Consider the following 144179-nt stretch of genomic DNA (forward strand, 5'->3'; position numbering starts at 1 on the left):
TATACTTTTTAAAAATATTTCAACATGATATTAGAATAAACTATTTGAAGATTTATCCATCTTTTATATATATATATATATATAGACACACACACACACACACACACCAGAAAAGAAAAATATTTTAATGTCAACTATCTATATATTATATATGATTTTAAAAAAAATATAACATAAAATGGAAAAAATAAAAATTATGGTTAATTTTTTTTAAGAAGTGTTACTATTTTATATTTTGGTTCATTTTTAGTTATATTAATGTAGAAATTATTTATTGGAATAACAATATTAAGTTGTGTGTTCTGCATAATTCAAGTTTCTATGAGATTTTTAAGGCATTAAATCTATAAAATACATAAAAAATACATGTGCAAACCTTTTTCCAAGTTCCAGACTCTAAAAGATGTTCTCACCTCAATAGATTTGATACATGTATGGGCTCTCTAGATAAGTGTTTATGATGGATCTATATTGTTTAAATTGTATTTCCTTACTATAGGTATCAATCTCAAAGTAGATGACTTGAACCAATATATTTTATCCCTTTAGCCCCTTCTAGATAAGTGCTTAAGATAGATCTATACTCGTTAAATTTTTGCGCTATGGGAGCCATTCTAGAGCCTAGTATGAGGGTGATTTCGTCAATGCTCATAGTGTAATCGACATGTGTCCTTTAAAAATTAGAAAAATTAAATATGTAATTAATAAAATAAAACATTCTTTGTGACCAAAAAGAAAATACAAGTACACAAACAATTCTATCCCATGAACTTTGACATAGGATCAAACCTATGAAAATTTTGGGCCATTGGAGAAATATGGCTCCGATGAGGCATGATTTGGATTGGAAGGGACATTGGAAAAATATGTCTCAAAATAAGAATCATTTTCAATAGAAATATGAACGTTATAAATACTCATGAATAAACTATTGTAAATCATAGACTGGCAATGATACAAAATGGAAAAAACTGGATTTATATCTCCAAAAAAACCAATAAATAAGAATTAAACTTGTTATGCATTAAGAGTAGCAGAGTATTTTATGTTTATAAAAGTGTACAAATATCTAAATATTTTCACTGATGCTTTAAATATTTAGACATATTTGCACAACACTAGAAAAACATATTTTCTAAAAATGTTGCATAAAATTTTTTGTAGAATAAAAATATGTGAACATCTATATTTTCCCAAAATGTCACATAAAATAATGTCTTGAATCTGAATTAGCATACATCGTGATTTTCTCAAAAGTTTCATCTAAAATTTTTAAGTTTCCAGACTTTTCGATATTTTGGTTCCATAATCAAGGTTCCATCGTGTGTCAAAAGTTTTCGCAAATGATACCTAATTTAGGAAAATTTTAACGATGGAATTTTATTTTAATGTTTAGAAAATTTGGTGAACAATACTAGTCCCTAATATGAAAATTATAAACGCCTAATATCTCTCTCTCTCTCTCTCTCTCTCTCTCTCTCTCTCTCTATATATATATATATATATATATATATATATATATATATATATATATATAGATATTAATATTTTTATTTCTAATTACTGTACATTAGTCTATATAAAGTTTTGGGAGCTTTCAGGGTAAAATACTTTTATCCTATAAAATTTGGGCAAATTATTCTTAGAAAAATGAAAATTAACAAATTTGTTTTAGAAAGAACATGGAAAATTAGCCTACCTACCTATATTAGCCCTAAAAACTTTGCATGATCTATTTCCTCCTCCTTATTTCAAAACCTATTCTTAGTCCTTACAATCTCCTAGGCTGAAAAGGAAATCGAGAAGGGTAACCTCAAACCACTTCAGCTCAGTAGTAGCCCTACCGAGCATGAGAGCGATCTCTCTAAGTCTCTTATCAATGATATGACTTTTAAGAAAATGAATTTTAGATTGGATATGTATATTTTTTTGTTTGCTGGTGAAAATTTGGTTTTTAGGGTTTAGAGCCACAAATAGGTCTAGGTTGTAGGAGTGCAGGAGAAAATATGAGAAGGAGCTAGATATCAAAAGCCATGGTGTATTCTAAATATTGTTAGTGTACTATAGCGGATATAGTGTGGAAGAAACTAATAAGCATAAATAAACATGATTTCATTAGCTTATGGAGACATACACATAACTATGAAAACCAAATAACAGAGCTTGAAAAATAAGAATTCTGTGTATTTTAAGGAATCCATAGAATGAAGTGATACAATGTAGATAAAGATGTTTAGACCATTATAAAACAAAAATAATGAAGTACAAGCACCATGAACTCAATGGACTAGAGTTCCTTGAAAATAGCTGCAAGTTGTCTCTATTTTAGCTGAAAAGATGATTACATGCAAGCTTCCTTCACATAAAGTTCAACCATCATCTCCTCAAGAGAAATGATAAATATAGACTCTCTTAGACCACTTTCCCACCTTCAGGAGTCAAATTCCTTAGTGGAGGAACTGAATCCAAGATTCTCTCAACCAACAGGTGAGAGTGAGAAGGTGAAACTCAAACACTTTATGGAGAGTTTGTTTAGGAGTTTGCTTCTTTAATGAGGCCTAATAAACATAAAAAAAAACCTGTGATGTACATTTATTCATGCATACATCACCTATCCTTGAAACTAGTTCCATTACATAGATAATCTTGACTTTGATTGAGTCAAACTAGAAACTAGAAATTTTACACAGTGAATTTTTCCAATTAAAACATAGAAAAGTGCAGAATCACAACACCGATTTTGAGCTGATTTTCAGGTACCTTCTGGGGGTCAAAATGAAAACCTGAGAGAACAGTCGACTAGCCCATCAAGTATAGTTTCTAGAGCAGTTTGAATTTATGAATTTGGACCAAGGGAAAACCTTCAAATATCCATTCTCCCAAGGTTGCTCCAAAAGCATAGCGCCTGTCAAAAAGTGGTCCAGAATGCTAGTTTTTTTGCGACTTTTTTGCATTTTTCTCAAAAATTGAGCCACCTCTACAAAATATGAGAAAATTGGTTTTTAGAGGATGACAAGAGATTTCCAAAAATGTAGAAATTTCCTCAAATGGACGCCAAAGGAAAAATTGCAGCGCCTTCGAGCAGTTGATTTTTTGAATTTAGACCAAAAATTCTCAAAAAACATAAAGTGCTGAAAATTTGGGGCGGTGTAAAACTATGTTTTTTAAAGCTTCATAGATGCTTCAGCAAACATCTCCAAGTTTCCCTCATCCTTTTGGTATTTTTTGACCTGCTTGAGCTTATTTCCAAGTTTCTTTAATTTGGCATTGGCAATCATGCTTTGAGCTTGGTAGTGGTGCGCCATGTGTCTGAGAAGCTGATTATCCTTATTTACTTTCTCAAGGAGCTTCTCCAAGTGTTAATTTACCCTATTTATCCAATACTCCTTATCCTGATGAACCTCTAGGGCAATCCTATCTTCTAGGTCAAGCCCCTAATTCAAAAAAATGTGTTCTTGCTCTTCTTGAAAAGATTTTTTGAGGTCTCTTGTTCTTGGCCTTTTCCTTTTTCCTTTCCCCTTTGATGCTTCAGGCTCGCTAGATTCCATGATTTCCTTACCTTTGCCAACTTGCTGCAATAACTTGGTTTTTTCCTTTTCTAGGATCAACTCCTTTTCTTTGAGTTGACTATTTTCCTGTTCAAGGAATGATATGACATATTTTTCTCTTTCAAAATTGATTGCTAGCTCCTTGATTTGATAGTCCTTATATGTTATTGTCTATCACATGTTTGAAGTCTAATCCTTAGTCTCTGAATCAATGAGTTCAAACTCATGCACAACTATGTCTTTCTATTTTGCTATTGGTTCTTGCTTTGTCGATGAAGAAGGCTTGGCCCCTTTCTCTCTATGAGAAGAAAACCCAAGCCTATGTCCTTTCTGATACACTTTAGTCACCTCAATTTTGGGTAGATGAGTCTTCTCCATTGTTTTGCTAGAGGACCCAACCTCTGTTTGTTATTTTGGTATACTAGGAGGCTAAGATGTTGCATTTGTTTCATGCCATTTCAAGGCTTCTTCCAAAAAGGATTCCCAAGCCATACCTTTCTCTGCCAGCTGGTAAAGGACAATGGTTTTGATTAGGCTGTGATGAAACAAGCTTGGGGAGTGATCTTTCTCCTTCTATCGTATTTTCTTAGACATTTTTGAAATGCTCCTAAATAAATAGTTACACATGTTGAGTGGCTTTTGAGAGGTGAAATGCATCAGGAGGTGAATATGATAGGCATACAAGCTGGAGAATCTACCTTCACAAGTGAAGAATCTCATGACAGTGTTCATCAAAGGGGTGTATTTCTTCGATAAATATCTAAAAGGCATGAGGTGAGTATGTGTTTCTCTGTATGGCGTTTGTAAGAAAGGCTTGTAGTAATCAAGATCTAGGCTCATTCCTTTGAACCAACATTTGCCATTTTCTGGTAACCCTATTGAAAGTGAGATGGAATTCATTGAAAAACTGAACTCAACACCAGAAATGACAACAGTTTCTCCTTTTAGTTGGGTTTCCACCAAATCTATTAATTGCTCACGAAATCCCACCTCGTTCACCCTTTTACAAAAGTCTAGGCAATGGACATCCTTAATGAATTGTTTGATGAAATGATATGAGTTGATTGCATTACAAACTATTGGTTCATATCTGAGGATCTTCCCTCCTTTATGTTGTCTTTTTCTCTCTGGCAAAGATTCTAACTCCATGATGACACAAAGTCTTGTGGATGAGCTTAAGATTGCAAGAAAACATGTGAGAAAGCTTAAAAAATCAATTTGGGTGAGTTTCTAGAAAATTTGAGGTACTCTGGCCCAAGCGTGGCACAATCTTCCTGAGCGCAGTTCCCAAGTGTAGCATAGTGTTCCTGAGCATAGCGTTGACTTCCTAAGCACAGCGCAGTGTCTCTGAGTGTAGCGCAATGTCTCTGAGCGTAGTTCCATATTCCAAACAATTTGGAGGCCTTAAACTACTCCAAATCAAGAAATTGATAGCTCATTGGAAAGCTATTGAAGTCTTCTATAGGATAGACTCCTCGTGCATGCAATTTTGACACTCCATCAGGGAGAAAAATTGTTTTTTCCCAAGGTCACTCCAAAAACCAGGGTGTCTTTGACAAAAGAGCAGCTCCAACTTTCCGAGCACTTTCGAATGCCTTCCACTAATCCAAATAATTACCTAAAGGTACCATTGGAAATCATAGGATGTATGTTATACACTAGGGTCCTTAAGTACTGCCAACACCTACTCAAAATCCCTGAAAAAGAGTCTTGAAGTCAAGCTTTCCAAAAGTGTAGCAACTCTCCTGTAGCAAGTGTATTTTAGGAATTTCTTTCAAATCATAACACTTGTGCATAAAATGAAGGAGGTTTTTTTTCCTTGGACTATAATGGACACAAAACTCTTTCACTTTTGTAAAATTCGTCTCCATTTGGTCATAAACATATTTTGAAGAAAACATGTCCCTATGAGAAATGATGAGGCGAGGTAGTGTACTGCAACATTGTCTTACTTGAAATAAAACATTACCTTTACCTTTATTTTTATTTCCCTAAGCTACTAACTCCCTTTACCCACTTAATCACATGATGGACATGTTTTTAGCAAGATATGGTATCATGATGACACATGGAGTGAAACCCTAGACCATGACCTAAAATGAGGAATTTAACAATTTCATGACCCAAGAGACTTAAATGATAATATGATACCTCAACGAATACAATGACCATGATGAGTGATGAAGACAATGAGTAAGTGAACGAAGCAGTAGTGACTTAGACACAACAACCACTGACCAAATTTTTATTTGAAGATTCATTGAAAAGACAAAAATTTTACTTGACACCCTAACAACACCTTGTAAGAGAATATTTGATCACTGGTGATAGGCTGAACTGATTGTCACTAACATTGGCTTCAATTGGGGATGGAAACTACTTTGAGGTGTCAAGAACACCGTAGAACAAGTATCCTTATCCATTGGGCATGGAGTCAAATACAAAGACTAAACTCAAATTGAAAATTGTCTGACTAACTGACTGACTTGATTATAAAAAACATACTGACTGAAAATTGAGTTTACAACTTTTTTAACTAAAATAAAATAGTAGTTGATCATAGAATCCTTATGGCCTTCTCCTCGGGCTTCAAACTTATGATGATAACTGCCAGCTAGCTAAAAATGTATGTACAATCATGTGTAATGATCCCTCCAATGTAACCAATCGAGAAAATGGCTACTTATTTGAATCCTGCTCATATTTTCCTTGAGCAGGCAGAAAAAACAAAAGCTAGGCCACTCCAAGTGTCCATTGAACATGTGCTCATGATCCATAAATACAAGAAAATTCATCTTTCCATATGGCTGCAACAAATTAGTGTAAGGATGCTTAAAAATATGAAATGTTACCTTGTCTTGAAATCCATCAAAACTACAAGTACTCCTTTCATTTTGATTTGAAAGAATACTTGGTTGTTGATCCACAAGAAGGCATAAGGAAATATGACTTTCTGCCACCTGTGTGTTGGCTGTAAATTTCTCAAGCATGAGTAAATATGATTCTATCTTTGGCATATTGTCTATCTCAGACTCATACTCTTCCATTTCGTATTCTAAATCATCTTTGAACAAAACACATTCTTCAAGATTATTAAATAAGTCAGCTCTATCCTTTTCATCAATGAAAACAGTCTTTGTTAGCTGATCTCCTTTTAGGAAATCTACATCACAAATTGTCTTACTCACAAGAACTTCATGTATAGTTTCATTAGTCTCATGATTGTCATCATTTAAACCAAGATTTTCATTTTCAATGATGAAAGAAATTTCACTCACACAATCTTGACTTTGTGAGCCCTACAAACCTATCTTAACTTGGTCTATAACATGGTTTTTCAATAGCTGAGAAATTTCATCTTCAGAGAGAGGACAAAACTGAGTTTATAGAGATCAACATTGGCTTGGTGATCTTCATTTTCCAGATTAGGAGTAGGCCTTTCTCTGTTTTGATCCCAGTGTGTTTCATCCAAGGAGGAAGCTGATGATTCTTGTTGGGAGGAAAAATCATAAAGGGATTCTAGTATATCTTCTTCCCTAAATTATTCACCCCCATACAATTTTTCATGGAATTTAATGAAACTTTCAGAAATCTCACAACATCTATCCATCATTGACAACGAAAAACTGCATCTTTGTTAATGTTGAAAGAAAACTGAATGAAAATCATTTAGAGAATACAAAATAGCAGATGGTAGACTCTTATACCATTTCCTTGCCATTTCCTCCAAGGTAGCCATGAAAATCTTCATCAGACAATCTTCAAGAAACTTAGCCTTTAATCTGTGAATTTGAAAATGAAATTTGACCAAATGCAGACTAGCATCTTCTCCATCCTCACCTGTAAACTTTGGCAGCCCTGTGTGCCAATCTATACAAGGAATTTGATTCAGAAAGCTAGGAATATGAGCTCGATTCATATGAGCATACCTTCGAGCAGTTGAATCCATCTTGGAAACAATTAAGTCACCAAGAAGTTCTTCAAACTATCGGTTTTTAAATAGTGGAGTCACCATGAAATTTCTAAACCTTTGGATTCTTTGACATTGGAGTTACCAGGTGAAATATGCACAGCCTTTCTTATGTCTAATGACTATTCACGATCAGAAATCAGATCCGATCCTTCTTGCTCTTTCCCAGGGAAGATATGATCTTTCATTCCCCAGTTACGACGCCAAAAATGTTAGTCCTTACAATCTCCTAGGCTGAAAAGGAAATCGAGAAGGGTAACCTCAAACCACTTTAGCTCAGTAGATAGCCCTACTGAGAATGATAAGGATCTCTCTAAGTTTATTACCCGTGATATGAATTTAAATCAAATGAATTTTCGGCTAGATATGTCTATTTGTTAGTTTGTTTGTGAAAAATTGTTTTTTATGGTTTGTTGAACATAGGGTTTGGAGCCACAAATAAGTCTAGGTTGTAGGCGTGTAGGAGAAAATATGAGAAGGAGATAGATATCCAAAGCCATGATGTATTTTGAATATTGTTACTATAGTAAAGAGGATATAGTGTTGAAGAAACTAATGAGCATAAAAAACATGATTTCATTAGCTTAGGGAGACATACACATCACTATGAAAACCAAATAATAGGGCTTGAAAAACAAGAATTATTTGTATTTTACTGTATGGAATCCATAGAAAGAAGAGATATAATGTAGATAAATATGTTTAGACCATTAGAAAACAAAAATAATGAAGTACAAGCACCATGAACTCACTGGGCTAGAGTTCCTTGAAAATAGCTGCAACCTGTCTCTGTATTAGCTGAAAACATGATTACATGCAAGCTTCCTTCACAAAAAATTAAACCCTCTTCTCCTCAAGAGAAATGATACATATAGACTCTCTTAGAACACTTTCCTGCCTTTAGGATTTGAATTCCTTGGTGGAGAATTTGACTCCAAGATTCTCTCAACCAATAGGTGAGAGTGAGTAGGTGAAACTCAAACACTTCATGGAGAGTTTGTTTAGGAGTTTGCTTCTTTTATGAGGCCTAATAAACATAAAAAACAACCTATGGTATACATTTATTCATCCCTACATCAACTAGCCTTGAAAATAGTGCCATTACATAGAGAATCTTCACTTTGAATGAGTCAAACTAGAAAATAGAAATTTTACACAGTGAAATGTTCCAATTAAAACATAGAGAAGTGCATTAGCGCAGCATCGACTTTGAGTTGATTTTCATGTGCCTTATAGGGGTAAAAATGAAAAAATGAGAGAACGGTCAAATAGCCCTTCAAGTATAGTTTCCATAATAGTTTTAATTTCTGAATTTAGACCATCATAACACCTTCAAAAATCTATTCTCCCAAGATCACTCCAGAAGTGCAGTGCTTGTCAAAAAATGGTCCAGAATGCTAGTTTTTTGCCACGTTTTTGCATTTTTCTCCAAAACTAAGACACCTATGCAAAAGATAAGCGAATGGGTTTTTATAGGATGGAAATATTTTTCTAGGAATGTAGAAATTTCCTCAAATGGAGGCTTGGCGAAAAACTGCAGCGCCTTCTGGAGCAGCTGATTTTCCGAATTTAGACCAAAAATTCTCAAAAAACTTAAAGTGCTCAGAATTTCCTAAAAATTGGAGGGAAGATGTAAAAATATGTTTTCTAAAGCTTCATAGATGCTTCAGCAACCATATCCAAGTTTCCCTCATCCATTTGGTCTTTTTTGACCTCCTTGAGCTTATTTTCAAGTTTGTTGACTTTGACATTAGCGATCATGTTTTAAGCTTGGCAGTGGTGCGCCATGTGTCCTAGAAGCTGATTATCCCTATTTTATTTCTCATGGAGCTTCTCCAAGTGTTCATTTACCCTATTTAGCAAATATTCCTTGTCTTGATGAACCTCTAGGGCAATCCTATCCCTTAGTTCAAGGTCCTCATTCAGCAAAATTTGTTCTTGCTCTTCTTGCAAAGATTTTTTGAGGCCTCTTGTTCTTGGTATTTTCCTTTTTGCTTTCCCCTTTGATGCTTTAGGCTCACTTGATTCCATGATTTCCTTACCTTTTCCAACTTGTTGCAATAACTTGGATTTTTCCTTTTCTAGGATCAAGTCATTTTATTTGAGTTGACTATTTTCCTGTTCAAGGAATGATATGACATATTTTTCTCTTTCCATATTGATTGCTAGCTCCTTCATTTGATAGTCCTTATCCCTAATTATCTGTACTGTGTTTGAAGTCTTATCCTCAGTCTCTGAATCAACTAGTTCAAACTCATGCTCAACTGTGTCTTTCTCTTTTGCTATCGGTTCCTACTTGGTTGATGAAGAAGGCTTGGCCCCTTTCTCTCTATGAGAAGAAAACAAAATCTTTTGTCCTCTCTTATACACTTTAGTCACCTAAAGTTTGGGTAGCTGATTCTTCTCCACTATTTTTCTAGGGGACCCCACCTCTGTTTTTTGTTTTGGTATACTAGGAGACTGAGATTTTGCATTTGTTACATACCATTTCAAGGCTGCTTCCACAAAGGCTTCCCAAGCCATACCTTTCTCTGCCAGCTGGTAAAAGATAACGTTTTTTTATTATACTATGATGAAACAATCTTGGGGAGTGCTCTTTGTCCTTTAATTGTATTTTTTCAAACATTTTGGAAATGATCCTGAATAGATAGTTACACATGTTGAGTGGCTTTTGAGAGGTGAAATGCATCAAGAGGTGAATATCATAGGCATACAACTTGGAGAATCTACCTTCAAAAGTGATGAATCTAATGAGAGTCTTCATCAAAGGGGCGTATTTCTCCAATAAATATCTGAAAGGCATGAGGTGAGTATGTGTTTCTCTGTATGGCGTCTTTGAAAAAGCCTTGTAGTATTCAAGATCTAGGCTCATTACTTTGAACCAATATTTGCCATTGTCCAGTAACCCTATTGCAAGTGAGTTGGAAGTCACTAAAAAACTAAACTCAACACCAGCAATGACAACAATTTCTCCTTTCAGCTGAGTGGCCACCCAATCTATTAATTGCTCATGAAATCCCACCTCACTCACCCTTTTGCAAAAATTCTAGGCAATGGACATACTCAAAGAATTATTTGATGAAAGGATAGGAGTTGATTTCATTACAGTGTGTTGGTTCATATCTGAGGATCTTCCCTCCTTTATTTTTTCTTTTTCTCTCTGGTGAAGATTCTGCCTCCATTATGACACAAAGTCTTGTGCATTAGTTTACGATTGCAAGAAAACTGGTGAGAAAGCTTAAAAGATAAATTTGGTTGAGTTTTTGGTAAATTTGAGGTACTCTAGCCCAAGCATAGCACAGTCTTCCTAAGCGTAGCACCCAAGCACAGTGCAGTGTTCCCAAGTGCAACGCTGGCCTTCTGAGCACAGTGTAGTGTGTCTGAGCACAATGCCATATTCCAAACAAAGTTTGGAGGCCTTAAACTACTCGAAATTGAGATATTAATAGCTCATTTGAAGGATATTGAAGTCTTATATAAGATAGACTCCTCAAGCATGCAATTTGGACACTTCATCAGGGAGAAAATTTGTGTTTCCCAAGGTCACTCCAAAACCCAGGGTGTCTCTTACAAAAAGAAGCTCCATCTTTTTGAGCACTTTTGGATGCCTTCCATTAATCCAAATCATGGTCTGAAGGTACCATTGGAAAGATTAGGATGTATACTACACACTAGAATCCTTAAGTACTGCCAATAATTGCTCCATGTCCTCGAAAAATGGTCTTGAAGTCAAGGTTTCCAGAAGTGTAGCAACTCCCTTGTAGCAAGTGTAGTTTGGGCATTTCTTTCAAATCAAAACACCTGTGCAAAAAATGAAGGGGATTTCTATTCCATGGACTATAATGGACACAAATCTCTTTCACTTTTGTAAAATTATTCTCCATTTGGTTAGAAACATGTTTTGAAGAAAACATGTCCTTATGAGAAATGATGAGGCGAGGTAGTGTACTGCAACATTGTCTTGTTTGAAATAAAACATTACCTTTAGCTTTATCTTGCTTTCGCTAAGCTGCTAACTCCCTTTACCCACTTAATCACATCGTGGAAATGTTTGTGGCAACATATGTTATCATGATGACACATGGAGTGAAACCCTAGACCATGACCTAAAATGAGGAATTTAACCATTTCATGACCTAAGACACTTAAATGAAAATATGATACCTCGAAGAGGACAATGACCATGATGAGTGATGAAGACCATGAGTAAGTGAAGGGAGAAGCAGTGACCTAGACACAACAACCAGTGACCAAATTTTTATTTGAAGGCTCACTGAAATGACAAAAATTTGACTTGACACCCTAACAACACCTTGTAAGAGCATATTTGATCACTGGTGATAGGCTGAATTGACTATCACTAACACCTATAAAAGAAAAATTTATGGACTTGCAAACTTCCAAATTTTTGTGAAGTGATATTTAACACTATTCATAAACATTTGAAAAATGTAATTAAAAAAATAACTTACATACGTATAATATTCATAATTAGAAAAACTAGATCAAAATATCCACAAAATTCAATAAATAGGCATTAAAATTTCTTCCTAATTAAGATGAGAAAAATATTGAATATTTAAAAAATTAAAATACAAATATCCTCATATTTTGAGGATGGTCATTGAAATATTTCTCTGCATCTAGACAAGCAAAAATATATGTATTTTCCGAAGACATTTCATGAATGTTTTTTCCAAATTCGAATTAGAAATGAAATGAAATGATATTTTAAGGTCCACGAGTCTAAAAATAGTCTATGAGACCATTAGTTCCCTATTTTTCATTTTTTACAATTGAATCCTTTTCTGATTGAAATTGACGATGAGCTAGCCCAACCTTGCAATAATCCCCTCACTAAAAAGGCAATTCCAAGAAAATGATGCTAACATGTTCGCATAATTTTCTCTCATGTCTTTGAATGCATCACATTCCAAAATGAAATGCTTTTCTGACTCCACAACCCTAAATGTGAAAAATGTACACACTTGTTCTTCCCAAGCTTATTTAGGCCTTTTCCACTATCTTGTTTCAGAATGAATTTGATGTGAGTTGGTCCTTAATTGAGCAATAAGAACCTTTGCACTCCACGAAATGTTACCTCCAATGAAATATATTTGTTGTAGATCACACGTAGGGTTGAATTCCTCAATGTAATATTTCTTCTTTCTACCCAACTCTTTTCCCCATACCTTTTTACAAAACTTCTCCATAACAAAATCATTTAGCTCCTTACTATTTGTGGGACAGGCATTGACATAGATATTACATTTTTGCATCCATATTTAGTTTTGTTTCATCCATGTTTTCTTTCTTTCACTCATTCCTTCATTGAAGATAACATTAGGCCATATACCTACTCTGATTTGATCAATTTTTTTTAGATATCTTATGATTTGCACCATAGCAATTGCTTCAATGGGAGTTGCTCTTGTTTCACTCAACATTATCTCATAAGGTACTGAACTTTTTATTTTGAACTTGCTAAGGATCAAGTGTTTTTGGATTTTCTCAATTTGTTTCCATTTTGAGACGGGAGTGATGCTAGCCCACAATTCACTCCCATATAGCATCACTGGAAAAGCTAGGAGTCCAAAAATAACTTTAATCATTTTCCAATCCCATAACTCTGCCTCTCTACATCTGTTTTGAAGAGCATATAATGCTTTCCACCCTCCTAAAATTCTCTTCTTTTTGCAGTCCTCCCAATTGAGTTTGTTGTTGAAATCAATACCAAGGTACTTGTACTCATTTCCTTCTTCAAGAATGTTGTCTTCAAAGAAGAAAGTATGTTGGCTTTGCCTCCTTTTATTAGATAAAATCATTATTTTGGTCTTGTTGGTATTGACTTGCATCCACACTACTCTACAAAAATCCTCAAGGGCATATATGTTCATTTGCAATCCATGAGTTGATTTAGAAATCAATACAATATAATCAGCATATAAAGAAATATTTATCACAAACTTCCCCAACCGAACACCATATCCACCTTGCAGATTTAGCCACTCTTCCAATTTATAAATATATAGACCAAAAAGAGTAGGGGATAGAGGGTACCTTGCTTGACTCCAACGTCACTTATAAATATTTCTTAAATACCTGCTGGGGTTCTAATTATGACTTTCACTTCTTCATAAAGTCTATGGAAAGCGGCTCTATAATGCATAGGAATTTCAAGTTCTTCCATTCTACGCCCCAACTTATCCCTAGGGACTATGTCAAATGATTTTTTGAAGTCACCAAAGCAACAAAATATTTCTTCTTTGTCCTCCAAAACCTTTTCAGCAATGTGTCTCAACGTGATACCATGATCCACTATAGAATGTTTCGGCATAAAATCTGCTTGTCCTCTTGCCCTCTTTTCTTTTACTTCTACCCACTTACTAATTATGTCTTCTACCATGCTGCCAAAATTGATTACAAACAAAGGATTGATCATAATTGTTCTATAGTTGGATGGATTATTAATGTCTCCAATTTTAAAAAGGGGCATTGCTAGACCAGTTATCCAGTCTCTTGGAAATCCTTGATGAATGATGTTGTTGAATATTTCCATGATGTGTGATGCAAGGGCGCTCATTCCACATTTTATATACTCTACTTGAAGTTCAACCAAGTCCTTTTCCTTTCCTATTTTCAGCTTCTTAACTCCATTCTCCACCTCCTGTAAGGTGATGAGCTTTAATTTTATGTTGATTGTTATATACCTAGGGGGGATAATATGGGGTACCAAGGGAGGTACCCAAGGTAATAATGTAATAATGGGATGTGCCATAGTAATAAATAAGGTGGTTAACCCATATCATGTAAGGGACCACAAGTAGTTAACAATAATGTAATGGGCCCATGGTATTAGTTGATGGTATGAGGGAACCATGGTAATGACCCATGGTATTGTATGTATGAGGCTTATATAGAGGCTAGAGACTCCACATGGGAGATAGAGAAGGATTATTGTATGAACAGGCATATGGCTTGTGGAGTGTTCTCCTTCCTTAAGGAGTGAATGTATGGTGTTGCCCTACCTTAAGGGTTTTGATAATAAAGAAGCATTTCTATCTATTTCATATTAATTGTTGTAGCTCTGATACCAATTGTTGTAGATCTAACCCAGAAATACTATAGATCTGATATGAAAATCAAAGATAATGCAAATAAACCTAAGAATAAGATGAAATGCTTCTTTATTTATCAAACCCTTAAGGTAGGGCAACACCATACATTCACTCCTTAAGGAAGGAGAACACTCCACAAGCCATATGCCTGTTCATACAATAATCCTTCTCTATCTCGCATGTGGAGTCTCTAGCCTCTATATAGGCCTCATACATACAATACCATGGGTCATTACCATGTTTCCCTCATACCATCAATTAATACCATGGGCCCATTACATTATTATTAACTACTTGTGGTCCCTTACATGACATGGCTTAACCACCTTATTTATTACTATTGCCCATCCCATTATTACATTATTACCTTGGGTACCTCCCTTGGTACCCCATATTATCCCCCCTAGGTATATAACATTCCACCCCCCTAAGCATGTTTCTTCCCCGAAACATGGGAAGAACACAAATAATAAGATCTACTCAAAAGAGTAGTCCACTGATACCATGCACGTGCATCTAGCCATCCAAGAGAAAGGTGAACCCTCGATCTTGCTGGTGCCTCGCTCGCTTGAGATGGAAGTTGACCATGGGAGCTCTTCTATGTTGATGTGTAGTAGGTGGATCTAGGCTCCTTGCTATCTATCATACAGGGGTTGTTGTCCTTGTGGCTATTTGGTTGCCATCTTGTTGGTTGTTTTCTTGCAGGGTGATGTGGGTGATGATATGTTGAATTTTTAACCCACGGTGTCTTTTTCTTTAATTCACCCTGCTGTGGTGCCTATTTTCGTGGCTTCTTTTCTAGTATGACTTCAACCACTGAACCCTCATCAGATGTGTCAGCACCTGTTACCTTTTCGGCTTCAGCCTCTGTTTGTGTTTGATTGTCGACCATCAACTGCTCATCATCTGATATGTCAGTCCCTGTAACATCTTCTGCTTCAACCTCCTTGGACTCTACCTGCTTATTAATGGAAATATCCTGTAATGTAATTTTCTTCTTTTTATACCAGAGCTTCAGGAATTTCTTCTGCACATTAATATTTATAGTATCCACTAATTCCATCCAAGGTTAGCCCAAAACAACATCCATGTTATCCATATCTGAAGCATAAAATTCACCATGAAACACATACTTATCTATAGAAAGTTTCAAATCCTTATAAATTTGAACAACCTCATCATCAACCTGTGTACTTTCAATTTGTTTCACTGGAACTTGTAATTTTTTTGCAAAGTTGACATTTATAATATTTTGTTTGCAACTCGGATTGGTAGACACAATGATTTTCTCCTTCTGAATCAATCCATGAACCTACAATACAGAGATACCAGCAAAAAATAACCCTTTTGGTTCCTTGGTTTCCTTCTTTCCTGTAAAAATAAAAGCTTTGCTAGGCTGTGTGTCTGTCTGTGTGAGCTTATCCACAAGATTAGATTTACGGTCAAAGCGCTCTATAAGAGCTTTTTTGAAGGCATCCCAAGTCAAAAACCTTCCATTGGAACGTTGATGCTCTTGCCACCATTTGCATCTTTCAAGGTCCAAATACATTTTTCCCCTGCTCAACTGAGTCTCATAATCATAGATGTATTCCAATTTGAAATATTTCTCCATTTGTGCTAGCCATTTAACTGGATGAGAGCCATCAAATATATACAAGTCCCACAAACTCTGATCTAGGGCCGCCATCACAAAATTTTGGCGAAAATTTGAAATGGCCACAATTCAGTCAATATTGCTCAGAATCCCTAGTATAACCTGTTTTTGGAAATGGAACAACCATTTTGCATCTGCCCATGTGATAAAAATCCTGATTTAGACACTGGAATTTCAGATCTGCACTGCTACTCTCCCGCCGTCACCCAAAATTTCTGTAACAAGAGCTGATTTTAAATCAGCGATATCTCCCTCATCCGGACTCCGATTCGATTGATTTTTTTTTGAAATTAGGTGTTTTTCCACAAATATTCCAGATCTGCAATTAGATTTGGTAGATCTTGTATCAGGACGTCTAGATCTGCACCGCAAAATCGCTGCCCTGAAAATTGTCTGCAACCCCATTGATTTTTAGATCAGTGATATCTCCTTCATCCGGACTCCGATTCAACTGATTTTTTTTTTGAATTTGACTATTTTTTGCACAAGGAATCCAGATCTGTAATTATATTTTATAGATCTTGCACCAAAATGTACAGATTTGGCCTGCAAATTCTCCGCCCCCGAAACCCTGCAAAAAATAAAAAAAAATCTCCACATTTGTGCCCAAGAAAGTACTCTGATACCAATTGTTGTAGCTCTGATACCAATTGTTGTAGATCTAACCCAGAAATACTATAGATCTGGTATGAAAATCAAATATAATGCAAATAAACCCAAGAATAAGATGAAATGCTTCTTTATTGATCAAACCCTTAAGGTAGGGCAACACCATACATTCACTCCTTAAGGAAGGAGAACACTCCACAAGCCATATGCCTGTTCATACAATAATCCTTCTCTATCTCCCATGTGGAGTCTCTAGCCTCTATATAGGCCTCATACATACAATACCATGGGTCATTACCATGGTTCCCTCATACCATCAACTAATACCATGGGCCCATTACGCTTCCGCTCTGATACCAATTGTTGTAGATCTGATACCACTTGTTGTAGATCTAACACGAAAAGTATATGATAATAGAAATAAACCGAAGAATAATAAGATTGAACATAGATAGAAATGATTCACTTTATTGATCAAACCCTTATGGTAGGGCAACACCATACATTCACTTCTTGAGGAAGGAGAACACTCCACAAGCAATATGTCTGTTCATACAATAATCCTTCTCTATCTCCCATGTGGAGTCTCTAGCCTCTATATAGGCCTCATACATACAATACCATGGGTCATTACCATGGTTCCCTCATACCATCAACTAATACCATGGGCCCATTACATTATTATTAACTACTTGTGGTCCCTTACATGACATGGGTTAACCACCTTATTTATTACTATGGGTCATCCCATTATTACATTATTACCTTGGGTACCTCCCTTGGTACCCCATATTATCCCCCCTAGGTATATAACATTGATCCTGTGGGGGGGGGGGGGGGGGCTCTACCTCAAATTCTTTCTCATAGAGTTGCCTTGCATATTCAAACCATTGATTGGCTGTAATATTATTTTAAATTTGATTCTTCCTTGGTTGCAGTTCCTGCGAGAAAATGTTTGGATTATTATTTCTCAAATATATTAACTCTTCTCTCCTTGTTTACATGAACTCATATTTTTTCCTTTTTAGTATCTACTTATATAAATTTACATTCATCTTCTCCTTTCCTTCCTTTTTCAAGGTTCTCCTTGCCATTTTTCATTCCTCATCAAACCAAGCATTTATAGGGAAACAATTTGATTCTGCTTTCCTATTTTTTTTCTCTTTTTCACTTCTCAAGTGAACTTTGAATTATACTTGTTAACGCATGACTTTTCAAGCTTTTGAAACCAGTTTTCTCCTTTTGAATTAATCTCTCTAACATTGTCTTGAAGATAATACAATTTTCTTGTGTTAGAAAAATTTTGTCCCTTTATAGTGATTGTCAAGAGCATTGGGTTTTCCTCCTATGCTATCTTTCTTCTAACCATGACAACCTTATATAATTTGGGTTATGGTCTGATTCTACGTCGCAAATATGCTCTTCAATACTAACTTCGTCTATATTTTCTATTAAGCTTTTTGAACATATCACATAGTCAACGAAACTTTCCCCATCGTATGTTTTGCAAGTGAAGTTCCCTGACATTTGCCATCTATCTAGACCATTGCAAATAATTAAGTTGAAAGCCCCACATAGTGTAAGCAAATCCTCTCCAAAATGATTGCCAACTTTGTCATCTTCTTAGTGAACATACATATTTTTCCCAAATGCCACACAAAATATTGTCCTAATATAGATTAGCAGACATCCTAATTTTCCCAAAAGGAGTCATTTATATTTTTTAATCTTTTTGACTTTTGGATATTTGAGTTTCAGAATAAGGCTCCAGTGTGGATAATTTCGATAAATTTTGATTGACATTGTTGATAATGTGGTATATTTCCAAACAATAATTTGATATTGTTGATGGCGTGACATTTTACATTTATATCATATGAAATGTTTTTTAAGAAGTTATAAATTTGTCATTTTAATTAATAAAAATGCTATTATTTTAATAGAATTATTTACTTTTAAAAGTAAGGATTAATAGAGTTATAATGAACAGAAATATGTTTTAATTGAAATACTAGTAAAAAAATTTAATTACTTTTTAATAAGAGAAAATAATTATTCAGATTCTAATCATTTATATATTGTTTAAATTAGGTTTCTGTGGTCCATATCAAGTTTATTGAGAAGTGTTTTTGACGAAAACCACAGTAAAATTCATTTGTCGACGTGTTTTGAACCAACAAGTGTGGTTCATCATCACGACAAGATGAAGAAATGAATCATGGCTACAAGTTAAATAGAGAGAATCGGTCATTCAACGGCTAGAAAGAAACAACTACATTTGACCAAGGAAATGACTACATAGGACTGGGCAACAGCTATACTTGAGTGGACCAAGAGATAGGGAAAGGAAAATTAATTAGTTAATTAATTAATTAATTAGTTTGTTTGTTAGATAAATTTATTTCCATTTGTAACTAAATATATTTGCTTGTATTTAACTAGAATGAACTTAAACTAAGAACTGAAACCTAATAAATTAATATACTCTTTATTATTTTAAAACTACATAAACTATATAAAGACTTGTATTATTATAGGATTTATGATAGGAAATATTAAGAAAAAAATAATAAATGTTTATTAATTATATAACGTAATTAATTAGTTAAATATTTGAATTATTTCCTAAGTTAATTTATTTAACAATATATAATTAAATATGTAGTATTTTCTTCTAGCTTAAAACTAAATAAAATATATAAACTTATGTTAATTCTGTTATATGAAGAAATATGGAAAAAGTTGGGATAAAAATATAACTATTTATAATTAACTACTTAATTTTATTATTAAATTTAGTTATTTATATTTATTTACTAAAGGTAAAATGGGATAAATAGGATTAGACCTAATTGCTTTTCAATTAATCAATTAATTAGATTATATGTTTATAATTCTTTCCTTTGTGTTTAATAAAGACAGTTAAGGCATAAAATTTTTATAACTTAAACTAAGAAATATAACCTAATAACGAAAAACATCTTATTTTTAATTAAAATCTAAATGAAATATAAGAGAAGTGATATGAATAAACTATTAATAATATTAATAAAATACTCTCATCATTTCCCTAGTCAAAAGTTGGGTGTCTCAACACACTAGCTACTCGTGTGCTGAGAATATCTCATGAAAACAACCTTAATAAATAGAAACACCATCTCCTTAACTTTTTTGTTAATCATGGTTATAGTAGGGATCAGGGTCTGAAAGCTTTCCTTAAAGCTAGTAGAGGACCCAAGGTTAAGAAAGACGCTAAAGATTGAGTCTCAGGAGTTCATCTCCATTTCATCCAGGGGACCACTGACAAGATTATGAGAATCCTTAGGAAGCATAATGTTCCCTCAACCTTTAGAGCCCTTAACACCATTCGTAGCTCCCTAAGATCGGTAAAATACCTTGTTGACACCAAAGACATGAAAGGTGTTTATTTTATTCCATGTTCTTGTGGGACTCCCTATGTTGGTGAGACTAATCGTTCTATTAATGAGAGGATTCAAGAGCACCTAGACAACATAAAACATAGGAGGACCTGGTCTTCAGCCCTGGCAGAACATGAAGAGAAGACTATGCATCATATATGTATTGAGGAGTCTCGGGTTATTGCCAAGATTATGTCTTTTCATCACAAGAAATTTAGGGAGGCCTTAGAAATTGAAAATAGGTCGAGCAATCTCAACAGGGATGACGGATGGAAGATTAACAGCTGTTGGATCCCTTCCCTTTCCTCCTAGCCCCGCCTGGTCCCTTGTTTCTTTCTTTTCATTGTGTCCTTCTCTGACTTTTTCCGCCTCATATTTACGATTATTTGTTTTTCCCCTTTGTTCCCTTTACTTCTGATTAATTTTTATTCAATGTTTTATTAATATTATTAATAGTTTATTCATATTAGTTCTCTTATATTTCATTTAAATTGTAATTAAAAATACGAGGTTTTTAGTTATTAGGTTATATTTCTTAGTTTAAGTTATACAAAGTTTACCCCTTACTTGGCTTTATTAAACACAAATGAAAGAATTATAAACATATAAACTTACTATTTGATAAATAATTAGGTATAATCCTTATTTATCTCATTTTACCTTTAGTAAATAACTATAAATAAATAAATTTAATAATCAAATTGAACAATTAATTATGAATAGTTATATTTTTATCCTCATTTTTTCCATAATTATTCATATAACATAATTAACATAAATTTATATATTTTATTTCATTTTAAGTTATAAGAAAATACTACATATTTAATTATATATAATGTTAAATAAATAAACTTAGGAAATAAGTCAAATATTTAACTAACTAATTAGGTTATCTAATTGATAAACATATATTCATTTTTTCTTAATATATCTTATAATAATTCCTATAATAATACAAATCTTTTATAGTTTATGTAGTTTTAAATTAATAAAGTGTATATTAAATTATTATGTTTCAATTCTTAGTTTAAGTTCATTATAGTTAAATACAGGCAGATATATTTGGTTACAAATGGAAATAAATTTATCCAACAAACTAAATAATTGATTAATTAATCAACTAATTAATTTTCCTTTCCCTATCTCTTGGTGCAATCAATTATAGTTGTTGTCGAGTCTTGTGTAGCCATTTCCCTAGTCAAATGTAGATTTTTCCTTCTAGCAATTGAATGATATGTTCTCTATATTTTACTTGTAGCCATGATATGGTTCTTCATCTTGCTCTGATGATGAACCACACTTCTTGGTTCAAAATGAATAACGACACTTGCTGGTTCGAAACGCCTCGACAAATGAATATTTATATATTATATTTGATTTAACTAAAAAAGAAAACCATGTTTATATTATATAAAGCAATTGAAAATAATAAATCCTTATGATTAAAACATTTTATTGTCTCACTATCTAACATTTTGGTCACTTTTCAAGAATTAATAAATATTTCTTAGAGTCACAAATTTAGCTTGTATAAAATCTAGGTGTACAATGAAATTTCCAAGACATCGATTCGATTTATGAATTTCAACAATTACAAAATATATATATATATTATATATATATATATATATATATATGGTGATTATTTCAATTTTTATCATAGCTTGAATATAGTGAATATAAACTACAAATAAAAAATGAAAGAGGCCATTAAATAATTAAAGTAATTTCACACTCATAATTTCAACTTCTAATATTGTACAATTTTAGAATGTACCATGTCAATCTTTGTATATATATTTGATTTAAAAAAAAAAAAACCATGTTTATATTATATAAAGAAATTGAAAATAATAAATCCTTATGATTAAAACATTTTATTGTCTCACTATCTAACATTTTGGTCACTTTTCAAGATTTAATAAATATTTCTTAGAGTCACAAATTTAGCTTGTATAAAATCTAGGTGTACAATGAAATTTCCAAGACATCGATTCCATTTATGAATTTCAATTTAAATAATAACAATTACAATATGAGTGTGAAATTACTTTAATTATTTAATGGCCTCTTTCATTTTTTATTTGTAGTTTATATTCACTATATTTAAGCTATGATAGAAATTGAAATAATCACCATATATATATATATATAGTGATTATTTCAATTTCTATCATAGCTTAAATATAGTGAATATAAACTACAAATAAAAAATGAAAGAGGCCATTAAATAATTAAAGTAATTTCACACATAATTTCAACTTCTAATATTGTACAGTTTTAGAATGTATCATGTCAATCTTTGATGTAAATTTGAAAATTTTATTGTTTTATAGATAATCTACATAAGAGTCTAGGAGATAAATTAATATTTTGCAAACATAATATATTAAAAGTCACAAGACAAAATTCTACAAGAATAAATGAATATTGATTAGATATACTAATTAAAATTAAATAAAATTCACAAGATGAAATTCTACAAGAATGAATGAATCTTGATTAGATAAAAAATAAAAACTAAAATATCCCTAAACTGCAAAATAGCAATTTATAGTTTAGTTTTCACATCAAATGACCCGCACTCATTTTTTTCCAGCGGAAAGAAATTTGTACCTTCATTCAATAATAGAAAACAAAATACATTTTGTATATGCACACTAGGCATGTGCATTCACCATGAATCTTCCCAAATCCATGAGTGCCATACATAGAGAAAAGCATATTCTTAAACCATTTCAAAGAATATGGCCAAAATGGCCCTGAAGAGAAGCATAATTGTAGGAGAGAAAAGACAAAAATATAGTACGATGGGGAAAATAAAGTAATGCAGAAATCACCAATATTCCCCTTCTTTCATTTCTTTCCTTGTACATGTGACCATTCCCACAGGTTTAGGCCAATTGGAACCATAGCCAACAGACTGACAGATGACTCTCAAGGATGATCTTTGTCTGAATCTGAGCTTTTTGATACATGGAAATTTTTTGTACCCACCAACCCATCCTCCATGGGTGTCCCTTTTGTCTAATGTTCTGAAACCATGAAAGTTTTATTTTCTAACCTATTATGATTAGGAAAAGTAACAACATGGGTTACATCACCCCTACTTTGTGTAAGTGATGATGTATCTAAGCATCATCTTCTGTTTAGATTGGTTGGCTCTCCAATATTTCCTCCTCCTCTTTATCTGGAAGTGAGGATATGGATACTATCATCCTTTGTGTTCATTTATCCGCCTCTTCTTATTTTTTGGGTTCTTTTTAGACCAAGGACATGTTTTCTATAAGTGGCCAATTTGAAAACATGTCTGACATCTAAAAGTATGTTCTCATAATCTAATACTTGGGTCTAGCTGAAGTCTTTATTTTTCATTTAATGTGATCAACACTCCTACATGAACAATAAAATTAGTTCTTCATTTCTATGAATATGAATAAAAATATCATAATAAAAATAAATAGTTTGCATAGATGAACATTTAAATCTAATATTTTAAAATTTAGGATTCATCATTTTAATTCGAATTTTAACAAGATTTCTCATTTATTATTTTTTCTTAACGTTGACCCAAAATTTAATCAATAGAAAAGATTGAAACGTATTGAATACTTCAATATATCCAAAATATTTATTAAAGGAGAATATATATTTATAAACATTCAAAACAGATCATCTCTAAAAAAAATTCACTAAAATGTTTTTCAAGATCCATCTTTAAGCATATAGAAAATGACGGTGTAATAAAATAAAGATATAGATTAATTTATTTTATAAAAATGACTCCATCATAAATCCTAACATCAAATTAATTTGCATAATAAATCCCTATACTAATTATCTATCAAACTCTTAACAATGTTATTAATAAACATGTGTAGTTTTATTTCTCAAAACTTGTAAGGAATAGCTACTAACCCTTGAAATATATTATAATTGTTTGAAGAAGTACATAATATAAAGTGTTCGTAAAATTTTACACTCATTAAAAGAATAAAAAATACATAATTTCTTGACTTTGCAAAATGAACTATATAAAAAAAAGAACATCAAAATATTAACCATAACAATGTTTAATACTGTGGGGTGGGGGCGAGGTTAGTATTAAGGCTAAATTAAACTTTATGTCAATTCCAATTTTCACATTCAAACTTTGAAAAAATTTATGTGTGAACCACCATCATATCATGTGTAGCAAATTAAATCATCACACATAATCATACACACCAAATAGTTGAGTAGTAAGCACATAGAACACAAAGGATTTAACATGGAAACCCAAAAAGGAAAAGCCACGCAATCTTGTTTGTTATATGATGTAAATATGAGCTCCTACTCTATTACAACAAATAGTTTGTGAGCCAGCTCTCACAAGAATCATCAACTCCCTTAGATTGTTTGCTAGCATCCATTAGTAGCAAGCACCAAATCCCTTCTTTTGTAGACACTTGACCATCTTTCTAAAAGAACCAACTGAAGCACTGTCTTCTTCGATTTGTTGCAAGAAAAAAATTGCAACTCCATGGATTTATGCAAGAAAAAACTCATAGGAGGCACCAACTCTAATGCTCTCTTCAAGGATCCACTAAGATGGAAGCCCAAACTCCCTATATGTAGGATACAACCCATACTCAATAATGAAAACAATCATATTTATTCTTGGCACTCACTTTGCCTCGTTATACCTCTGTGTCCATCAACTTCAGCCCTCTATTTTTCTTAAAATCCTTCACTCACACCCAACCTTCTTTGCACTCTCTCTCTCCAATTTGTAGTAACATTTAGTCTTCTACTCTCGACCCGCATACAATAAACACTCAACAACTCTCGACCCTCATACAATCAACACTCAGAAACTCTTCTCCTTGACCCTTTCTTAGGATCTATCGGCCTTCATACATGTTTAATATCAGCTCTCAACCCCTTAGTTGTTACATGGGTGCTCTCAAACTCTCACAACAATACACACACCTAGAGAGCTCTCACCCTAACTCACAACAATGTTGCATTCCCCCACTGTGAAAAACGACCATCCATTATTTTTTCCCTCTATTGTACAAGGAAGAATGATGTATTTTTTAGCTCATCATTATTCATCAGTGAGTACTCTTAGCATGGTTCTCCATCCTATTGTTTCACCTAATTACTTGGTCGTTGCAGCATAATTAACTCTAAGAATAGGAACTTGAGTTTTTTTCATACTGAGAAATAATTCTCAATCAATCTGGGAACTTTAGCAAAGGACTTCATGCTTATTGATTTCTCACAGAGCTCCTAATGTAATTTAGGTGTGGCTCTCTTAGATTATGATAAAATATTTTGCACCCAATAATCATTTCCATTGAATTCTTCATGGCGTGCTAGGAAGCTTAGGTTGGCATATTTTGATAAAGCCAAGCACCATTAATTTAGCTCTATAAGTTGTGGCCTATGTTTTCTTCATCCATTGGGCTGCACAATAAAAATTGACTTCATTAAGCTAGCCTATGCATTCAAACTATGCATGCAAAATAGTTGTCGACCCATTCCATGCCTTCATAAACTCAACTATATGGTGAATATCCACTTTCGGCATAATTGTTAAGTATGGAAGGATCATCATGAAATATGTTGACCCGTTCTAGCCCATTGGTCCTAAGCCCTCAACGATTATTTGTCATTGTTAGCCTAAAATCTCTTGGTCATAAAAACATGTGAAAGCATGAAAAACCTAGCTCTTGGGTGCTCCTTTGCACTATATCCCTAAGGGCTTAATCACATACACTAACCATTCACGTCCATAGTCACATACGACACATAACCAAGTCTTGCGATTTACCTTTAGCGCTCAACCATCCTTTCAGGATTACATATAGTGTGGGGCTACATACCTTACACATTGACCAATTAAAATGTTTTCGGGATGAGTTTTAACTACCACCATAATGCCTTAATTTCATGGTGCCCAATTAGTGCAGAGCTCCCTTTCTTCTGCCTTTTAAAACCTTTCAAGGTAGTAAGTTCAGGATGATGAGTCCTGGTGGGTCCTATATTTTCCTCATGTGCCATTCTCATTGGTCCTTTGTTTCCTATCTATCTGTTATTGTAACCTAGAGCCTAGTCAGCCCAGAGCTCCATCTCTTGAACTTATTGTTTCATTTCGAGGTTTTTGGTCTGGGATGACATGTCTTGAGCTCATTCTTATTAGTTCTCGAATCTGTCATAGCTTCCACTGCATCTTGACACCTAGTCAACCCGAAACTCCTTTGCCTCTTCCCTTTCTAAACCTTCTTGGATAAAGCGTCTAGGATGATGTCATTCTTATATCAACATTCTCACATGGTGCCTCTTGAGTGGTGACACATGTCACCCACATTTGGCCCCTTCGACCACCTAGAAATACCGATACTTCATGTCGCGTGTCCCCTATACCAACATCATGTTGACTTCATCCTACACCAATAGAGTACTACCACACGTCTATTAGGGAGGAGAGAGAAAGGGGTTCCTAAGCCTTAGTTTTGCATTGTTTTTCTTTATTAAAATTTGAAGGGTCTAGGCCTTATTCATGTTGTAACGCCTTCTCCTTTTTCCATGTTCCCCGAGCCTACATCATTTTGACTTCAACCTTATGTGTACGCCTTTTTTTCTTCCGAGGAAGTCCTCCAAAGGTGATGTGGATTTGGGGACAACCTCTTGTATAATGTAACACACTCCTCCCTCATCTACCCAAGAAAATGGCCCGCCGAGGTAAACATGCGACAAGAGGCTACTATGATATGATTCAAACTCCTATGTAACCTTAAGGAAATGGAATCAAAAGAAACCACAATATACAGACCTCCCTCAGGTGCTTCAGGACCCCAAGGAGCTAATCCACCACTCCAAGTGCCCAAAATTTGAGTTAGCATATCAATTAGATGAATTAAACCCAAATTATCTCCCATGATAGGGCATGCATGTGACCAACAACCCAACTTTGTTGTCATAGGCTTGCCTGCCAGTTACCAGAGACCCAAATTTTCAGTGCTATGCCAGTGACTACAGGATTTTAGCCACTTTTTCAAGCCCAGATCCTAGGTCACTACACGGAATTGAACCATCTCTCTAAATAAATAAAATAACATGGAAATGACAATACTAAAGCAACTAATTATTTAAAACCTTGACTAGACACCTACTGGCCATGACAGTCATTTTGTCAAACAGTTAGTAAATATGCAACAAACTATTGAAATGTGCCAACAAGAATATTCCAATTTCAACTTTTCCTTGAATTAAAATTGAGGATTAAAATTTGAATTTAGTCTCACCATTTATTTGAAAAATAATTAATTAATTCTTCTTGGATTAATTAGTTGGAGAAATTCAAGCTAGAAGTCTTTGTGAAGTCATGCAACAGTTGTTCCCTAAATTAAGGAGATTATCCCCTAATTAAGGAGATAAGGATGAGTTATAATTGAGTTGTAATTAGTTAGCATAGTTAACTGAGTTATGTCTAGTTAAAATAGTTCCAAACAATTTGAGGAACTAATTGTGAGTTCAGTCAGTTAATGCATTCGTGCATGCAACTAGTGTACTACAGATAACTGAAGATTCTCTCATAAATAACTCATGCATTTATATTAAGGGGAATACCCAGTTGAGATTAAAGACAGGGACAATATAATATCAGTTGGAGGAATTTTCCTATAAGGAAAACTCATCCATGCAGAAGGAAATAGTTCCTTGAGGATTGCATAGTTCTGACAGTTTGTTGGAGCAGTGTGTGAGATCAGTGCTACACTGGGTAACAGCTGGATCACCCAGGGAAAACTATACAAGGAAATAGGAGTTTGGAGGGTAGAGAGAAGGCTTAATGAGCAGTCTATTTTGTCTATGTGCGACAGTGAGAGATTGTACTAAGAGTTGGCTAGCTGTGAGAGCTAAGGCATTGTGTAATCCTAATATATTTCCACTTGTATGATAATACAGATAGTGGGGTTTTTAGTTGAGGCTTTCCCATGAGTATTCTTCTATGTTTCATGTGCATTGATTCTACTTCTGGTTATATGTGTTATGCTTGATTTTGCTCAAATCTATTAATCTTCCACAAGTTTGATTGTAGAATTAGATTAAAGTATATTTCTTTAGTTATATTGCATTATCAGGTTAATCTATAGTGAGAATTTCTACATGATATGGGAGCAAAGGTTTTCAAAGCAGTAAATAATATACGGAGAAGAGAATTCGAAGTTTGAAGTTCGAGGTTGCAGGTACAAATCGAATTCACCTCATACTTCAGGTTGGTCAATGGTGTTCTATGGCTTCGGACTCGAGTATGCCCTGGAAGGCAGCTCGAATTACATAGCATGGAGAGATAGAATGGAAGTTGTATTAGAAGATAATGGTTTGAAGTATTTCATTGATCAAGAAATCCCAAAGCTAGCTACAGCTAATGCATAAGAATTTGCTAAGTGGAAGAAGTGTGTAGCGAAGGCGAGACAGATTCTTCTGGATGGAGTTCGAGACCACATTGTCTCGAGTCTCTATGGAAAGGAGACTTCATTTTCAATGTGGAAGACATTAAAGGACCTCTATCAGAACAGTAGTGACCAGAGGAAACTGGCGCTCAAGGATAAGCTTCAGAAAATCAAGATGGAGAAGGGCGATACTATTTCTACATATATGAATAAGCTCACCACCTGCAGAGATGAGCTTGTTAGTATGGGAATTACTACTGTCGATGATGATATGGTGAGCCTTGCTTTCCTCGGTCTTCCAAAGAGCTAGAATAGCTACCAGGACTCTGTGAATGGGAGAGAGAAACTGCTAAATTGGGAATGACTGTGGTCAAATCTCATGTAGGAGGAGATCAGGAGGAGCACTCGAGATGGTTCTTCATCAAAGCATGATGATAAGAAAATATGGCCTTAGCAAGTAAGGAAAGGGAAGGGAAAGGGAAGGCTTCCCATTCCAAATTGAATTCTTCACATGGTGGGAATAAGGGTGACAAATCTAAAGCGAGATGATTTAATTGTCATGAGATGGGACATTATGAAACTAACTACCCATCAAGGAAGTCCAAGAAGGGATCCACAAAAGGATCGGAAGGTGAGGCATTATCCTCTGAGTTCAAAATGGACTTCACCCTCATTGAATGCATGGTTTCATCGATGGTGGGTTGTGTTCGATATCTTGACAGCGGATCCCCATTCCACATGACCAGCGATAAAAGTTTATTCAGTACCTCGGAGGAGAAAGACCTCAAGATGTGCATAGAGATGGGTGATGATGAAAAGTACAGTGTTTCAGGAGTTGGCATGGTTGCTTTTCAGAGGGAACATGGAGCTCCTCTCACCTTGACTGATGTGAAGTATGTGCCTAGATTGAAGAGGAACTTGGTCTCAGTCACGATGTTGGAGGACAAAGGCTATGATGTTGTCTTCAGTAAAGGAAAGGTGTTCCTAAGACACATAGCCATGGGTCAGACATAGAGGATTGGGATTCGAGTGGAGAATCTCTATAAACTAGAGGTAGATGATTGTGCTGCACTGAGTTCGAAAGCAGAATTGGTGCAAAGCCAAGACATTAGCAAGTTATGGCAGAAGCATTTAGTCCATTTGTATCATGGGGCCTTGATGATAATGCAGCAGGTATCTACAAGAGTTCCCAAACGTAAACTTGAGCAAGTTGACACATGCAAAGGTTGTACCTTGGGAGAGTATGCCAAGTCTTCCTTTCATGATCGAGACAGTCGAGCAGAAGAGATCTTAGAGTGAGTTCATACTGATTTGTGTGGACCATTCTTGATGGCATCCACCACGAAACAAAGGTATTATGTGATTTTCATTGATGATTATTCTCATAAATGTTGGATTTATTTCATGCAGAAGAAGGATAAAACCTTCTCAAAGTTTTGTGAGTTCAAAGCTTTGGTTGAGAAAGAATAAGGGAAGAAGATCAAGGCCTTGAGAAGTGACAATGGTGGAGAATATGTCTCTCAAGAGTTTAAGGACTTCTGTGCAGTGGAAGGAATTAAACGGGAGTTGATGGCACCTCATAACCCACAAAAGAATAGGGTGGCTGAGAGGAAGAAAAAAACGATTGTAGAGGTTGCATGGGCAATGTTGCATTAACAAGGCCTACCACTTCATTTGTGGGCTGAGGCATGCAACACAATTGTCTATTTGTAGAATAGAAGCCTGCATCGCATACTTGGGATGAAAACACCAGAGGAAGCTTTTTCTAGTAAGAGATTAGATGTGGGTCACTTCAGGATCTTTGGCACATCAGTATATTTCCATGTGACCAAGGATGAATGGAAGAAGCTTAAGTCGATAGCCGATTTGGGGATACTTGTGGGGTACACTAATACACCACACAACTATCGGGTTTACTTGCCTACTAGTTAGAGGATAGCGGTTTGTGGAGATCTTAAGTTTGATGAGCAAGAGGCCATGAAAGTTTCCCTTGAGAGGGAGCTCCAACTACAGGCTGTCGAGGAACTACTAGTTCCTAAGGAGGAGGAGCCTCAAATTGATGTGGAGCAGCTGCATGTAGAGGTTCCAGGAGTGGAGACATCCAATAAGGCAGAGTCTTCTAGAGATGGATAGAAGCACACAATAGAAGCTGATAGATTTTTGTCAGATACGAGAGAGAATGTGGGAGAACCATGTTCTCACCGCAGACAGAGGAGGTCACCTAAGAGGTACACTGGATACATGGCTATATCTGGGGAATGTATTGATACTGAGTCGTATTGCTTTGAGGAAGCATTGCAGTAGTTGATTTGGGTTGATGCTATGGTGGAGGAGTATGACTCCATAGTTTGGAACAGCGTTTTGGATGTGGTCCCAAGACCGGAGAACAAGTTAGTTGTGAGTTCCCGTTGGTTTTACAAGGTAAAGCAAGCTACTTATGGTAGTGTGGAAAAGCGTAAGGAAAAATTTGTTGCCCATGGCTTTTCTCAAATTGAGGGGATTGACTATGATGATAATTTTTCACCTGTTGCAAGGTACTCATCTATCTGATTGATGTTGGCACTATTAGCACAAATGGGTTGGAAGATCCATTAGATGGATGTGAAGAATACATTTCTCAATGACAAGATTGAGGAAGAGGTGTACATAGAGAAACCAGAAGGCTTTGAGGCCTTTGATCGTTAGTCGCATGTGTGCCGACTCAAGAGAGCTTTGTACGGGCTAAAGCAAGCACCCTGCTTGGTACAGTAGGATAGAAAACTACTTCACCGGGCTGGGCTTCAGAAAGAGTGAAGTGGATGTGAACTTGTACCACATCATGGTAAAAGGAAAGCCATTGATCATTGTACTTTATGTCGATGATCTCATATTGACAAGTGATTATCAGTTGATCATGTCTTGCAAGGAGAACCTTGTAAGAGAATCAAGATGAAAGACATGGGTCTCATGCACTACTTCCTAGGCATGGAAGTGTGGTAGAAGGATGGGGGGTTGTTTGTGTCTCAATGCAAGTATGCCAATGAGATACTCAAGAGATTCCACATGGAGAAGTGCAAGCCCATGTAGACTCCTATAGCAGGTAACTCGAGGAAGGAGGATGCTACTTCAGGAGAAGTAGTATAGGCTACTGTGTACAGGAAGCTTGTGGGTTCACTAATGTACTTAGTGAACACATGACCAAATTTGTTCTATGTTGTGAACCAGCTAAGTCAAGCTATGGTTTAGCCTAGCAATGTGTTTTGGAAGGCGGCAAAGCATGTATTGAGATACCTCAGAGGCACATCTCAGTATGGATTATGGTATAGATGGATAGAGGGAGTGAAGCTGCATCGCTTCACCGATGCAGATTGGGGAGGGAGTCCATAATATCAGATAATCACATCAAGTGGAATTTTCAACCTTGGGTTATCAATAGTTTCTTGGTACAACAAGAAACAGAGGTTTGTTGCACTCAGCACGACAGAGGATGAATACATGGCTGCAAGTCAGGCAGCATGTGAGGCCATCTGGATGCGTAAAATTCTAGGTGGTTTGTTTGATCAAAGGATGGATCCAACTGTGATCTATTGTGATAATTATAGTTGTATCAAACTCTCTAATAATCGAGTATTTCATGATAGGTCCACGCACATTGATATCTGGTATCATCATCTTAGAGACTGTGTAGCGAGGTGGATCATGTTGTTGCAGTATATTTCAATCAAGGAGCAAGATGTTGACATTTTTACTAAGGCATTGTCAAAATGCAAATTCGAGTTCCATAGAGACAGAATAGGGGTGGTAGATAATCCCTTTCTTGGTGAGAGGGAGTGTTGAAATGTGGCAACAAGAATATTCCAATTTTAATTTTTCCTTGAATTAAAATTTATGATTAAAATTTGAATTTAGTCTCACCAGTTGTTTGACAAATAATTAATTAATTAATTCATCTTGGATAAATTAGTTGGAGAAATTCAAGCTAGAACCATTTGTGCAGTCATGCAACACTTATTCCTTAAATTAAGGAGATTATCCCTTAATTAAGGAGATAAGGATGAGTTATAGTTGAGTTGTAATTAGTTAGCTCAGTTAACTGAGTTATGTCCAGTTAAATAGTTCCAAACAATTTGAGGAACTAATTGTGAGTTTAGTGAGTTAATGCATGCATGCATGCAACTAGTGTACTCTAGATAACTAAAGATTCTCTCATAAATAACTCATGCACATCTATTCAGAGAAAGACCCAGTTGCGACTAAAGAAAAGGATAGTGTAGTATCAGTTGGAAGAATTTTCCTATAAGGAAAACTCATCCACGCAGAAGGAATTAATTCCTTGAGGATTGCACAGTTTTGATAGTGTGTTGGAGCAGTGTGTGAGATGAGTGTTACATTGGGTAACAACTAGATATCCAAAGGAAAAATGCGCAAGGAAATAGGAGCTTCGAGGGCAGAGAGAAGGCTTAATGAGTAGACTATTTTTTCTGTGAGCGACAATGAGGGATTGTACTAAGAGATGGCTAGTTGTGAGAGCTAAGGTGTTCTGTAATCCTGAAATATTTCCACTTATATGATAATACAGATAGTGGGGTTTTTAGCTGAAGCTTTCCCCTGAGTATTCTTCTATGTTTCATGTCCATTGATTCTGCTTCTGGTTATATGTGTTATGCTTGATCTTGCTCAAATATATTGAGTGTCCACAATTTTGATAGTAGAAGTAGATTAAAGTATATTGCTTTAGTTATATTGCATTATCAGGTTAATCCACAGTGAGAATTTCTACACAAACAGGTGTAAATAATAGATATGAGCATAGGGGTCTCATACTTATCTAAGATTCACTATGAAGCATTGTCTATTTATCACATTAGTTTTAATTTCATCCATTAGGTCATAGATACATTGATCATTCAATAAAATGAAAGAACATGATGAGAGACACTCATGGTTGTTGTCATAAAACATGTAAATAACCAACATAACAGGGAAAAAAATACCAATAAAATCACAACCATATAAACCACATATAATCCACCATAATTCTCATAGAGATACAAGTAGAAATAAACTTTCATTAATGATGCAAAACTAAACCCAGGATGGGACTTCCATGTTCCACCTGACTATAGAATGGCTAAGCGAGATATCTCTTCAGCCATTAACCCCCATGCCATATCCCAAGCATGAATGTGGGATCTCATAGTAGACATCAATCAAAAATCATCCAGGGCTTCTAGAGGCTATCCACCACAACCCATCAAATAGTGATTCCACCTCATCGTCTGAAATCACAAAAATATCATCAGATCAGTCTCTATCCCAATCTTCCAGGGCTCTAGAGTGTTTATTCCAACCAGGCTCCCAGGACTAGTAACTCAACCAATAAGTTTTACCAGGCTCCAGAGTGTTTTTCCAACCAAGGCTATAGGACTAGTAACTCAACCCACAACTTTTATCAAGCTCCAGAGTGTTTTTCCAACCAAGGCTATGGAATTAGTAACTCTACCCACCAAGGGCTCCAAATCATTTGTCCAGCCAAGGCTACGGGACTAGTAACTCAACCCAAGTTGTCACAGTGCTCTAGAGCATTTGTCCAACCAAGGCTATAGGACTAGTAACTCAACCGAAGCCGTTACAGTGCTCCAGAGAATTTTTCCAACCATGGATTCTAGGAAATAATAGCTCAACCCAAGCTAAGGAAAAATGAGAACTAACTTAAAACAAAGAAAATAAACCCACAACACCATGGCTATCCAGAAAATGGCAAGGCTAGGAAAATCCATTGTCAACCCAGGCAGTCTTCGATGCCAGTGATAGATCATGACAAAGAAACCATATGCGTGTGCCATGCATGCCAAAACTAGTGAAGAAATCATACTTGAAACTCAATACTTGCAAGAAAATATGATGCAGCTTCTGATCCTGACACCTGCTTTCTATTTCCTACTCTTCCTTTTCCTTACTGATCCAAAAATCCAAGTATGCCACACCCTCTAAGAGTGCTCCAAGAAAAATCTATGTATCCAAGAGTACGAGAGAGAGAGAGAGAATAATGAAAGAGCTCCAAGACTGAACTGACCAAGCCCTCACTAACCAAGCTTGTCAATTGATCCTCGGAATCATTTTACTCACTGAGTCCTCTATTTTCTTCATTTTCCATTATTTTCCTTTAGTTTCCCCACCATTAAGCTTGGAATACATCTCCCATCACCCTGGCATTATATATTTTTACATGGATTTTTAATGAGGACTGCTACAGAACCCTCCCCATTGGGGGAACACCATCCTTAGTGTTTAGGGACTCCTATAACCAACAAGACTACTGAGAACAAAACATACTTCCCATGGAGATTTATAACACAACTCATTGTAGTATTTACAATGACCATCTACTAAAACAAAACATCATGAAAACATAACAACATACCGCATAGTGGAGCTTTATAACACAACTCATTATGGTATTTACAATAATCACATATACACATACACATTTGCTTCAACTAAAAAATAACCATAATGTCTATGGAGCTCTATAAATCTAGCCCGATACAATATTTGAAATAATATACACATATGCACATTTTCTCAACCAACAAATAAAAATATATGATGCCTGCATCCACAACAAGGGAATCTAGAGGCTCACACCTCCACCCTCAAGTGATACCAAGATTCACCTCCTTCCCAAGAAGTCCAGAATCCACTGCCACAGTCAAACTGCATCCAATGTCGAGCACTATAATACTGTGCTACTTTTCCTCTGAGTGAAAAGTTACTTTCTCATTGTTATAGGGCACACTCCTAATATGCATTTGATTCCATCTAGGAATGCTCATGACCAAAAAAAATCCATCCTTGGCCTTCCTTTCTCTACTACACAACCCCTCGAGCAATCTGATCAACTCTTTCATGTAGTCACTCACCTTCCAAGTTCTTCTAGCACCCCCATCCCAGGTAGTCCATCCCTTTACAAGTCTTCCTCACATCGGAAGATACAAAAACCAAGGCATATCCCTACCTCAAACCATCATACCAATCATAGAATTCTTATGGAAATCAATGAAAACTATTGGGTACCAGTGTCCCACAATGGCCCTATTCCTGAATGCTTTACTAGCATACTACTGCATTTTCCAATTCCTTTTGTTGTTAAAAATTCTTGCAAACTAATTTCAATCACCTAACTGGGAATTTCATGCATTCATGTACCAAGCACATAACTTCCATTAAATTTAAAATAAATTGAAATAAACTCAAATCATACCTCATTGGTAGCTCGTCAACAAGGTGCACCTGCAATCATGTTTACTTCCTATCATAACAAGTCAAACTAGCATCTTAGACCAAATCAACATGTATAAAGACATCACATTAGGTTAGCTCAAAACATAACCATCATATATCAAAATAATAGATCACATGTAACTATCATAAACTAGAATCATAGATCGCTCGTAATCATCATAATCATAAACCACATGTATAGTAAAGCTGAAATAAAATACCAATACTTATCCTTCATCAATCCTTACTTTTTCCCTTTTTCTTTATGTACACACACTGGATCAGTTGTCATACCCAACAAACACCCAGTTCCTTCTCCTCAACTAGGTGCACATATGCATAGTGTACATCACACACATACAACCACACATGACGTACACATCATCCAATAGATGTGCCTACACCTAACACACAACACTTGCACCTACACCTAGTGTAAAACACAACACAATACATATGCTACATCTAATGTACAACACAATACCTACACCTACACCTGATGTGCAACATAACACAAATACGTATCTAGAGTGCAACACGTGAATGCATACGTCACAATACCATGACTACCCAATGCACATAACTAGTACCACATGCCTTAAACAAAACATGTATAACATGTAATCAATCCCACATGTACACCAGTACCACATGTACCAAGCACCACTTGCATAATGTGTGCACAACATCCCATGTGCGTGACGCCACCTTCACAATGTGTACATAGCGCCATATGTACATTGCACCACTATATAATATGTACACAATACCCCATGTACACAGTACCACATGCAAGACATGTATGTGACACCACATGTACACAACACCACATGCAATATATGTACACAATACCACATGTACACAGTACCACATGCAAGACATGTATGTGACACCACATGTACACAACACCACATGCAATATATGTACACAACACCACCTACACATAGCTCCACTTATACAACATGTCAACAACACCACATGTGCACATCACCATTTGTACAATCATGCACACCAGACAACATGTACATAGTAGCACATGTACAACATGCACGCAACACAACTTGTACATAGCACTACATTTCCAACATGTACATAGAATCATCTGTACATAACACTACATATCCAACATGTGCATAGCACTATCTATACCCAGAATTGAATATGCAACATTTAAACCACACTATCTATACTAACATCTTGTACATAATATTGAATAAACAACTTGTACACACACTAGATATGCACAATAATGCATGTGCACACTCATCACGGATGCAACATGTACAACATCTATGACATATACACAATAGTAATACCAAACATCTGAAACCACACTACCTCTACCAAGAAACCTTTCTTCTAGTGTGTCTCTGCCATCCATGCTTATCGTACCATGCCACAGACCACACAACCTTCATTGCTCTGATGTATGTTATGTTGTGTTATATTCTTTCCACATAGTTAACAAGGGGTTTGAGGGGAACCCGTAACCCCACTTTATGGGGTCCAGGGCAGCACCCTAGATTTTTTTTTTTTTTGGACCCTATGTTAGGTTGGACGGATGCACCTATGGTTTTGTGAATGATTTTCACACATGTTTTTTGGACGCGATGGTTTTCGGTCCATGGTATTGGATGCGATGGTTTTCGGTCCATGGTATTTGATGCTTTGGCATGTATAAATATGTATTATAACATTGAAAGGAACATAATGAAAAATCAAGCTGGTAGATCCAGTTTTTGGATCCAGTGGAAAATCTCTCTGTATATGTGTTTTATGTGTTTTTCTCTTGCATTACTTATTTTTTGTGTTTTATAATTCGTATGCAGGTAATTTCTGTACGGGGTTAAAACCTACATTTGGTATCAGAGCAATTTTGGCTTCAAGGGGATGCCTTCGTTGCTGAGGGGTTTCGCTCAGGCCTATGGTAGACCCTATTCAGTGGGAGATCTGCGAGATCGATTCTAGTGGTGAAAGAAGATGGCGAGCAGTGGAAAGATAAAGTTCGAGCAATTTAATGGTCAGAGTTTTGAGTTGTGGAAACTCAAGATGGAGGATCTGTTGGTGGATAAAGACCAGTGGGTCGTGGTAGATACGGGTACTAAACCAACGGGAGTGTCCGATGAAGAATGGAAGAAGTTGGATTGGAAGGAAAAGAGCACAATACGATTGTGTGTCTCAGATTTAGTATTGTTGAATGTATCAGGGAAGCTACAACAAAGACTTTGTGGGACAGGTTAGGTACTTTGTACCAATCTAAGTCTCTGGTGAATAAATTTTTCCTACCGAAAAATCTGTATAACCTGAGGATGAAAGATGGAGACTTAGTGACAGAGCATATGAATGCATTTAATATTGTGGTAAGTTAGTTAGCATCTGTTGATATTAAAATTTCAGATGAAGATAAGTGCATTAGTTTGTTGTGTTCTCTACCAAATTTGTGGGATAGTCTACTTATTGCAATAGGTATCAATGCAATTGCCTTGCATTTTGATGAAATAGTCTCATCCTTGCTGATGGAGGAGATGAGAGGGAAAAATATGGAGAGCCAAAATGGTGATGCCTTTTCTGTACGAGGGCAGACCTAGAACAGAAACAAAAATAAGTCATCGAGTGGGAGATCTAAATCTAAAGGGAGATCTAAATCTCCAAGAAAACTTGTAAAGGTGGTGTGCTGGAAATGTGGAAAGGAAGGGCACTACAAAAGGGACTGTAAATCTAATGCTCCTAACAAAGGAGAGGGATCTAATGAGGCTCCTTCTACAAAGGCGAAAACCACCTCAGACGAAGGTGGGGATGTGTACTTGGCTTCTTCAAGTACACATGTAGATCATGAGGCATGGTTGATTGACTCAGGTGCATCCTTTCACTTCACTCCCCATAGAGAGTGGTTCTATGAGTATGAGAAATATGATGGTGGTGATGTCTTCTTAGGGGATGACAGGAAGGCTAGAATCATTGGTCATGGAAAAGTAAAGTTGAAGCTGCAACGTGGAAGGGTTAGAACACTTATGGGTGTTCTTCATATTCCTGCATTAGCCAGAAATCTGATTTCTGTTAGTAAGCTGGATGATGTAGGTGTAAAAACAGTGTTCGAGAAGGATACCTGCAAGATGGTTCGGGGAGCACTGGTATTGATGCGAGGAGTTCGGATTGGAACTCTATACAAGATACAAGGTACCATTGTTGTTGATGGGTGCAACAGTTCTGTGGTTCCTAAAAGTCGAGCAGAAAATCTAGTGGTCTTTGGAGAAAAGACCATGCTATGGCATCAAAGGCTTGACATATTGGAGAAAAGTGCCTTCGGATACTTCATGGTAAAGGTATGGTAGAAGGTATGAGTAATAGCTCTCTGGATTTTGATTTCTGTGAAAATTTTGTATGCAGGAAGCAGAATCGGGTGAGTTTCCCCTCTAGTAGCAAGAGGGTAAAACAAATATTAGAACTTGTGCATAGTGATGTTTTTGGACTTGCGAAGGTTCCATCACTAGGTAAGTCTATGTAATATGTATCATTTATAGATGAATTCTCAAGGAATACATGGATATATTTCCTTAAGAAGAAATCTGAAGTATTTGACAGGTTTAAAGAATTTAAGGCTCTGGTGGAAAACCAGACAGAGAAGAAGATAAAGGTGCTGAGGGTAGATAATGGTGGAGAGTTTTGCAGTAAGGAATTTGAAGAATTCTGTAAGAAGTGTGGTATAGCATGACAGAAGACTACTCCATATACACCTCAGCAAAATGGAGTTGCATAAATAATGAATAAGATGTTGATGGAAAGGGCAAGAAGCATTCTCAGTGGTGCCGGGTTAGGACAGGAATTATGGGCAGAGGTGGTGGATACTGCATGTTACCTAGTCAATGGGTCACCTTCATCAGCATTGGAGGATAAGACTCCTCAAGAGGTATGGACTGGTAAGAAACCATCTCTTTCACATCTGAGGGTATTTGGATGTGATGCATATGTACATGTTCCAAAGAAGAAAAGAATAGGGTTGGATAGTAAATCGGAAAAGTGCATCTTTATTGGGTATAAGGATGGTTTAAAGGGTTATAAGCTTTGGAACCCAGTAACAAGGAAGGTTATGTACAGCCGAGATGTGGTGTTCAAAGAGGTGAAAGATGTTATTAAACATGAAGTCCAATCAAATGAATCTGAGGAGATAGAGTTTGAGCTAAAGGAGGAATAATCAGACTCTATAGCAGAGGAGGAATCAGAAGATGAAGAGCCACAAACTCTGGCTGTGAGAAGATCAGTTTGAGAAAGAACGCAGCCAGAAAGGTATAGTACATCTACTTTCTGTTCAAATTTTTCTTTGTAAGTTACTGATGATGATCCCAGAACTATGAAGGAAGAAGTGGATTTAGATGATGGAAAACTCTGGAAAGAGGCCATGATTGATGAAATGGCATCTTTGCACAAAAATGAGGCTTGGGATTTAGTGGAGTTTCTGGCTAGAAGGAAACCCATTGGCAGCAAATGGGTGTTAAAAAAGAAGACAAATGCAGAAGGAAAAGTGGAGAAATACAAAGCTTGGTTGGTAGCAAAAGGTTATTCCCAGGTGTCGACAATTGATTTTGGTGATATTTTTTCTCCTGTTGCCAAGGTAACTTCTATTAGATTACTTTTATCTGTTGCTGCTGCTTTTGATTTTGAGGTAGAATAGATGGATGTAAAGATAGAATTCCTTCACAAGGATCTAGAAGAGGAGATCTACATGAAGCAACCTGAAGGCTTTGCGGTGAAGGGTAAGAAAGAACTAGTATGTAAGTTAAATAAGTCTCTATATGGGTTAAAACAGTCACCAAGGATGTGGTATCAGAAATTTGATACATTTATATGGGGACTTGGCTTCACCAGAAGCAAAGCAAATCATTGTGTGTATTTTAAATTAATTGGTGATAATGTTATTTATCTGGTCTTGTATGTGGACGATATGTTGTTGGTTGGAAATGACAAAGAAGTTATCCAGGATTTGAAGACCGAATTGTCCTCCAAATTCGACATGAAAGATCTTGGTGCTACAAACTATATTTTGGGCATGGAAATTAAAAGAGATAGGGCAAAGAGGAAGCTCTAGTTAAACCAGAGGAAGTATGCCGAGACACTATTGCAGAGGTTTAATATGCAAGATAGTAAACTGGTGAAGGTTCCTATTACTGTAGGTGTGAGGTTATCTGTTGAACAGTGTCCCAAGACATAAGAAGAGGAAGAGGACATGTCCCGTGTTCCATATGCAAGTGCAGTCTGTAGCCTGATGTATGCAATGTTCTGTACTAGACTAGACATTGCACATGCAGTGGGAGTATTGAGCAGGTTTATGTCAAAACTAGGGAAGGAGCACTGGAGAGTAGTGTAGCAGGTTTTTTGGTATTTGCATGGCACTAGTGATTATGGTTTGTGCTACCAAGGAAGACCAGGATTGGATAGAGTGTTGGATATTCATGGCTTTGTTGATGCAGACTGGGTTGGAGATTTGGATCATAGAAGATCTACAAGTGGGTATGTGTTTAACCTATTTGGAGGTGCAGTCAGTTGGATGAGCAAGAAACAATCTATAGTGGCACTGTCAACTACAGAGGCAAAATACATGGTAGCCACTCATGCAAGGAAGGAAGTAGTTTGGTTGCAGAGATTGTGTTCAAGTATGGGGTTAGTACAGGAAGCTATAAGGATAGACTGTGATAGCCAAAGTGAAATTTTCAAAGACAAAGCACATTGATGTTTAGTATCACTTTGTGAGGGATATGATAGAAGACAAAAAGGTGTTGCTGGTAAAGGTGGACACTTTGAAGAATACTGCAGATGCATTGACAAAATTTGTGAACTCTGAGAAGTTCTCTTGGTGTAGAGAGAAAATGGGCATTTCACGGTTGGAAAAATGACTAAGCTCTCTTATGGCCCCCTGTGGAAAGAAAACAACAAGTGGGGGAATGTTGGTTTGTGTTATATTCTTTCCACGTAGTTAACACGAGGTTTGAGGGGCACCTGTAACCCCACTTTATGGGGTCCAGGGCAGCGCCCCGGAAAATTTTGGTTTTGGACCCTATGTTAGGTTGGGCGGACCCACCTATGGTTTTGTGCATGATTTTCGCACATGTTTTTTTGGACGCGATGGTTTTCGGTCCATGGTATTGGACATGATGGTTTTTGGTCCATGGTATTGGATGCTTCGGCATGTATATATATGTATTATAACATTGAAAGGAACATAATGAAAAATCAAGCTGGTAGTCCCAATTTTGGGATCCAATGGAAAATCTCTGTGTATATGTGTTTTATGTGTTCTGCTCTCACATTATTTATTTTCTTTGTTTTAGAATTCGTATGCAGGTAATTTCTGTACGGGGTTAAAACCTGCAATGTATCCTTCGATATAGCTTGTACATAACATAGACATAATATAATCACATAATATCAACTCATAACCACATGATACTGACCTCATATATTTGTCATGACTACTCTTCGTAATTGATTCATCATAAGACCAGGAACCTATTCATGTTGTTTTCTTGCATAATAAATCATTCCTCCACAAGAACGATTCCTGAAGACCTTGTCAGATAGTTAGATAGATACATAGACACACACATACATATACATAAACATTAGCATAAAACAATCATGATCCATGATGACCCTATCAGATAAAAACATGCATGCATATATATATGAATATAGTCATCAACATAAAGTAATCATGATCTCAACATAGATACTCGATGTCAAGGTCAAGGTTAAGAGAACTTAATTTATTCATGTAGAACATTGAGAACCATAGTTCCCAACTTAGTCAAGCCATCCAACATCTCAGGTCCATTTACTTTACCTTTTATGGGTGCCTTTCTCTTGCCTATCCTGTCATCATCCATTTACACCAATGGACCCAAGTACTCCAATTTGATGTCATAGATTTACCCTCCGTTGTGCTTACTCATGCAAAGAGATTCATCTAAATCTTACATTACCATTCGGATACCAAATAGCTCTCTCGAGCTCCATCAACTTTCCTCTTTCCGAAAAAATTCTCAAGACTCAATACACAAAAGGAAAGACAAGAAAAAACTAAGAATAAAACCATGAAAGTGGCGAGGCCTTGCACCAGTCATAAATATGACCACAACCAAGCAAAACAAGGCACCAAAAGACCAAAATCACAAGACTATCAACAAATACCATGAATCAATCCCCATGGTTCCCAAGGAAAGCTCAACCTGAGCCTTCTTCAAGATTTCATGGAAATCTCTCTTGCGATGTAACTCCCTGCATCATACTCCCATGAGCACATAAAAGATAGTGCATAAATAAATATAACAATACACTAGTTACCTTATCTTGTTGTTCCATCTACATTGCTTGTAACTAAACACATCCATGCCATCTCTCAAGGGACTCCAATTCCCTTGACAGATCCACCAGCAAGTAGAGAATGGCTAATATACCTGTCGAGTACATGTTCATGATTGTAGCACATATCCACATAATGTCAGATAAAATCAAGGTTAAGAAGGCTCCCTATATACAAGGCACTCATTCGTTTGGAATTATGGTTTCCAAACCTAACCAAAGGAATGATTGTCCAATTCCTTTATTTTACCCTTTTTACCTTGCTACAATCGAGGCTTACTATGTATTGTCACATCACCCAATTGTTAGTTATATAAACACATCAATAATTACCTCATCATGCTAATACCAAGAATGTTTCTTGACGCTTCTCACACATGTCAACAACATGTTCCAAATATCAAGACAATCATATATATTAATTTGAGATCATTTTTTGCAAGTAGTCTGTCATAAGCCATAGTCAACTCATAGTCATTAGACTTAATGCTACAACTATCACCTACTACACTCAAGTACATATCACCTGTCTCAACACACATGTGTTAGTAAAACCATCTTAAAGAAATATCACTGGAACACATACTCTTATTATGAAATTCATCAAACATTCAACCAACTTTCAAACATAACACATTAAATAAATCAACTGGGCACCAAACACTCAAACACAAAATAGGCATCATACAAAAAACCAAGCACCAAATATATGACATAAGAAAACTCATGCCTTAGTGTATATTAGGGGAGGCTATCTTGTCTTCACAATCAATCTAGTTAGCATGATATAACCTCTAAATGCATCATCTTAACATAAGTACGATCATGCTATCCATAACAATCACTAACTAACATGTTCACATCATAATCTCATAGGCATTTTTTGTTCACACATAATAATCACGTATGTACGATCAGTCTAGATTAGTATGACACAGTATAAAAAATATGTCACCTCATACCTAAATATCGCAACCATAACCATCTACATAGGTCAAACCAAGTTAACATAATACATATAACATCAAGATATTCAATGTAATGAACATAACCATCATGCATATGACCATTCCAAATTACAACATCAAGATCTCAATGAAATAACCCTAATCATCAAGTTAATAACACATAACAACAATAAGCTATATTCCATGCTCATCAATAGCATAAAACCTAATTGTCAAGCTAATTGTCATATAGCAACAAAAATTTAGCCTATAACATACTCATCAACAATGTATAACATAATCATCGGGTTACCTAATATAAAACAACAATATCAATGCATACAACTACATGTTACTATAATTATTAACTATCTGACACATTTGCATATAACTACACTAATCAACTGACATCTATCATGAATGTAACCATAACATCAAAAGACATCTACATAAACCTAAAGTATCTAAACCTAGTGCATATGACAATCCTTAACTTACACACCTGCATGCCAAACATACAATACATGTATGACAATTTGTTTGTACCCCAAAGTCTAATGTTGCAGCCCCATTATGATGATATTCATCTCTTGTTCTATCTCAAGCAACATATTAGCATCATAACAACCAATATCACCATGATTACCTAAATTTCATATAATGACTTCACAAGGCATGTTTTTCCTACTATTCATGCATAAATACAACCAATACCATACATGAATAACAATTGCATAATCAACCATTCAAACATGAAGGCATACTCCATGACAACACCTTCAACCTTCACATGGCAACATCACTACAACCATGCTAAACACCATGAAGATGAAACAAGCACATGGACTACATGCATAAGGAACACATATGCAACCAACATGAAAGCATAACCAACAAACAGCCCAAGGAGAGCGCAACCATGCTCTGATACCACTCTGTAACACCCTCCTCCCACATCTACCAAAGTAACTATCCTGCTGGGGTAAACGTGTGATGAGAGGCTACTATGATATGATTTAACCTCATATGTAGCCCTAATGAAATGGAATCGATGAAAAGAAACCATACAGACCTCCCTGAGGTGCTTCAGGACCCCAAGGAGGTAATCCACCACTCCAGGTGCCGAACCCCTGAGTTAACCTATTGTTGTGGGGAAAAATGCCTATGCAGGATGATCCTATCCACCTAAGGTGTGACAGTGCCTTAGCAACAAACAGAGACAGCTATTCTAGTATTCTTCCTTTATGAATTAAGAATGAAGAGAGATGGATGGACTAACCGGTGTCTTCTATTTGTCCCTCGATCCAGTTTCTCTTCTCTTTGGGAGTTCCCAGCTACTTGCCTTCTCACTCGCCCAGCTTCAAGAGGTTTCTACAAGATCACAAGAAGAGAACACTACACAAAGACGTAGATTCATATTCATAACTAGTTCAGGATTAGAAATAAACTAAACATACTAATGCAATCATACATCAAAGATACATCAGTATATAGGAGCAACCAAGATAGCTTTATTGATGAATAACAAGGTTCAGGAAGAGATACAACCCAGAGGGCTCCAATCCAGCATCTCCTTCCCAGCAAATGAAATTCCTATCTTCACCTTTCCTCAAAGCATTAAGCACCCAATGATTCCAATCTCAAACCAACAACAATTCTTTGCAATAACAAAATTCCAGCCTCTAGATCTCATGGAGGAGAGATCCATATATAGATGTTTGGAGAGAGGATGAGTCAGCTTGAGATCTGACTAGTGTCCTCTCCCTCTGTCAGTTCTTGATTCCACTTGGAGGTTTTTGCTTCCACTTGGAGATTGGGAACCTCTTACTCATCACTAGTCGAATTCACTGAGGCAAGTGTCATTGAGGAAGATTCTGGAAGCTTCCTGGGTCTTGACACCTCTTGGAATGAACTTTCCATTTGTCAACTCTCATTCAGCGCACCCTGGTAGTGCTTCTACCTGCGTTACAGTGCAGGTAGCCAGTGTTGACTTTGACATTCAGCGCAGACAACTAGTGGAGCCACTGAATTGATCCTGAATTGACTTGTTTTTGAGCAGTTTCTGGTGGAGAACTTCTGTGAATTGCTGTGGTTTGTTAGCCTTGTTCCTCTAGGGGTAGGAACAACATGTTTAGGGACTTTGGATCCCTTAGATTATGGACATTTCATGCTTATAGCTGTAAGGCACAAAAATGTCTATAACAGTTGCCCCCTAAAGTATGAGGCCGTTTATCGGGTGAAATGCTTTATCAGGAGGATCCGAAGTTCATCCAATGCTAGGAGGAGACCTGTAATAAGATACAATACAATACATTATTTTTCATACTGCTTTCATGATCTAGCTGAGGCGGGCATTCCCATGCTCAGCTTTATAAATTCATTTTCCTGTACATAGAACAGACAATCGTCTGATGGTAGACTGATAATTTTGATGAAATTATCATCCTTTGGGTAGGATGATTATCTGCTGCAATGATGTACATGTCAATGTCTTTATATTTTTTGAATATATATCGCAGCCCGGATGGATGAAACTAGATCCGGGGTCTTCAAACTCGTTCGATCTTCACTCTAAGTACAAGTCGATCCATGTGAGAAATGTTCTGAAGTCGAACATGGAAAGACATCGCTTGATTACCGGTCAATGAGGTAAACCGTTAACAAGCGCGAGAGGAATCACCGATAATGATAATGACCCTCAAGGTACTACAGTACAATTCACGTGGTGTGAATAAAGGACTTGGCGTCAAACACCACGCAAAATCTTTCGGTCAAAGGTCATTGATGTATACCTGTCGCCGGAAGTGAGAAACATGCCATTGAGGCATGCAAGCTTCAAAGTACTGAAGGGGTTGTTCCTAGATCAACTTCTTGGATAATGAGCTGATGTCGACAAGAAGTGATCCATCAAAGGAGGGCCTTAATGAATCCCACATCAATGACACGGAATGGAGCTAATGATTTTGATGGAGGTGAAAACGATCTGTGACATATGATTCAGGGTGGCGGTCATGAAAGGATGAAGGATAATGTACGGCAGCGGATGGGACACGGTTGACTTTTCTGAACGACTTCTCTTGAACATATGGCGACACTGATGTGATGGATCGGTAGCATTACCCCAAATATGGATGGTATGGCGAGACCATGGTGATGTGACCGGTGAATGAAACAACCCAACCTGATTGTGGTACGGAGAAAAAGTGTCATGTTCAAGAGCGACTCCAAAAGTCCTTTTTCGTCATCTAATCCCTTAGGTCCGAAAAAGTATAAAACAATACATAAGGGATGAGTTTTCGATAGTTTTAACCAGCCGAATAAAATAAGCGCTCGATCTTTTTGTGCAATAATCCCTCAGGTCCAAAAAGATTAAAATCTAGAGGAGGGATAGCACTTCCTGTCCCTTTAACGAGCTGGAAGGCCAAGGACTCGGCAATCTTTTCATATTTTACAAGTCAGATGAAAAGAGCTTAAAGAAGACTCGTCTTTTGAGGAACGAGTGATGAAATAGGTTAGTAGCTGATTCCAGGTAAGGCTTGGAATTTTCCAATCACGGCAGTGTCACAAGGATGGCTAAGTGAAATCACTCTTCGCAGCTGTTCCTCAAAATGGGTAAACAATCAAATGGAGGTGAATGATCGGCCAATGGAAAGGTGGAGGTGACGGTGCAAACATGACCAAGGCTTTAATGGCTGATGATATTACATTCACTGTGGTTATTTACCGGGTAGTTCATTTTTTAACGAGCTTAAACACGGATTGAAACATTTGCTCGATCTTATGTTTATTTTTTAACGAGCATGAACTATGCGCTAAAACTGCTCGGATCTTGCGTTTATTTTTTAACGAGCATGAACTGTGTGCTAAAACTGCTCGATCTTTGCGTTTATTTTTTAACGAGCATGAACTGTGTGCTAAAACTGCTCGATAAGTTTGCATGCCCCCAGCATAATAACACAAATCGAGGTGCATGCCCCCCAAGCTTCATTGCATTCAACTCGGTGGTTGGAATGAAGGTTTACCTTTGAGATTTGGAAAGGAGATTGTTTCATTTTTTAATGAGGTTGACACAGTAAAAGAACTATCCTCATGACTCCTTGTTTCATTTTTTAACGAGGTTGACACGAGATTAGAACCGTCCTCGGAGCCCATTGTATTTACAGTATTTCTATTAGGGCGATGATCCATGCTGACAAAATGTTTAGGAATCTTCCGAATCCATTAGATATAGAAGATTTCATATTGTAGGTTTCCACTGTGGCTACTTCCGCCAAATTACTCGCAGGCGGTTGGGCAAAAGTACCCATTAAGGCAGGGTCTTTTAGGAGACCTACTCCAATGTTTTGAAGTGAATGATTGCTTCCATGGATCGTTGGAGTGCTTCCCGTAACTTGTGAACTGTCGGGGAGGAAAGTTTGTTGGTCGACGACTGTAATTCCTCCTTGAAAGGGAAATGCAATCTTCCTGATGTAGGTCGACACAACTGCGGCCATGGCATATATCCAGGGCCTTCCCAGTAGGATGTTGTAATCGAGGTTTCCATCGATTACTTCAACATCAACTTCTACTGTTTTGCCCCCCAGTTCAACTTGCAAGTTACTTAAAATCTCGTATGGAGTGTATGATCGTCCATCAAATGCTTTTAACGTCGTTGACGATTTCGACAAGGGTGGTGAGCCTAAATTTTTCCAGCAACTCATCGACATAAGACATGTAGATGCCCCCTCATCAATAATTGTTCGATGAACAGTTTTGTTGAGGGATTTCACTTGAATAAGGAAAGCTAGTTGAGCTGGTAACTGAGGGTCATATCCTTTATGATCAAAGGCCACAAGATTGGAGTCCATTGGGTCGATTTCACCTATTACTGATAATAAAGCTTGCTCTTGGGAGAGGCAATTTTGCGGTACCTCAAGCGTCGACATAGCGGATGGCGATTGGGCCAGGTCCTCTATTATATTATAATTCTGTGTTATTTTTGCACGAGGATTAAATGTCGACTTGTACTCTACTCCCTTTGGCGACTTTATCATTTGTTCAGGAATGATGGGTGGCACAACTTTGGTTAAAGTTGTCGTCGAACTACTAGGTTGTTCATTAGCCTTGTTATTCGACAGTCGTGGATTCCCGTAATCTTTATTCCTTGTCAAAGCATCATTTTGCTGCCTTGAGACAGACAACATAAGCACTTGGGATCGGGAAGCATTTTGATTAGCAACCAGTTTGGTTCCCAGGCTTGGAAACGGATCAGTCAATACCGCTGGGGTTTTTGAACTCTTAAAGAGTTTCTTAACTTCAGCTATATGTGGACAATCTCTCGTCCAATTATCCTCATCGCATATATGACACCCCGCAGGGGGTTTCCTTTTTCTCCCTTTCTTTTTCTTCTTGCCCCCTGGTTGCTTCAGTTGTTTGCCCTTGTCGGTCGACGCAGCATTTACTGCCGAGGCAAGAAGTTCCTCATTTGCATTTTGACTAGAAATCTTACAGGCCTTTTTAGATGTAGCCTTTGTCGATTTCGTATCTGTTTTTCCAATCACGCCATCACCGGCGTGAGAGTCATTGTTTGATTTAGGAGGAGGAGGAATTGAGAATTCCAGTCTAGGGGCGTCAGGTATTTTGTCGTAGAGCGTGCCAGACTGAGTATAGACCAAGTCCAGATATTGCGCACGAGCGATGTCTTGCTCTTCTGTTGCGACTCCCCCTTTTGCCACATCTTCCGTGATTGTAGGAAGTAAGGATTTGATAAACCATTCAGCTAATAGCTGATCGGGAACGTACGTTTTCACCATCCTACGACGACGTCACCACTCATGTATATGATCAGATATGTGAGTGGTCGTTGTCTGTTTGAAGTTGGTTAGGAGTTCCGTTCCCGTTTCATACCTTATCGGTAATTGAAAATGGGTTAAGAAAGTCGTGGCTAGGGAGCTGAAATTGTCGAACGAGGCTCTAGGTAATTCAATATACCATTTTGCCGTTGGGCCCGTTAACGTCCTCTGGAAAAGGCGAAGCCTTATCGAATCATCGTTTAGGGTGTTTGATGAACACCACAGATGAAATGTCATCACGTGATTCGATGGATCTTCACCTGGATTTCCATTAAATTTAGGAATATCTGACGGAAGTTTATGCGGAATCGCTGGCCACCAAGGGGCATAAGCAATTGGATCATTCGTCAGCTGGTTTAGATCTGGTAATTCCAGAGTTGCTACAAAGGGCAACTGTTGATTCAGGTTAGGTGAAGCATACCCAGGATACGATGGAATTGCCTGAGCAGTGGGTCTTTGCATACCAGTATAATGCTGGCAACTTTGACAAGGTTGATGGGCATAACCACTATAATATGGTTGCCCATTACTTACAAAGACTTGTTGCTCAGGTCCTTGATATGATTGCTGGAATGGTGGTTGTTCTGATTGAACCAGCCCTGGTTGTTGGACGATTTGCTATTGTCCAATACTGGATGATTGACCAAGATGAGGAGTCATAGTACTTGTTTGAGCCTGAGTCGCTCCAGATAAGGAGGCACTAACCTGAGGTTGTGATTTAGTTGTCGAGACAAGAGGGTGTTGTATTGCAACCTGAGAAACTTGGGGTTGACATACAACAGGTAGCGCTTGTACTTGCGACGCAATCACCATACCAGGTATAGTGGGAATATTCGACACAGGGTGGACTGGTTGCATTGAATATGCAACCCTTGGTTGCTGAGGCAGTATTGGTACCCAACCGCTGGATGTAATTCCAGTTTGACCTGAACTTTGTTGTAAACTCCCATATGGTTGTTCTCCGGGAGGGAACAATGAAAAGGCATACTGCCCTCCATATGGTGGCAATCCAGTACTTAAAGGGCAGATTGGCCTTTGAAGACACATTGGATCAATTTGTTGAGTTTCAACATAAGAAATACCAGATGATAATCCGGATGAAGAAATAGGAACTAACCATGTCGTCGAAGCAGTCCCTGATGGGACTCCGGCTTGTTGTTGATAACTTGCCGGGATAGATGGTATACCATCGAACATCGTTGGGGTAGCAATAGGAGGCTCTGCCACTGCTGTGTCGGATGACATAGTCCTGGATGTCGACGGTTGTTTAGACATATGTAGTCTATCCAAAAGATTTTCTGGCGATTCTACAAGAACTTACGATGAAAAGAGACTAACTTCGAAGATCAATGAGGGAATGGTGATGATTATTCCGTTTAAAATAAATTTTAACGACGCTTAGACACAACCTGCTTTTTCACTTTTAAAGAGTTGAGAAAAAGCTAAAGATGACTCTAGTCTCCTTCGATGTTTTAACGAGCCCGATGTGACAAATGCTCGGATGGACTTTTTCCGTTATAGAGTCTGAAAAAGGCCAAAAGGAACTGCTCTGGAGTTCTAGGTAGAGGGTGTGCCAAACTTTTCGCAAAACCGCAGAATACTTTTTAAGGTACGGGCGGTCGATCTTCCTGAATGTTGTGTTCAGTGCATTGCGATCAGTAGGGCGGCCGACACGGCTTGCTAAGGATAAAGTTTTTATGCCTATAGGGGTCTCCCAATATATATGCGACGGTACGTGGGAGCACAATCCGTACTGGCGCTATCGCCCCTCACGAGGAATCACCCACCATCAACGAGATCGACAGTCACTAGGCTTTACGATGCCGGAACACGTCTCTAGCCTAGACCTCTATGTTGTGCGTTATGTTACAAAGCATTGTTAAGTTCATTCAATTTATTTTAGGTTGATCTTTTTAGAAGTTTGCCTTTTGAGGTTCACCATGAGATGTATGATACAATTCCTAAATGCAGTCTAAAGATGATAAGCAAGCTTTATATCTTTTCAACTTATGAAAATCCTAGCTACAAAGGGAAAAGAAAGACACCATCATTTCTCAAAGAGCAATCAACACACACTAATGCACTTTTCCTAAATCAAGCATGCAAACTATCAAGATGCAAATGCACAATGCAGATGTTTGTTTTCTGCTCCCTTAGTATTGATGCCTACAAAGAAAGCTTTTTGTACGACTTTGAATTTGCTTTTAAATGACAAATACAAACAAGTTTACTTTTTCGAAATCAGAGAGGGTAGAAGAGATTACAACACTTAACGATTTTCGAAATGAATACTTGTTTCGACACTTAAAAGAGACAAACTCAAACCAAAAGCAAAATTGAATGTATAATCAACTGCAAACAGCCAATGAACTCTCTCCTAAGATCACAATCAACAGATATGAATCAAGGGCTACAGGATGATTATTTCACTCTTGCAAAGGAAAACTGTAAATGATGCCACAAACACATAAAAACACTCACAGTCTTTTTGTACAAAAGGAGGCGGAATTTAAGCAGAGAAAAGGAGTTATCAGACAGGCACCTATGCTGGTTACAGGCTACAAAAATCAGAGATCAAAACAAGACAAAACAGAGTAGAGAACTCCAGCTGCACAAGGCCTAACTGGATCAGCGCACCCTCAACACAGGGGTTTTGACATTCAGCGCAGGTAGCCTTCACGGGACCTGTGTTGAAATGCAGAACCTCTTCACAGGGTCTGCGCTGAAGGAGAAACGAGAGTTTCTCCCTGGGTTCTGGGTCACAGTTTGCTATTTAATCTACAGTTTCAGGCCAAATCAAAGAAACAAGCAAGGTACAATCAAAGGGATGCTTTGAGGAAGGGCTAAGATCTATCACAAAGGATCATCAAATCATTTGTGAGTCCATTGTTCAGATCATAGACAAATCCAGTGATTGGATCAAAGCAACAGCTGTCTACTTTGCATCTGAGAATAGCAGATGCAGTTCGATTGTTTCTGTTGAGTCTATGAAACAAACAATGATAGAGACACAAATAAAATGACTAAACAGATCTCCCCAGTGGAGTCGCCAATTTGTTGTGGGGAAAAATGCCTATGCAGGACGATCCTATCCACCTAAGGTGTGACAGTGTGTTATAGACATTTTTGTGCCTTACAGCATTGAGCATAAAATGTCCATAATCTAAGGGATCCAAAGTCCCTAAACATGTTGTTCCTACCCCTAGAGGAACAAGGCTAACAAACCACAACAATTCACAGAAGTTCTCCACCAGAAACTGCTCAAAAACAAGTCAATTCAGGATCATATCGGTGGCTCCACTAGCTGTTTGCGCTGAATGTCAAAGCCAACACTGGCTACCTGCGCTGAATGTCAAAGGCAACACTGGCTACCTGTGCTGAGCGAGAGTGGACATGTGGCAAGTTCATTTCTCAAGGTGTCAAAACCCAGGAAGCTTCCAAAATGACACTTGCCTCAGGGAATTCGACTGGTGATGAGTAAGAGGTTCCAAATCTCCAAGTGGAAGCAAGAACCTCCAAGTGGAATCAAGAACTGACAGAGGGAGAGGACACTAGTCAGATCTCAAGCTGACTCATCCTCTCTCCAAACATCTATATATGGATCTCTCCTCCATGAGATCTAGAGGCTAGAATTTTGTTATTGCAAAGAATTGATGTTGGTTTGAGATTGGAATCATTGGGTGCTTAATGCTTTGAAGGGGGTGAAGATAGGAATTCCATTTGCTGGGAAGGAGATGCTGGATTGGAGCCCTCTGGGTTGTATCTCTTCCTGAACCTTGTTATTCATCAATAAAGCTATCTTGGTTTCTCCTATATACTGATGTATTTTTGATGTATGATTGCATTAGTATGTTTAGTTTATTTCTAATCCTCAACTAGTTATGAATATGAATCCATGTCTTGTGTAGTGTTCTCTTCTTGTGATCTTGCAGAAACCTCTTGAAGCTGGTTGAGTGAGAAGGCAAGTAGCTGGGAACTCTCCAAGAGAAGAGAAGCCGGATTGAGGGACAAACGGAAGACACCGGTTAGTCCATCTATCTCTCTTCATTCTTAATTCATAAAGGAAGAATACTAGAATAGCTGTCTCTGTTTGTTGCTAAGGCACTGTCACACCTTAGGTGGATAGGATCGTCCTGCATAGGCATTTTTCCCCACAACAAATTGGCGACTCCGTTGGGGAAATTTGTTTAGTCATTTTATTTGTGTTTCCATCATTGTTTGTTTCATAGACTCGACAGCAACAATCGAACTGCATCTGCTTTTCCCGGATGCAAAGTAGACAGTTGCTACTTTGATCCAATCACTGGACTTGTCTATGATCTGAACAATGGACTCACAAATGATTTGATGATCCTTTGTGATAGATCTTAGTACTCCCTCAAAGCATACCTTTGATTACACCTTGCTTGTTGCTTTTATTTGGCCTGAAACAGTAGATTAAATAGCAATCTGTGTCCCAGAACTAGTGAGAAACGAGAGTTTCTCCTTCAGCGCAGACCCAGTGAAGGGATTCTGCATTTCAACGCAGGTCCCGTGAAGGCTACCTGCGCTAAATGTCAAAACCCCTGTGTTGAGGTTGCGCTGAACCAGTTTGGCCTTGTGCAGCTGGGGTTCTCTGCTCTGTTTTGCCTTGTTTTTATCTCTGATTTTTGCAGCCTGTAACCAGCATAGGTACCAGTCTAATAACTCCTTTTCTCTGCTTAGATTTCGCCTCCTTTTGTACAAAAATACTGTGAGTGTTTTTATGTGTTTTTGGCATCATTTACAGTTTTCCTTTGCATGAGTGAAATAGTCATCCTGTAGCCCTTGATTCAGATCTGTTGATTGTGATCTTAGGAGAGAGTTCATTGGCTGTTTGCAGTTGATTATACATTTACTTTTGCATTTGGTTTGAGTTTGTCTCTTTTAAGTGTCGAAGCAAGTGTTCATTTCGAAAATCGTTAAGTGTTGTAATCTCTTCTACCCTCTCTGATTTCGAAAAAGTAAACTTGTTTGTATGTGTCATTTAAAAGCAAATTCAAAGTTGTACAAAAAGCTTTCTTTGTAGGCATCAATACTAAGAAAGCGGAAAACAAACACTTGCATTGTGCATTTGCATTTTGATAGTTTTCATGTTTGATTTAGGAAAAGTGCATTAGAGTGTGCTGATTGCTCTTTGAGAAAAGATGGTGTCTTTCTTTTCCCTTAGTAGCTAGGATTTTCAAAGTTGAAAAGATATAAAGCTTGCTTATCATCTTTAGACTGCATTTAGGAATTGTATCATACATCTAGTGGTGAACCTTGAAAGGCAAACTTCTAAAAAGATCAACCTAAAATAAATTGAATGAACTTAACAACGCTTTGCAACATAACGCACAACATAGAGGTCTAGGCTAGAGATGTGTTCCGGCGTCGTAAAGCCTGGTGACTGTCGATCTCATGGATGGTGGGTGATTCCTCCTGAGGGACGATAGCGCCAGTACAGATTGTGCTCCCACGTACCGTCGCGTATATATTGGGATACCCCTGTAGGCATAAAACCTTTATCCTTAGGAAGCCGTGTCGGTCACCCTACTGATCGCAATGCACTGAACACAGCATTCAGGAAGATCGACCGCCCGTACCCTAAAAAGTATTCTGCGGTTTTGCGAAAAGTTTGGCACACCCTCTACCTAGAACTCCAGAGCAGTTCCTTTTGGCCTTTTTCAGACTCTATAACAGAAAAAGTCCATCCGAGCATTTGTCACTTCGGGCTCGTTAAAACATCGAAGGAGACTAGAGTCATCTTTAGCTTTTTCTCGACTCTTTAAAATTGAAAAAGCAAGTTGTGTCTAAAGCATCGTTAAAATTTATTTTAAACGGAAAAATCACCCCTATTCCTGCGTTGATCTTTAGGTTGAAAAAAATGGAGCACACCAACCAAGGAATTCCCCTTGGTGGAAATCCTAGTCCCTTCTCCTGAACAGTCGAGTCAACAGTTAGACCAGACCAGAGTTGCCAACCAGCCTTCTACTTCATCTAACTCTTCCTCTCCTCCTTCCTCTTCGCTTGACGGAACTGGTAAAATAAAAAACCAAGTTCCTAAGGAGAAGAAGGAAAAGAAGAAGAAAGAGAAGAAGAAGAAGGAGCCAAAAGTGACTGGGGGCAAACAAGTGTCGTCTGACAAAAATCCACACACAACACTGACTAGGCCTAAATCGCCATGTGTCATATGCAAGGGAGACCACTTCCACAGAGATTGTCCCTGCATCCCTCAGATACTAAGGGACTGGTCTCCCCGTTTGCACAATTCGGTAGCGTCAACCTCTGATAGCCATGTTGACTGCTCACCGTGAACTAGTGAAAGTGAAGTCACAGGACAGAGAGGGAAAGCTAGATTTCCCTGCAAACTATGTGAAGGCGACCATGCCATCCACCATTGTCCCTTCTTAGACGAGGCTATAAGAGTTTTGGAAGATCGCCCGGTTTTACCAGTGCAACTTCCTCCTGGATACCAAAAACTCCTGCCAAGTCCTTCACCAGTTGAGAATCTGGCTGGCCCACTCAGGTGGTCAGCCGAAGCACCTATCATTGAAGATGAACCGTCTGGATCCATGCCTGACGAAAGTCAAAAGGTTGAGGCGGCAGTTGACCTGGTTTTGCCTTCAGAGGCTCTATCTTCGAATGATACCATCACAGAGGAGAATAAAGACGACACCGTCCAAATTCTCTTCATCAACACAAACTCCGACGAACAAGGGGGCAATTTTCCCATTCCTTTATCGCAGGAAGTAACTTCGTCATAGTCATACCCGGCTGTCTATTTGGTCCCACCACCAAGCAACCTAGTTGTCTCGTTCGACTGGAACCAACTAGGCAGACCCCGGTTGCCAGCAAGCATACCATTCAGAATTATTGTTCAAATATACAGAATGGTAATGGTTGGCACTATCATTGATGAGGGGGCATCTGTGAGTATCCTTTCCTCTATTGCTTGGAAAGCGCTTGGTTCGCCAGCGCTCTTGCCTGAAATGAGAAATCTATCAGGCTTTGATAAAGGAACCAGTCGGCCTTTAGGGATCCTCCCCAATGTGCCCATAACATTGAAAGGGAAGACCATTCAAATGAACGTGATGGTTGTTCAAGGACCCTTGGATTATAACCTACTCCTTGGACGAGACTATATATATTGCATGGGGGCCCTCGTCTCCTCACTCTTTAGAGTAATGTGTTTTCCGCACGAAGGAAGAGTGGTCAAGCTCGTGGACCAACTTTCATTTCCCGGATCACGCATCGCAAATAGTCATGTACCATCCCTAAATGGTCTCTTCACGCAAGAAGTGTCTCAACCCACAGTCCGTACTCCTGATGAGCGCGAGTAATCCGGGAGGATATGACCGGAACCTAGGGGGCATGCGTCCTGGTCTGCTTCGGCAGGGAAACTTTGGGTATAGAGTAGGTTTCCGCGGAAGAATATGACTAGTCTGTACCCCGTCCGTCTAGGAAGAGGGTTATTCTAGAATAAGATTCTTTTGTCAAAGTTATGTGAGTTGGCAGGCTACATCGCTCATCTTTGTCTATTTCGGTAGACATTGCCGAGGAAGTGTTTTGTTTGAAAGATTAACGAGACAATCTTTGGGTAACCTGAAAGATGTAGGCCTCTCTCTGTGAAACGAATGTTTTGATGGAAATGAAGTAGAGGTAACCTTGAAATCATACTTTATGCCTGGGGGCATGCAAACCTTTTGGAGTGCAAGCAAGGGGCGGCTATTTATTTTTTAAATTTTTAGGTCCTCCCTTTAAACCTGTAGGTCTAACCCTTTAAAATTGTAGGATTAGTCGTTTCCGAACTTGCGTAATGAAAGGATCCAGGGCAAAGCTTCGTGAGATGAAGCTCCATAAAAAATAGAATCTCAATGAGACACTCTTATCATATGACTGGTATAATCGAGCAGTTTTAGCACACAGTTCATGCTCGTTAAAAAATAAACGCAAGATCCGAGCAGTTTTAACGCGGACTTCATGCTCGTTAAAAAATAAACATAAGCAATGAGCAAGTGTTTCCACCAACGTTTAAGCTCATTTTAAAATAAAAAATGAACCTGCCCGGTAAATAACCACTGTGAATGTAATATCATCAGCCATTAAAGCCTTGGTCGTTTTTGCCCATCACCTCCACTTTTGATTTGGCAGATCGTTCACCTCCATATGATTGTTTACCCATTTTGAGGAACAGCTGCGAAGAGTGATTTCACCTAGCCATCCTTGTGACACTGCCATGATTGGAAAATTCCAACCTGTACCTGGAATCAGCTGTTAACCCTGTTTATCACTCGTTCCTCAAAAGACGAGTCTTCTTTAAGCTCTTTTCAACTGACTCGTAAAATATGAAAATATTGCCGAGTCCTTGGCCTTCCAGCTTGTTAAAGGGACAGGAAGAGCTATCCCTCCTCTAGATTTTAATCTTTTTGGACCTGAGGGATTATTGCACAAAAAGATCGAGCGCTTGTTTTATTCGGCTCGTTAAAACTATCGAAAACTCATCCCTTCTGTATTGTTTTATACTTTTTCAGACTTAAGGGATTAGATGACGAAAAAGGACTTTTGGAGTTAACTTTATGTACCTTTTCTGGCTCTCTAAAAATGAAAAGGACCGAGTTATCCTTGTTGTTAGACTCGTTAAAATCATTAAATAGCGACAAACTTGTCTTTAGACGAGAACGAGTTTCACTATCGCTAGGCTCATTAAAACATAGCGATGGGCTTGCCCGAAGGGCAGGTTATATAACAAGCATATGTTATCCTCCTCAAGCTTGACAAAAATAAAGAGGTACTAGTCAGCAATGACTGGGGAAAAATTAGGAGAAACTGAAGAAAACTTTGATGGTAGCAAGTCGCTCTTGAACATGACACTTTTCCTCTGTACCACAATCGGGTTGGGTTGTCTCATTCACCGGTCACATCCATGGTCTCGGCATACCATCCATATTTGGGGTAATGCTACCGATCCATCGCATCAGTGTCGCCATATGTTCAAGAGAAGTCGTTCAGAAAAGTCAACCGTGTCCCATCCACTGCCATACATTATCCTTCATCCTTTCATGACCGCCACCCTGAATCATATGTCACAGATCGTTTTCACCTCCATTAAAATCATTAGCTCCGTTCCGTGTCACTGATGTGGGATTCATTAAGGCCCTCCTTTGACGGATCGCTTCTTGTCGACATCAGCTTATTATCCGAGAAGTTGATCTAGGAACAACCCCTTCAGTACTTTGAAGCTTGCATGCCTCAATGTCAAGTTTCTCACTTCCGGCGACAGGTATACATCAATGACCTTCGACCGAAAGATTTTGCGTGGTGTTCGACGCCAAGTCCTTTATTCACACCACGTGAATTGTACTGCAGTACCTTGAGGGTCATTATCATTATCGGTGATTCCTCTCGCGCTTGTTAACGGTTTACATCATTGACCGGTAATCAAGTGATGTCTTTCCATGTTCGACTTCAGAACATTTCTCACATGGATCGACTTGTACTTAGAGTGAAGATCGAACGAGTTTGAAGACCCCGGATCTAGTTTCATCCATCCGGGCTGCGATATATATTCAGGAAAGATAAAGACATTGACATGTACATCATTGCAGCAGATAATCATCCTACTCAAAGGATGATAATTTCATCAAAATTATCAGTCTACCATCAGACGATTGTCTATTCTATGTACAGAAAAATGAATTTATAAAGCTGAGCATGGGAATGCCCGCCTCAGCTAGATCATGAAATCAGTATGAAAAATAATGTATTGTATTGTATCTTATTACAAGTCTCCTCCCAGCATTGGATGAACTTCAGATCCCCCTGATAAAGCATTTCACCCGATAAACAGCCTCATACTTTAGGGGGCAACTGTTATAGAAATTTTTGTGCCTTACAGCATTGAGCATAAAATGTCCATAATCTAAGGGATCCAAAGTCCCTAAACATGTTGTTCCTACCCCTAGAGGAACAAGGCTAACAAACCACAGCAATTCACAGAAGTTCTCCACCAAAAACTGCTCAAAAACAAGTCAATTCAGGATCATTTCAGTGGCTCCACTAGCTGTTTGCGCTGAATGTCAAAGCCAACACTGGCTACCTGCGCTGAATGTCAAAGGCAACACTGACTACTTGCACTGAGCGAGAGTGGACATGTGGCAAGTTCATTTCTCAAGGTGTCAAAACCCAGGAAGCTTCCAAAATGACACTTGCCTCAGGGAATTCGACTGGTGATGAGTAAGAGGTTCCAAATCTCCAAGTGGAAGCAAGAACCTCCAAGTGGAATCAAGAACTGGTAGAGGGAGAGGACACTAGTCAGATCTCAAGCTGACTCATCCTCTCTCCAAACATCTATATATGGATCTCTCCTCCATGAGATCTAGAGGCTGGAATTTTGTTATTGCAAAGAATTGCTATTGGTTTGAGATTGGAATCATTGGGTGCTTAATGCTTTGAATGGGGTGAAGATAGGAATTCCATTTGCTAGGAAGGAGATGCTGGATTGGAGCCCTCTGGGTTGTATCTCTTCCTGAACCTTGTTATTCATCAATAAAGCTATCTTGGTTTCTCCTATATACTGATGTATTTTTTATGTATGATTGCATTAGTATGTTTAGTTTATTTCTAATCCTGAACTAGTTATGAATATGAATCCATGTCTTGTGTAGTGTTCTCTTCTTGTGATGTTGCAGAAACCTCTTGAAGCTGGGTGAGCGAGAAGGCAAGTAGCTTGGAACTCTCCAAGAGAAGAGAAACCGGATCGAGGGACAAACGGAAGACACCGGTTAGTCCATCTATCTCTCTTCATTCTTAATTCATAAAGGAAGAATACTAGAATAGCTGTCTCTGTTTGTTGCTAAGGCACTGTCACACCTTAGGTGGATAGGATCGTCCTGCATAGGAATTTTTCCCCAGAACACAGTGCCTTAGCAACAAATAGAGACAGCTATTCTAGTATTCTTCCTTTATGAATTAAGAATGAAGAGAGATGGATGGACTAACCGGTGTCTTCTGTTTGTCCCTCGATCCAGTTTCTCTTCTCTTTGGGAGTTCCCAGCTACTTGCCTTCTCGCTCGCCCAGCTTCAAGAGGTTTCTGCAAGATCACAAGAAGAGAACACTACACAAAGATGTAGATTCATATTCATAACTAGCTCAGGATTAGAAATAAACTAAACATACTAATGCAATCATACATCAGAGATACATCAGTATATAGGAGAAACCAAGATAGCTTTATTGATGAATAACAAGGTTCAGGAAGAGATACAACCCAGAGGGCTCCAATCCAGCATCTTCTTCCCAGCAAATGAAATTCCTATCTTCACCTTCCCTCAAAGCATTAAGCACCCAATGATTCCAATCTCAAACCAACAGCAATTCTTTACAATAACAAAATTCTAGCCTCTAGATCTCATGGAGGAGAGATCCATATATAGATGTTTGGAGAGAGGATGAGTCAGCTTGAGATCTGACTAGTGTCCTCTCCCTCTGTCAGTTCTTGATTCCACTTGGAGGTTCTTGCTTCCACTTGGAGATTGGGAACCTCTTACTCATCACTAGTCGAATTCACTGAGGCAAGTGTCATTGAGGAAGATTCTGGAAGCTTCCTGGGTCTTGACACCTCTTCGAATGAACTCGCCATTTGTCAACTCTCGTTCAGCGCACCCTGGTAGTGCTTCTACCTGCGTTGCAGTGCAGGTAGCCATTGTTGACTTTGACATTCAGCGCAGACAGCTAGTGGAGCCACTGAATTGATCCTGAATTGACTTGTTTTTGAGCAGTTTCTGGTGGAGAACTTCTATGAATTGTTGTGGTTTGTTAGCCTTGTTCCTCTATGGGTAGGAACAACATGTTTAGGGACTTTGGATCCCTTAGATTATGGACATTTCATGCTTATAGCTGTAAGGCACAAAAATGTCTGTAACACCTATCATTTGGATGAATTAAACCCAAACTCGTTCACATGACCAGGCATGCATATGACTAGCAACCCAAATTCACTCTCATAGGCTTGCTTGCTAATGACTAGAGACCCAAATTGTCATTTCTATGCTAGCGAATTTGGGATTTGAGCCACTTTTTTAGGCCCATATCCTAGGTCACTACTCAAAATTGAACTGTCTCTCTAAATAAGTAAAATAACATGGAAATGGCAGTACTAAAGCAACTAATTATTCAAGACATTGACTGGACACCTACTAGCCATGAAAGGAATTTTGTCAAACACTTAGTAAATATGCAACCTACAGGTGTAAATAATAGGTCTGAGCATAGGGGTCTCATACTTATCTGAGATTCACTAAGAAGCAATTCCTCCTTATCACATTAGTTTCCATTTCATCCATTAGGTCATTGATACATTGAGCATTTAATAACAAGTAAGAACAAGATGAGAGCCACTCATGGTTGTTGTCATAAAACATGTAAATAACCGACATAGTAGGGATAGAAATACCAATGAAATCATAGCCATATAAACCACATATAAGCCACCATAGTACTCATATAGATATAAGCATAAATAACCTTTCATTAATGATGCAAAATCCAAACCCGGGATGTGACTTCCACGTTCCACCCGACCATAGATTGGGTAAGCCGAATATCTCTTCAATCATTCACTCACGTGCCATATTCCAAGCATGAATGTGGCATCTCATAGATCACATCAATCGATACTCATCTAGGACTTCCAGAGGCCATCCAACTCAACCCATAAAATATGATTCCACCTCACGGTCAAAAATCACAAAACCAACATCAAATCGCTCTCTGTCCTAGCCTTCCAAGGCTTGAGAGTGTTTGTTCCAACCTAGCTGCTAGGACTAGTAACTCAACCAAAAACTTTTACTGGGCTCCAGATTTTTTGTCCAACCAAGTCTACTTGAAAACTAACTCAACCCACGACTTTTATCGAGCTCTAGATCATATGTTCAACCAAGGCTCTGGGTTAGTAACTCAACCAACCAAGGGCTTTAGAGAATTTGTCCTACAAAGGCTACGAGACTAGTAACTCAACCCAAGTTGTTACAAGGTTTAAAGAATTTGTCCAACCAAGGCTATGGGACTAGTAACTTAGCCCAAGCTGTTATAGGGCTCTAGAGTGTTTTTCCAACTAAGGCTTCCAAGAACTAATAATTCAACACAAGCTAAGGAAACATGAGAACCAACCAAAAACAAAGAAAATAGACCCACAACACCATAGCTATCCATAAAACAGAAAGGCTAGGCAAATTCATTGTCAAGCTAGGCAATCCTCCATGCCAATGACAGATCATGAATAAGAAACCACATGCATGTGCTATGCATGGAAAAACTAGTGAAAAAATCATACATGCAACTTGGTACCTGTAAGAAAATATTATGTAGTTGTTTATCCTGATGCCCTCTCACACTTTCCTACTCTTTGTTTTCCTTCTTTCTCCAAAAATCCAAGTATGCCACACCCTCCAAGAGTGCTCCAAGAAAACACTAATTATCCAAGTGTATGAGAGAGAGAGAACAATGAAAGAGCTCCAAAACTAAACTGACCAAGCCCTCACTGACCAAGCTTACCAACTGATCCTCAAAAGCCTTTTTATCAATGAGGCCTTTGTTTTCTTCATTTTGAGTTTCCCCCTCACATGCAACCAGTGATCTTTCACCTCCTTTTCTCATAATTTCCGTTATTTTCATAAATAAATGTGCCAAAAATTCCATTTTTCCTTTCCAAAACCTTATCCATTTCCTTTGCAAATTTCATTAGGCATAATAACCAAATCAACACCCATTAGGATGTTTCCCCCACCATTGAGCTTGTAATACGTGTCTCATTGACCGTGGACTTATATATTTTTACATGGAATTTTCACCAGAGTTGTTACATATAACTTCCGCTAATGAAAGCCTTTATAGCTGCTAACCTCCTCTTGAGCTTGCATCATCATAGGCGCTCCCTTTGTGCACAAATTTGAACCTTTTGGGGAACCTCTATCATGGTTACATGTTATATTGTTTCTACCATTGTTCAATAAGGTCTCGTTCCACTGCTCTATTGTCTACCCACATTCACCTAGACCTTTGGTTTAGTGGCTTTACTAGAAAGCTCTACCAACTCTGTCCGACTACTAAACTATCACCAAGTTGACCCTTTTTCCAACTTTAACTTTGTGATTTGAATTTTGGGGCTATCTAATTTTGACTAAAAATAACGTGTCATCCAGGAGGTGTTTTTGAACTTGAACATACCATTAGAAAGCTCTTTCCAAGCACTATCCCACTATGTAATTTCTAGGATCACTTGAACTAGTCACCTAAGTCAGAAAATTCTTCAAAGCATGGGACTCCTAAGTGCTATTTTCGAGTGTTATCCAATTATGGCATGTCTATGAGCATATGAACTTATCTTCTAAGGTAGAAATGCCTCCAAATAATGGAACTCTTAACCACCATAACTATCGTATTATAGTTTCTTTAATAGAATTAATACTATGATGGTTCTCTACTATGCTCTGCAGCAACCATGTGAATCCCCCTAAGGTTAACACACCATGAAAATCAATGCTAACCTAGTTGACATCAATGCTAATACACTTGATGTCACTAGCCATCCTAAATATGTCAACTGTGCAACAAATATTCATGAAGGATATAAATTACTTTAAAAAATTACAAAGAAAAAAAATATTTTAGGAGTAATCTACAGATTACTACTAAAATAATTTATTAAAGATACTTTTCAAGATATATTTAGTAAAAGCTATAGTGTCACTATTAATAATTAATTAGTTGTCAAAGTTATGATACATTAACTTAAATGAAATAGATGTGCACAATTAGTCCTATTACAAACTACAAATTAATTCTTGACAAGATGTGTTCCTTCTTCATTAACAAATAATTACTAACAATTACATATCCATATAAAAATAAAACACAAGGAATGTAACATACATAAACATTACCATCTAAATTCAAATGCACAAGCCATTCAAACCATCCAAATGTAGATGTAAAAACTATTCAAAACATCCAACTAGATTAAAGAATAGAATGATAAGGTCAGGTTAGACAAAGAAAACTTATGTAAAGCCATTAGAGACCTTTTTAACAAGGCTCAAATGCATAAAAAACAAAATATGATGTTAAATCCACCTGCTCACTATGGATCTTTTTAACAATGGCCTAATTCAAGAAAAAATATCCTACAAGCTTTGTGTATAATGGCTAGATTCAAATTCATGAACTCACCAGTCTCAATCATTTTCAAACAAAGACGTATTAACAACTCATTGCTTTAAATCCTAAAAAGAATTGATAATAAGAAACATCTAAATTTCAAAGTATGAAGTTTATCTCAAACATATACATAATAATTGTAATATGACCCTCTACCACTCTATTTTTCTAACCCTAATATGAAATTAGCATTGATGCATTATTATTTGAGGACCTCGGATCGAGGATACGTATATTTGACTCTTACTATGAGTAGATGTGATAATAATTATTCTTCCAATTTTATGTGATGATGATTATGTCATGGGGATGATTTATCATACAAAATTATATTAGTTTCTAATTTATTGAATCAAACATTACTGGTGATGATTGAGTGTGGTAGGATACCACCCAAAATGCACTTGCATTTGATGACTTGGAAACCTCTGCTTTGGTTTGAATTACATACTATTATTTCAAGAAATTTCAAATTTCAAATTAAAGTTATGTTGTGAATTCTAATGACATGATAGTTGTTACAGGCAAAGGTTAGTTTCTTTCCCAAACGAATCACACATGGGTCATGGGTTTGTATAGATATATGGAACCTCATGGGAGGGGTGGGAGAATGTCTCTGATTTCACCTGATAGCACTCCCACAATGATTGGGCTAGAAGGTGTTGGGATACCTTCACCTTGAATATCACGATGCCATAGGGGTAGACCTCGATTGGGTCACTCATGAGGATTTTATTGTGGGGTGTGCATCAAGGTTGATCTCTTGATCCCCAACACCATTAGTCTCGTTATAGTGGGTGACATAGGAGATGATAACAATGTCCATAGTCTCACCCAGTTTTTCCCCTCATTGTCACTTCATTCTTAAAAGGAAAGCGATGTGGAACCCTTGGAATTTGAAGGGAAGTTCTTGAAGGAAATGAATGGATTGGAACCCTTGGAATCAGGAAGAAATTTATTGGTGTAGCACTGTTGGAAATTCAAAGGGATTTTCTTGAAGGGTGTGATTGACTTGGCACCCTTGGCATCAAGAAGACACTGATTGGTGTGGCATCATTGGAACTTCAAAGGGAAGTTCTTAAATGGCATGAACAACTTGGCACACTGGGCATCATGCAGAAACTACTGAAATAGAATTAAGATATGATAATAATATAATGTGGTATATGAAGTTTTAAAACCAAGTTATCAAATAAAAAATTAAACTAAGGGTAAAGGGAGAATAGGAAGAAATAAAAAAATTGGACCACTTGAGAACTCTACCCTCCCCACATTTGTAAAATCTTCGGTAGATAATGTGCATAGGTGTTTTAATAGGCAAAGGGGGAATGGAGATAGATTTAATTATAAATATTAATACTAAAATAGTTTAACCTCATTAAGGAAAGAGGGTGGTGAATGAAAAATAAAGATTAATCAATTAAATTTAGAGAACCTCCATGTGGCAAGAGCTAACACGTGAATCTCCATCTAAGAGTCAATTTAAGTTAAACTAGGAGGTAGTTGGGGGGCCAAGTATGATACTTGTCAGTTAACTTCAGTATTTAACAAAAATTAAAGAGAATAAAGGGGAGATTAAGAGACAACTAGGAGAAGAAATAGGGATTCATGTTGGGGTGAAGAAAAATTATTATTTTTGAATTAAAATTTAAGTAATTAATTTTGGAGAGCCTTGGTGAGAAGGAGGCACATGGGTAGGTGAATAATCAAACTTTTGGATTAATGAAAATAATTAATTATGCAAGAAGTGCCAAGTGTCACCTATGAAGCCTCCTATAAGAAAATGGAGCAAGTTATGAGAGAGGGAACCTTTTTTCCCTATGGTTGGATGAACTAGATAATGCTAGTTTGACATCGAATACAACTATACTGAGTTTGGTATATTGGATTTACATTAGGTTTTGGTATAATGAATTTGGTCATTGATGAAAACTCCACCATGGATTTACACCATGCTTTGATTTTTTGTGTTTGATCGTTGTTAAAAATCTCTCTAGTGGCTTTAGATATGTTTCCTTTTCCTAATTTGACTTCATCATTCTCTTCTATACTCTAGTTTGTGTTTGATGTTATGAATAGTTTTTCATCTGCATTTGGATGGTTTGAGTGGTTTATGTATTTTCTTGTGTGGATTCAAAAATGTTTGTGGATGTTATAGTGTAATGTCCTAAATGAAAATAATAGTAATAGCAAAGACATGCACTAAGCTATAATAATAAGAAATTCACACATACATGCATAATCAATAAACCACAAAATATGAGAAGTAAATTTGAGTTTTTTTTATTAATATCAATGATGGAACTGAGTACAAATAGAGTGGAATGATGGAATCTAGGCTAGCTTCTACAAACATGCAAAATTGGAAATGGCTCAAACTGGTAACTCACACAAGCCATAAGTTTTATTGTTGCTGCTAGAGGTGAATAGTGATAACTTATGCCCTAAAATATGCTTAAAAAATTCTACAATATTAACTATAGGCTTCTCTTAGTCAAATATACCAAACCTAGAAAAATCATGAGGTAATTCTATCTGACCTTGAAAGCTCAAAAAAAGTGTGAATTACCTAGAAAAATATCGTTGTTGTTTCTGTTGGAGAAGAAATAAAATTTCTACCTTTGAAAATCCTCACAAAATTATGAAACTTTAACCATGGACTCTCCTACAAATACCCACAAAACCCAGAGAAATATTGGGATAATTCTTGCTGACCCATAAAGCCCCAAATAGTGTGAAAATCCTAGACTACCTAGCTCTATGTCTAGCAGGAAATCACCTTAGCACATTATCCAAATCCACCTTCAAAAATAACTAAAAATATCCCATGAAATCTCCTCTTAAAATAGATCCAATTCCAAACCAAAATCTAGATAAATTTCTAGCCCCAAACCTTTGCATAGATTCTTCCTAATAAGCTTTGTGCATCACTAAAAATATATAAATGCATCTTAGATATTCCCATCAATCTCTTTCCTACAAAAGGCCAACAGAATCCTACTATGGCTGAGGAGAAACTCTCTCCAAAATCCTGAAATATCTAACCCATAGTTGTTTCTCCCAAACATGTACCACAAACTCCTCCCGCAACAAGTAAATGTGCAGAGATGGTCAATTTTCCTGCAATATGCTCAAGGGAGGCCTTGAATTTCACACCCAAACTTCCTCACTAGGGAGGCACTTGAAGTTCTCTAAACTGAGGGTGGAATTTCAGTTTGGAATGCTTATGCTAAATAATACTTTTTTTCTTGTTCTAAACAACCCGAAGAGAAAATTCAAGGTGAAATGTGAGAGACAAAGGATGATCAATAAATGAGCCCATCCTCCTTTTATAATTTCTCCCCTTGCTTCTAGACTCCCTTTTAAATTTTTTTTTTTATTAGTCGGTCCATTTTCCACCACGTGACCTTTTCCTCCATTTTAATAAAATAACAAGTTACTGCAAATCTCCATTGAAATAATATTTTACTTTCATTCCTTCAATAAAATAGTATATTGCTATCATTCCATTAAAATAATAATTCGTTGCCTCTTCTCACAAAGTAATATTTTCTCCTTTTTTAACATTATAAAAAATTAGGTAAACTCCTTAGTGATTTTAGCATGTAAAAAAATGCGAACATGACAATCCTCCCCTTCAAAAATTTCTTGTCCTCAAGCAATATCACTACATGCTACTGATCCATGGGCTATATGAGCTAATTCTAGGGTACCAAATGTGTTGTTGAGTAACACCTCACTATTGCACCACCATCACATGAATAAATCTTATGCCACTAGGGTCCCAAACCATTCTGACCTCCTCCTGCGGAAGATCTTGGTATACTAGCAAAGTTCCCCATGTAATTAGTGAATCACTAGAACAAAATGGAGAATCTGAATTATCTTTCCCTATAGAAACTAGCTGACCCCTAAGGGTAGTTGAATTGTCAAATCTTGTGATGCTCAGATCCCATGCTAGTCTCAAAAGTGTGCCACCATGTTGTCGATTTGCCGCTCTGATCATGATTGTCTTCCCACTATGAGAAAATTGTATCCTCCTCTCCTAAAACATGATGGAAAAAAATCTATGGAGTCGCAACACATTTTTATAAGGCATCTTCACAGTGTTAAGGCCCACCCATCCAACACTCATCTTGATCCAGAGAAACGAGAAGGAAAATCAGCCCTGCCATGCGATGAATGCCTCAACTCTCCTCATATGTCAAACCAAGAGTGATTTGGGTCACTCTCTTCCTTGATCCTGCTCGTTGCAAAATAAAGTGACCAATCGACCAATAGAATCCCCAAATTTGTCTCGGGTCCCTATATGCAATCAATATATTGACTCCATACATCAAAAATCAATATGGTTTGTGCAAGGCTACCCTACACTTTCCATATCAAATTGTGAGGTATTTTATCCTACCTTAAGTAAGCACTGACCAATAATTCCTAGAGTCTAAACATCTTCCTGCAAGAAGGGTCAACCAACTCTTTTATATGCTCATGAGATATTTCAGAATGCCTCACCCAAAAGGTGTCATGCATCTCCTTAAGTGTGGGCTCAAGGGTGGAACATGTGCTACCACCACAGAAGATCAAACCATCCCCAATCCTGCACCTACCAAATCCCACCCTAACGATATGCCACATTGGGAAATCCACTCTCCTAATGCACTGTGTCTAAACCATCTGTCTCAGATGACCCTGTCTTGTCCTACTGCTCAAGATGAGAGCATCAAGTGACAATTCCCAAGTTCGATATATCAATGCACAATGATGGAGAGCGATAAATGTGTGGGATCTAATGGGTATATCTAGAAGTCATATGGAAGATCATGGTCATCCATGTGGCCAACTCACTCTCCAAACCTAAGAGTGCCAAACCCAAGGGTATGTTGGTTGTTCCTCTCAGGATATCACTCCAAAGGAGGCATTTGAACAATCTATTGTGCATCATCGTACTTTGTTGTACACCAACATGTGCCCTTTCACTCTCCTGCATAGCATTGAACTCCATGGTACAACTACCCACACCATTGGATACCAACAATTAGTATCATACTGCTTCGTACCATCTGACATCCCATATGTGGCAATGCATGCACCACTCTGCTAGTAAACCCTCCATGATGTGAGCTACATCTCCTCGTTTGTCATGATAGACCTTAGCAGGATAAATCCTCACATGCTAATGAAAATGATGTTATTTTTCCTATCCTAAGTAACTACCATGTCCAATATACCACTCAGAGAGCACTATCTCCATGGAATCCTTTGTCCAGTGGCCTATCAATGCCACCTCCTCCTACCAGCTCCTCCCAGAGTAGGTCAATCACCCTGTGACACCACGCATAGTCAATATGCCAAAACAACTCATGGAATCTTCCTTCTCTCTTGTCAAATAATCCTATCACTTGTTTTTTCCAGGGCTGTGATGGAGATCTAAAACTATGTGCGCACCTAGCCACCAAATCCATCACGTAGCTAGTACCATCACCTAGAGGGTCTATGATATGATGGAAAATCCCACTTGGATCCAAAAAATAGTCTGGTGCTTGAGCCCCTTTGATAATCCATGACCTCTATTGAACTATGGCCATGGATGTATCCAACAACCTAGCTTGCTCCATTGATACCAGTGTACTACCTCTCGTCATCTTATCCCAAGGGAAGGACCAAATGTACAATCTCATGTGTATAGAAGAAACCCTCCATACTAATATTGTCCATACTCATCTCAAGTCACTCACTCCTACTAAATTGGTCATTCCCTACGATTGTTCTAGACAATGTTCCCTCTCTCTATCCAGTGCATAGAGGTGAGCTAAATATGCTACAAGTTATGTTAGTGTTCCTTTGAAGTGAATTGTGATAAAATCCCAACATGTTCTATCTTATCTATCCCTGATCAATGGATACCCCCAAAGACAACTAGTCATCCTCCTCCTTCATGGGCTCAACTTGAGCCTCCAACTACTCTTCCATAGATAACCCATCATGCAAATAATCCTCACTAGCATAATATAGGTGGTTTCCATCTACAAAATATGTGATGGATCTAGATACCTTTGTGCCTATTGGTATCTTGCCAATGGGTGCTCCTACAAGATATGTGCTCCTCTCTCTCTTCCATTTACTCACCCCGTGCCATCAATGTGCTCTCTTATAGTGGTGACTTTAGAGTCACATTAAGTTGATCTATATCCTCCTCGTAACAACCAGTGTCCTCTGCCTCCTACTCAATCTCCTCATGATCAATGTTAGGAATCATCTCCATGATGTTAGTGGTGCCCTTGGTGTACCTACACCCTCAGGTCCATGACTCCTGACCTATAAAGTCGAAGTTCCTCCTCTAGAGGTCTCTCCAAATCTCATCCTTTGATTATCCCCCTCTATATGAATATCCAATTCCTAATTTATGATTCTCATTCAAATGAAAAGTCTCCCCAAATGATAGAGCCCTCCTAACCCTCATATTCAATGCATCATACTCATTAATTCCCTCTGAAAAAGATCTCTTCACATATGTAAAGGTGCCTGGATTTCCCTTCCTCTCAAGTTCATCTGGAAAATGAGGCATGGTAGGATGACTAGTATATCCATATGTATGGGTGTTATCTTGATGAGTTATGCATACATGAGCATGGCTTCCCATCCCTATCCAGGAATAACCTTCTCCATAATTGGCTTGACCCCATTGGTTCTGTAATTTCATTCCCATCATTTGTTTCAACATCTCCTCTAGAGCTTGTCCTTGACCACCCTATCTAGGCATCTCATTACTTTTTAAAATATCCTCCATGATTCCATTTGTACTCCCTTTTTTGTGTCATTGGAATGTCCATAGTTTCACCCATCATTGTACATGCATGCCTACACCGCCATGGTATTTCTGACTTCCCCACAGTTGGCCAAGATCTTGCTCTAATACCACTGTAATGTTCTTGATCGAAAATAAGAGTAAATAATAAAGACATGCACTATGCTACTCAATAAGAATTTCACACATGCATAAATAATCAATAAAGCACAGAATATGAGCAGAAAATATAAGTTTTTTTAATTAATATCAATGTTGGTATTAAGTACAAATAGAGTGTAATGATGGTAACGAGGTTGCCTCTGCAAGCATGCAAACCCAAAAATGGTTCAAACTGGTAACTCATACTACCCAAAAATTATGTTGTTGCTGGAGGTGAACTGTGGTTTATGCCCTCAAATATGCTCCAAAAATTCTGCAAAATTAACTTGAGCCTTCTTTGACCCAAATATGCCAAACCCAAAAAAACGTTGGGCTAATTCTAGCTGACTTAGAAAGCCCCAAAAATTGTGAATTACTCAAAAAAATACCATTGTTGCTACTGCTAGAGAAGAACTGGAATTTATGCCCTCGAAATTTCTCAAAAATTATGAAACTTGAACCATGGGCTCTCCTCCAAATACCCACAAAACCCAAAAATATCTTAGGTTAATTCTAGCTGACTCATAGAGCCCTATATAGTGTGAAAATCCCAGACTGCACAACTCTACGTCCAAGAGTAAATCACCTTAGAAAATGATCCAAATCCACCTACAAGAATAGTTGAAAATCTCTTACAAAATCTCCTCTGGAAATAGATCCAATTGCTAGCCAAACTCCAGCTAAATTTCCAACCCCAAACCTCTATGCAGATTATTCCTAATAACCTCTACGCACCACTAGAAATAGATAAATTCAGCCCAAATATTCCCCTCGATCTCTTTCCTACAAAATGTCAATAAACCCATGTTATAGTGAAGGCAAAACTCTCTGCAAGAGCCTAGAATCTCTAACCCATAGATTCTACTCTAAAAGAGGTACCACAAACTCCTGATGTGCCCAAGAAATGCACAAAGATGATCAATTCTCCTACAATAAGCTCAAGGCAAGCCCTGAATTGGACTCCCCAACTTTCTCACTAGGGAGACACTCGAAGTTCTTTGAAATGAGTGTGGAATTTTTGTTTGGAATTCCTGTGTTAAAGAACGCTTTTCTTCTTCTACCAAATAACCCAAAGAGAAGATGAAAGATGAAATGTGATAGACAAAAAATGATCAACAAATAAGTCCATCCTCCTTTTAAAATTTCTCCCCATGTTTCTAGACACCCTTTTTAATTATCATTTTATTGGTGGGACCATTTTCTACTAAGTGTCATTTTCCTCCATTTCAATAAAATAACAATTTTCCACTAATCTCCACTAAAATAATATTTTTCCTACGTTCAATAAATTATTATTTTCTCCCCATTCCATAAATAATAATGTTTTCCTTTTCTCACAAAATTATATTTTCACCTTTTTAATATTATAAAAAATTAGCAAAACTCCTAAGTGATTTTAGCATGCACAAAAATGGGGAAATGACATACAGTCTTTGTGTTGTATTTCTAGATGTATATGTAATTGTTAGTAATTAGTTGTTGATGAAGAAGGAATACATCTTGTCAAGAATTAATTGGTATTTTGTAATAAGATTGATTGTGCACGTCTATTTCATTTAATTTCAGGTATGGAAACTTTGAAAATTAATTAATTCTTAATATTGTTCCTCCAAGTATTACTAAATATATCTTAAGGAATATGTTTTAAAGTAGGTACCAATCTCAAACTTGATGACTTGAACCATTATTGTGAGAATAATATTCATGATTATATTAGAATCTCCAACCCTAAATCAATTAATTGAAAACATTCATAAAAACATTTATAAGTTAGATATTCATCCATTGATTGGTCATAGTATTTTAGTTTTAACTATGTCTATAGGTGTTTCTATTTTGAAAGAGGGTTTCCACAATTTTGATTTAATTATCAATAACCATTAGGTGAATGGTAGGTATTTTACCTCCACAAAATATTTTAGAATATTTTTAGTAGTAGTAAAAAATGAAAGATTGAAAATTATCTCAAAAATAGATATGCCCCTTCAGTGCTCTTTATTAAATTAATTGATTAAAAGGTGTCATATGAATATGAATAATCGTTTTGTGGGCATGTGATATTAGTAGGCCATGATGTTGGCCCGCAGTATAGACACATTTGTTTTAGAATATGGTTTTTAGAATTTTAATTTAATTATCAATAATTATAAGGTGGATGGTAGAGATTTAACCTGCATATTATGGAATATTCTTAGAAGCATGCATAAATCAAAGGTTGAGATTTATCTTGAAAGTAGTTATGCCCTTTCTAACCTTCCAATAACTTAGTCAAATGGTTATATTATTTTTCCTTTTCTGAGTAGCTATTTTGGTCAATTTTGGCTAATTTTGGTTGAGATTGACCACACTTTAATAGTTAGAAAGCTAACATATCTTCTAGTTATAGTGAGAATTTGTTATTCCAATAAAAACTTCTAGGAATCTTAAGTTTCATATATTTTTGCATTTATTGAGAAACATTTTGGTTAGTTTTAGCTAAAATCATGCGCAACAATTTTCAAATCTTAAGTAATCCTAAGTTTCAGCAATGTAATATGCGTAAATCGAGTTCCCCATTGGTTTTGTAGGGTGTTGAACCTATTCATACACTGAAAAAATCTATCCACAGATACAATCAAAAACTCATTTTAAACAATTTAAATTCACGATCTTACCAAAAATTGTATGGTCAAATTTTGGTGCAAAAGCCAAAAAGGTCCAATAGTTAGATTGTTTCCAATATAATTAAAGTATTTAAAGAATAATAAAAAATTATATAAACATGAATTATGATCTTTTGAAGATGTAATATTATTTAGTCCATAAATATTGACCCATAATATATATTGTTTAAAGTCTTAGAAATGTAAGATATATTATAAGATAAATAATTTGATGTTTATCAATATTTATAAATTAATTAATTTATATAAATGAACCAACTTTAAATACAAACCCATATATTTAAAAAAATTGTTAAAGTAAAAAAACAAATATTTTATATTTGATAATAATGTCTTTCTCTGAAATATTCGAAAATGCAGTAAAGAGGGTTATAGAAAATACTTTAACCCCCACTTTATTGAAAGTGGTACTAGATATTTTAACCCTCACTTTCTTAAAAGCAATATCTACGGGATTTAATGATCAACAAAATTTTCAATGATCATACATGATCATACATGGTCAAATATTTTAATATTCTAACCTCCACTAATATTTTATATTTGATAAAAATGTCTTTCTCTGAAATATTCGAAAATACAGTAAAGAGGGTTATAATAAATACTTTAACCCCCGCTTTATTGAAAGTGGTACTAGATATTTTAACCCTCACTTTCTTAAAAGCAATATTTAAATGATCAACAAAATTTCAACGATCATACATGGTCAAATATTTTAATATTCTAATCTCCAGTTGAAAGCGCTATTCAATATTTTAATCCTCACTTTACTAAAAGCAATATTTCAATATTGAGGGCCTTTAATTGACCAGCAATCAGCATTCTTTAGTTAAAGTCTGATTGACTGGAGGTTGAGCATAATTCTCAACTCACCATTCTCGTAAAGTTATGCTCCAAACTGATTGAAAACATTTATAAGTTAGATAGTTTAGCTTTAATTTCAAATACAATCTTATATATTAAAAACCCTATTAAATTGTGAAAGTGGAATAATTTATATAAAATAAAAATTTGCTTTTTCTAAACTGTTAGGAATTATTTTAACCTCCACTTTACTCAAGCACTGTTAAATAATTTACCCATCGCTTTATATAAAGCAATATCGATTAGTTGACCAACAGCATTTTCAATGGTCATATTTGGTTAAATATTTTAATATTTAACCCCCACTTTATTCAAATCGCTATTGAATATTTTAATTTTCATTTTATTAAAGGCAATATGAGGGCCTTTAATTTACCACCATCGTACTTTGGTCAAAGTTTGGCCAGAGGTTGGGCATAATTTGAAGTGGGCAAAGTGAGAACTTTGGCAAAGACAAGCCTCCAATTGTTTATTAATGGCAATGTCAAAGTGAGGTGGAAAATGAGGGTATACCTTTAAAGAATGGTAGCTTTCCATATTAATTATATATATAGTTGGATGCTTTACATAATTTATTATTATCAAGTATCTGCATACGAATAGTTAGGAAGTTCTTTTTATTATCATCAATCCTTTGTATTTGCCTGTAAGTAGTTAGGAATTTCTTTTCTATTCTTTCTTTCGTGCGTGATAAACCATTTCTAAAATTATAAAATGGCCTTCAGACATATAAATAATAGAAGGAATGTGATTTTAAGCATATTTATCATATCAAATATGAAATCTGAATTTTTTTTAAAGGGTTTTTTTAATCTAATTTTTTCTTTTATGGCATGGGACATGCACTATTTCATAATCTGGTATTTATCTTTTATGGCATGGGACATGTACTATTTCATTATTTGATATTTAGAGTGCTTGTTTTATTTATTTTTAATGTTCAATCTTTTTTCTAGTTATTCTCTCATTCTTAATAAGATTGGTCGATTATGGATTTGATTATATTTTATTCCTTGGAAGCTTCTCACTTACCTATATGAGTTTTGGTAATTATCTTATTATCTTGTAGCTCTTTATGTGTTTAGCTAGGGTTTCTAATCCTCTCATCCACCCTAGTCAATTTTACTGGAAAGAACTTAAGTATCTACATACTTGCAATAAATATTTTTTTCTCCAAATTAAACATTGTGTCCAACTTGAATTTTCTAATATGCTTCCCTTACCCATGACTGGAACCTGAAAGACCTATGGCTTGTGTTGTGTAGTATAGAGTAATAAACATCCACCTCATGTTTCTCTTCAATGCCCTAAATCCTTTCCAACACTTGGTCACCTAGTGGCTTCATTATAGTGAAGATTGGAGCCATCATAGTGGTCACTTTAACAACCAAGTTTATTTTCATTGGTAAACAATGAAAAACTATGTCGTAGGATGTCCAAAAAGAAATGGCATTAATCAAATACATTAAACCCTCATATCATAATAACCCCACACATATTGTATATGCACATCCTAGCAACCATGTCATCATGATTCTTTCTTGAAGCTAACAACATCGAACCTAGATTTGACTTCATGTCCTAGATTTATTATAGTCTATGTGTATTTCTCCACTTCCTAGAGAGGACTTTGGCATTGTATATATGAAGAAAACTAGGAAAACTAGTATACCAAATATCAAATTTTATGCTAGCACAAGAAAAAATACTCCATTAGACATTTCTAGTGGTGTTAAACAAATGAGTATTTTCTTCTAGTTTCAAACTCTCAAATCAAGGAGGTAAACCTGTAACTGACTCTGCATGGTTCAAAAGTTAGTTATTTTTGACATTTTGTTATCCTTGGTTTTTGCTATCTTTACTCCTAGAAGCCTGCCATAGGCATCATTTCACAATTGCATGTTATCATTTGTGCATAAAACTCATGTATGGGCTATAGTGCTTATAAGTCGAGAGTTACAAGGTAATAATGTCCATCTTTCTATAGTTTTGTATGTTTCATTATAAAAGCAATTCAAAATTCAATGGTTGTGGAAAATGAAATATTATATAGTTATTCTTCGTTTCTGTAGCCAAATAGCAGGTTATCATATATATAGACATGGTTCAAGAAAACTAAAAATTGAGGGATGTGGCAAAAGGTAAGAAGATGGTTTTCCACCTAAGGAATGCAACTAGAAAATGTGCACATCATTATCAAAGCTTGGTCAACAACCCAGTAAAATAGTCTAAAGAGGTGGGTAGAGTAATGTTACAAAGCATAAGTTTGTTCGCGCAACACGAAGGATTAGATCCCACAAAATAGAGTCCTGTAACTTATAGGAGGTATTCATTCTCTCACCTTGAATCTTTCATATTAGCAACTTGATCCTCATTTCCCACACAATCTATAATTAAATTATTTTGTAAAGCAATGAAACTAAGAAACAATTATTGTCTTTTAAACTTTATAAATACTCGTGATTCCTTCGATGGCATGAAGTCATATGTGTGGTATCATTTTATTATTAATACAACTGTTGGTGGCCTTTTATCTATGTCTATGATGCAATGTCCATGATATATTTCATAACTATAGTTACAGACTTCTAATGCTCTGATTTTCCTTTAAGCAACGCAAAACTCAACTTAGAAGGGTCCCCTACAATGAGAAGACATATTTCCTTCATCTATTTGCATGTTTTAGTTTCCTTTGATTATAGGTTGAATTTGATTTACTCATAGAACATAATAGGATTGATTACAATTTATTATATCAATTGTTAGGTTACATTAGTTTATGTTTAGTTTAAAGTGATGACATCTCTGCTTACAATTGAATATGCTTTCTTTCAAAATTAATCATTTTTGTATTTGTGAATCTTGTTTGGTTGAAACATAATGACAAAAACTTGTGTAATCAGCGAATGCAAAAACTTTTGTATATTGTGGCACCTGTCTCAATTAAACCATTATAACAGTGATGATCATTTTCATAGTTGATATTTTATTTAATACATTATCTTAGTTGAATCCAAATGAAAAAACCTTGTGTATTCTTCCTAACCATAACCCTATATAATATGTGGCACTTGTCTCAACATTTCTTTTTGTCGATTTTTACATAGATTAAAAATTTAGAAAATAATTCATGTCATATAATATTCCTTACACTTCACAAGATTACCAACCCAGATTCATGAATTAAATATAACGTGATTCTGGCACAATTACATTGACCTAGAATTTTGGGGCCATTGTCACAAAAATGTACATAGGATTTAGTTTTAAATTTAGGTTGCCTTTAAATTACACAACACGGGGGAGGATAAATGGTAAGATGAGAGGTAAGAACCTACACATCACCACATAATGGTTTCTCCAAAGACTTGATTGTTCCTTTCATGCAATTATGTTTTTTATTCCTACATACAATTAGTTGCATAAATAAGCATGACAAGTAGGATGCATGTATAGATAAAGGGATTCAAGTGTTGGGTTTTGTTATATTCTTTCCACGACTAGCGAACCTAGTGAACTGTGGGGTTAGAGGGGGGGCGGATCCCCCCCTTCATTGCGCCAACTGCGTAGCGGGGGGATCACAGGGGGGCAGTAGCCCCCCCTATACAGGGGTTTTGAGGGGGGAAGCTAGCCCCCCTCTATGGGGTCTGGGGCAGTGCCCCGGGGAAATTTGTTTTGCACCCTATATTAGTTGGGCAGACCTACCTATAGTTTTATGCAGGGTTTTTGCACATCGTTTTGGGCATGATGATTTTTGGTCCATAGTATTGGATGCTTTGACATGTATATATATGTATTGTGACATTGAAAGGAATATAATGAAAAATCAATACGGTTGTCCTAATTTGGGATCTAGGGGAAAATATTTGTGTATATTTGTTTTATGTGTTATGCTCTAGCTATTGTTTATTTTTTGTGTTTTAAAATTCGTATTCAGGTAGTTTCTATACGGGGTTAAAACCTACATTTTCTATTAGAGTCGTTTTGGCTTCAAGGGGATGCCTTTTTTGCTGAGGGGTTTGGCTCAGGCTTGCGGTAGACCCTGTTTAGTGGGAGATCTATGGGATCAACTATGGTGGTGAAAGAAGATGGCGAGTAGTGGAAAGATAGAGATCGAGAAATTTAATGGTTAGATTTTTGAGTTGTGGAAATTCAAGAAGGAGGAACTGTTGGTGGATAAAGATTAGTGGATCGCGGTAGATCTGGGTACTAAACCAACGGGACTATCTGATGAAGAATCGAAGAAGTTGGATTGGAAGGCAAAGAGCACAATATGATTGTGTGTCTCAGATTTAGTATTGTTGAATGCATCAGGGAAAGCTGACGAAGGCTTTGTGGGACAACTTGGGGACTTTGTACCAATCTAAGTCTCTGGTGAATAAATTGTTCCTACGGAAAAAGCTATATAACCTGAGGATGAAAGATGGAGACTCGGTGACAGAGTGTATGAACACATTTAATACTATGGTAAGCCAGTTATTATCTGTTGATATTAAAATTTCAGATGAAGATAAGTGCATTAGTTTGTTGTGTTCTCTACCAAATTCATGGGATAGAGGATGAAAGATGGAGACTCAGTGACAGAGTGTATGAACACATTTAATACTATGGTAAGTCAGTTATTATCTGTTGATATTAAAATTTCAGATGAAGATAAGTGCATTAGTTTGTTGTGTTCTCTACCAAATTCATGGGATAGTCTGGTTATTTCAATAGGTAGTAATGCAACTGCCTTGCAGCTTGATGAAATATTCTCATCCCTATTGATGGAGGAGATGAGACAGAAAAATATGGAGAGCCAGAATGGTGATGACTTTCCTATACAAGGATGATCCTAGAATAGAAACAAAAATAAGTCAATGAGTGGGAGATCTAAATCTCTAGGAAAACCTATAAAGGTGTGCTAGAAATGCAGAAAGGAAGGTCACTACAAAAGGGACTGTAATCTAAAGCTCCTGACAAAGGAAATGGATCTCATGATGCTCTTTCTACAGAGGAAAAAACCATCTCAGATGAAGGTCAAGATGTGTACTTGACTTCTTCAAGTACACATGTAGATCATGAGATGTGGTTGATTGACTCAGGAGCATCCTTTCACCTCACTCCCCATAGACAATGGATCTGTGAGTATGAGAACTATGATGGTGGTGATGTCTTCTTGGGGGATGACAGAAAGGCTAGAATCCTCGATCGCAGAAAAGTCAAGTTGAAGTTGCAAGGTGGAAGGATTAGAACACTTCACATTCATGCATTAGCTAGAAATCTGATTTCTGTAAGCAAGATGGATGATGTAGGTCTAAAAACAGTGTTCGAGAAGGATACCTGCAAGATGGCTCGAGGAGCACTGATATTGATGCGGGGAGTTCGGATTGGAACTCTGTACAAGCTGCAAGGTAGAACTGTTGTTGATGGGTGCAACAATTCTATGGTTCCTGAAAGTGGAGTAGAAAATCTAATGGTCTTTGGAGAAAATACCATGGTATGGCATCAAAGGCTTGGAAATATTTGAGAGAAGGGCCTTCGAATACTTAATGGTAAAAGGTATTGTATAAGGTATGACTAATAGGTCTCTGGATTTTGATTTCTATGAAAATTATGTATATGGGAAGTAGAATCGGGTGAGTTTCCACTTTGGTGGTAAGAGGGTGAAACAGATATTATAGCTTGTGGACAGTGATGTAATTGGACCTATGAAGATTCCATTACTAGGTAATTCTGTGTACTATGTATCATTTATAAATGACTTCTCAAGGAATACATGGATATATTTCCTTAAGAACAAATCTGAAGTCTTTGATAGGTTTAAATAATTTAAGGCTTTGGTGGAAAACCAGACAGAGAAGAAGATAAAGGTGCTGAGGATAGATAATGGTGGAAAGTTTTGCAAGAAGGAATTTGAAGAATTCTATAAGAAGTGTTGTATAGCATGATAGAAGACTTCTCCATACACACCTGAGAAAAATGGAGTTGTAGAAAGAATGAACAAGACGTTGATGGAAAGGGAAAGAAGCATGCTTAGTGATGCTGGGTTAGGACAAGAATTCTGGGCAGAGGAAGTGGAGACTGCATGTTACCTGGTCAACAGATCACATTCATTAGCATTGGAGGATAAGACACCACAAGAGGTATATACTGGTAAGAAACCCTCTCTTTCACATTTGAGGATATTTGGATGTGATGTATATGTACATGTTCCAAAGGAGAAAAGAACAAATTTGGACAGTAAATATGAAAAGTGCATCTTTATTGGGTATAAGGATGGTTTGAAGGGTTATAAACCTTGGAACCCAGTTGTTATCACTCAGATTTTCCTTAAAGTTGTTAGAAGAAGGAAAGGGGTCCGATGTAACCACAAACCAACTTTTAAGTATAGAATCTAGCCAATTTATACTTAGAGAGGGCTCTCTCTTTATGATTTAGCTTTGTTTCATAAGGTATTAGGCTAGTTATTAAAGTTTGGGGGTTTTGAATTTGATTGGTAGTGGAATTCAGGAGCAGATGGGTAAAATAGAGTATTTTAGGCCATTGGGCTATGGAGCCAATTGAAGATGGCTTAGCTAGATTGGGTTGATTCGACAAAGGAGGGCTTCATAGGGCAAGATAGCTGAACAAGAGACAAATGGTAACTTGAAAGGGTGGAATGGTCTTGAAAGGGAGGAAGGGCAGTTAAGAATCCTTCAACAAATTTCAATGGGAGGGAAAGTGAGTGATCATTAATAAAAAGAAGTTAAGAATTTCTTACTAAATGACCACAGTGATAAACTAAGAAACAAGAAGCAACTAAGAATTCCCTGTCTATGATAGTTTAGATGAAAACATCAAGAACATAAACGATTTTAAAAACAAAATGCAGTAAAGCACTTTCTGAAATATACTTTTTCGTTTATAGTTTAGATATGAAACACATGTGAAATATTAAACCAGAAAACATTAAAACATGAGATATAGAATACTTATTTGTCCAGTGTTTGACACATGAATCCTATGAAAGTCCTTTTCTTTATTACTGCTTCCAGCCAGCCATACAAGAGTTGTCCAATCAGCACTTCTTTTCCAAAATAATAAGTTTAGAGTAATGTGTAAGAATCCACACTAAGTAATTCGAATGAGGAAGTACTTATACAAAAATTTAGAACAAAATATCTCTTAACCGAGAGAGATATATTCTAGGAAAGCTAAATATATTTTACATAAAAGTAGAGACAGATGGTCTCGAATATAGAAACTGAAAGTGAACTGCTGACTTGTTGTCCCCGTTTTTGTGAATGAGCTGGAGGTAGGCCCTATGATTGAGCATCTTGTTGTCTAGCTTGTAATTCTATGTTGGTTGCTTGCTTTTGACTTTTAACTAATACTATTTAGCCTGTTCTGATACTCTTTACCTGCTTTACCCTCATTCATATTCTTTTACTAAAATTGACTATGGTAAATACTTCATTTTACTTTTTACCAAGGTAAATTATAAAATGTCTGTCATATCTGTCCACCAATAATCCCTTGGTATTCTGGTCGTTTGTAGCTTCCTGAAGATTTCATCAGCCTCAGTATATTTTACAAAATTGGGTTTTATAGGAAACAAGTGTTTCAATTCATGCTCAACATAAAAGAGGTTCTCCAAGTTGTCATAGAGAACTCTGCCTGTAGGTAATGCTTTGGGTGCAGATGTACTAGCTGATGAACTTGCTTGGTTATTTGCATACTGATTCAATTTTTTGATGTAATCCTCATGCCTCATTAACTTATCATTAATAACTGAAGGACTAGGAAGTCCTTTACTCTGTAAAATGCCAAACTTTTCAATAAAGTAATCTATGTCTTCTTGCATATTCTAGCATTTTCTTTCCAAGTTTTGCATCAGAGTCCTTTTGGTTAAGACTTTTTGATTTCTAGGATGGTTCCAGATCTGTCATCAATATTCATCTGTTCTAATTGATATCTGTTTCTGTTGTTCAAAAATTTTATCAGCCTGATAGCTTCCTCAGGCTTACCTCCTAGCTCTTCCTTGGTTTTGGCAGTCTCTTGAAGAGCAACTTTGACCAGTTCAATCTGTTCAAAAATTATTTTAATTGAAGACCAAACATCATTGCTGGATTCAATGATGTTGGTCCATAGAATTTTTCTAATATCTGTTAAAGGCTTTTCAAAGGTGACATCCTTTTCCAATGTTTTTACTTGTTGAGCCAAGCTTTTATTTTTCCTCACTTCTTCAGCAAAATTGATTTTTGACACATCATATTTCTACTCCAAGGTGAAAAAATTTTCCTTTACTTTTTGGAGTTCAGAAACTTGGAATTTCATCTCCTCCATGGACTTAATTAATTATTCAGTGCTCTGACCTAAAGTTCCTACCTGTGTTGTACTTGTATCTGTACCTATTGCTTCAATAGTTTCAGTTGTAACCAAAGGGATATTAGGTGCAAGAGCTGTTGCAAGTTTAGAAGGGACTACAGTAGAAACCACTGGTACTACATTTTGAGGCTGAGAGGTCGACTCACTTTGCCTACTTTTTAGTGTTTTCTCTAGTTCCTACTCTGTCTCCCTCAATTGCTCATTTAGCTTGAGGACTAAGTCCATAAGCTCTTCTTCGTTCTTCTTTACAACTACTTCTGTAGTCCGTGGATGCATAAGTGGTGGAAAATTTAACTTCTTTCTCAAGGAAGCTATGTCTTCATTTTTCTTCTTTATCAGAGCCCCTGCAACTTTAACATTTTTTGGGTTATAACCCAATCCAATAATCAAATCCTCCAGTGATTTGATTCTGTTGTCTTTTGCCTATGAGGAGGCTCTTTCCAATTGTAATTGATCAGTGATATTGTTCAGTGAGTTCTCCAATTTGTGTGCCATCATGGCCTTACTTGTCAATGTTGAATAGACCATTTCCCCTATCTGTTTATGCAATTTTATTTGATCTATGGAGTGAATGTCCTTGGCCAAGACCTCAAAATCAGTTTTGAGGTAGTCTGCAATTGTTTGGGGCTGCTGTAATTTAGGCTTAAAAAAGCTCATCTGCATCTTGCCTTCCTTGATGTCATAAGATGACCTCAACCTAGTTTGATTGGTAGGAACCATCTTCAAATATCGTGCATAATTTTGGGCCTTTAACTATTCAGTTTTAGCCTTTATTTCCTTTAATTTTTCTTTAATGTCTAACGACTTGTGAGATGAAGGCCTGAATGATGAAACTTCAACACTTTGTTGTTTTTCCAACTCCTGTCTTTGTGAACTAGAAGGTGTCCCACCTACTGGGAATGTATGATGGTTGTTGCCACCTTCTTTTCTCAAACTCTCTATCGTTTCTTCAAAGAATTCTTCTTTTGAATGCGAATAAAGCATGTGCCTCTTAGCACCAGGTTGGTCTGCGGGACCATTGGTAGGGGTAGCTACTTCCCTGTCTCCTTTTAAGCTCTTTTCCTCATTCAGAGGAGTCTGCAAAACTGGAGGGTTTTCCATATTAACTTGAGTTGGATTGGTCGATGGTGGGGCTTGTTCTTCTAAGATTTCAGGCTGCTTTGACATGTGTGATTTCCCTGATACTGGAGTACTGGTTCCTTGTTCTTTTCCCTATGATGGTTCTGCAAGTGGTGCATTAGTTTCCTATGAGTGCCGTTGAGAAGTATTTGCTGTGGAGGCACTAGTTCCTGGTGTTGGCTTCTAAGAAGTCCCATCTAGTACCTATTCAAAAGAGTCCAGGTCAAGGCTTTTTTTTAGGTCTTTCATCACATTATCTACATTGACCTGATCACTATCCATTCCAACAAGAGTCCCTTCCCTCCATTCATCCATATTGGCATATTGCTCAATTTCAGGGATTCTGTGATGAAAATATGGTGATAGCCTATTTTTCATTCTCCTATCACAAATGAAGCTATGTGGGTCATATCTCTAACCAATGCTTTTATTTAGTTTCATGTGTTCTAGGATTTCTTCTACTACTTTACCTGCTTCTCTATTGTTGTAGACAAATGGGCTTACGTGATACTTGATTCTCAAATGTGCTTTCTTCTTGGCCTTCGTAAAGTGAATCTGATCTGATTTTATCATTTGTCTATAATACTCCAATGCAAACAACCTCATTGGAACATATTTTGGAAGTTTGAATAGAGGAAGTTCACAGCCATATATCCTAATCTCTGTGTGATTCTGGTATAAGTACCAGTCACCTACCTTATATTGTTTGGATAGTTGAAGGATTCTTTTGATTTCATCACTAATCCTAGGACGAGGATTTTTTTCAACATGGTGGTCACTGGGTGCACAAGCTGGTCAATGAACTCATTGTACGAATAAGGGCAATCAAAAGAATGGTAGAAGATAGAAGTCCAAAAAATAACTGATCTTGGATTACCCTTTGTATCAAGTTTATTTACAGAAAATGGGAGCTTGTCAAACTGATAGTAGAGGATGAGGTGATATATGAATGTGGAGAAATTGAATACTTTCTCATTCTCCAGCCTCATGGACTGGTCATGGATTTTCTCAGCAATAAATGTAGCATAGTTGTACTTGACAGCAGGGGGCTGACCAGGGGTAAAGATGGACATCAAAACTAGGGTTAATTCATCTACATATTCACTAGTATTGAATCCCATGACTACAGCTATCATATCAACTATATTTTTGCCTGTCTTTGTGAAGAAAACTGACATATAAGGAGGAGGATCATTGGGTTGATGCTCGTTATCCACAAAATTTTGACAAAGGCGACTAAGTTCAGATTGGGATAATTTAGATGATTTTTCAAGAAAATACCCAAGTGAGATGGGGGTGAGGGCTTGACCAGGATGAAATTGAAGCATCTCATTGATTGAGTCTGTAGTAATTGTGAAGAGGATAGTTTGATTTGGGGACATTACTGCTCTGAGGTTGGGATCATAGTTGGCATGACACTGATGGATAATGTCAGGAAAAATGTGTACATCAGGGAGAAAATACATTGGGAGATTGGATTCCCAAAGTCCTATGGTATCATAGCCATTCAAGTGATTGTTCCGGCATTGGCAAAATACTTTTAGGTGGTCTGTACTAGTATTCAGGTGTTTTATTTGAAAATCTTTATCTGCAAGGGGAAGATAATCTATGTCACGATGGGGGGTAGAAATAGGTGCTACACTGAGGGCCACGGGGGTTTCCATTCTGGTTCTTGTAGACTCAGATAGGAAACTGGGGTTGTTATGTGAAGTTGGTGAGAAAAAGAGGTTTAGGGGACTTGAACTCTAAATGTAGCAGCTGAATTATGATAAAATTTGGGATTTTCAGTTGCAATTATAGAGGAAAGCAAATATTCACAGGGTTTCTGGATGGAAAATATTAAATACCTATTTATAGAGTTGGGCAATGGACTACAAGTACAGTGGGTATGAATGGCGGACTCGAAGCGACGTTGAACTGCAAGCTTGAGGGTGGTTGATGGTTAGGTGCACGAGCTGGTTGACCTCGATGTTTAGTTTGCATGCATGTATTCGCAGAATAGGACGAAAACTGTTTAACTTTGTTTTTTATACAAAGTCAAAACTTTGGCGGGTTCGGGATTTGGGCAGGTGGCATCAACAGGAGAATGATTTGATATTTTGTTAGTAGAGGGAAGCGGTAAGCGGTTTTTATCGCACCGCTAATGGAGGGGAGGCGATATTTGAGCACGACCACATGATTCCATATGATGAGTGACTCATGGCGATGTCACTGTTCAGAAAACCATTCGCCATCATGCGCTAAAGTTCGGTGGCAGAGGGCCATGCGATATGCACGACAACCATTAGATTTGAGGGGCTTGATTGGGCGGCTATTGGCGAGGTGAGGTGGCGGAAAGTTAATGGAGGGCGGGCCTGACATAATTTAAAGTTTTAATTACATCGGGGGCGATGTGATTGGTCGAGGTAGTTATTAATTAACCGTGGGGGTTAATTAATCCTTTTATTTAACACAATGGGGTTGGGGTTCTTACTTAGTTAAAGTTTAACTAATTAATCCTAATTATTAACTCTATTATGGTTATATTTAACCGTGGGGCAGGATATATATATGAATTTGGGGTTTTTTTTATAGTTATAGTAATACGGGAGTGCGTAATGTTTATGTAGTGAAATTAAATAATATAAGTTAAAAGTTAATATGATTTTGTGAAGTGCGTACAAAGTTTGAACCCTTTTCATGTATGAGTTTGAAACTTAGGCTAAGTAAAAAATGAGGTTTTTTATGGAATATAATTTTAATTTCCCTAAGTAAAATAGGTTTTTACTTAGGAAAACTTTATAAAGGGAATGAATGATTTTATGAAGGGGTGAATATTGATGAAAGGATTTAAGTACTGAGGCATTATAAATTATTGGGCCGAGGGTCCAGTCCCTCCAAAAGTTAGAGAAATGCTCTGAGCCCCTTTAACTTTGATAGATACCTTGGCACTTTAGGGGAAATTAGTGAAAATTTTAGGGGAAATGAGAAGGGAAGTTAATTATTTTTTACTTTGCTTGCTTGATGTGCCTTCCATGTGATACATGCCTTTTCCTTGTGATGAAAGTAAAATATTTGCACATTTAGACTCATCATTCACCACAAATTATTCTGCAACCATCATCTACTTACCCTACCTACTTTAACCTAGCATTTTCACTTGTTTATTTCGGTGCACTTAGACTGGAAAACCCTTATCAATTTTTCTTTTCTTTCACATGGTGATACCTATCTAAGTCTACACTTATTACATCCAAGGGCTCAGATTAAACTGTTGAGCTCATTTTTTCACTCTACCTATCTACTTATCTGCAAATATTACACTGTTTGGTCAGATCTTTATTCTCTAGTTCTAAAACATGAAATTGAAATATGAACTACACAAGCTTAAACTGTTTGACTATTCATGAATTGTGGCATAAGTAACAAACTGCACACAATTTTTATTATACAAAAGTAAAAAAGTAGTGGCATTTAGACTTGCACACTTTCCTGGTCTTTATTTTGTTAGGGTTCATTTTCCTTCATTTTTCGACCATCTTTTATTCTTTTCACCCTTTGATTTTTCTTTTAGGGTATACCCTCTTTTCATTTTTTATTTTTTTTTTTATTTTTTACAAATATGGAAAACCTTTGCAACATGTAAAGGTATGAACATATTACAAAGCTAAACCAAGTCAATCATGAAATATGACACCTATTGGTGTAGGTGCATAATAGTGGCTCCACTTGGGGATGGATTTCCCTAGTGGAAAGATAAGAATAGTAGATCAGTTGCCTCTTAATGACTTTGACTGTGCTCTACAATCTTCTTTTGCTTGCTACTTTATTGTATGTATGACACTGATACTTATGAAGCTTAGGGCCTTCTCTTCGGGCTTCAATTCCAAAACTTTACTGTCCAATCAACACTATGACATTACAAAGGATATAATATGTACATGAAAAGTATGGTAACATTAGTAAGTTATATCAAAGTAGTGCTTTAACATCTGACCATTGACTGGTCCTTCTTCTGCTTCTGTACCATCTAGCTCTTTAAGAAAATATGCATTGTTTCCTTTGAAAGCATAAATGATGTATGGTCCTTTCCATAGGAAGTCAAACTTCCCATGTTTCCCCTTGTCCTATCTTCTGGAATCCCATCTTAACACTTTATCTCCAAGGTAAAAATCCTCTATCTTGGTTCTTCTGTCAAATATCTTCTTAAGTTTCTCATGCAACACTTGGCATCCTTGGTACACCTCCTCCCTAGTCTGCTGTAAATTGATAGTCTGGTTTATCCTTCTTTGAATATCATTAGGTTCCACTTGAGCTTCTTCGAGTATTTTCATGATAGGAACTCCTAGTGATGAAGGAAAAACAACCTCCATGCCATATACTAATTCATAAGGACTAGTTCCAATGGTTTTTTTGGTTGTAAGCCTGTCTCCCCACAATTTTTTATTCCAAGTTTTCTTATTTTCTTCCAACAGTTGTTTTATTATATTAAGTAGAATCTTGTTGGAAGATTCTACCAATCCCTTCCCTTGAGGGTAGTGGGCAGTGGAATTGCCCAATGTAATGTGATACTTGTTACAAAAACTAATAATTTTCTTTGACTTGAAGGCTACAGCATTATCAGTAATGATTTTAGAAGGGCAACCAAACCTGGACAATATATTGGTTTCTACGAAACCTATGATCACTGTGTCATTGGCCTGTCTGGAGGGAATGGCCTCTATCCATTTAGTGAAATAGTCTGTGGTAGTGAGTATCCATTTGTGTTGGCCTAAAGAGGGTGGATGGATTTCTCAAATGAAGTCCAGACCCCATTGTTGAAAAGGTTTCCCGGTGGAAATGGGTTTTAGGGTAAAGGTAACAACCTTCTCTTGCCTTCAAATATTTGATATTTATGGCAAGAAGTTACAAATTTTTTCACATCTGCAAACAAGGTTGGCCAATAGAATCCAGTCCTTAGGATTTTGTCTGCAGTTGACTTCCAATAGAGATGCCCACTACGGTATCCTGCATGAAATTCTTGGAGAGCCTTGTCAGCTTCATTTTTTAGCAAACAATTCAATAAAATTCCTTCATGATTTTTCCAAAAAAGAGTATTATCTAAGATAAAAAACTTTGAAGCTTTCATTTTTAAAAACCTATTCTTGGTTCTAGATAACCCTAGAGGAGCCTGCAGGTTTTTTAAAACATAAATTACATCAACATACCAAGGTGAGTCTGTAAAGGCCTAGCTGATTTGTGGAGTCGCCATCTCCTGCTCGTTATTCAGTTCATTTATGTCAAGGGCTTGACAATTAGTTTCTGCCATGAGTTTGGCCAATCCCTAACCTTATATCAGTTTTGTAGGTTTTATCTCTATATCATACTCTAAGATGGTGGCTATCCATTTACCTCTTTTTGCCCTCAATTCCATCCTGGGTTAGGATGTCTTTGACAACTGCATTTGGAACACAAGCTATCCCATGAGAGTATAATATGTAGACTCTGAAATCCTTAATGGCTTTTACCAGTGCAAAAGCTTGTTTTTCCATTATTTTGTATTTTAATGAGGCATATTTGAGTGATTTACTAAAAAAGGCTATAGGTTTTTCACATCCTTGATCATCCTTTTGTAATAAAATTGCAACTATGGTGTGTTCTAATGCAAAAGAAAAAATGATGAAGTCTCTATCAAATTGTGGACTGGTGAGGACCGGTGTTCTGGTTAAGGCCATTTTAATTTCTTCAAATGATTGCGCGGCCTCTACTGTCCATTTAATACTTGAATCTTTTTTTGTCATGTTATTTAGTAATCTAATGAGTTCAGCTAAGTTAGAAATGAATCTTCTCAAAAAAATTATCTTCCCTAGGAAAGCTTGAAGTTCTTTAATACTTCTTGGATGAGGTATCTGTAGAATAGCTTCTATCCTAGAAGGGTCAATTTGAATGCCATCCTTGGAAATGATGTGACCTAATAGCTTACCCTCCTCAAGACCGAACAAGGACTTCTTTGGATTCAAAGAAATACCATATTTTCTGCATTTTAAGAAAACTTGTTTGAGCTGGTCCTAGTGCTGTTGATCTGACCTAGAAAAAACAGTTATTTCATCCAGATATATAACAAGAAAATCATGAATTTCTTTGGCAAAGGCAATGTCCATTGCCCTTTGGAAGGTTTCTCCTATGTTTTTTAGTCTGAATGGCATTTTGATGTACATAAAAGTGTCCCATGGTGTTGTAAAAGCAGTTTTCTCTTGGTCATAAGCATGAACCAAGATTTGGTTATATCCTGAAAATCCATCTAAAAGTGAGATTCTAGAAGAACCTACTACCCTTTGCAAAATATTATCCATTTTGGGTAAAGGATAGTTATCTTTAAGAGACACCTTATTCACATTTCTCAGATCAACACATAACCCTATTTCCCCAGTTTTCTTCCTAGTAGGCACCAAGTTAGACACCCACTCTGAAAACCTAATAGGGGCAATAATCCCTGCTTCATACATAAGTTTGATTTCTTTTTCAATTAATGGTAATAACACAACATTAATTCTTCTGAGTTTTTGCTTGAAGGGCTTTTGATTTTCTTTCAGAGGTATAGTATGCTGAATAGTAGAGGTATCATGGGACTTTAAATCCTCATAACTCCAGGCAAAGACATCCTGGAATTCCCTCATAAGTTCAACATATTTTAGCTTCTGATTAGGAGGAAAATAATTTTGACAATTTTATCATTTTTGGATTGTCTTGAGTACTTAGGTTGTATTCTTCAATATCTTCTTTTAATGGTTCCATTTTAGGTTTCTTAGGAATGTCACTAGAATCAAATATATCTTCTAGAGGAGTCAATCCTTTAGGTAAATGATTATCGTTTAGGTTCATAACCTCTGTTTCTTCTTCAATTACTTCTTCTAAATCCATTTGTTTCAGGTCTTGAACTTCTTTTTGTGTGAATTTGAGGGATGAAGCATATTTATTGAACTTTCTTCAAAAATGTTTGTTTCTACCTCATCTATTTCATTAGAACTAATTAATGTATCAACATCTATGTTACTGTTAGAAAGCTCTTCATCTAAACTTAAAAAGTTATTGATCTACTCATCACTATCAAAAACCTACCAGTTCTTCGGATTATCAAGGATGGATGGTCTGTGCCTAATCTCAGTAGTATACTGATGATTAGGTTCAAAAGGTAATTTGCAGGTGCTGGAAAACATAGCCAGGCTATGGGCTTGCAGGTTGTGTTTTCTAGGAATAGTTGCAAGCTGAGTTTCCAAAAAGGTATTGAGAAGTTCTATGATTGTTCCTCTATAATATCCTAGTCTAGGATCCCTAGTTGAGTAAGTTCCTTTAATCTGTTTGATTATTAATTTTGAATCTCCTATGAAAGACACTCTAGTTGCTCCTAATCTTTTAACAAATTTAAGACCAAACAAGAGAGCCTCATATTCTGTTATTTTATTGGTGCACTTAAAATTTAATCTGTAGGCATGGCCTTCAGCATGATCGTTTTCTAAATTGTAAACCCAAACTCCTGCTCCTGCCTCTAGTTTATTGACTGAGCCATTAATTCTAAGTGCCAAAGGATTTCATGCTCATAATTGGTGTCTGGGGTAGTAGGAGCTGGTTTAACAGTGGGATCTGGTTTTTCGTTTTCATCTGATTTTTCTTTGTTATTTTATATTTCCTGAATATGAACACTTGATTTTTCTTTTTTAATTTCTTTTGGTTTTGCTGCTAAAACTTCTACTTATTGGAAGGATTGATTTCTGTGTTGTAAAGGATGAATGAGTCCATATCAGAGTGTACTGAGTAGATGGGGAAATTTTTGGGTCTTTCTTGACTACTTACTACATATTTCATCAATGTTTCTCTGTATAGTTTCTTTGGTTGCCCAAAAACTGATATAGTATCATATGACATATCCAATTGAAGAGATCCCTGAAGCTTAGCACCCCAGGACCTGGATAATAACATGTCGTATTTAGGTGGTATATCTGCTACCACTATATCCATTAAAATTGTTTTTCCAAGGTATTGAACCAATGAGACACACAAGTCTTTTATCAGTCCTAAACATCTCACCTAACTAGAATCAAAAGAAAAAAATCTTTGTATGGTTTAGTGATTTCTAGGTCTAGCTTTTCGGCATTAAATTATGAGATGCCCCAGAGTCAAACATGGCATTATGAAGAATCTTATCATGTATATTTAAGCTCACATAGAATGGAGGAATTCCTCCTTCTAATGGTTTTCTATTCACTTCTGGGACAAAGATTAATTCGGGTTGGCCATCAAAAAGGTTAATTGGGCCTTCAGTTTAAGTAATTGTCAGTGATTTATTTATTTGAGTTTGGTAAGGATCATGTTTAGCTAATTCAGATAATGGGACAACAATTTTTAGCTTACCCACTTCAGTTTCTAGATTAAAGGGTTTTTCTATTTGTGCTTTTGGATTTAGAACAACAATATCCTCTCTGTATTCTGTGTTTACTATGTTTTTCTCCTTTTCGGGAGTGGAATCATGATTTGCTAATTCTCCTAAATCAACTTTTGGAGGTTCCTCCACAGTTCGCTTAGAAGGAAGGGGAGTGGAAGGTTGTTTGTTTCTTGGTTGATTGGCAGAGACATCTTCAATTATGGGGTTAGAAGGATTAGGGTTTGATCTAGAAAGAATATGTATAGGTGTGGTGACTGTCTTACCTTTTTTGTGCTAATTTGGAACCTTTTTCTTGTTTGCTTTATGGACATCAATTCTCCTACTTCTTAGGTTGTATTGCTTATGCACCTCAAAGATGGTTGTGTAATAACCCTCCCTAAAGTCGAATGATTCACCTGATTGAGTTTGAAACTATTTAAGTACGTGAGCCTCTTGATCCTCTTGGGTCAAGAAAACTTTTCCTTCATTACCAAGTCCCATCAGACTAATTTGAGTATCTTCTTCTGGTTCTTCAGAGTTGGAAGCTTCTGCATAATTCTCCTAGAAAGGGGGTCTAATGTTTTGGTCTAGACCATTCTTCCCAGTGTTTGGGTTTTGATTTTTCCTAAAATTAGGATTTCTCCCCATGTTTGTTTGCTGACCATCCCAAGGAGATTTCCTTTCAATTGTTTCCACTCTGTCTCCTAGTCTATCCATCCCTTTAATTATGGCACCTAGCTTTTGTTCAAAGGGTGAGGCTTCTTCCTTTAATGGTATTCTCCTTTCACTCCTAGCCTTGGTTCTTTTAGATATTAAATTTGCTTCAACACTGACTGCTATGCTTTGCATATCTTCTAAAGTACGAGGGGCTCATTATCTCAGTTGGAAAGCCATATCAAAATCAAATCCGTCTGGGAATTTGATTAAGGCTAAATCAGGTGGGGCTCTACGATTTTGAGGGATGGCATTATAGACAATGTTGAATCTAGTGCAATAATCCAGCACAGTTTCTTTTGTTCCTCTCTTTAGGTTTTCGTATTCAGGTAGAATCTGAAGAGGGCCTTTCTTTTCCTCCCATCGGTTCAGGAATTTTCTATAGATAGTTTCTAGATTGTCTATACTATTTGCTACTAAACCTCTGAACCAAGTTCTAACTTCCCTAGATAAACTCTAAACAAATATTCTCATTTGCACATCATCAGCATCTATTTCATAAATTTCAAAATAATCAGTCATCTTTTTGGTGTGTTGTTGGGTTGTATAGGTACCAATGCCATCAAAAGTAATGATTTTACTTTGGTAATCCTGGGGCATGGCATCTAAGTTTACTGGTAGTACCAGGGGGGGCATATTTGTTTTCCACTGCTGTAGGTAATGGTGAAACAATAGCTGGGGTTGGAATAACAGTGGGTGTTTGAGTTGTGGATGGAGTGTTGGAGGTGATGGTTTGTTGTGGAGTGGTTTGAGGTTGAGATATATGAGGAAATGAGGATGAACTTGTAGAAACAATAGTGATTACAGAGGGATTAGGTGTTCCTTTAGTGGTAAGATCAGATTGTGGTGAGTTCTGCAAATATCTATCAATTGACAAATTGGCAACTTGGAGCTCTAATTCTCGAATGAACTCTGGGTCTTGGACTAGGTCCACTAATTCAGAGCCATATGAAGTTCTAAATAAAGAGGTCTCAAAGTATTCGTCAAAGGGTTGGTCTTCAAGGTAAATCCACCTAATAGGATAGGATGATGATCTGAAGGTGGGTCGAGGACTAACATAACTTTCTTGTCTCCTTAGAATTCTAGGAATCAGATTGGGGTTCTCAAACACTTGCGATGGATTGGGATTAGGATTAGCTCTAGTGTAACGAGTCCTTTCTGAAGCCATTTTTTCAGATTATGTTTTTGATTTTTTTAACTGATATCAAACAAACAACTTCTATGATTTATTTAAGATGCTTTAGATTTAGGGTTTAAATTTTCTTAAATATTTATTATGATTGATGAATTGTCTTCCCCAGTGGAGTCACCACTATGTTATCACTCAGATTTTCCTTGAAGTTGTTAGAAGAAGGAAAGGGGTCTGAGGTAACCACAAACCAAATTTTAAGTACAGAATCTAGCCAATCTGTACTTAGAGAGGGCTCTCTCTTTATGATTTAGCTTTGTTTAATAAGGTATTAGGCTAGTTATGAAAGCTTGGGGTTTTTGATTTTGATTGGTGGTGGAATTCAGGAGCAGATGGGTAAAACAGAGTATTTCAGGTGATTGGGCTATGGAGTCAATTGAAGATGGCTTAACTAGATTGCGTTGATTCAATAAAGGAGGGCTTCATAGGGCAAGATAGCTAAACAAGGGACAAATGGTAACTTGAAAGGGTGGAATGGTCTTGAAAGGGAGGAAGGGCAGTTAAGAATCCTTCAACAAATTTCAAGGGGAGGGAAAGTGAGTGATGATTAATAAAAAGCAGTTAAGAATTTCTTACTAAATGACCATAGTGATAAACTAAGAAACAAGGAGCAACTAAGAATTCCCTGTCTATGATAGTTTAGATGAAACATCAAAAACATAAATGATTTTAAAAATAAAATGCAGTAAAACACTTTCTGAAATATACTTTTTTGTTTATAGTTTAGATATGAAACATATGTGAAATATTAAACTAGAAAACATTAAAACATGAGATATAGAATACTTATTTGTCTAGTATTTGACACATGAATCCTGTGAAATTCCTTTGCTTTATTATTGCTTCCAGCCAGCCATACAAGATTTGTCCAATCAGCACTTCTTTTCCAAAATAATAAGGTTATAGGAATGTATAAGAATTCACTCTAAGTACTTCAAATGAGGAAGTACTTATACAAAAGTTTACAACAAAATATCTCTTAACCAAGAGAGATATATTCTAGGAAAGCTAAATATATTTTACATAAAAGTAGAGACAGATGGTCTCGAAGATAGAAACTGAAAGTGAACTGCTAACTTGTTATCCCTATTTTTGTGAATGAGTTGGAGGCAGGCCCTATGATTGAGCATCTTGCTGTCTAGCTCGTAATTCTATTCTGGCTGCTTGCTTTTGAATTTTGACTGATACTTTTTAACCTATTCCGATACTCTTTACCTGCTTTACCCTCATTCATCTTCTTTTACCAAAATTGACTATGGTAAATGCTTCATTTTACTTTTTACGAAGGTAAATTATAAAATGTCTGTCATATATGTCCACCAATCATCCCTTGGTATTCTGGTCCTTTGTAGCTTCCTGAAGATTTCATCAGCCTTAGTATATTTTAAAAAATTGGGTTGTACAGGAAACAAGTGTTTCAATTCATGCTCAACATAAAAGAGGTTCTCCAAGTTGTCATAAAGAACTCTGTCTATAGGTAATGCTTTAGGTGCAGTTGTACTAGCTGATGAACTTTCTTGGTTATTTGCATACTGATTGAATTTTTCGATGTAATCCTCATGCCTCATTAACTTATCATTAATAAATAAAGGACTAGGAGGTCCTTTACTTTGTAAAATGCCAAACATTTCCATAAGGTAATCTATGTCTTCTTGCATATTCTGGCATTTTCTTTCCAAGTTCTGCATCAAAGTCCTATTGGTTAAGACTTTTTTGATTTCTAGGATGGTTCTAGTTCTATCCTTAGTATTCAGCTGTTCTAATTGATATTTCTTCCTACTGTTCAAAAGGTTTATTAGCCTGATAACTTCCCTAGGCTTACCTCCTAGCTCTTCCTTGGTTTTCACAATCTCTTGAAGAGCAACTTTGACCAGTTCAATCTGTGCAAAAATTATTTGAATTGAAGACCAAACATCATTGATGGATTCAATGATGTTGGTCCATAGAATATTTTTGATATCTGTTAAAGGATTTTCAAAGGTGAGATCCTTTTCCAATGTTTTTAATTATTGAGACAAGCCTTTATTTTTCCTCACTTCTTCAGCAAAATTGATTTTTGACACATCATATTTCTGCTCCAAGGTGACACATTTTTCCTTTACCTTTTGGAGTTCAAAAACATGGAGTTTCATCTCCTCCATGGACTTAATTAATTCTTTAATGCTCTAACTTGAAGTTCCTACCTGTGTTTACATGTATCTGTACATGTTTCTTCGATAGTTTCAGCTGTAACGAGAGGGAGATTTGGTGCAAGAGCTATTGCAAGTGTAGAAGGGATTGTAGTGGAAACCACTGGTACTACATTTTGAGGCTAAGAGGTCGACTCACTCTGCCTCCTTTTTAGTGTTTTCTCTAGTTCCTGCTCTATCTCACTTAATTTCTCATTTAGCTTAAGGACTAAGTCGATAAGCTCTTCTTCGTTCTTCTTTTCAACTGCTTCTGTAGTCTGTGACTGCATAAGTGGTGGCAACTTTAACTGCTTTCTCAAGGAAGCTATGTCTTCATTTTCTTCTTTATCAGGGCCTTTGCAACTTTAACATCTTTTGGGTTATGACCCAATCCAATAATCAAATCCTCCAGTGATTTGACTCTGTTGTCTTTTGCCTGTGAGGAGGCTCTTTCCAATTGTAATTGAGCAGTGGTATTGTTCAGTGAGTTCTTCAATCTGTGTGCCATCATGGTCTTACTTGTCAATGTTCAATAGACCATTCCCCTGTCTGTTTATGCAATTATATTTGATCTATGGGGTGAATGTCCTTGGCCAAGACCTCAAAATCAGTTTTGAGGTAGTCTACAATTCTCTGGGGCTATTGTACTTTAGGCTCGAAAAAGCTCATCTGCATCTTGCCTTCCTTAATGTCATAAGTTGACATCAACCTAGTTTGATTGGTAGGAACCATATTCAAATATTGGGTGTAAGTTTGGGCCTTTAACTGTTCATTTTTAGCCTTTATTTCCTTGAATTTTTCTTTAATGTCTAAGGACTTGTTATATGAAGGCCTGAATGATGAAACTTCGGTACTTTGCTATCTTTCTAGCTCCTATCTTTGGGAACTAGAAGGTGTCCCACCTATTGGGAATGTATGCTAGTTGTCTCCACCTTCTTTTCTCAAACTCCCTATGGTTTCTTCAAAGAATTCTTCTTCTGAATGTGGATTAAGCCTGTGCCTCTTTTCACTAGGCTGGTCTGTAGGACCACTGTTAGGGGTAGCTACTTCCCTATCTCTTTTTAAGTTCTTTTCCTCATTCAGAGGAGTCTGCAAAACTGGGGTTTTTGCATATTAACTTGAGCTAGATTGGTCTGTGGTGGGGCCTGTTATTCTAATATTTCAGGCTGCTTTGACATGTGTGATTGCCCTAATACTGGAGTACTGGCTCCTTGTTCTTTTTCGTGTGATGGTTCTGCAAGTGGTGCATTAATTTCCTGTTAGTGCCTTTGAGAAGTATCTGCTGTGGAGACAATATTTCCTGGTGTCGGCTTCCGAGAAGTCCCAACTAGTACCTGTTCAAAAGAATCGAGGTCAAGTCTCTTTTCTAGGTCTTTCATTACATTATCTACATTGACCTGATCACTATCCATCTCAACAAGAGTTCCTTCCCTCCATTCATCTATATTGGCATATTGCTCAATTTTAGGGATTCTGTGATGAAAATATGGTGATAGTCTATTTTTCATTCTCCTATCACAAATGAAGCTATGAGGTTCATATCTCCAACCAAAGCTTTTATTTAGTTTCATGTGTTCTAGGATTTCTTTTGCTTCTTTGCCTGCTTCTCTATTGTTGCAGACAAATGGGTCTAGGTGATCCTTGATTCTCAACTGTGCTTTCTCCTTGGCCTAAGTAAAGTGAATCTGATCTGAGTTTATCATTTGTCTATAATACTCCAATGTAAACAACCTCATTGGAACATATTTTGGCAATTTGAATGAAGTTCACAGCCATATATCCTAATCTCTGTGTGATTTTGGTATAAGTACCAGTCACCTACCTTATATTTTTTGGATAGCTGAATGATTCTTTTGATTTCATCACTAATCCTAGGAGGAGGATTTCCTGTCAGCATGGTGGTCACTGGGTGGACAAACTGGTCAATGAACTCATTGTATGAATAAGGGCAATCAAAAGAATGGTGGAGGATAGAAGTCCAAAAAATAACTAATCTTGGATTGCCCTTTATATGATGTTTATTTACAGAAAATGGGAGCTTGTTAGACTGATAGTAGAGGATGAGGTGATATATGAGTGTGGAGTACTTGAATACTTTCTCATTCTCCAGACTCATGAACTGGTCATGGATTTTCTCAACAATAAATGCAACATAATTGTACTTGACAGCAGGGGGCTGAACAGGGGTAAAGATGGACATCAAAAATAAGGTTAATTCATCTAGATATTCACTAGTATTGAATCCCATGACTGCAGCTATCATATCAACTATATTTTTGCCTGTCTCTTTGAAGAAAACTAACATATAAGGAGGAGGATCTTTGGTTTGATGCTCCTTATCCACAAAATTTTGACAAAGGCGACTGAGTTCAGATTGGGATAATTTAGATGATTTTTCAAGAAAATCTCCAAGTGAAATGGGGGTGAGGGCTTGACGAGGATGAAACTAAAGCATCTCATTGATTGATTCTGTAGTAATTGTGAAGAGGATAGTTTGATTTTGGGACATTGCTGCTCTGAGGTTGGGATCATAGTTGGCATGACATTGATGGATAATGTCAGGAAAAATGTGTACAACTGGGAGAAAATACATTGGGAGATTGGATTCCCAATGTCCTATGGTATCATAGCCATTTAATTGATTGTTCTGGCATTGGAAAAATACTTTCAGGTGGTCTGTACTAGTATTCAGGTATTTTATTTGAAAATCTTTATCTGCGAGGGGCAGATAATCTAGGTCACGGTGGGGGGTAGTAATAGGTGCTACACTAAGGGCCACAGGGGGTTTCCATTCTAGTTATTGTGGATTCAGATAGGAAACTAGGGTTATTATGTGAAATTGGTGAAAACAGAAGGTCTAGGGGACTTGAACTCTAAATGTAGTAGCTAAATTATGATAAAATTTGGGTTTTTTATTTGCAATTATAGAGGAAAGTAGATATTCACAGGCTTTATTGACGGAAACTATTAAATACCTGTTTATAGAGTCGGGCAATGTATTGCAGGTACACTGGGTGTGAATGGTGGACTTAGGGTGACATTGAACTGAAAGCTTGAGGGTGGTTGATGGTTGGGTACATGAGCTGGTTGACCTCGATGTTTAGTTTGCATGCATGTATTTGCAGAATAGGACGAAAACTGTTTAACTTTGTTTTTTATACAAGTTCAAAACTTTGGCGGGTTTAGGATTTGGGTAGGTGGCATCAGTAGGAGAATGATTTGACATTTTGTCGGTAGTGGGAAGCGGTAAGCGGTTTTTATCACACCGCTAATGGAGGGGAGGCGGTATTTGGGCGTGACCACGCAGTTCCATACAGTGAGTGACGCGTGGCGATGGCACTGTTTAGAAAACTACTTGCCACCATGTGCTAAATTTTGGTCACGGAGGGTCATGAAATATGCGCGACAACCATCAGATCTGAGGGGCTTGATCGGATGGCTATCGGAGAGGTGAGGTGGTGAAAAGTTAATGGAGAGCGGGCCTGACATAATTTAAAGTTTTAATTACATCGAGGGCGATGTGATTGGTTGAGGTAGTTATTAGTTAACTGTGGGGGTTAATTAATCCTTTTATTTAACACGACAGGGTTGGGGTTATTAATTAGTTATAGTTTAACTAATTAATCCTGATTATTAACTCTATTATGGTTATATTTAACCGAGGGGCGGGATATATAAGAATTTGGGGTTTTTTGTATAGTTATAGTAATACGGGAGTGGGTAATGTTTATATAGGGAAATTAAATAATATAAGTTAAAAGTTAATATGATTTTGTGAAGTGCGTACTAAGTTTGAACCATTTTCATGTATGAGTTTGAAACTTAGGCTAAGTGAAAAATGAGGGTTTTTATGGAAAATATTTTAATTTCCCTAAGTAAAATAGGTTTTTACTTAGGAAAACTTTATAAAGGGAATGAATGGTTTTATGAAGGGGTGAATATTAATGAAGGGGTTTAAATACTTAGGCATTATAAATTATTGGGTTGAGGGTCCGATCGCTCCAAAAGTAAGAGAAATTCTCTGAGCCCCTTTAACTTTCATAGATACCTTGGCACTTTAGGGGAAATTAGTGAAAATTTTAGGGGAAATGAGAAGGGAAGTTAATTATTTTTGGCTTTGTTTGCTTGATGTGCCTTCCATGTGATACATGCCTTTGCCTTGTGATGAAAGTGAAATATTTGCACATTTAGACTCATCATTCACCACAAATTATTCTGCAACCATCATCTACTTATCCTACCTACTTTAACTTGGCATTTTCACTTGTTTATTTGGGTGCACTTAGACTGGCAAACCCTTATCAAATTTTCTTTTCTTTTACATGGTGATGCCTATCTAAGTCTACACTTATTACATCCAAGGGCTCAGATTAAACTGTTGAGTTCTTTTTTTCACTCTACCTATCTACTTACCTGCCAAGATTACACTGTTTGGTCAGATCTTTATTCTCTACTTCTAAAACATGAAATTGAAATATGAACTACCCAAGCTTAAACTGTTTGACTATTCATGAATTGTAGCATAAGTAACAAACTGCACACAATTTTTATTATACAAAAGTAAAAAAGTAGTGGCATTTAGACTTGCACACTTTCCCGGTCTTTCTTTTGTCGGGGTTCATTTTCTTTCATTTTTTGACCATCTTTGTATTCTTTTCACCCTTTGATTTTTCTTTTAGGGTATACCCTCTTTTCATTTTTTAAATTTTTTGATTTTCTACGAATATGGAAAACCTTTGCAACAAGTAAAGGTATGAACATATTACAAAGCTAAACCAAGTCAGTCATGAAATATGACACCTATTGGTATAGGGGCATAACACCAGTAACAAGGAAGGTTGTGTATAGGCGAGATGTGGTGTTTAGAGAGGTGAAAGATGTTATTAATCATGGGGTTCAACCAAAGGAACCTGAAAAGATAGAGTTTGAGCTAAAGGAGGAAGAATAAGACTCTACAACAGAAGAGGAATAAGAAGATGAACATCCACAAACTCCAGTTGTGAGAAGATCAGTTCGAGAAAGAAGGCAATGAGAAACATATAGTCTATCTTCTTTCTGTTCAATTTTTTATTTATCTCCTACTAATGATTATCTCAGAACTGTGAAGGAAGTAGTAGATTCATAGGATGGAAAACTATGGAAGGAGGCCATGGTTTATGAAATGGCATCTTTGCACAAAAATGAGGCATGGGATCTGGTGGAGTTACCGGCTAGAAGGAAACCCATTGGTAGCAAATGGGTGTTCAAGAAGAAGACAAATGCAGCAAGAAAGGTGGGGAAAAACAAATCTCGGTTGGTAGCAAAAGGTTATTCCCAGGTGCCAGGAATTGATTTTGGTGATATTTTTTCTCTTTCTGCCAAGGTAGCTTCTATTAGATTACTTTTATCTATTGTTGTTGCTTTTGATTTTTAGGTAGAAAAAATAGATGTGAAGACAACATTTCTTCACCGGGATCTAGAAGAGGAGATCTACATAAAGCAACCTAAAGGCTTTGCGATGAAGGGTAAAAAAGAACTTGTATGCAAGTTAAAAAGTATCTCTATGGGTTAAAACAATCTCCAAGGATGTAGTATCAAAAATTTGATACATTTATACGGAGAATTGGCGTCACCAGAAGTAAAGAAGAACACTGTGCATATTTTAAATTAATTGTTGATCATGTTATTTATCTGGTCTTGTATGTGGATGATATTTTGCTGGTTGGAAATGACAGAAATTATCCAGGATTTGAAGACCCAATTGTCGTCCAAATTCGACATGAAATATGTTGGTGCTGCAAACTATATTTTGGGCATGGAAATTAAAAGAGATCGTGAAAAGAGGAAACCCTAGTTAAACCAGAGGAAGTATGTCGAGACAATACTATAGAGGTTTAATATGTATGATAGTAAATTGGTGAAGGTTCATATTCCTATATGTGTGAAGTTATCTGTAGAACAGTGTCCCAAGACATAAGAAGAGCAAGAGGACATGTCCCGTGATCCATATGCAAGTGCAGTCGCTAGCCTGATGTATGTGATGGTCTATACTAGACTAGACATTGCACATGAAGTGGGAGTTTTGAGCAGGTTTATGTCAAAACCAGGGAAGGAGCACTGGAAAGTAGTGAAGCGGGTTTTCAGGTATTTGCATGGAACTAGTGATTATGGTTTATGCTACCAAGGAAGACCAGGGTTGGACAGAGTGATGGATATTCGTGGTTTTGTTGACACAGACTGGGCTGGAGATCTGGATCATAGAAGATCTACAAGTGGGTATGTGTTTAACCTATTTAGGAGGGGGAGGTGATAGACAACAACTACCACCACCACTAATTGGAGGTGGAGATGGAGTTGGAAGAAGACCTCCACTTGGAGGTGGAAGAAGACCTCCAAATGGAAGAGGAAAAGGAGAATATGGAGATAATGATAGTGAATAACATTTATTTGGTTTTCCCATTTAACATACAGATACTAATGTCAAAACGAAGAATATTTCTCCATCGTTACTTCCAAATTTCCATGGTATGTGAATTGAAGACCCAAAAAAATTTATTTTCAAGTTCGAGCTATTATGTAGAAGTTATGATTATCTAAAAGATGTTTAAAAACTAAAGTTATTTCCAAGTAAATTAAAATATGGGGCATTAATATGGTTCTTGAGATTAAGAACAAACTCTATAAGATCTTACGATATAATGAAATGAATTTTTCTAGAAAAATATAAAGATTATTGTAATGACCATTATCTTAAGGAAGAAAAATTTAAAATGAGTCAAAGAGAGGATGAAAATATTGAATAATATGTAGAACTATTTATATACAATGACATAATATAGTATTTGACACTCTAAAAATTCTTTTTCTCCAAGAAATTAGAGATCAGTGGATTAATCTCTTGAATTTAATGGGTAAAGGATATGTATCTTAACTCACTTTTTAGTAAGTTTGTCAATTATGAAAGCATAGATCAAGAGGAAGAGCCAAATATGGTAAATTCCTTTGATATCCAACTATGGCTAGAGTAAGTAAATCAAACTCTAGTGCACTAAATAGAGTTTGACTTGGTCACTTATTAGAAAATTTTAAAACTAATATTCTTAGAAATTTAAATGGAAATTTTGATATTGTAAAAGTTCAAAACAAACAAAAGGTAGAAGATGAAGCATTAACCATATTTTGTCCTAGCTGTAGAAAAACAAAATCCTTTGAAATAATCCCCTTTGGATAATATCAATTTTTGTGTTATTTGTGTAGAAAAACATGTGAAAAAGGATTGTCCATATCTACCTGGATTTAGAGAAGTTTATTAACAGGATAATGGTCTACCAACTTTGTTTTGTAGCACCAATATGACCTTAGAAAGCTTTACTGTCGGTTACTATTCAGGATTCTACTTATAAATCTCATGGTTATCAACAATATCAACAAAATATTTTGAATACACCCTTACCTTGGCAAGAATTTCCATCTTAAACCCAAAATTAACCTTGGAAACAAGGTTAGCAAGGGGCATATGTGGGAAATAATCATAAATATTTTCAAAAATATTATGCATCATATCCTCAATATAAATCCCAACAATCATATCAACCTCCTCAACAATTGAGTCCACAACCACAATTTGTTGAGAAATGTAACTAGCTTCAGTCTTCATGATTGTTGTACCCATTTCAATATGTATCCTATGTAATAAACAAGAAAAGAAGAAATGAAATTATTATTATTAAAGAATGGCTTTAATGCTCATTATTTATGGTATTCTAGGTAAAAGCATGCTCTTCATGCTTCTAGGGTTTGTTAGGTCTTAGGATTTATTGTCATGAGTCAATGGAGTCAACATCATGTTTATAAGTCTACCCTTTTGGGCAATTAAAAAGAACTAGTTTTTAGTCTAGAAAGTCCTGCGATCTCCAAGAGTACAAAGTCAACCGTCAGATCATAAAGTCAGCCTAAAGGAGGGAGTTTGACCCCTTTAGAAGGCTATAAAAAGGATCAACTCCACTTTGTTTGTGATTTGAAAATGGCAGAAATATCCTCCTCTAAAAAACAATCGTCCTCTAACACTTTGGAAGTTAACAAAATGGGCCTTTTAAAGGTAAAAGAAGTATCACAACCTCTTCAATATAGTGAGTAAGATTTCACATGAACTTAAAATATAAACAAATTCATATGCATCTCAAGATAAGAAGCATGAAGAGAAGAAACCAACATTTTATAACGAAGTTCACCCCTCTCGGGCTACATCTCCGAGTCTGCTCCAACAGTTATACCACTATATTGATTTCAGTAGCAAATGACTACATTACAACTTGTTCAAAATAGAGTGGCTTGTCTGTCCTATAAAGAAAAATTCTCCTAGAAATAATTCTCATTGAGAAGGATGACTCCCTACAACAAGTGATGAAAATGTCAACATAAAGAAGACTCTTCCACAATAGGTCCGTGTACTCCACCTGAAATCAAAAGCACAAACATGAAAATCCTTCAAAGTAAAGAGTTGAAATGGGCACCTCTCCTTAACACATTGAGAATATACTGAAATTAGCTCCTCTAATGAAATAATAATTGTTGTAGATGAAACTAGAAGGCTATGAAACCTCTAACTAGGCTCTCTCCATGCTAAAATATGCCTCCATACTACTTCAAAATTGTCTTTGCCTCTATCACTCAAAGAATTTATAAAGCAAAAATTCCATCATAAAGTGCTCAAATCAGAAATCTGAGGTCGTCATTGAGATTAAGACACTAAAAAACCCCTATCTAGGCTCTTCATAAGCTCAAAAAGGTAGAAAGCTGAGAAAGATATGCTTCTTCAAGCCCATCCCTGCTATTTGTCCTACAAAATGGAAAAGCTTGCTAACTGTGTGATGACTTTTCCCTTTACACAGTTGACCGAGTGATAATTTTTCTCGAGACCAACAAGATTCTTACCATAAAAGGTGCAATTTTTTGCTTCTTTAATTTCTCCAATAAATCTTATACACTAGACCAGGGTCACATGGTTCCCATGTGGTCGGGGGTCAGGGCTAACCACCTATCCCTATCAACTTAGCTCTCGCTTTGTCAGGATAAGGTCATGTGTTGGCCATATGACCGGCCCACCCCTGCCGAATTTGGCTCTAGTTTCTTGGGGTCGTGCTCACATAATGGTCATGGGACGAGGGCCAATGTGGGTCAACGCCACCTGATCTAGCCCCTCCACTACTAGCTTCTGGACACATGGCACAAAAAAAGCATGAATCAGGCTTAATCTCCTACACCCTTCTCTTTACCTCCATCTGTGGCCATGTGGGCAATGCACATGATCTGTGGTCAGGGCCTAACCACCCTACCCCATTCCTTTTACGTCATGGGAATATGTATAGTGCACAAGGCCATGTCCTGGGGCTTAATCACTACCCTCTCCACCAAGCTCTCTTTCACTGGGTTTTATGGTGCTGGTCATGACCATGGGCCAAGGATTACAATGATTCCCTCTTTGCCAAGCACTCTTCCATATGGTATTAGATGGGTAATGTGACCTAGGGGTCGGGGCTAGTCACCCTGCCCTTCTCCCTAAACACTTAACGATATCAAACTTAAATATATGACCTATGGTTATTAAAAATCATCGTAACGACTTGTTTCTAGAGTGTTATGTTGTGCCATGGGATATCTTGGGTTGAACCCCATCGAGGCCTTCATGCATAATGTAAATTTTTGTCTAGTCATAGAGGGCCATGTGGCACCCTCCGATTGGACCGTGTGGTGGCCTCTTGTTGGGCCACCTCAAAACTAATTGACCAACCAAAAAGCACCAAATTCAACCTGTATGTCGATTACATGTGTCAAAACTTGATTGGTCCACTGCCAATCATACCCTACATATTCAATTGATGTCATTAGTTGTACGGAATGCTCAATTAGCAGCCCAATCAACCCTCGTATTGATTTTTTAATTGTTGTTCAAAAACTTTAGAACACTACTACTTCTTCATATGACATCATATTGAGTTGATTCAATCTTCATTGAAATTAGGATGACGAACACCATGGCTTAACACTAGTTTTGAGAGATTCTAAGCACTTTCATTTTGAGTTTATTTTTGATCTCCAGATCATACCTCCCCACTAGGAACTTTTGGACCTCCAAAAGTCTATATTGATTCAATAAATAATTGAGGAAAAATATCATTAAATTTCCTAATATCAATCCTTCTTGTTATATTTGAATGGGTGCCTTAGATCTCCAATTAATGTACTCCACCTTGCCTTTGCATGAAGTCCTTTTCTTCCCGATAAGAATTATGGCTTGGTGCAATTCTTCTAAATGTGTAGGAAGAAAAACTTTGATGGATGGAATCTGAACATTCTCTCCAAAACCATCTTTCTTTAGCTCAAACAAACTTTAACTTCATGTCTCTCTTTGAAGACAAACTTGATCTTCCACCCATAAATTAGAAGCAACTTAATGCTTATCATGCATTGATTTGCACTTTTCTTTGTTGTCCTCAAAATTCACTTGTACAATGACATACTCAGATTTTTCCACATCGATAGGGTCATCTTCTACTCAATATTTACCAAATATCAAATTCAAAAACAAGCTTCACATCAAAATACATGTATAGGTGAGCTTTGGACACATTTGTAGACATACTGGATGAAATACAAACACTCATCCAAAAAGTCCCAAGCAAATACACTCATCATCAAGCCAAGATAACATAATATGCCAAATAAAGCACACTTGTTGCAGTGAAGGGATTGTACATGACTTCTCTTTACAAAGTACCCAAACGAAATATGTAATAAGTCTTTACAATTTTACAAAGCAAGTAAATCGTACAAAATAGTCTACCCGTTCCTTGCCTAACCAGGCTTATGGGTTCTCTTTCTGCACCCACTCTTCTTCAAAGGTTGCTTCAAGAACTACATCAGTTTACACCTTTCCATGTGTTTCCTTCCTTGCAAGGATGACATGACCTCTTTTTTCTTCTTGGGACGAAGCTCTAGATGGATTTTCCAACAATTTCCAATATGATGCCCATTCATGCTATAATGGGTACAAAAATGATTTTTCTTTCCCATCGACAAGTAAGTATTCATAATTGGGAGAGATTCCTCATGCCCTGTCCCTATGATTTGATACACTCTTTTGACCATCACCTTACATTTCTCACAATTAGCCATAGAATGGTCAGCTACATCACAAAATATGTAAGGAAACATTCCCCATAAATAATCAAAATCTCCAATCATTCTGGAATTCCCATGACACTTATACCTATCCTTTGGGTTGTGACTTTGATGAGAAGAACTAAAATTGGCATGTCCCTTAAAACATTCATCTCTATTTGGAGACAATTTTTCATTATCAGTACCATCATGGTGCAACATATCATCACTTGATGATTTCTTTGCCTCAACAATTTTGGAGCAACCTCCTATTTCTTCACGACCATAACCCAATCCTTTGTATTGTGATTGTTCCTTCACCTCGATAGCATTAGTGATACCTTGGACATTTACTTTTATGCCTCTTCCTTCATAATCCATTTGAGTTAAAAGCTTCTTACAAATACCTTTGGTATACATTCCAAAGGCTACAAAATATGTGTTATCAACATTAGATGAAGGAGTAGAACTAGAAATGATAATTACCTTTTTTGGCCTATCACCCATCTTTTCTATTTTAGATGTTGATGATTAAGTAGATGATGACTCAAGCTAGCCACTTTTACCAACTGGCAGATAAGGAGAATCTTTGAGATGCTGACAAAAATTACTAGCATCATTCTCAACATAGAGTCCATATCTTGTGTACAAGCCATGCCCACAAACTGGTTTCACCTTGGAGGGATTATTTGTTTCTTCCAAGATAGAACTCTCAACACTTTATTCCTTTGCTACATGTTGCAATTGTAGGTGCATTTGTCTTTTCTCCTCCTCTTCAATATCAAGAAATCTCCATAGCTCAACATTCTCCATTCAAAGAGATAGGTTAATATCCTCCAACTCTTGGAGCCTTATATGCTTTAGTTTCTTGTCCATACTTGCAACTTAGTCAAAACCCGCTCTAATATGACATGATCTGAAAATGGATGAAATCTCCTCCAATAAAAAATGATCGTTCTATGACACTTTGCAAGTTAACAAAATGGGCCTTTTAAAGGTAAAACAACTTTCAAAACCTTTTCAGGGTAGTGAGTAAGCTTTCACATGAACTTAAAAGAGAAAAAAATTAACATGCATCTCAAGATGATAAAAATAAAGAGAAGAAACTAGCATTTGATAATGGAGTTCACCCCTCCTGGGCTATGTCTCTAGGCTTTCTCCAATATCTAGACCACTATAGTGATTTCAATAGAAAATGTGTACATTATAACTTGTTGACAATAGAGTGGCTTGTCTCTCCTACAAAGAAACATTCTCCTACAAATAATTCCCACTCAGAAAGATGACTCCCTACAACATGTCATGAAAATGTCAACATAAAAAGGACTCTTCCATAATAGGTCATTATATTTCACTTGAAATCAAAAGAATAAACATGCAACTCCTTCACAATAAAAAGTTGAAAAGGGCTCCTCTCCTTAACACATTGGGAAAATACTGAAAAGAGATGCTCTGCTGAAATAACAGCTCCTGCAGATGAAACTAGATGGTTGGAAAACCTCTAACTAGGCTCTTTCTATGCTCAAATATAACTACATACTGCTTCAAAACCATCTCTACCTCTAGCACTAAAATACTTGATTATACAAAAATTCCATCATAAAGTGATAAAATTAGAAATATGAGGCTTCCATTGAGTTTAGGACACTCAAAAACTCCTATCTAGTCCCTTATTAAGCTCAAAAAGGTAAAAAATTTTGCAAGATATGGTTCTCCAAGCCCAACTCTACTATATGTCCTAAAAATTCACAAAACCTACTAAATCCGTGACGATTTCGCCCTTTACGTAGTCCGTCAAGCCACAACTTCCCACAAGATCGACGAGATTCCCACCTTAAAAGGTGAAATTTTTCACTTCATTAATTTCACCAGTAACTCTTATGTGCCATATCCAGGTCACGTGGTGCCCATGTGACGAGGGACTAGGGCTAATTGCCCACCCTCGCCAATTTTGCTCCTACTTCATTAGGATAAGGTCATGTGTAGGCCATATGACTAGGGTTCGGGGCCAATTTCCTGCGCCCCCACCTTTGGCTCTAATATCTTGGGGTCATGGCCATATAATGGTCATGGGACAGGGGCTGAGCATGGGTCAGGTGCCACCAGTTCTAACCCCTCTATTGCTAACCTATGGACACATGACACAATAAAAAATGGGGATCGAGATTAATCACTCACTCTCCTTTTTTTACCTCCATTTTCATTCATGCGGGTGACACATATGGTAGTGGGTTAGGGCCTAACCTCCCTACCCCATTCCTTTTATGCTGTGGGAATATGTGTAATGCACAAGACTAAGGCCTAGGGCTTAATCCCTTCCCTCTCTACCAAGCTCTCCTTTCTAGCATCCCGTCATGCCAGTCGTGACCATGGGCTAGGGATTAAAACACTAACCACTGTACCAAGCGCTCTTTCGTGGGGTCTTATAATGAGTAATATGACCGAGGGGCTGGGGATAGCCATCAGACCCCTCTACCCAAATGTTGAACCATATCAAACTTAAATATATGCTGTGACCTATGGTTATTAAGAACCCTCGTAACAGCATTGTTGTAGAGTGTTATGCTGTGTTGCTAGGGGTTGAACCCCACCAATGCCTTCAAGCCTAATACAAATGTTTTTTCCAATCATAGAGGGCCACATGTCACCTTCCAATTGGACCACATGGCAGCTTCTTATTGGGCCGCCTCAAAACTAACCGAGCAACAAACACGAACCAAATGCAACCTGTACTGTGATGTCACATGTCAAAACCAAATAGGTCCATTGCCAATTGTACCCTACACAGTCAGCTAATGACATCAGCCATACAAATTTCCCAGTTAGTACCCTAGTCAACCCTACTATTGAATTTTTATTTTGTTGGTACAAAACATTATAATACCATAACCTCTTCATATAATGTCAGATTAAGGTGATTCGAGCGTCATTGGAATCAGGACAAAAAACAATATGATTTGATGCTAGTTTCGGGAGATTCTGAGCACTTTCATTTTTTAGCCTATTTTGTTTTTTATCTCTGGATCAATTTGAGACACACTCACTCACAAGCTCAATATACAAGAAAGAGTTCGATATGTAGCTAGGAAAAGTAGAAGAGAGAGAGGAAATGTCTAGAAGAAGTTGGAAGGACAAAATTTCTTATTTTTTAGCTCTGTCTCTCTCACATGTATGAAATTCAAGGGTTTGACTTGCAAAAACAGGACAAAGTTATAAGTTTGAGTTGCAGTAGGGCGAAGTATAGAAACTGGTAGCTTGTTAGGGTTCAACCCTAACCCCTTTATTTATGTAATAAGCCCAAGAGGCCTCATTAGAGTCATAATTATTTCGTTGAGTCAATAAAACCTGTAAGCCATTATCCACATTAATAATAATTGTAAGTGGTCAACCCACATTATAGAAAAGGGACCACAATTAGTTAGAAATGGGCCATAGTTAATAAATATAGTGGTTGACCCATTTTATGCAAGGGACCACTAATAGTTAGGGTTTTGGATGTCATAAATCTATAAATAGTGTTAGATAGCAAGGAAAGAGGCATCAAGTTTTATTGTAATTGGCCTATGCTCTATTGGAGGTTGCCCCTTGAAGAGGCAAGTGAACATTGTATTCTACCTCAGAATAATAAAATATCTTTGCAACTTGTTTCTTGCAATATTTTTTCATATTTCTGGCATTTTTTTACTCTCATAGGTCAAATGAATAACAAGTGGTATCAAATCACTTTCTAGGGCTAGTTGTGCCAACAATTTTGGCAGAATTTTCTTTAGGGTAGAGACGTGTTCTAGCATCTTTAATTCATGGGATCTATCATTGAGCACATAAACCTACAGATTTGGGGTGGTATGCACACAGGAACTACAAGAGGTGGTCACTCTTGTTGAACTCCCTTGTAACCCTTGTGGTTACCCCTTCAAGGAGTATCACATTAGACAGAACTGTGCATGGACTACACTTCCACGTACCCTAGGATATATCAGATTCCTCACCTAGGGTAACCTATATTCTAACCTTAGATAAGTAGTTGGTTTTCTTGCTGCTATAGTACATTGAGAAAAAATGTAGTAAGATTACTCACACATACAATAGGGTAGTCAAGTAGTGTGACTAAGGGTATGGTCGGACCTCCTTAGTTAGCACTCTGAACGATTGGGTCAAGTACTACTATTGGACGCTTGAATATATCGTGATCAGTAGCAACTAAAATTACTTTGTGACCATACCTGCCTCTACTATCTGAATATCACCCCTTATATTTTCATCCATATCAGATCCATCAGTTAGGGTTTGGACATCATTGTACAAGATTCAATAGTTGGGGTTCTACAACCACTGTACATATCAAATTCAGGAGTTGGGGTTTTCATAGTGTAGATCAGACTCTTTGTGTAAGTAGGGTTTTGGTGGCTATAGTCTAGGTCATATTATCGCAGAACATTTTACAATGCCGAGACTTTGGGGTTTCTGCTACTACTATCAAACCCTCATTTTTGCAAGATATTTGGTACTATCATGAATTTTGGATTTCAACCACTACATTAATGATAAGTTAGGAGTAAAATCCCTTCAAAAGTATAAAATAAGAAAATATGGGTACATCACGAGACACTTTCAAGAGACCTATCCCATTATATTTAGGATGACGAGCTGATCCTAGTGGTACAATTCTCTTGAAAGCCAACAATTTTCATGTAGTCCTAAATTTTTCCTGGAAACTTCAAGTGACCAAAATCACTAGCTCCTAAGTTTTCCCTCTTTCCAACCATACTACTCCTAAGTGATCTCAAAATATGACCAGGGATAGTTTATGCACAATATCAGGTCTCAAGCTATGGTTGTGGAGAACGCTTTGGAGAATGTCGAAGCCCTTCAGAAAAAATTCAATGACTTGAAAGCATCCTTTAAGGATGAAATCACACAAGTGTTGGACGTCATGAGGACATATCACAAACCCATGAGGGAATAACACAAGTTTAAGGGAACAACAATCGTTCGATTGGACCGATCTACATAACAATTTACTCAAATTATAACCTTTTCGATATCTAAAAGACTAAAACTAACTATACTATCTTCAACTCACTTTCATTATCCTTTTTCTCTTAAATCATTATAAATTAAAGGAAATAGGGAGAATAATTATACCATTTTCATGGCCCAACACATGGGACACACACCTTTGACATGTTGACTAGGTATTGTAAGTGCTCCAACATCACAAATTATTTGTCAAATTATCCAATTGTTCCTTTGGAAGGGAAGAATTAGAGTATTTGGTACATATGGTGGGTCGTGAAGGAGTGAGAGTTGATCCAAAAATAATTGAGGAAATAGGATATTAGTCCCAACCAAAATCCTTGAAGAGTTTGAGGGAATTCTTTGGTATCACAGGCTACTATCACAAATTTATCAATAATTAAGAACACATTTCCCAAACCCTCACTAATATTCTTAAGAAAAAATCATTTCTCTATAATGGTGCAACTCAACAAGCCTTCTTAGCTCTCAAATAGGCCATGTTCTCCACTCAAGTATTTACCTTACCAAAATTCACAAAACCTTTTGTGATTCAATGTGATGCTTTAGGTATGGGCGTTGACGAAGTATTAATGCAGGAAGGTAAACCATTGGATTTCACTAGTCAACAACTTATTGGCGAACATCTAGGAAATATACATATGAGAAAGAAATGATGGCCATCTTACATGAATTATACACTTGGTGACCATACTTATTGGGGAGTCATTTCCAAATCCAAACTTACCATCATAGCCTAAAATATTTTTTAGAGTAGCATCTATGGTTGCCGCAACAAAATAAATGGCTCACAAAAATGTTGGGTTATGATTATGAGATAGTTTATAGGTTGAGGAATGACAATGTAATCATTGATGCCTTATCATGCCAATTTGAGGAAGAGAGAACCCTATTATCCCTCTCTTTACCCATACTAGATTGGATTGAACTAACTCGTCATGAATGGTTCTCCCACCCCTATTTGTCCTAGATCATTAAACAATTATGATAGATTATGAGTAGATCTTAATTCCTCATAGGATTAGTATTGGAAGGATGATCTTATTCGCTGTAAGGATTGGGTAGTGTTATCCCCGACCTCCACCCTCAAACCACACATATTAGAAGAGCTCCACTCCTCTCCACTTGTTGGACATTTAGGCTTTCAAAAGACTTAAGCATGGGCACATCACTCTTTCTTTTGGACCAACATGAAGCATGCCATTCTTAATTTTGTAGTTGAATGTGAAGTATTCTAGCACAACAAAGGGGAAACAATCAAGCTACCAAGAACCTTACATCCCTTGCCACTCCCTCATTTTCTCTGAACAAATGTTTCCATATATTTCATTAAAGGTCTCCCAAAGTCATCCAAGAAGTCAATAATCATTGTGGTTGTTGACAGACTTTCCAAATATGTTCATATTTGTGTTGTACTGCACCCATTTACCCCAACATTGGCATCTCAGGCTTTCATGGACCAAATATTCAAACTACATAGCATGTTGACTTCCATTGCGTCTGATCAAGACCCCACTTTCACCAGTAATTTTTGGCAGAAACTTTTCAAGCTACAAGGAACGCAACTCCAAATGAGTACAACTTATCATCCCCAAACCGAAGGTTAAATAGAAGCAATCAACAAGTGTTTGGAGACCTATCTATGGTGCTTCACTTCAGATAAGCAACATCAATGTGTGAAGTGCTTGCCTTTATCTGAATGGTGGTCTAATATTAACTATCATGAAGCCACCAAGATGACGCCATATGACATAGTGTTTGGCCAACTCCCACCTTCACCAGCTTATATCCTCGGATCTTCCAAAGTATAGGAAGTTGATCAGCTCTTACAGGACTGTGCCACCATTATCACTCATATCAAAGATAATTGACATCAAGCTCATAATTGAATGAAGCAACAGGATGAACAAAGTAATTTAGAGAGGCCATTTCAAGTAGGCAACCAAGTGTTCCTACGACTCCAACCTTATAAGTAGACCTTTCTCAAAGAAAATGGCTTCCAGAAACTAGCCCCAAAATTCTATGGGCCTTACTAGGTACTTTAGCATATAGTAGCAGTAGCCTACAAACTTGCCCTAACGACTGCTTCAAAAATACACTGAGTCATCCATTTATCCTACCTAAAGAAAGTTATGGGGACCAATTGGAGGGTTCAAACAAGTCTAAAAGAATTGGATGAGGAAGATTCACTTTAGCTCCAACCTAAATAGGTCCTTGATACTCGTAAAATACATCTCCGCAACCACACAATCAAGGAAGTCTTGATCAAGTGGAAAGAAACCTCTCCAGAAGGTGTGACATAGGAACCAAACACTATTATTTATTAGTTTTTGTAGCTCCAGCCTTGAGGAAAATGCTTATTTTGATAGGGTAGGGCATGTTAGGGTCCCACCCTAACCCCTTTATTTATGTAATAAGCACAAGGGGCCTCGTCAAATTCATAATTAGTTAGTTTAGTTAATAAAGCTTGTAAGCAGTTATCCACATTAATAATACTTGTAAGTGGTTGACCTGCATTATAAAAAAGGGACCACAATTAGTTATAAATGGTTTATAGTTAATAAATAAAGTGGTTAATCCATGTTATGTAGGGGACCACTAGTAGTTATGGTTTTGGATGTCATAAAGCTATAAATAGTATTAGACAACAAGGGAATGGGCATCAAATTTTATTGTAATTGAGCTCAGCTATTTTGGAGGTTTCCCCCTCGAAGAGGTAAGTGAACAATGTATTCTGATTTTGAATAATAAAATTTCTTTGCAACTTGTCTCAAATCATGTGATATTTTTGTGTTTCTGGCAATATTTTTCATATTTCTGGCATTATGTTATTCTTGTAGCTCAAGTGAATATCATAGATAGAATAGGGAAAACCAATATATTAACCTCCTTGACCTTGGGAGAGCTATCTTTCCCTAATTACATCTCAGGAGGCAGGTGTATTAAGGTTTCCAATAATTTGTAAGGACAAATTTGTTGGGTCGAAGTTTCGATTGAGTAGTAGTGTTGTAGCTAGTAGGTTGAAGTTGTAGGGTGTAGTAGTTTGGTGCAGAACAAAGAAAGGACTTGAGAAAGGGCCGACTTGGTATTGGGATGAAAATTGGTATAGGCATTGGGTATTTGTATCTCATTTGAAGCAAATTCTAAGGATATAAGCGTTTCCAGTTTTTCCCCTTGGAGGGTTTTTCCATAGCTGAGAGCTTATATCTATGTCCTCTTTTCTTACTATTATTTTTCTTGATATTGTTTTATGAAATATATAACTAAAGAAGATAAAGATGATAACTAAATATTCACAAGCAGTATCAAGGTCAAGGAAAATAAGATATAATAATTGTCATTTTGACATTTTCTAACAGGGTATCAGAGCTAATGTGAACAAGGAAGGCAACTATAAGGACACTAGAAAGAGTTGTTGATCAAAAGATGGGAAGTTCTCAAATCTTGAAAGAAGAAGACTACAAAGAAAATTGTCTCTTGAGGGGATCTGGTTAAAGGCTTGTTGGTAGAAAACCCTTCTAATCTAGGGTTTGTACATTGAAGAAGATGAACACTACATCATCTTGCAAGGGGGGATTTGATCTCGCAAAAAGGGAAGTATATTTGCAAGGCATAAACATTGGAAGTTGTTGGTGGAGGAATCCTAGGGAAAATCTTTCAAGGACATCGTCAAGAACTATCCAAAGGTCTTGAATACATCAAGAAGGTTAAATATATTGTTAAGGAAAATCATGATCTCAACTAAGTAAGATATTATTACACTATGTCTGAATCTTCAAGTCATATGGGCTTTTTCTACAAGGAAAGGGATAAGATTATTGGGGATTTGAACTATCTAGCATTGAAGAAAATAATTGGCTTGATACTCATTGAAAAAACATAATGGGATATATTATTGGAGAGATTACTAAACCAGAGAAAGATAAAACTCAAGAACTAGTAAAGTACAAGAAAGGGGAAGTAAGGACACAAAGGATCATAGTGGAATCCATTAAATATTATCTTATTCCATTAATTGCAAATTTGAAGATTTCCAAGCTGATTAATGACAAGCTAGTGAACTTTTACTTAGTAAGTACTACAGGGAAAAACATGTCATTAAGAGATAAGTGTTATAGAATGAAGAAGTCAAAGGATGAATATGTGGCTTCCGTTTTCATGAGAGTCTCTCAAGTAAGAGACTATCTTCAAGGACTTTGGGAACCTATTAATAAATTAGAAGTAACCATCTATGTATTGAATGTATTTCCACAAGAATGGAGCAACTTTGCAACAAGCATCTACTCCAAGAATTGTTCAACTCCCTTTGAAGGGTTTTGGGTGCAGTGCATATTGTAAGAATCAAGATTCAGTGTCAATGGTGATGTTGGATTATATGAGAAACCTTACACCTTTCTAGCCCGACTCAAGAAGTTGAAGAATGGAAAATTTGGCAAGTCCAAGAAGAAATACATGTCCAAGGTACAATTTTTTAGATGCAATGAATTTGGACACTTTAAGAGGGATTGTCAAAACAAGCAGAACAACAAGAGAAAGTAAAGGAGTTAAGGTAATGTAGCTAAGGAAGTGGGAGAACTCGATAAGAAATAAAAGAAGGAATAAGTGAAGGAAATTTACTACTAAAGAAGGTTCACTAACTTTCAAGTTCTTTGTGAATCCTAATATTTATATTAGGATAGTATGTTTTGCATAGCATCATAAGAAGAAGCATATGATAATTGTTGAAAATTGTTACTAGGTTTGGTCTTCATAATGACATGTAAATATGGTTTTATGTAATGAGATGTAAATAAGAAAAATAAAATTATTTTATTGACTTGCTTCATGGGTTTCATGAGAAAGGGATTTTGTTTTTTATTCAAGACTCCCATTGAGAGTCTTTAGAATTTATGTGTCATCTAGTCATAAAGTATTAGAGTCAATGTCATGTAATGAAGTCATGTTACACTTTGTAAAATTTAAATCTTGTCTATGTAAATTATTCTCCAAGAACTTGTCATCTATCCTCTTCAAGTCGTCCTAAAAACGATGAAGGAAATCTCTAGAACAAGTCAACCTAACTCGAACAGCAATGTTTCCCTAAAGGACATGTGGTGAGGTGTATATATACACACACTCATCCTCCATTTGAAGTAAGTAACTCAACAAGATTTCAATGAAAAATAAGTGCGAAGAAAGGGTGAAGAAGAAGTACAAAGAAGGAGCCACAAAGAGAAGTGTGAAGGAAGGACAAGAAAGGGTTATTTTGGGTATAGCGAAGGAGACTTTCTTCTGGGAAATATGAAGGAGTTTCTTCCAGTAAGTACAAAGGAATGGTTTCTTATAGAAGTGTGAAGATAAGGATTCTTCTAGGATAGTGCAAAGATAGGGTAGTGAAGGAGTTTCTATTAAGGCAATGCGAGGAAGACATTGTTTAGGGGTAGTGAAGGATTATTCTAGGAGGCCGAGACAGAAATATAGAGACTGAGTTTCTCTAGAGGATACCATTGAATTCCTAGAGACTGAGATTCTCTCGAGGAAGTGAAGAAAAGCTAGTGAGAAGAATATAGACTAAGTTTCTGTAGTAGAAGTCAAGGAGATCAATTCAATATCAAGAAGAAAGATGAGGAAGGGAAGAGGTAGGGCATGAAGGTTAGTGACAAGGTTATTGGGAGGATACTATAGTTAATGGTACGTGACACGGTCTTGGTAATTATGAATTGAATATCTAGAAGAATAATTTTGATCGGGCTTTCCTCTCAAGAGGAAAGAGGTTTTGGCCTTGGCTGAGAAGCCTATATACTGTGTCACTTGTCTTTTATTGTGCATATTGGTAATTGTCTTCATGAAGAGAACACGATATTATCGTAACAAAGGAAATATTATAAGATAAGAAGTAAAAGTGTATCACAAGCAATTATGAAGCACAAAAATCTTGTAACTCTAAATGCCCTGCATTTCTCAACATGGTATCATAGCTTAGGTGTTGAAGACAAGAAGGGGCAGTCAAATCAAGTAGAAACACAAGAATCAAACTTAAAAGAAGGATCAAATAAATTCAAATAAAACTAAGTAAGATATCTAGATCTTCATCAAGCTAAAACCCTAAAATCACTTTAGAGATCATCAATTATACATCATCAAAGGAGTTGAACCTATTCAAGAAAGAAGGAAGACTATAACATTCAAGAAGGATTGTGAATCAAGTTCTCCCTCATGAGTCACTCAAGAAGATGATCCTCTAAAACATTGTGATTAAGGAAGAAGAAAGAAACAATCACTCAAGTAAGTCTATGACTATATCTAATAATATCAAAATGTCTTCTTGCAAGGAAAGAAATAAACTGGTTCGGGCTGTAAATTACCTTACAGGGAAGAAAAGGACATAATTAAATCTTATTAAAAATGAGGTGATGGATCACAAGAGGGGATTAGTAACCCAACATCCAAAGGAAGATACTCAAGCTCATGCTAGATACTTGAAGAGAGAAGTGAGAGCCTAAAGGATTCTTATAGAATCTATAAAAGACTCTCTAATCCCATATTTATCAAAGTTGGAAACTGCAAAAGCTATATATGAAAAATTTGTAGAGTTGTTTTCCGTAAGTACTGCAGAAGAAGAAATCTCATTAAGGAAATAAGTATACAAACTGAAGATATCCAAGGAATATGGAATAACCTCATACTTCATGAGGATATCAGAAATTCAAGATCAACTCTAGAAACTAGGAGAAGCCATGTATGATAGGGAGATGACCACAGTGGTACTAAATGCACTACTAGAAAAATCGAGTAAATTCACTTGAATCTTATATGGGAAGAAAGAGACTACTGAATTTCGATATATATGATCACTCTGTAAAATCGAAGAAGCTAGAGTGAAGACAAAGGTTGATGTCAGGCCGAATGTGCACAATTAAGCATACGCTGCTATGACAAGAGAGGAAGGGAAATTTGGAAACTTTAGCCATCAAAGTAAAAAGAGGAACATGGATAAGGCAAGATGATATGGATGCCAAGAACTTTGGCACTATAGAATATATTGTCCTAAACATAGTAAGGATAAGAGGAATAGGGAAAAAGCCCACATTACTAAATAATTGAGAGAGCCCGAGTTAAAGAAATGTAAGAGTGAAGAAGTAGAATATTTCTACTATGAATGAGAAGATCTAACTCATTGAAAGGTACTTTTCACTTGTAAATTATGTATAGGAAGCAATGTATAATATAAGATGCATCTGATCATAAAATAGCATCATAGTAAAATAACTAGAAATAAGAGCTCGTGACATGAGTAGCGTAAATAATGTTTGAAAGAAACTATATTTACAAAGAATGGGAGCTATTGGAAACCTCATTGAAATAGAAAGGAGAAAAATTCATCATCGACTAGGATCATCATGCAATAAGTCAATAAAGTAACATATGCTGGGTAAGGATATGAGAGATCCTCAAGTTTCTCCGATGAGATCCTCATCGAAGGATTCATAGATCTAGAAAGAAGGAAAGAGTTTCATTAGGAATTCCAGTTCTTGGGACTCAAGGGATGATTGCATGATGACTTAACAAAAAAAATACAGTTCTAAAGAGAAATTTCTTTTGAATGAGGATACTACAAGAAGTTTGGATGACTGAAAGGAAGATGAGGTATGTATGCCTATATAGGATATTATGAAAGTCATGTCATATGGTTGTAGATAATATGGATCACTATCTTGGGATATATGATAAAGATAAGAAGGGATCTCCTCCTTCGAGAGATTGTAGAAAAACATAAATTACACTAGATGAAATCAACATAATATGTTCTCATGTGAATCATAAGGAAGATGACTACAATTAAGTAACTGTGATTGGAAGCTTATGGGAATGAAGTGTGAAAAGATAAGAAGAGATCATGATAATATGTAATGAAGGTAGAAGGTATTAAACATCTGATGTCCAAGAATATTTGACTAGAATGTCTCCCGGAAAGATGTGAAGAATCTGATAGAAGTCGGAAAATAATAGAGACCCTTGACAATGGATATTAGTGGAAGATGTATCAATCTGCATTTAGGATGCTGATACTTATAGGAGGACGTCATGGTGAAAGATCATAACAAAGGTAATTTTGATTTTAAGTGTTCATTTATTATTTTTGAACCAATATCTAGATGGGCTTATGTAGGACTACCAAAGGTAAATCTAGTGACTTCCAAGTAGACCATATAGAAGGATGTAATGTCCTTCCAAAATATGGCATGGAAGCAGTATGACATGAGGCAAATCCAAATGAAAATTCTAATGAATCACTTTATGATGAGTTGGGGACATGACTAACTCATGGATAAAGGTGATGGATGATATGTGCCCTATGTAGAAATCCTCATAAGAAGAAGGTTCATTGACAGAGAAGAAATTCATCACATGGAAGGAAGGAGCTCCTTGAGTAGCTAGTTGTTTCAGGATCTCCACATGAGGAGTTGTGATAGGTCCCTAGTTTATAGGGAGCCTGAAAGGAAGTTTCTTACTTGGAAGAAACTTAGAAATTCCTATGCAGAGATCTTAGGTACATTCCTTTATTAGAATATTTCCTCCTGGTTTGAAAAGGTGAGATAGACATGTTGTTCTAATCCTCACCTCGGAAGATTGAATGGAGGATTGTGTAATCATTTGGCATCTGATACTCTTTGGGGATGACATAGGGCATCCCATGAAAAAGTAGTCATGGAGGAAAGATATTATTTGAGGACTAGGGAGTCCAACATAAGGATAGTCCTCATTGAATATATCTTGAGAGAGCATAGGTGGGGCATGTTCCAAGAGAGACAATGATGATTCTGTCTATAAATCATTGATCTTGCTAGCATTGAGCTAAAATCTTATGGAGTGATGGAGTTGTTACTCAATGCCTTGCTATGTAATAATTATAGTTGATATGATTCTATACAAATGAGTTACAAATCCAGATTCTTCTAATGAGATATTCTTCAGATTGCTAAAGTCCAAGTAATATTATGAATACCTCCCTGGTTAAGATGGAGTGTTGAAAAGTGTAACTAGGTTCGGTCTTCATAATAACATATAAATATGATTTTATCTAATGATATGTAAATAAGAAAAATAAAATTATTTTATTGACTTGCTTCATGGGTTTCATGAGTAAGGGATTTTGTTTTTGAGTCAGGACTTGCATTGAGAGTCTATAGGATTTATGTGTCATCTAGTCATAAAATATTAGATTCATTGTGTTGTGTCCTATTTTTCTAGTATAGTTTTGTCACTCCTATCAAGGGTGATTTTTGATGAGTTATATATATGATAGGTTGATCACTTGATTAAGGAATAATGTTTTATATACATATTATATTTCCTTTTATATTTATGTATGACAGATTGATCACTAGATTGGGGAACAATGTTTTATATAGTTATATTTCCTCTTATATGTGGAATCATTGATTATCTATATTAGATGGTTTTAGTTAAGTAAAATGTTATACATATGTTTTTCTGTTTGTATCTGATTTATGAAGTAGGTGTATGACATGGATGGTGATCCAAGATTGAGATACATATACCCATTGATTCTCATGGCTATGTGGAATAAATGGTTAATTATGATTTATGGATCATACATGATTTGTGTGATTATATATTTCTAATATTGTACTGAGCAGGATGTGGTAGGGTACCTGGTCATTTTCCAACAAGGATGTTCAATTATGAATGACTGTGGAAATTATTTCTTCAAAACCAAAATGACAGTGGAATCCATGCACCATTCTGGGTAAAATGTGATTAAGTTAATTTCATTATGAAATTCATTTGATTCCTTTGATCTATGAGATTGTAATGTATACAGGTCTTTGAAAAAAGGCCTTACCAATGAACCATTAGATGGGTAAAAGCTCACAATCAGTACCATAAGGAGAAACACAAAAGTTTCAAAGCAGAGTAGATGAGAGGTCATGGAAATTAGGGCGTGGAGTCGTAAATCCAATAAAGATAAAGATGTGGAGTCTTGTATATTTAGGGCGCGGAGCCCTGAATATTTAAAATGATTAAGTTGTGGAATCTTGGATCTTTGGAGTAGATAAGGGCGCAGAGTCCTCAATCTACTAAGGTATAGAGATGCATGAAATAGGGGTGCGAAATCCCTATTTTCCATAACGAAAATACCACTAATGGATGAGTTTCCTTAAATAAAATTTCATTCTCACAATTTTGGAATGAATTTCTAAAAATAGAAAGTCATGTCTAGCATTTCAAGTATGACTTTCCAAAAATAGTAAATCACCTTGCATAAACTGGTAATCAATTGGAGCTGAAGAAGAATGACTTAACTTATCATTAATCAATCCTAATAGTTCAATATTGATTGAATCCTCAACATTATTAATATTATTATTATCTTTTATGAGACTATGATATTATTATTAAAAAGGAATTATAAGTCAATTTTATCTCCTCAATCAATTCACACATCTCCTTCATGAATCTCATGGCTCTCTCTCTCTCTCTCTCTCTCTCTCTCTCTCGCTCTTTTAAATAATTCATTATACTATATTTTATGCACTCATCAAAGAATGCAATATTCATTTTCACTCATTAAAAATATGTCATAAAATATTCCTCTTATGCTCTCCTTAATGCATATGTTACACTCTCCTTAACTAAGGCATGGATACCTCTCCTTAATGGCATAAGTTACACTCCTCTAAATGGAATCCAACGCATGCACATTGCTCCTCCTTTATGACAAAAATTGGTTTCTCCTCCTATATATGAGTCTCATGTATTCTCACTTGGGGATTAGGAGGCCAAGAGTGGAAGAGACCCGAGGAAAATGATGAGAAGAAGAGATATGGATAGTAGCCAATTAATTCCATAATAAATCTGAAATTATTATTAAAATCCTAAGATCTCTATCTATTGAGGTTGGCCATGAGTGGTATTGAGAGGAAGTGAAAATTTGCTTCCTTAGTTTTCCTTCCAAATCTCTCTACTGTTTTCTTTGGGTACTGCTTGTGAGCTTTTGTAGCTCGGGGGTTCCAGGGGGAGAAGTTCTTCTTGGATATGGTTGGGAGGAAAACCGGGTGGTTCACAATGAGTTGGTAAGGATATTGGAGCTGGAGCATACTCCCATTTGTTTGAGTTGTATAAGTTCATTGCTAGGTATGTTGACAACATTATATTGTGTTTCTTTTTGTAGTTCATTACATGGTTTTGCTTATTTAGTTGTTGACTGAAACTTAGATGTATATCAAATGTTGCACACTAAATGTTGAAGGAATTTTTCAATGACTGTAGGTTATTTTATGTAAGGATTTTTATTTGTACAGTTTCATTACAAGTTGATTTACATTATGTGTTAATGGCTGAAGCCTCAAGGTTGTCATTAGTTTTATGAAAACATGTTAATACCATAAATTTGGTTTTTCCTTCTCTTTTTATAGTTGTAGATAAGTTTTCATAGTATATGTTTGACAAAAGGGATAAATGTGATGGTAGGAATTTGTTTTTGGTTATCGTTTAAAATAATCGCATTTTGGGGCGTTTCTTTTCCAATTCATTTTAACTTCATGGGGTATCTATACCTTACGACAATGTCACCGCAACTTTGATTTCAAAAAATAGTGTTTTAGAATCTGGTTCTGTAATATGCTATATTTTACAAATCTGTTGTCACTGTCTGGTGCTTTGTCTTGCTTTTTTTTAGCTATGATTTACCTGGTAATCTCTTTTTATGAAACCAGTCTATTATATAAACTTCGAATTCTTAATTTAAAGTCTCAACGGTTAATACGTTGATAGTTTAAATAACTTGTGACTGCTTGTTTGATAGTTTAATAGCTAACAACTTGTTTTGTGACTGCTAACCATTGTTCAAAATTCTCCAATGGCTGTAGCTACATCGCTGCGGCCTATTTGTAAAAATTCTTAAATATTTATAGTCATTATGTGCCTAAATTGTTGCATATGTAGCAATCAAGATGGATGATAGTTCTACTTATGTATTAAGTTTGCTTATTGGCATTATTGACAATGGAAAAGAAGTTATGTATTCTTAGATTCATGTTAGTTAATTTTGGTGAAATCAACTTAAGGGTTATGGTTGTATGTGTTTGACAAAATGACTCAATGGTTGTACATTTCATGCTTGTAAATTGTTTGACATAATGCTTCAATGGTTGTAGCTAATTACATCTATGAATTTTTTATAAATGTTACTAAGTGAATTTAGGATTTGCAACCAAGGTGTTTCTGGAAATATCTCAAAGAATAAGCATGATGATTTCATTGAATTAAAATTCCAAGGAAGGAAAATTGGGTAGGTGAATTGTTGTAATTGTTAGCTCGCATATGAATTCATAATAATTGGAAACCACTCCTTTAGAAGTTGAATTATGTTGTTTTTCTTCCCTTTGTTTTTCCAAGGAATTTATAGGCATATTATCTAGAACAAAATCAAATTAGTCACTCTTAAACACTTTTAATTGCAATAGAATGAACAATTAGCTTATTGGAAATTGTGGTTTGTAAAGATTGATATTGTTTATCCCACTAAAGATGCTATCATTTAAATGAGATTTTAAGACTTATGATTGTAAGTTTTGGATCTTGAGGAACCATGACCCTATATCTTTAATGAGAAGTTTAATATTACCATGGGTTAGCTAGTTAGTAGCAATTAGTGTGTAGTTTAAAGAATACCAATAAAAATAAAAATAAAAATATAGATATATGATCTTGCATTAACTTTACATCTTGAAAACTTAAACTTAAATCTCATTTTAAGTAAGCTTTAGTATAATAATGATAGTTGGTAAGGTGGGACCTTACATATGGTATCAGAGCCAAGTTAAACTCTAGGACCTAGGGCTTGCCCGCTAATATTTATTTACTTACCTAAAGTTTTCCTTAGTCAGGTTAAGTAATCATGGAGAGAACATCAAGGAGGAGGAAGGAAGTTTCATCTCTACCTCCTCAAGATAAATAATCTAAGCAAATAACCATCAGGGAAGTAAGGGATATGATGTTAACTTTTCGAAAGATGATTGAAGTCTTGATTAGTAGGGTTGGGTGAAATCCTTCAGTGCCTTGTTCTTCATCTCAACCAGAGAGCCAAGAAATACCATCTGATGGAGATGTACATAGAGAGTTGGAAAAAGTTAAGCTTCCTACCTTTAAGGGTACCACAAAAGGGGAGGTAGCAGAAGCTTGGTTGGAAAACATGTGCCTATGTTTTGAGTTGCAGAACTATTCTAGTAACCAAAAGGCAAAGTTGGCTATATACCAACTTAAGGAGAGTGCACTATTATGGTGGAGGAACATAGAATCCCAATTGGGATACTCCATGTCTACTTTGACATGGGAATGATTTGAAGAGAAATTTCAGGCAAAGTATCTCTTTGTTGAATACTTGGAGAGGAAATTGAATGAGTTCCATGATCTTAAGTAGGGAACTAGGACAATCCTTGAATATGAAGCACGATTCATGGAGTTGCTTAAATATGATACCCATCTAAATACTGAAGCCCTCAAGTTAAAAAAGTTTTTGTATGCATTGAATCCTATTATAAAGGAAAAGGGGGACATTTTGAGGCCTACTATGTTGCATGAGGTAGTGCAACAAGCAATTATAGCCGAGGAAGAATTATTGGGGAACAAAGCGGGGGATAAAACCTCAAATCTATCATTCCATGGGCAACCTCCTCGAAGGGGAGGCTAATATGTAAGACATAAGTCAGGTGGTTCACATCATCAGGGATTTTAAAAGAATCATACTTCTAAGAACCAAAGAAATAACCCAAGGCAAAATCTTCAACAAAGTAATGCTCACACTCAAGAATCACCTAATAAAAGAGTGATATTTATGAAAAATTCTCCCACTAATGGATGTTAGACTTGTGGAGGACCTCATTATGAGTGATATTTCCCTAAAAAGAAGACTAAAGCACAATCAGAGAAGAAAAAAGCAATTGTTAGAGATATGGGCAAAGCCCATAGGATTCATGTAGTTGTGCAAAATCGCCAGGTCGAGCATCAACCTATAGTGCTTGAAGCATCAGATAAGATAAATGGTATGGTTGTTACTATTTTGATTAATCCTGGTGCAACTGAAAGTTTTATTTCTCCTAATGCTTTATTGAAATGTAAATTGGTGGCAATAGAGAAAAATGATTTTGATCAGGTTGAGATGGCCTAAGGGCAGTATCAAAAGGTTGAACGCTTAGTGCAAGTGTTCCCTTTAGACTTGGGAGTGTGTGTCACAAATCTGAATCTTTATGTGATGTAAATTGGTCAATATGATGTGATAATTGGGATGGACTAGCTTGAAGCCCACTGGGTTGTGCTTAGTTGTCGAAGAAAAACCCTTCATTTTTTGAGTGATGAGGGCCAATATATTGTTATCCATGGGGAAAGGAGACTTGTTTCTTTAAGACTTATCTCATTCTTGCATATGAAGAGAAGTCTTAGGAACATATGTCAAATGTTTGTGGTAATGACTTTAAATGAGGGAGAGCTTTCATCCTTTGAACAATATCCTTTCATTTTATAATTCACTGATGTCTTTCCAGAGGAGTTTCCTAGTTTACCTCCAAAGGGAGAGATTGAATTCTCCATAGAGCTAAAGCCTAGTACCGAGCCTATATCCAAGGCTCCCAACCAAATGTATATTGTTAAACTTCGTGAGTTGCAAGTGCAAATTCAAGAGTTATTGGATAGGGGTATGATTAAACCTAGTGTTTCACCTTGTGGAGCTCAAGTGATATTTGTAAAGAAGAAGGATGGATCCCTTTGGTTTTGTGTTCACTATAGGAAATTGAATCGAGTAACTATTCAAAATCAATATCCTTTGCCTCGCATTGATGATCTATTTGATCAAATTAATGGAGCCACCATATTCTCCAAGATCGATCTTTGATCTAGATATCATCAGTTAAGAGTTAAAGAAGAGGATATTTCCAAAACTTCTTTTCGAACTCATTTTTCTTATTATGAGTTCGTGGTTGTTCCTTTTGGGTTATCTAATGCCCCAAGAGTGTTTATGAGTTTGATGAATGGTGTATTTTGGAATTACTTGGACAAATTTGTACAAGTTTTCCTCGATGACATCCTAATCTATTCAAAGTCCCTAGAAGAGCATGAGCAACACCTAAGATTGGTGTTACAATTCTTAAGAGAAAATAAACTTTATGCAAAAATGTCCAAATGTTCTTTTTCCCATTCAAAAATCCATTATCTTGGACACATTATCTCCAGTGAAGGCATTGTTGTTGACTCAACAAAGATAAAATGGCTAAGACCCTCTAATGTACATGAAGTGCATAGCTTCATGGGTATGGCATGATACTATCAGAGATTTGTGGATGGGTTTCCAAAAATAGCCATCCCTATCACTTCATTTCTTAGGAAGGGAGTACGATTTAATTGGACAAATGAGTGTGAGCAAGAATTTTCCAAGATCAAACAATGTTTGACTACAACTCCAATACTTAAGGTTCCAGATATGGATAGACCATTTATAGTATGTGCTGATGCCTCAAAAGATGGATTCGGTGTGGTATTATCACAAGATGGTAGGGTGATTCCATATGCCTCTAGGAAGTTGAGGACGCACGAGGAAAACTGTGCAACCCATGATCTATAACTAACAACTATAGTTCACGACTTATGGATTTGGTGGCATTATCTGGTGGGAAAGAAATTTGAATTCAAATTAGATCACAGAGGCTTGCAACAAATATTTACTCAATGTGATCTAAATGCTAGGAAAAGAAGGTGGTTAGAACTCCCAAGTGAATATGATTTTGACATAACTTACATTAAGGGTACATTGAACAAAGTAGCCGATGCACTTAGTCGAAGACCACAAATATTTTCAATAATTCCATTGAAGATTGATCTACAGGAGTGCATCCTTCTTCATGCCTACATAGTTATATTTTTTTTATATTTATGTATGATAGGTTGATCACTGGTTTATTGAACAATGTTTTATATAGTTATATTTCCTCTTATATGTGGCATCATTTGTTATCTATATTATATGGTTTTGGTTAAATAAAATGTTATACATATGTTTTCCTGTTTGTATCTAATTTATGAAGCAGGTGTATGACATGGATGGTGATCCAGGACTGAGACACATATACCCATGGATTCTCATGGTTATGCGGAATATATGGTTAATTCTGATTTCTGAATGATGTTGGGTTGTATTATATTCTTTCCATGACTAGCCCACATAGTTAACCAGGGGGTTATAAGGGGGGCAGAGGCCCCCCTTCATTGTGCCAATTGTGTAGTGGTGGGAGTCACAGGGGTTTGAGGGGTGCAGGTATCCTCACTCTATGGGGTTCGGCTGGACCTACTTATGGTTTTGTGCATGTTTTTCACACATGGTTTTTGACGCAATGGTTTTCGGTCCATGGTTTTGGAAGCAATGGTTTTTGGTCTATGGTATTAGATGCTTGAGCATGTATAAATATATATTGTAACATTGAAAGGAACATAACGGAAAATCAAGTTGTTAGTCCCGGTTTTGGGATCCAGGGGAAAGTCTTTGTGTATATGTGTTTTATGTGTTATGTTCTCGCATTTTTTATTTTATGTGTTTTAGGATTTGTATGCAGATAATTTCTGTACAGAGTTAAAACCTACATTTGGTATCGGAGTTGTTTTGACTTCAAGGGGATGCCTTTGTTGCTGAGGGGTTTCACTCAGGGCTATGGTAGACCCCGTTCAGTGGGAGATCTGCGAGATGGATTCTCGTGGTGAAAGAAGATGATGGGTAGTGTGTTATAGCTCCAAATCTCACTCTTATGGTTTGTGATGCTGCACTCATGGCCTAGGGCAACCCCTCCTTCCAGACCTGGTCCAAAATTTAAAAAATAGTGTTTTATTCCCTATACGCGACATTGCCCTGAGATAAACGCGTGTATACGCGGGTCTGTGTATACCTAACCCACGTACATGTCTTAAAACACTTAAAAAAAATTAAATCTCATTAATTTCAGGTGGAGTTCGCGGGTTTTACCTACTGATCATCTGTTAGTGCCCGTGGCCCAACTATTCCCAATGAATTCCCAACTAAAAATCTACTTTGGGACAAGTATAAAAAGGCTTCAGTGGGAAGGCCTAAGGGAGGAGAGAAGACAGAGAAAGGTTATTATGCTAAGATTTCCCTGACCAGGTCTGAAGATACTTGTGCCTCCTGCACTTCCCCCATCTTTACAGGAAACCCTTGTTTCCTTGTGTGATGATGTCCATTTACTACTTGTGATATCATGGAGTAATCATGGAAGGAGTTTGTTAAAGGCTTGATACTGGATGAATCCGGAAGACGGTTTCACTTGGAGCTTGCGAAAGGATGACTTAGGTGAAATTATTCCTTTCTCTACTTTATTTGTCTACAATAAAAGAAACACATGTCTTTGTTCCTAATATAAATCTTCTTCATGTTTATGTTATTCATGTTAGAATTCATATGTGAATGGTTGTTTAATTGCATAACTAACTACCTTTCTTTATAATATGAAGATGGTTTCTTTATAATGTTTAGTCCATATACTGTTGTACTTTCTTGAACTGGTTGTTTTGCAGGGCAAAGGAGCAAAAGGAACTCCAAGAAGGTTTTGGACCCTGGAAGGACTTTCTCAAACATAGGACCTCAGGTATGCCCCTTATCGTCTAGTTTTCTTATATTAGCATTATGGCTGTGTGGAATGTGTGTTTCTCTATATAGACAACTTTTAGTCTACTAGGGTATCAGCCAAAGACCCTAGGGGAACTTTTCCCTTAACATAGTGGAAAGATAGAGATCGATAAATTTAATGGTCAGAGTTTTGAGTTATGGAAACTCAAGATGGAGGACCAATTGGTGGATAAATATCAGTGGATTGAACTAAATCCGGGTACTAAACTAGCAAGAGTGTCTAATGAAGAATGGAAGAAATTGGATCGGAAGGCAAAGAGCACAATATGATTGTGTCTCAGATTCATTATTAAGGAATGTATCAGGGGAACCTATGGCGAAGGCTTTGTGGGACAAGTTAGGGACTTTGTACCAATCTAAGTCTCTGGTGAATAAACTGTTCCTATAGATAAAGCTGTATAACCTTAGGATGAAAGATGGAGACTCGGTGACAAAGCATCTGAATGCATTTAATATTATGGTAAGTCAGTTATCATCTGTTGATATCAAAATTTCAGATGAAGATAAGTGCATTAGTTTGTTATGTTATCTACCAGATTTGTGGGATAGTATGGTTATTGCAATAGGTAGCAATGCAGCTGCCTTGCAGTTTGATGATATAGTCTCATCCTTGCTGACGGAGGAGATGAGATAGAAAAATATGGAGAGCCAGAATGGTGATGCCTTGTTTGTACGAGTATGGTCCCAAAACAGAAACAAAAATAAGTCATCGAGTGGGAGATCTAAATCTAGAGGGAGCTCTAAATCTCTAGGAAAACATGTAAAGGTGGTGTATTGGAAATGTGGAAAGGAAGGACACTACAAAAGGCACTGTAAATCTAAAGCTCCTGATAAAGGAAGGGGATCCGATGATGCTCCTTCTGCAGAGGTGAAAACCACCTCAGATGAAGGTGGGGATGTGTACTTCGCTTGCTTAAGTACACATGTAAATCATTAGGCATTGTTGATTGAATTAGGTGCATCCTTTCACTTCACTCCCCATAGAGAGTGGTTCTGTGAGTATGTGAAATCTAATGGTTGTGATGTCTTCTTGGGGGATGATAGGAAGGCTACAATCGTTGGTCGCAGAAAAGTAAAATTGAAGTTCCAAGGTGGAAGGGTTAGAACACTTCCGAGTGTTCTGCATATTCCTGCATTGGTGAGAAATCTGATTTCTGTAAGCAAGCTAGATGATTCTGGTGTAACAACAATGTTCGAGAAGGATACCTGCAAGATGGTTCGGGGAGCACTGGTTTTGATGTGTGGAGTTCAGATTGGAACTCTGTACAACCTGCAAGGTAGCACCGTTGTTGATGGGTGCAACAGTTCTATGGTTCCTAAAAGTGGAGCAGAAAATCTAGTGGTCTCTGGAGAGAAGAGCATGTTGTGGCATCAAAGGCTTGGACATATTGGATAAAAGGGCCTTCAAATACTTCATGGTAAAGGTATGGTAGAAGGTATGATTAATAGCACTCTGGATTTTGATTTATGTGAAAATTGTGTATATGGGAAGCAGAATCAGGTGAGTTTACCCTCTAGTGGTAAGAGGGCGAAATATATATTAGAGCTTGTGTATAGTGATGTGTTTGGACCTGTGAAGGTTCCATCATTAGGTAAGTCTATGTACTATGTATCATTTATAGATGATTTCTCAAGGAATACATGGATATATTTCCTTAAGAAGAAATTTGAAGTCTTTGACAGGTTTAAAGAATTTAAGGCTCTGGTGGAAAACCAGACAGAGAAGAAGATAAAGGTGTTGAGGACAGATAACGGTGGAGAGTTTTGCAGTAAGGAATTTGAAGAATTCTAAAAGAAGTCTGGTATACCATGGCAAAAGACTACTCCATATACACCTCAACAAAATGGAGTTTCAGAAATAACTAACAAGATGTTGATGGAAAGGGCAAGAAGCATGCTTAATGGTGTTAGGTTAGGACAGGAATTCTAAGCAGAGGTGGCGGAGACAACATGTTACTTGGTCAGCAAATCACCTTCATCAGTGTTGGAGGATAAGACTCCACAAGAGGTATGGACTGGTAAGAAACCCTCTCTTTCACATCTGAGGGTATTTGGATGTGATGCATATGTACTTGTTCCAAAGGAGAAACGAACCAAGCTGGATAGTAAATCTGAAAAGTGCATCTTTATTGGGTATAAGGATGGTTTAAAGGGTTATAAGCTTTGGAACCCAATAACAAGGAAGGTTGTGTACAACCAAGATGTGGTGTTCAAAGATGTAAAAGATGTTATTAAACATGAAGTCCAACCAAAGGAACCTGAGAAGATAGAGTTTGACCTAAAGGAGGAAGAATCAGAATCTACAGCAGAGGAAGAATCAGAAGATGAAGAGCCACAAACTCTGGGTGTGAGAAGATCAATTCAAGAAAGAAGGAAACCAAAAAGTTATAGTCCATCTACTTTCTGTTCAATTTTTTCTTTATCTATTACTGATGATGATCCTAGAACTGTGAAGGAAGCAGTATATTCAAAGGATGAAAAACTCTAGAAATAGGCCATGGTCGATGAAATGGCATCTTTGCACAAAAATGAGGCTTGGGATCTGGTGGAGTTGTTGGCTAGAAGGAAACCCATTGGCAGCAAATGGGTGTTCAAGAAGAAGATAAATGCGGAAGGAAAGGTGGAGAAATACAAAGCTCAGTTTGTAGCAAAAGGTTAATCCTAGGTGTCGGGAATTGATTTCGGTGATATTTTTTCTCCTGTTGCCAAGGTAACTTCTACTAGATTATTTTTATCTGTTGCTGCTGGTTTTGATTTTGAGGTAGAATAGATGGATGTGAAGACAACATTTCTTCATGGGGATCTGGAATAGGAGATATACATGAAGCAACCTATAGGCTTTGCGGTGAAGGGTAAGAAAGAACTGGTATGCAAGTTAAAGAAGTCTCTATATGGGTTAAAATAGTCACCAAGGATGTGGTATCAGAAATTTGATACATTTATACTAGGACTTGGCTTCACCAGAAGCAAAGTAGATCACTGTGTGTATTTTAAATTAATTGGTGACCGTGATATTTATCTAGTCTTGTATGTGGATGATATGTTGTTGGTTGGAAATGACAGAAATTATCCAGGATTTGAAGACCCAATTTTCCTCCAAATTCGACATGAAAGCTCTTGGTGATTCAAACTATATTTTGGGCATGGAAATTAAAAGAGATCGGGAAAAGAGGAAGCTCTAGTTAAGCTTGAGGAAGTATGTCGAGACAATATTGCAGAGGTTTAATATGCAGGATAGTAAACCGATGAAGGTTCCTATTCCTGTAGGTGTATAGTAATCTATTGAACAGTGTCCCAAGACACCAGAAGAAGAAGAGGACATATCCCTTGTTCCATTTGCAAGTGCAGTCAGTAGCCTAATGTATGCAATGGTATATACTAGACTAGACATTGCACTTGCAGTGGGAGTATTGAGCAGGTTTATGTCAAAACTAGGGAAGGAGCACTAGAAAACAATGAAGCGGGCTTTCAGGTATTTGCATGGAACTAGTGATTATGATTTGTGCTACCAAGGAAGACCAAGACTAGACAAAGTGTTGGATATTCATGGCTTTGTTAATGCAGATTGGGCTACAGATCTGGATTAGAGAAGATCTACAAGTGGGTATGTGTTTAACCTATTTGGAGGTGCAGTCAGTTGGATGTGTTAGAAACAATTTGTAATGGCACTATCAATTACGTACAGAGGCAGAATACATGGCAGCCACTCATGGAAGCAAGGAAGCAGTTTGGTTACAGAGATTGTGCTCAAGTATGGGGTTAGTACAAGGAGCTATAAGGATAGGTTGTGATAGCCAAAGTGAAATTTTCTTGGCAAAGAACCCTGCATATCATTCAAAGACCAAGCACATTGATGTTCAGTATCACTTTTTGGAGGATATGATAGAAGGAAAAAAGGTGTTGCTGGTAAAGGTGGACACTTTGAAGAATACTGCAGATGCATTGACAAAATCTATGAGCTTTGAGAAGTTCTCTTGGTGTAGAGAAACAATGGGTGTTGCAGGACTGGATAAATGACTAAGCTCTCTTATGGCCCCTTGTGGAAAGAAAACAACAAGTGGGAGAATGTTGGGTTGTTTTATATTCTTTCCATGACTAGCCCATGTAGTTAACCATGGGGTTAGAAGGGGGGCGGAGCCCCCCCTTCCTTACGCCGATTGTGTAGCGGGGGGAGTCACAGGGGGTTTGAGGGGTGTAGGTAACCCCACTCTATGGGGTCTGGGGCAGCGCTACAGAAAATTTTGGTTTTGGCCCCTATATTAGGTTGGGTGGACCTACCAATGGTTTTGTGCATGTTTTTCGCACATGGTTTTGGACGCGATGGTTTTCGGTCCATGGTTTTGGACACGATGGTTTTCAGTGCATGGTATTGGATGCTTTGGCATGTATAAATATGTATTGTAAAATTGAAAGGAACATAATTAAAAATCAAGCTGGTAGTCCCAATTTTTGGATCCACGGGAAAATATCTGTGTATATGTGTTTTATGTGTTATGTTCTCACATTGTTTATTTTCTGTGTTTTAGAATTTGTATGCAGGTAATTTCTGTACGGGGTTAAAACCTACATATGATACATGATTTGTGTGATTATATATGTCTAATATTGTACTAATCCGGATGTGGTAGGGTACCTGGTCACTTTCCAACAAGGATGTTCAATTATGAATGACTGTGGAAGTCATTTCTTCAAAACCAAAATGACTGTGGAAGCCATGCACCATTCTGGGTAAAATGTGATTAAGTTAGTTTCATTATGAAATTCATTCGATTCCTTTGATCTATGAGATTTTAATGTGTGCAGGTCTTTGTACAAGGCCTTACCAATGAACCATCAGATTGGTAAAAGCTAACAATCAGCACGACAAGGAGAAATGAAAAGTTTCAAAGAAGAGTAGATGTGAGGTCATGCAAATTAGGGCGTGGAGTCCTAAATCCAACAAAGATAGATATGTGGAGTCTTCTATATATTAGGGCGCAATGTCCTGAATATTTAAAAAGATCATGTTGTGGGATCTTGGATCTTTGGAGTAGATTACGACACGGAGTCCTCAGTCTACTAAGGCATGGAGATGCATGAAATAGGGGTGTGGAATCCCTATTCCTGAGAATAAAAATACCACTCATGGATGAATTTCCTTAAATAAAATTTCGTTCTCACAATTCTGGAATGACATTCTAAAAATAGAAAGTCATGTCTAGCATCTCAAGCACGACTTTCCTAAAATAGTAAATCACCTTGCATAAACTGGTAATCAAGCAGAGTTGAAGAAAAATGACTTAATTTATCGTTAATCAATCCTAATAGTTCAATCTTTATTGAATCCTCAATATTATTAATATTATTATTATCTTTTATGAGACTATGATATTATTATTATAAAGGAATTACAAGTTAATTTTATCTCCTCAATCAATTCACACATCTCCTTCATGACTCTCATGGCTCTCTCTCTCTCTCTCTCTCTCTCTTTTAAATAATTCATTATACTATATTTTATGCACTCATCAAAGAATGGCATATTCCTTTTCACTCATTAAAAATATGTCATAGTATATTCCTCTTACACTTTGTTTAATGCATATGTTACACTCTCCTTAACTAAGGCATTCATACCTCTCCTTAATGGCATAAGTTACACTCCTCTAAATGGAATCCAATGCATGCACAATACTCCTCCTTTATGGCAAGAATTGTTTGCTCCTCCTATATATGAGTCTCATGTATTATCACTTGGGGATTAGGAGGCCAAGAGAGGAAGAGACTTAAGGAAAATAGTGAGAGGGAGAGATATGGAGAGTAGCCAATTGCTTCCACAATAAATCTGAAATTATTGTTAAAATTCTAAGATCTCTAGTGATTGAGGTTGGCCATGAGTGCTATTGAGAGGAAGTGAAAATTTGCTTCCTTAGTTTGCGTTCCAAATCTCTCTATTGTTGTCTTTTGGTACTGAAGTTCTTCTTAGATATGGTTGGGAGGAAAACCAGGTGGTTCACAATGAGTTGGTAAGGATATTGGAGCTGGAGCATACTCTCATTGGGGCTGGAGCATACTCCCATTTTTTCTAGTTGTATAAATTCACTGCCAGGTATGTTGACAGTGTTATATTGTGTTTCTTTTTGTAGTTCATTACATGGTTTTGCTTATTTGGTTGTTGACTGAAACGTAGATGTATATTAAATGTTGCACACTAAATGTTGAAGGAATTTTGCAATAAATGTAGTTTAGTTTATGTAAAAAAAAATTTGTACAGTTTCATTGCAAGTTGATTTACATCATATCTTAATGGCTAAAGCATTGAGGCTACCATGAGTTTTATGAAAACATGTTAATAGCATAAATTTGGTTTTTCCTTTACTTTTTACAGCTGTAGATAAGTTTGCACAGTATATGTTTGACAAAAGGAATAAATGAGATAGTAGGTATTTGTTTTTGGTTGTGGTTTTAAACAATTGCATTTCTGGGCATTTCTTTTTCGATTCATTTTAACTTCAGGGGGTATCTTTACCATTTGGCCATGTCGCCCCAACTTTGATTTCAAAATACAGAGTTTCAAAATATGGTTCTGCAATATGCTATATTTTACAGATTTGTTGTTGTTGCCTAGTGGTTTGTCTTGCTGTTTTTTTTTAGCTGTGATTTACCTCGTAATATCTTTTTATGAAACTAGTCTATTATATAAACTTTGAATTCTTATTTTAAAGTCTCAATGGTTAATACATTGATAGTTTAAGTAACTTGTGACTGCTTGTTTGATAGTTTAATAGCTAGCAACTTGTTTTGTGACTGCTAATTGTTGTTCAAAATTCTCCAATGGCTGTAGCTACATTGCTGCAAGCCATTTGTAAAAATCTTAAATACTTATAATCATTATGTACCTAAATTTTTGTATATGCAGAAATCAAGATGGATGACAGTTCCACTTATGTATTAGGTTCAATTAATGGCATTACTGACAATGAAAAATAAGTTATGTATTATTATATTCATGTTATTTAATTTTGGTGAAATCACCTAAGGGTTACGATTGTAAGTGTCTGACAAAATGCCTCAATGGCTATACATTTGATGCTTGCAAACTGTTTGACATAATGCTTCAATGGTTGTAGCTAATTACATCTATGAATTGTCTATAAATATGACTAAGTGAATTTAGGATTTGCAACCAAGGTGTTTCTGGAAATATCCCAAAGAATAAGCATGATGATTCCACTGAATTAAAATTCCAAGGAAGGCAAATTGGGTGGGTGAATTGTTGTAATTGTTAGCTCGCATATGAATTCATAATAATTGGAAACCACTCCTTTAGAAGTTGAGTTATATTTTTTTTCTTCCCTTTGCTTTTCCAGGGAATTCATAGGCATATTATCTAGAACAAAATCAAATTAGTCACTCTTAAACACTTTTAATTGCAAAAGAATTAACAATTAGCTTATTGGAAATTGTGGTTTGTAAAGATTAATATTGTTTATCTCAATAAAGACTCTATCATTTAAATGTGATTTTAAGACTTATGGTTCTATGTTTTGGATCTTAAGGGACCATGACCCTGTAGCTTTAATGAGAAGTTTAATATTACCATGGGTTAGTTAGTTAGTAGAAATTAGTGTGTAGTGTAAAGAATACCAATAAAAATAAAAATAAAAATAAAAATAGAGATATATGACCTTGCATTAACTTTACGTCTTAAAAACTTAAACTTAAATCTCATTTTAAGTCAACCTTAGTATAATAATTATGGTTGGTATGGTGGGACCTTACACATTGTCATGTAATCAAGTCATGTTACACTTTGTAAAAGGTCAATATTGTCTATGTAAAGTATCCTCCACAAAATTGTCATCTATCCTCTTCAAGTCAGCCTACAAATGATGAAGGAACTCTCTTGAACAAGTCGACCTACCTCCAGTGGTCATGTCAGCCTAAAGGACATGTGGTGAGGTGTATATATACACACAATCATTGTCCATTTTAGGTAAGTAACTCAATACGCTTTCAGTCAAAAATAAGTGTAAAGAATGGTTGAAGAAGAAGTACGAAAAAGGAACTCCAAAGAGAAGTGTGAAGGAAGGAAAAGAAAGGGTCCTCTTGGGTATAGTGAAGGAGACTTGATTCTGGGAAATATAAAGGAGTTTATTATAGGAAGTACGAAGGAAGGGTTTCTTATGGAAGTGTGAAGATAAGGGTTCTTCTCCGCAGTGTGAAGATAGGGCAGTGAAGGACTTTCTTTTGGGGCAGTGCGAAGAAGAGTTTCTTCTGGGGCAGTACGAAGAAGAGTTTCTTCTTGGGTAGTAAAAGGATACTCCTAGGAGGCTGAGAAAAAAATATAGAGGCTAATTTTCTCTAGAGGAGACAATTTAAGACCTAGAGACTGAGATTCTCTAGAGGAATTCATGAAAAGGCAGTGTAAAGGATCGAGACCGAGTTTCTCTAGAAGGAGCTGAGGAGAGTAGTTCAAGATCAAGAAGAAAGGTGAGGATGGGAAGAGGAAAAGCATCAAGGTTATTGACAAGGTTCTTGGGAGGACACTATAGTTAAGGGTCGATGTGATGGTCTTGGTACTTATCAATTGAAGATATAGAAGAATAATTTTGATCAGGTTTTCGTCTCAAGAGGTGATAGGTTTTGGCCCTGGCTAAGAAGCCTACATACTGTGTCAGTTGTCTTTTCTTGTGCATATTAGTAATTGTGTTGATGAAGAGAACACAATATTAACATAACAAAGAAAATATTATAATCTAAGAAGTAAAAGTTTATCACAATATATTATCAAGTAGAGAAATTTTGTATCTCTCAATGCCCTAGATTTCTCAACAATAATAATGTGTCTAGTGTTAGGGCCTAAATCTACCTCAGGCTGAAAAGGTAGGATCCAGGACCAACATCAAACCATGCTCAGCCTCATAGCTAGCCCTACGAGGACAGGAGATGGCTCTCTCCATGTCAATCTCAGCAAATGATGATCGATTTGGGGCTTGAGATGACTGAAATAAAAACTAATTTTAGGCTAGGTATGAAGTGCAAGGATTTGATTTCATTTTTTGGGGGTTTTGTTGGAATCAAGGGAAAGGCAATTTTGGGTCCAGGGATGAAGGCCAGTTTTGCAAAGTTCTGATTGGGGCAAGAAAGGCAATAGTTTTGATGCTTTAATTTGTAAAGGGTGGAGGTTTTAGACCGGCGAGAAGCTGAAGAGGGCAAGAGGGAACCAAAAATCCTCTTCAAATTGAAGAAAACATTGAAAATTAAACAAAACTAATAGGTAGAGCACAACGAGCTAATGAATTCTAACTTTATCACTCATTTGTTTAATTTCAGAATCAAAAAGAAAAGGAAATGATGCACATAAATATCAGTGAACTCAAAAATTACATAGAGAAGAACACCATCAAAACAAAAAGCCATAGGGATCCCAAAAAGTGCTGGAAAACCCTGGTCTTTCCTTTGCCAAAAATGTAGAAATTAGATGTACAATGGAGTGCCAAGCAATCCCAAGTGTCTAACCCTGAAAATGACTGAGAAATTACATGATATAGACAAGCCTAACTCCTTCCCATGCCTCTAGGGGTTGAGCTCATCATACTAGGAGCTGTTTCAACCATATCTAAATAAGGAACTAAAAAATAGGCAATGAAACAAGTTGCCTCTATATGTTAGGAAACTGATTCATTCACTCACATTTCACATTTTGGTGAATGAATCTACTAAGACAAGTAAAAATGTGCCAAATTTAACCATGGTCATGAAATTACATCAAGTTAGATCAAGAGAAACATCAAAAGGTAAAACTAGTCAAAACTGGCCGAAATTCTGAGTTGAAAAGTGAAAAATAGGCCAAAATTCTCTATGCATCGCGCCCAAAACCTGTATGTGTAGCACAACTTGGAAGCTTATTTTGAGGCCCTTCCCGAAGTCCAAATTGAGCTCATGATAGCTCTTTGGAAAGCCCTGCCTGTCGACTTTCCAACCCAAGTGTGATTTCGAGATTTGGATGTCATTTGACCCTCCAAAACTTCAATCTCCCAAGGCTGCTTCTTGTGGGTGCAAAAGGTGGCAGAGAGGTCATTTTTTGTGTGTTTTTGACCCTTTAGGCAACCTAAAACGTGATGAAATCCTTAGGTAATTCATGAGAATGCATAAATTTTCATACCAAATACAGAAATGCAAAGTTTTCCTCCATGGGATCTCCCAATTATAAGCATGCGCCAAGTGGCGCTACGCGTTGGGCAATAAAATCTGTTTTGAAGCCAGAAAATTCAAAGTTGACAAAATTTTCTCCAAATTTGTTGAAATTTGGACTGAATTTCCATCATTGAGTATCATGCTCAGCCAAAGAAGCCTTGGCCAAGATTCGGAACCTATCATGCCTTTTGCATCGTTTTATTGCTCTCCTTAGTCTTGCCTTTAGGATTTTGATCCTCGCTTTGCAAACATGATTTCATGCCCAATAATGATTTTTCATGTGCCTGAGCATGTCCTTGTCTTTGTTTGCCTTCACCAGCAACTTATCAACATGAATATTGACCCTCTCAGGCCAGGTCTCTCGATCAGCCTCTATCTCCTGCTCCAATGAAGTGAACTCTATCCTCCTCCTTCGGGCAGCTTGGCAGTTTTGCCGAATGTTTTGTAACTCCATGACTGTATGCTAATCCTCTAGTTGTTTTTTTTGCTGCTCCAAATAGTTTATGACCCATTGAGCTCTCTGCAGCTTGTCGGTCAATGCATCTATCTGGGCTTTCTGCTCCGGAATGACCTCCCTCAACTTTGAGCTAGGAGAGCTCATATCATCATCGATGAGTATGAAATCAATGTCTAGGCCTCCTGAAGGGCCCTCATCCTACATAGGCTTCTTTCCTCTGTCCTGTACCTATACCTGTGCTGCTGATGATGGCAATGAGACCCCTTCCACCCCAGGTGGAGATAGTACTTGTCGGGCTGCTGCAAACAATCCTCTTATGCCTCTCTAATAGGTGACATATGTCGGCACACTAGTAGTCTCTGCCTCCCGACCTCCATGCTGATATGAAGGTTCACTTGTATGATGGACAACCTCCTGATGAGCTGCTGAAGCTGTAAAGAACTCACGGGAAATGAAGTATTCCCATGTGATACCCTGCAAACCAAGATGATGCAAAACAATGATCTTGATGAGTGCATAGTGATAAATGTTGTTGTACTGCTGTTCAGGAGTCTTCTTTTGCACAAGAGTAGTCATCCTCTCGATGTTTTGGCACATGAAATATGGAATGTTCATCATCTTCACTCTCGTGAAATCCATCAATAACCTGATATGGTATGCATAGAGGCGTGAGAAGTGGCCCTCACAACTGAAGTATCTGATAATGAGTCTCATCAACGGCACATAGGATTCTTTCAAAAACTAGAAAGGGAACACCCTGCTGAGCTGTGTCACATAACTAGGCCTGATATATGACTCATAATGTACTCTTTATACCTGCATTCTTTTTTTCCACTCCTCACCTACATTCGGTATTCCTTTTGCTTGAGAAATGGTCTCTGTTGTCAAGGTGAAATTTACACCAGCAAGAGTTACCTAACCATCATGCAAATGAAAAACAAATAACCGGGATAACTCCTGATGATGTTGAATCTGAGCAATCATTTCGAAATACTGAAAGCATGACTGTTGTTGGAAACATGCCATAGCAAGTGGGCAGGCTTGCAGTTCAGTCAAAGAGGTGGGCTCTTCTCTAACATGTTTGCCACCCTTACGAGGCCTCCCCGGTGCATGAAGCTCTGTGGTAGAATCATTGTCTTGTTCATATGATGAATCAGTGTCTGTCATGGTACTGCAAAGGTGTATGTCAAGTATGTGTTTGGTTTGGTTTAAAAAAGATAAATGAATGTTTTTTTTTCAATGCCAAATGTGCCAAGTAGGAAGGGAGTGTGGGAAAAGAAAAGGGATAGTGGATAAAGTGGACTGCCAAGTGAAATTAAAATACAATAACAGTTTCTTGACTATGTGTTAAGAATGTGGGGTTTGGGGATTTTTTGCAAATAACATGGGAAAGTGATAGGGATGGGATATTGTAGGGTTTAAGAATAAGGATAGGAATAAATGGGGAAATAGGGGATTAGTAAATTTAGGGGGTAGGGGGACTAGGGGATAAGGGAGTCAAATGGAAACAAAGGGACAAGGGAACAAACTTGGTGGTAAAACAATCGTCAAACCCCTAGGCAACAATTTTGTTTGACAGTTTCGAAGACATAGGGTTTAGTATCCTTTACACATTCATCATGTAATAAACACCATCACACAATCATCACATTTGAATGCACAGTAGTATTGGAGACTCTACCTGCTTGAAACGAGGCAAATCTGTGTGTTCTTGAGCGATTTGAGCGATTTTTGACCATTTTCGAACCTCTGGCTGTATGCACCGTGCGGCATACCCAGTGCGCCATGCTGTCTATGTGTGCCACGCACGTTCAAAACAACACTGTGAATGGCGGCTCCATGTGCCACAACCTCCCAGTGCACCGTGACTACCTCCCAATGCGTCGTGCAGTAGAATCTCAACACACAGTCTCGGTTCAACA

The sequence above is a fragment of the Pinus tabuliformis genome, chromosome 7 (genome assembly GCF_031772625.1).
Source record: "Pinus tabuliformis cultivar Carrire ecotype Pingquan chromosome 7, CPIR1, whole genome shotgun sequence".
NCBI classification, from domain to species: Eukaryota; Viridiplantae; Streptophyta; class Pinopsida; order Pinales; family Pinaceae; genus Pinus; species Pinus tabuliformis.